The 144,179-nt window shown below is 33.3% G+C and overlaps 1 protein-coding gene across 4 annotated transcripts; it reads right to left on the bottom strand.

The window, feature by feature from the left end:
- Positions 1 to 870: 870 nt before the first annotated feature.
- Positions 871 to 98,709, bottom strand: LOC143234071 (follistatin-related protein 5-like). Of its 4 annotated transcripts, none has more exons than XM_076471116.1 (15): positions 98,637 to 98,709; positions 94,319 to 94,390; positions 44,024 to 44,126; positions 29,242 to 29,463; positions 27,187 to 27,420; positions 26,577 to 26,780; positions 24,258 to 24,424; positions 21,344 to 21,461; positions 17,615 to 17,773; positions 15,653 to 15,784; positions 9,637 to 9,896; positions 6,967 to 7,152; positions 6,190 to 6,370; positions 4,519 to 4,725; positions 871 to 3,381 (listed from the first exon to the last, which is right to left on the bottom strand). In XM_076471116.1, exons 2-15 carry the CDS (start codon positions 94,373 to 94,375, stop codon positions 3,017 to 3,019), a joined length of 2,595 nt encoding a protein of 864 aa, XP_076327231.1. In that variant the 5' UTR covers positions 94,376 to 94,390; positions 98,637 to 98,709; the 3' UTR covers positions 871 to 3,016. The 4 variants fall into 4 exon arrangements, with proteins under 4 accessions (XP_076327231.1, XP_076327229.1, XP_076327230.1 ...); XM_076471114.1 differs by having other exon boundaries at positions 26,565 to 26,780; XM_076471115.1 differs by having other exon boundaries at positions 26,565 to 26,780; positions 98,641 to 98,699.
- Between the last annotated feature and the right edge of the window lie 45,470 nt (positions 98,710 to 144,179).

Here is a 144,179-nt window from a genome sequence, read left to right on the forward strand (position 1 = left end):
AAAATTAATTCAAAATAGATACTTATCTGGTGGCATACACACTTTTTACATTTCTACCTTTGGTTTGGCCGTAGGAGGGATGACAATTTAAAAAATATATATTTAGGTTAGTCTCATTTTAAGCATCTGTAAATATATCAAAGAGTCTTTAGAAGGAGAAGTGTGGCACGATTCCCACTACCTAGAAAGAATTACTATGTTACACCACAAAATTATAGGACTTAACATGAATGCCCTAATGTTCAAAGAATTTTGTTACTTGCTGGATGGTGGGTGAATATTCAAAATTAATTTTAATATAAATAATACCAACTTTCCTCTTCACACATAAGATTATATAATAAAATTGTCCTTAGAAGTTTTTTGGAAATACCAGCTTTATTGAAATTTTTTCGATCCAACTTAAAGTGTCACAGGAAATGAAAATCACAATTTTTTTGTATCTCGCATTCTCTCAGCTTATTTCTTGGATGATTTAGAATGATATATCCCTAAGTTGGTCCAACATTATGGAGAATTTACGTTTACAAGGAATATTTTTCAAGCTCATGAGAAAGATTAAATAATTTTATTTGGGAGAGATTTGAACAAAATAATCACTCTTGTAACATTTTAGCAATATTAAGCTTTTATATTAGTTTTTATCTTTAGGCATTAAACCTAAAACCAATACTTGTTTCAAAATAAAATGTTTTATAATAAAGTAACAAGATGAAGTACATCTATGTATAACACACAGTGTTTAAGTGATAGCTATGTTATGTAAAACTTATCTGGCTTAGTACATTCAGCTAACATGTTCAGTTTATTTCTATGTTCCTTGGATTTGCAAGTTGCAAATTATCTAAATGAAAATTACTGTCAGTCAGGTTTCATATTAATATTTTATTTTATGAATTCTCTTAATTGCATACAATCAATTTATTATTATTATCAATAATTAAGTACTGTATGTGTCTTTTATTTTTTGATAGGTTAACTTTATAAATCAACACAACATTTTGATACAAGCCTGTATTTAAAGATAAAGATGCATACGTAGTTCCTTATATAGTAATATGCAAGATAAATAAGTGAAACGTTATATTTTACTCTTTTAAAGCACATGCAGAAGGTAAAGCAGTGAATTTCTAACATTTACCAAAGGATTATTTTAAATCCCAACATACAGAAAAGAATATCAGTCAGTATCTTCCTGGTGTTAAAACTCCATAAAATACTGTTTTTCTCACACATTTAAACAGTAGTTGATGCTAAATTTACAAGTAAAAAAATTCCACTGATGTCACCTAATTTATGTTTCAGTCCCCTACTCTGCACTAATGTTAGCTGCTCTTGGTGTTGAATAATATAAATGACAAATATGTGTCTAAAGTATAAAAAATTTTTAATTAAGTAATTGATGTGATAAGTTTAGAAACTTTTTCTGAATTCATTCCATTTGATGTATAGAGTAACTAGATGTAAATGTAATTTAACAGTTTAAGGATACATTGCTTCTGAGTATGAGTGAAGTGGATGTAATTCATTAAGACACACTTTACTGTGTACTTTTCAATTCAGAAATCACAAAAAATAGCAAGAAAAATGTCAGAATTTGAATAGCTTGAGAAAACCAAGCTATTCTTTTTCTTTGAGCTGTGATCATAGATAATACTGACATACTGATAACACTACTATATACATTTAACTGTATTTTCATGTTTATAACATTTTTAAGTTTATAATTAAACCTATATGTGCTTCATGGACATAAAAAACTTGCAAACTACATCTTGTATATGAATTAAACAGTTAAGTTATCAGTTAATAGAAATTATTACTACACTACAATACTACTAAATCAGTATCACTTGTTGTCATACTGGAGTGAATTATTTGAAAAATCTTTAAAGTAAATTATGTTATATTCTTAGCAAAAATGTGAAAATATTCTATAGACTTGACGTTGACATGATGTTGTTTAATACCACAATAGATATAATTCAAATTACACTATCAATTTAACTGATGAACTCTAAAAGAAAATGTAGAAAATGCATAATTGTCAATATATTTAAAACTATATGGCTCAAAAGTTAAAAAGGAATGACAGTATTTTCCATAAATACTAAATTCTTCAGTGAGAAAAAGAATCTTGACTACAAATTTAAGTGTAAATGGGTGTTGGTGTATACTTCATACTACATGGATGCTTTACAAAACTTGTTTAAAAAAACGAGCAGTGTTATGGCATGTAGATGAAAAAAGTATTTTGGGAGAAATCTGAACCAGACATGTGAAAATGAGAAGATTACAGGCACCAATAAGTAATTTTCATTATCTCTGACAACTGTTCAAACTACATAGAAAAAGATATAACACACTTAGCTTTGAGAACCAAAACATAAATTTTAACAAACATACAAGTTGTTGAAGTATTTTATACAGAATGTAAAGATACTTGTACAAATAAATATTTTTTCCGAAGTTATCTTGTCATGTGATGCTTGATATTGTTTCACACATTCTAAAAACACAAGTTCTTATATCAGTCTGACACTTATCTATATGGGCAAGCCATCTATGCCTTATATGCAACTTTACAAAAGGTTTTTCTAATTTAAATTTTTCTTAAAGCCTACTTCATTATGATGAAATTTCAGAAATGACTACATCTACATGCATTAAAAAGAAGTCACTAATAATCAAAATAATAACATACAACTACAGTATTTTTACAGATAAGAAACTTCTGACTAGATTTATTTTCTTTTAGTAATTTTTAAACTCTTAATATGTCAAATACTGACTTGAAAGTATTTCAGTTTTCCCATTACTGGCTTGCATCCTTGTGAATATAAACTGAAGCATTAAAGACAGGAAAAACTTATCACATACTATTTTATGTAAATGATATTTTGCCAAAACAATTGCTGTTAGCAGGTCCTGCTAAGTTAAGTAGACAGGTAGGCCACAATACTATCCAATTATATCTTATTTCAAATGAAAAAAACAATCCCATCTGCAAGTGATTTCAAGGTGATTTCACCCAAACTACCATTCTAGAATGGACAATATTTCCAATTTCACAGTTAACAGTTCTTGTTTTACCATTCAGTACAAAAATTGCTTCATTGGCAGTGGTTACCATGTATGTGCCAAAGATGCCTGCACTGGACATTGGTCGGTTTGTGTTTTTCCATTCTGCTACACCTGGATCCATTGCTTGTCCAATACCAGTGATCATTTCCACCTTTCCATTAGCAAGGTCGACAAACAGAATGTCTTCCTTATTAGAGGAACTGGCATACAAGTCATAGCTTTGTGTGGTGCGTGATGGAAAGTAGGTGATGTCACTGATATGGAGAGTTGTCTTCACATCAAATAAAAACTGTAAGCCTGTACAGAGATTTTAAACTCTGATGCGTGAGAACATAAAATCTATTCTATGAAAAATAACACATGTATTTTGCATGAAATTTAAATTGTTTAGCATACATATAAAAGCTAAAGATAAGGTATTTCATAAGTACACACACAAGCACACATATATTTAAACCATTTTAAAGTGTTTTGTTGAATAAAAATATTTTGTACTAGGTTTCTTTATTTCTTAAGCTCATTGAAACATGTTTACCATTTCAGGTCCTTCCAGAAATCTAAACAGTTTGAGAAGGCAGGGTTGCCACATCTGTCAACTTACTGATCAACTGACCACTTACTTTTTGACAAGGTAAAAACTGGTTAAATAATATAAAACCTATAATAAATAACATGAAACCTCATGTGTTAAAAGGATTGTTTTTTAAATTTCTATACCCTAGGTCTTCCCACTGCTTATAAGCAAAGTGAAGGTTTAGAATTACACATGATAATTTCAAAACTACCAAGTATTCAATAATAAAAAAAGCTACTGTTGTGTCATAGCCCACTACTTCTTATTTTTTTAATATATATTTTGCAAATGTTATATATATAATGAAGCAGTTTATTTGTTATCAGTTTTCCTGAATTATGAGATTAATCTTTGAGAATATTTCAAGCCATTTTTCAGTAATTTCAAACATGTACAGAAAGAACTGAAAAGTATAAGGTTAGTTTTTTTATCCAGATCACACACAAGTACATACTTTTGTGCAAATATCTGTAGCTATTTATATTAAGTTTTATTAATGTACATAAATATTCTTAATATTTTCATGACATTGGAGATAATTATAGTTAACTGCAAGAATTCTATTCTTTAATAGTTGTAGTATTCTGGTAATAACATGCTTTGTTCCTACAAATAAACTTGGAGATTCAATATTAACTGTAAAGCTCAAGGTACACAAACAATATTAATCATATAATATTTTACTCAAATAAGTTACATACATTATTATAACTAGCATATTATAGACATAAAATGTCAAACTTCTGGATTATTTTTGATTATTTTGTAGTAACCTACAGTATTGTCGTTCTTCAATGTTGTTTCTTATGTACACAAATATAATTACTTTTGTAATTTGTTTTTCTTAGCACTGTACTTACCTTGTTCTGTTACTTCTTGGGCAATGATTATGACACTAGTGTTGGTTCTTTCTAAAGTCACAATATAGCGGGAGTCTGGAGAAATATGAGGTTGACCAAACAGGTTAACCTTATGGGATATGACAGTATCAGTGAGATAGTCCAATACAAGCTGCCCAGTAGGTTGATGGGTGATTGGTTCAATGCATTCCAAAATAACATATCCTCCTATATAAGTTAACAGTAAGTTTAAGGTAAAAAATAAATTGGTGTTTAGCTGGTATATATAACATGAAAGACTTTGGCTCTTATCTGTTTTCTATACAATTTTCTTTTTATCTGTAAAGACCATAAAGCCTTACAAACCTTTAAAAAGTCTTATGCACTTAAGTTTAAAATTCAACTTTTACAACGAAGTACTGTGCTTAGTTGTGCACATCAAAATATTTGTGCTTTAATCCTATGTATGTCATCAAATGTGGATTTGTATCCCACTATACTACAAATCTATATTAGTCATCACAGATCACATAAAGTAACTTATTCCTTTACTATAAGCTTTTGTTGCCATAAGTCTATATTATTCAAACTGTGTGTTTTGCATTGTGAGTGTTTTGGTTCTTGTTTTCTTGTTTGTACTTACATCTATCACATTTTATTTTAAACACATCACAAAACATTTTCCTTAAAATATTCAGGAAAGCTGTAAAGCTCTGTGCCAAGAATAGTTTTTAGAATTTGGAGTACATTCCATAAGCAGTTTGAAAAACAACCAACCTTAGTTAATTACAATTGTTTACTGTAGTTAAGGAAAAAAAGAAAAATACTACTAATACTGGTTCTATTAAACATCTTGTTTTAACTGTTGAAGTCAAGATATAAGGGTTGGGAGAAGAAGATATAGCAAATGTAGAAGAATACAGTGGATCAGAAAGTGAAGAAAGTGATTTTGATGAAGTTGAAAAATATTCTGGGGAAGAAAGTGTTGCTTCACTTTATTCAGAATCTGAAGAATTTCAAAATGAAGCTTTACTGCAGTAATGGCAGTAAGCTGATGATTAACCCACTGTTATGCTTGAAATTATAAGGAAAACCTGTTAGGAGAACTTGCAAAACTTACCAAAAGTAAGCCTTTTTAGTTAGTATGTTAGACCACAAAATATTTTGTACGTTTTTATGATAAAAAACAAAGCAGAACATTTGAAATTTGTAGGAATTCATGGTCACACAGAATTCACAGCTCACAACTTACCATGCCCCTGCAGTATAAACCTAATTTAGTTTACGATTACGGCCATGTTGGAACAGATTTCGTTTTGTTATACCCCTGAAAAATTAGGGCTATCATTTGTTGGATTAAGTGATTGTAGAATACTTTAACTTTATTTGTCTAGTTAAAATGAGTTCATACTGCAGCTTCAAAATTTAATACACAGTTCACCAGATACCACTTTAAACTAATACCTTTCATAGCAATAGCACATCATTATTGTAGATTTTAAATATCAGTATCAGTAATATATAATGTATAAGCTTATTACCAAAAACATCCATAATGCTGTGAAGAAATCATGATTACTGCATTTATTCTTCAGTTTTCAAAAGAAAATAGATTTGTGTAAGCTGTTTTATATTGAACTATACTTGACAAACATATGAATTTTGGAATTAGTTATCTAAACCTTTTCTTACCAAGAGCAGCAAAAGCTGCATTGTGAGGTTCACAGTTGTAAGGAGTTAAGTCTACAGTTTTCACATACTTCATCCCTTTTAGATGTAGTTTGTACATACCACGCTGATTGGTATGAACTACAAAACCATATTTCCATGGATGTCGAAGATCTTGGGTGAGAGGGATGAATAATTCATTCACCTGTATTAGAAACAACATTTAATATTATGAGAATGACTGTCTAGATATTAAAACCAACTTACAACTACTTTATTTTTTGGTTCTGTAATAGAAAGCAGATGACATAAAAACTGATATAGCAAAAAATAGATCTGTTTTTTTATTTTTAATAATCTTTCACAAACTAACAACATTTTAACTTGATGTGAAAAAAAGATTATTCAAACAAATTTGTTTACTTAACTTGCAGCTCTTATGTACAGTCCCAATAAAGACATTTATATGTTGAGATGTGCAACTAATCATGAAAATAACATTGTGTTATGGATCTTGAAAAATGATCTAACATTTAAAAAACACATGAGCAATAGCTTCTAAATAAAAAAGAAATGTTTTTCTAACAAATCATTTTGTAAAAAAAGATGTTGGGCTTAAAAACAAACGGTACATAATCTTTTCTGAAAACTGACTGTTCTCATTAATTAAAATAAAAAAAAAGAATATTAAATTAAGTGTATACAGAAATAAATTCAAGCCAGATAATTAATTAATTGGGTAAACTATTCTTTTAAATTTTGTTTTTTTAAAACATTTTATATATGTAGGCTCAGACTTACTAAGTCAAAGTGACCGTTTACTGGTTCGGGATGAACAGTATGGTGTTTCCTTTTTTGACTGGCATCACGAATAATTTGAATTGTTTTGGCTCCTTGGTCCTCTGGACCTCTCCAGCAAGTAAGCCAGACTTGGTCAAGGTGAGGGACATAATGCACATCTACTGGATATTTATCTGTAACAACCACCTAAAAGAGTAATTGATGACGATCAGTAAAAGATAAATTTGAGTAATAAAATACAGCAACAGAAATGAAATATGCACATTATTTTAAAGGAAAAGTAACCCATGTAAAATGATAAATTAGATGTTGAAAATATCAGTAACATGAATAATTTTGGTGATGTGTCCTTCCTTCTTCAAGAATGAAGTAAAGAATAATGTACACTTCTAAAGAAATAAACAATGATTCCTAAGTTCTGAAAAAGGAAACAACAATGGAATAACGACTGTTTTCATCTTCCAGCTACAATTTAAAAGTCAGTATATTTTAAAATATGCTCTTTTGTTATATAAAATATCAGCTTGATGTAAAGGACTGTAACACATTACTAAATAAATAATTAAGCCTTTGTGTTAAATATTTGACCAGGCACGGCCAGGTGGTTAGGGCTCTTGACTTGTAATTTAAGGGTCGTGGGTTCAAATCTCTGTCACACCAAGCATGCTTGCCCTTTCAGCCATAGGAGTATTATAATATGAGAGTTTCATCCCATTATTCATTGGTAAAAGAGTAACCCAAAAGTGGACAGCAAGTTGTGATGACTAGGTGTTTTCCCTCTAGTCTTACACTGTTAAATTCAGGACTGCAAGTGCAGATAGCCCTCTTGTAGCTTTGTATGAAATTCAAGAAAAAAACAATAAAATATTTAAATTGTAATATAAACAAAATGATTTTGCTTGAAATGAATATACAACTTAGATTTCAGCAACTGCTACAATATAAAAATCCTCTCTTTAACCAACTGTCTGGTGCATGTTGTGTACAATCAAAAGGTAAAGCTTAGTAAGTTCTAGGATTTTTTTACCTGATGATATCTATTGTGTCATGTGTCCCATAGCAACGTACTGAATGCACTGAAATTCATGTGCTGTATTGCCGCTCCCTGTGTAATGCCATTCTATCTTGAGCTTTCACAAAGATTAGATAACCATGTTGATTTCAAGTTACAACAGATCATCAGGGATTTTACTTGATAAACTGAAGGTTTCACAGGTTTTTACCCATTAATTTCATTTATCTTTTATTGAAAAGTAAAACATACATGCATGTATAAGTGTATTGTGTATAGGTCTAAACTGGCGAGGATATATGTAAGAAAGTGGGAATACGCACCGAGATGGTGCGTCAAGGTGGACAGCAATCTGCCCCCAGACACCTGGACAAATTCATAATCACATCTAGTACTGGCCAAAGAGATGAACCAACACCGAATGCCAGGAGACACACTTTCTATGCCATCATAGACAGGATTCTCAACGAGCTGAATATAAGATTCTCCTCTGATGCCTGCAGTGTTGTGATGGGTGCAACTGCATTGAACCTCAAACACTCCACATTTCTGGGCAAGCAAGCACTCTTAGGAATGGCAGCAAACTATGGTGTGGCAGAGGATGACCTCGCAGTGGAGGCCCACCAGTTGAACCAACTAATTGCCAGGAAGTATCCACACCAATGGAGTTTGCAACCATGCTGGAGCCATACAAGGATGCCTTCATGGATCTCTACAAACTTGTATGCATCACTGTGACCCTGCCTGTCACTTCAGCTGCCTGTGAGAGAAGTTTCTTATGTCTGAAGCTTCTCAAGACATACTTGTGCAACAGCAGTGGTAACAACTGCATCAGCAATCTTGCTGTCATATCAGTAAACTCCAGGAGGGCAAAACAACTCGATATTGATACTGTTATAGACACATTTGCTGCCAATCACCAGAACAGGTGCACTGTTTTGAAGTAATATTGACTATAAACACAACAAGATGAAAGATAGTTAGCTTGATAGTGACCTTACTTTTCCTCAGAGTGTATTAACTTCACATGGGATAATTCGTTTCTGCTATGTAAACTATGTCTTCATGTTATATTTCTTTTGATTTGTAGCTTTACTCTTAATGGTATATTAAATGTTCAATCTAAGCTAATCTTAATTTTCTTTAATATTATGTATTACCTTTGGTGGAATTTAGGTGAGCTTCCTCTTTTACATATATATTTTCATAAACAGATTATTTCTAATTTGTAATAATGAATTATTAATCAGAGTATGAATTTCCAATGAAAACTGTATTGAAAATGCAGTTCAAAATAGCACACCTTTCTGAAATGTACCTTGGTATTATTTACATTATTATAATTTACCATCTATACTTCATATTGATGACATTTTGGGAAGCCCCTCCACAGTTTACCTCAGCCTCCCCTGAGCCTCCCCCCCCAATAAAAATATCCTGGTGCCACCACTGAAAATTACTGTAGTTTAACTCTTTCAGTAGGTGCGGGACATGTATTTCCCAGTGTAGTTGGAAAGATATGTTCCAACTGCAGTGAGTGGGTTAAAATCTTTTGAAATTTTTCATCTTCATTTCAGTGTAAAAGCATTTATTTGGTATAAAAAAAAGTGTGGTAAGCCTGAATAATACAAAAACATAGAAAGAAAATATATACATACATCTACAACTACCATTTGAACTCTGGAGATGATTAAAATTCTATCTTTTGTAGGCTGAGAGACATAAACATAACGGTTTGCTACGTTTATAGCACTTCCCCAAGAACAGTTGATGCCTCGGTCACCACATACATATTCCTGGGTACCAGGAATTATGTCTGTACTCTGTATCTGGTGATACAGCCTACAGTTTTCTGGATCATATACAGATACACCCCAGTCATGGAAAACAAAGAAACGTTTTTCTTCAAATGGAGCAGCTGAAAATAAAAATTATGGTAAGATTCATGAACCCTGCTAATACTCTTTAATTAGCCTTTAAATACTTAACATTCACTTTGAAACAAGCTCTTACGAACTTATTAAAACAATATCTAGAAATGGAAAGCAAGTAAATGCTGTCATTAAAATTTATAATTTTAAATGAAATAATAATTTTGTTGTCACATAAATAGAATTGTTTAATTCCCTTTTAACTTTGTTTTTGTAAAACTGCCATTTTATTTGTAGATGAAAAATAACATATAAAATATGGTTCAGTAGGTAATAAAACCAAGCACTTCCTATTTGTAGTTGAAATTAAGAATTAACATATTATAAAATATACAAGCAAAGTACTGTAACAATTAGACCGAAACTTGTGATACTATAAACTGTACAGATACATATACAGAGAGTTAATTACACCTTTATAACTACTTGCATAAGCTATTGTAGCAGTTTGATATAACAACTATAAATCCTGTCACCGTGTTAATCACTTTCATATTTGATTTATGGCTAATCCCTGATAATTTGAAGTAGACTTCTAGTTGGAAAAATATGGTATTAATTTTTTACTGAAGATAAAAACTCAAACAAAAAAATCTGTGAAATAACATTTTGAATGAGGAAGCCTTCACTGTTTCTCATGAACATGAAAATTTTCATACAGCAGAGCATTTACAGTAGCAATGGTCTCTGAAACACCATTTCAATTCAGAACAGAACAGTATTTTCATCCACAAAGTTATGGAAACAAAGTTTCATCCACTGGTGAGGCTTGACTCTCTTTCTGGATTTCCAGCACCCATATTCTCTCCTCCCTCTGTGAGGTACCTTATTAGAGGCATTCCTATCCTTATTTTTACTTTTCCCATTCTCCCATGATCAATGGTATGGGTGACAGAATGCGTTTGCCATGATAGTTGGAAGATGCTATACTACAGTTTTCAGTTGTTTATTATATCTTTGTGGGAAATCTGTTGTGTCTATGGGTTCTGTTAGAGGGTCTTTGCCTTCAATTAAAGTCCTCCCCCATTCTTTTCTCTAGTTTATTTCTCTCCTCCTCAAAATAATGCCTTATCCAGTCATCTTGCTGAATCAGGACCTCCTAAATAAAGAAGTTATTGAACAGGTTGTACTCTTTCATCCAGGATTTAACTTCCATCTATTTGTTTTCCCAGAAAGACAGGAGATCCATCATAGATCTGTCCTAGATTAATACTATTCTGGAGACACTTCAGTTTTCCTTGGAGTCCTATCTCTCTTCTGTGTGTTTTTGCCCTGTGAAAAAAAAACTTATGTGACAGAAGACTATTTTCATATTCCCATATCCCCAGGATCATGTGCCATTTGGTCTAGCTTCATCTCGTTATCTCGTTATGTGTTCTGTTGAGTAATTCACTAATTTGCACAGTGAGTCTCTCATACCTGATTACGTTTTCAAAAAGCTGCTCATGTGTGGTTTCTTATTAAGTTGAAGAAGTCTTTAATTCTCATTTCATTCATGCACAGTCTTCTCAACTGTAGCTCAGGGATATGGAGAGGGCAGTCATGAAGGCACTACATTTGCCTCCTCTCACTGTGCAAGGTGTTTTATCTCTTTTGAGGATCTGAGCTCCCTTGGAAACTCTCATTCCTTAAGATCAAGCACACATGCTCTCTTCAGTGGATGTTTCTGTACCAGCAAAATTTCTTCCATGATCCCTTGGGTCATCCTGTCACACACACAACCCCTACTGGGGTCAGGGCCAACCTCACACAGTTACTCAACAGAGAAATGACTACATTGGGATTTTCAATTCCTTTGCTTTATCATGATGCTCATCTATTCACAGATGCTTCTTTGGCAGGATGCAGAGTTTCCCTTGAATCCAGAGAAACTTTAAGGCATTGATCAGTCATGAGAAGTATATTCCATATCAACCTCTTGAGATTTTTTGCTGGTAATTGGGCTATATCAACAACTCCACAGTTATCAGCTATATCACCAAACAAGGGAGGAACAAAGAAATTTCTTTGATTTCATATACTTGATCTCCTATTCTGGGTCCACAATTACAGAATTTAACTATCCTAGCTTGTCATGTTGTTAGATTTATGCTTGTCTTGTCCAAATCAAGCTCCTTCTACAAAGTGATTTTTCATCCTCAATTATTCAAGCGAGCATGGTCTCACTTAGAAACAACACATATAGATGTGTCTGCCACTCACTGGAGTGCCACACTATCTGAATTTTGGTCTCCTGTTCCACACTCCTCAGCTCTTGGAGTGGATGCATTCAGTCACAACTGGAGAAACCTTCATCTATATGCTACCCTCCTTTCACATTAATTTCCAGGGTCATTTCTATCATCCAGACCATTTCTTATCTTGTTTTGCTAGTTGCTCTCTATAGACTGGCTCAGACATGGTTCCCTCTTCTATGGCCCCCACTGGAGCAGCAGCCCCTGTCTTCATCTTTACCTCTGTTCAGATCAACCTTCAAACAACTGTGGTCAGATGTATTTCATCCAAATGTCCCCAAATTCCACCTTCATGCATGGCTTTTGTTTGGTGTGTTGTCTCAGCACAGAGACTTGTGTAGTATCTTTCCTTACCCAAACCATTCATCCCTTCTCATTATTTGTGTACCAGTCATTATTCTACCTCCTGATCATGATCCTTTTACTGTGGCTTCCATTTTTACTTTACTTCTGTTCCTCATCTGTCCCAGTTCTTTAGCTGGTTGTTTGTTCAAAGTTTCTCCATGTCAACAGTTGCTAATTGTCAGGCTGCTCTGTCAAACACATTTCTCCCAATTTTTCAATTTCTTTTGCCATGTTCTTCCAGATTGGGATTTCAGTGTTGCTCTCCATATCCTGTGTGATTCTTTCTTTGAACCCATCTATGTCTTCCTTGTACCATCTTCTCCTGAAGACCTATTTCCTTCTCCTCCTAAAACATAGTTCATTCTGATGTTTATGCCATCAATAATTCCTGTATCCTTTACCATTCCTCTTATGTTATCCTTCATTCAAACTGGTCTCCCTTCCTATGACAGCAGCTGCTGTTTTGGATTTTTTTCCTATTTCTTTACCATCTATTTCCTACCTGTACTCAAATTTGAATCCATTGTTACATTGTTAGCTGGGTTTTGCAACTGATACTAGTAAATTCTGATTTGTCCAGGCTAGTTTGCTAGCTGCACAATGTTTCATTGCACTAAATCTATCACTCATCTGTGTCCTTAGCTACTTGAATCCATCAACCTTTGAATAAGATCATTCAAAGAAGTATGTAGACAACTCCCAATATCTTCATAGCACATTATCTGCACAATTGAGCTGTGTCTTCCTTCTCTGTCAATTCTCCACACACCTGTTCACTTTTGACTAAGTTAAGTTGATCTGTTATTACTTTGTATCTATTTCAGTTGATATACATTATATTTCAGGATCCAATCAAGCAGCAAGTGTTACTTAATCAGGTATGCTGAGTATTAAATATTTGCACTAAATCTGTGTATTTCTAAATGTCCCACACACAACAAACTTTTATTATCAATGTATTTTATATAAGGGACCATTACTTATGGACTTCATGAGTAAACCTGATGAGGATTTTTGCATATCTCCACTGACTTGTGATTCTTATTTTCTCAGTCTTTCTGCTTTTCAAGGTAGAGAATCATAGACACCTATTGCACAATATCCAGTGTGTTGTTTCTCCAGACTCCTTAAATTATATTCTCCATCCATTTTTCTTTTAGTGGAACATGGAAGCTCTCATCTCTTCAGTTTGCAGTCACTGAGTTGTTGGACCACAGAGGTTTCTTTTGAGTAAGATTGTACAGTGAAATGAGTCAAACTAATATAAGTACCCAGCAAGAAAAGGGTTGTCATCATTATAATTATTGAATAGGCAGTAATACAGTATTCCAGATCCAAAGCACTTCCCCAAGGTGTTTTCCCAGATCTAACCACAGTTGGACTAATTATATACACAGAGTGCTTCCCCTGGGTTTTAACCAAATAGATCCCACTTGGCATAATCTGTCTTATCCCTGCATGGGTGGACCTCACTTGGTCTCAATATTGTATATGCAAGGCACTTCCCCTAGATCTGTTTTGACCAGGCAAACCCCACTTGTTGATATTAAAGACGTATGTAAGGCATTTTCACTGGTGTTCTTATCCAGGTGGACCACACTTGGCCTATTCATATACACCATATGGCCCTTTAACCCTAGTTATTTGTGCCTATCTCACATTCTCTTGTGCCTTACCATGACTCATTATTTGTATATCACATACTATGACCTACTACACATCTTCACAAATACAGCATTATCCACTGACAATGGGCCAATTGTTAATCATCAAAAACAAATTTTAATCTCCCTACTTATTTATAGTGTTTCCCCTGTTTGTTTTTTTATGTTTTTGAAGCAAAAGATCACTTTTGTTGCTTCAGTATTCTCAACAAGACATCAGTGGAATTCCTTCAGTGTTCCCCAAGACTCCTCCTTTGGCACACAGTTCTTCAGGCCCATTATCAGTAACACACTAAACATTTTGTACATTCTCTCTATACTGATTCACATCGTAGTTACACCACACTGCTTCAAAGAAAAGTGTTGTATAACTTCTTGTATAGTGTCTGCCTCATACATTTTGCCTTATGTGTATTGATGTTTTGTTACTGGGCAAGGAGCATACATGTTGTAGAAGTAGTGCTGTATACAACAGGTGTTTTACTTTTTTCTTCTGGGACAACTCTTCTTTTCAGGCAGTTATTATCCACTTACTTAAATGCAGTTGTACCTTCATTGGTCTCTCCACCTTTTAAATACAAGATTCTAGTGTTGGGTGATAGGAGGTGGTATGTTTTGGAATTCTACACTGATAATGTGTTTCCAATAGGTACTAATCTTCTTTTACCAACTTTATTTGGCACAGTGTGGTTGATGGAGGGTGGTAACATGATATGCACAGGTTCTGAAATGGGGTATAACAGACTGGTACACTATTAGCAAAAAATATTTAATAACGCTCAGAGATCATATCAAGTTTAAGATAGCTTTGAGTTAGGAGGTAAGTGCTTATCAGAAATACAGTTTCTTCTATTTCACAATTTTAATTTTCTTTTTGTGTTCCAGCTTTGGGCAATAGGCATGGCTCTTAGTTTTTGTTTGTATAGTATCCAGACTACTGTGAATTAATTATTTAGTTTTATGTAGAATGCTTGTTAAGAGGATTTGAAAATATTTCAAAATATTAATCTTTGCATAACTTTACACTAACAGAAAAGGTAAAGTAATTATTGAAACTCAGGCTTATAAGAGTTGATAATCACCTAAAATACCTTAGAACATAATTCATATAGTTTGTGTTGAATAAATGGATCACTTTCCTAAACTGTTATCAATATAAGTTTAGCTCCAACATTTATTCTCATTAACTCAAGCAAATTTACATAAGCATGGACTAAATTTATTGTGTGTGTTAAAATACGTTGTCATTCTTGTGTCATTACTTCTCCAGTTGGCCATACATTTTTATAGCTTAAAAATTATGAAAATTTCTATTAATCTAAAAATAAAATCAACGAAAGTATAAAACAACAGTATGTTCAACTTGCATTACCTTGTCTTTTCTCACTATGCAATCAAGTTTAAATTAGGCCATATAAAAACTCAAAAACTAAATTTTATTAATTAATTTTTTTCAGGAAATTTCTAAAAGATGGTACATCTAGTCAATCCACAACTTACTTGGAGTAGGGTGATCTTGAACAACAAGTGAGCTTATGTCCCTCATTGATCCAGCTGGGTTGGATGCCACACACATGTATGCTCCAGTGTCACTGTATGTTACCTTGCCAACTAGTAAGGCAGTTCCATTACCTGAACAATAGGATAGATTAATGGTTGCAAGAATTTGAAAGTATAACAACCATTAATAGGTACAAATAATTTTTTTTTACTATGAAACTGAAATAATCAGTTAATCACTTTTTACATTTATGCCTTTTTACTGTTATATTTACATTTGTTTGTTGTGGATAATTTCCTAAGATATGTAAATTTAAACATACACTACTTCTGACAAACATGATTCAGATTTGTTAGGGTATTTCTGAGATGAGATAAAGTAAATTACAGTTTAAGAATGTATATAACAAAAAGACAAATTACTACACTTCTTAAAATTCGCAACTCAATTAAACAAGTGTTTAAAAACAAAAACAAACACAAAGGTAAGACAATCAAAATTGAATATGGGCAAAGAATATTAAAATCATTGTGTCTGTAACCATAAATAATGGTGGAGATTATTTCCCACTGCCTGCCTCAGCAGATGTAGTTTACTTTTCAATATACTCAGGTAAAAAAATACAGTGATTGTATTTTCAGGGAAAATGTACATAAACCTCAAACTCTTGAACACACAGTCCAGCATGCTAACTACTAGACCATCTCTAGTTCTTGCCTTATCTACCTCTTCTAAATTAAACTTTTCATTTAAAAAATATCTATTTTTTTTATAAATGTATAGAAGATTAATACTCAACAGACAAGTAAAATAGAATAAAATAAAAAAGGACTATTAGAAACAGAAAACCCAATTCTCTGACCAATGATATTTTCTAATAAAGGAAAACAAGCCCAAACAAAAATCAATAATGCTGCACAAATCAAAAGGATCCTTAAGGTACAGGCTATAAATGGCTGGAAGTGTAGGTATATGTCCATGTGGGTGTGTTTTCTGTATACAGTTGTGGTTATTTGTCTTGCTTGTTTGCTGATGAATATGTCAAGAAACGACAGACTGTTTTGTTCCTTTATTTCCATACTGAAGTAGATTCTTTTGTCAATGGAATTGAGATGTTCTAAGAAGGCTGGTAAGTTTTCATGACCATAGAGCCAAATAACGAAGGTGTCATCAATGTAACGTCTGTAGAAACTTGGTTTTAGGTTTTATAGGTGTGGACGAAATGGCTCTTTATTAAAAGTCTTCCATGAAAATGTCTGCTATAATTGGAGAGAGTGGTGATCCCATGACTAGAACATCTGTTTGTTTGTAGAATCCTTTGTTGTATTGGAAATAGGTTGATTGTAGGCAAATGGTTGTCAGTTCCATTATGGCATCTATTTTCATATCTGTTCTGTGTGGTAGAGAATTGTCATTCAGCAGTCGTTATCTAATGATGTGAAGGGTTTCTGAGGATGGAACATTAGTAAATAGATCTGTGATGTCAAAACTCACCATTATATCCTGGGATTTGATGTGTAGCTTTCTGAGTTGTCCTATGAAATGTGTTGTTTTTCAGAAATTATGTGGTTTATTTATTATTAATAAATTTAAATTTTCATTTATGATGCAGATTTTGAACAATGAAAAACTCTAGTTCATTAACTTCTTTTCAATTTTTTTTCCAAAATGAAAAGCACTTATAAGTAAAACTATACAAAACTGAAAAGAAAAACATCCAAAAATACAAACATAACAAACCTTTCAATTCAATTACAAATTTAAAAGTAATAAGATTTTTTAAAATACAAAACTGAGAAATGAATAGCAAAATTCAAACAAAATATTTTGTTATTTAAAAGTATGATAAGAGATAATGAACAATCGAAAACAATCCAGATCTATAACAAATAATGAAGTTAGACTTTCCATGATTATAGTATTCACTCTTCAACTCTTCTTCATGTTCAAACAAAACTTACCCACAATAGTGTACTTGTTGGTTTCCATTCTCAATTCATCATCATTCTTCAGCCAGGATACCTTTGGAGTAGGTACACCAGCCACATGACACTCCATTTCAGCCAGTTCTCCAGGAGAACGAGACTGAAGTTTAGGAACGACGTGAACCTCAGGTAGAGCTGTACATGAAAAGTAGAATGGTGTAAAAATGGTTTTATGGCATTTCTGCACCAAGTTTAAAATTCTCAAAAATCTATCTTATGAATTTGCAATATAGACAGAAGACATTTTAACAGACAGACAAACAGTTAATCATTTCCTCTGATTCACTTAAACTACTGTAAAGAGTGTAAAGATCAAATGTTCACTTCAGCTTCTTTCCTTGATGATCAAATGACCTTTGACTCAGTCTGGGACAATAAAATATAGATTAGCTAAATCCATCATTCATAAACTACATTTGAAATACATCTCAGACTTTCTAAATAATTGACCTATGAAAAATCAAAGGAAACATAACTGATTATTTCTGTTATGAAGCACTCGAGTGCTTCTGTCACCAGCATCTCCTTTATATCCTAAGCATTAATGATTTAAAATACCAAACAAAGTACAGTCGCATACACAAGACTTCTCAGACTGTTCATGATACAGCACTATGGTGCTGACCATTAAGTCTAATGCAAGCAGCCAAGCATTTATGGCATAACCTCAATCACATACAGATTTGGTGCTCTAAATGGAAAGTAATAATAACCCCAAGGAAGCTCAGCGCATATTTTTGAGTAGAATATCAGGCAGAAAATGAAACGAAATATAACATATTCAAATTAAAATCTACAAAAACACAATAGAAGCCAATGGAATAGCAAAATTCCTAAGTAATACGTATGAGTTTAGATTAACACATCAACAATGTCATAATTAAAGCCATATTTCACTTCAGTACCTTCAAAGATCTAACTGCATACATTTAACAATCAAAACCAAGCTCTCAATGGACAAATCATTCATGTTCATCCATAGGCTACAGAAGTACAACTTAATATGTTACTCAGAAATTACCTTAAATTACACAGAATTCAAATAAGAGAAATCATAATAATAACTAAACCACCAAGATACACACACATATCAAAAAACTCCATAGGTCTATTGAACTTTACATAATTTAAATGACAGTTTTAAAATTTTTACAAATAAATACATCAGCAGTTTGATCTCTTCCTTTCCTCATTAAGCAATATTTCTCTCATCTTATGACTTGTGTCAACAGAAATTATTGTGTTTTCACTGAAAAAAGCAACAGAGAATCAGGAAATTACTTACCCCAAACAGTATACCTTTGTTTGTTTGTTTGTATGTAATTAAGCACAAAGCTACACAATAGACTATCTGTGCTCTGCCCACCACGGGTATTGAAACCCAGTTTTTAGTGATGTGAGTCCACAGACATACTGCTGAGACACTGGGGGGGCAACAGTATAGTCTTGAAGTATCTAAAACCCTAAGTGACTCTTGCAGATAGTGATATCGCCAAACGTAGGTACTACCCACTGCTTGGATAATGAGTCATCACTAAGTATCACAAATGTAGGAATAACTAATGACAAACAAGATCAATACTGAACAGAAAATATCACCAAAACACATCAAACAAACAGAAGTTTCAAAGTCCATGTGAGCCTTAGATAAAGGTTCCCTGCATGATTTACTTTCATCGTAATCCTTGTCTTATTTTTTTTTTCTCTTACCTTTTCCTCATAAAGCTTCACTGTAACTGGGTTCACAAACCCAGATATCTAATATTTCCTTGAAGAATGAAGAACTGCCATCACTGAATATCTTTTTCTTCAAATTCCTGCTTTTTTGCTTCAGTGAAGACAATACTGATGATACACATCTTTAGTTTGTACCAAAATGTAAAAAATGTATGATTTTCAATGCACAATGTGGAGTACTACTGTGCATAACATATCTAGTTCTGAAGTACAGTTTTAATACTATTTAATTGATCTATAGAGAGGAGAAGTTTAATGCTTTCTTTGGTAATACTCTATAATACCATTATATCAATTAACAACTAGTTATTTTTTTTTTACTGAGGTTGTGTTTTGATACCTATTAACAAAATTATAACAAATAAACAGTTTAAAAGTATTAATCATTATAATATAATAAAATCCAGTTTTTCTTTTAATTTATTAAACACAACATAAATTGAGTGTGTGACTTAAGAAAGTGAAATCAAATTTTCAGCCAAATTGGAAGCTACACTTATAGCATTGGTAAGAATTTCAAAGCAAATATTGATTTATTAGTTAACCAGGCCACATTTTTTGTTGAACTTGGATATTTTGGTGGGTAAAACAGAGTACATGTTCCAGCAAACTAATGAAGGAAAATTTGCAGTAAATTTGTTATCAATGCTATAAGTGTAATTACGAGTTTTGATGCCAATTTTTTATTTCTTTATTTAAATTGCTTGCTCAATCCTTTTTGGCCACAACATGTTTTCACAATTAATGTGTTTTGATTAAATTTCGTGAATTTAATTTCAATACACACACCAACAAACCACAGCAAGTAAGAAAGTGATACTCAATAGTGGCCAACATTATCCTTAGGATCACTAACTTATTATTCAAAATAGATTTATATTTTACAGAACCAACCAGATTCCTTAAAATATATGGTGGCAGTTTTCCTCTCTAAAACATTGTTAATAACTTCCTTTATAGTAACACCATGGAATCTAAATTAACAGTTTCTTGTTGTCACACATGCACTTGGTGGAGCAATAACAACCATTGTTATTTAAGCTAATATCTCATAATATTAAAAGCTTTTTAATAAGGAGAATTTAATAAAATTTAGCAAATTTGTTCTCAAACGTTGGCAATGAATAATAAAACTATCCACTCGTATGATTCATTTGAAAACCTGCACTAAAAACTGTTAATCTAGTTTGTTTGGCCTAACCAATAAAAGTATGCATCTGCTCATACTTTCACCCTAAAGTTTTCCTGCTCTAAACTAGTCGTCTTTATTCCACGTGAAAGCAAACTTAACAGAGTATACTTTTAGGTGAAGCTGTAGTAAAAAATCTTAGGCCAGTAGCTCATGTGAAATTTTGCATAAGCATCAGCAAAACGTTTGGTCAAAATTGAGAATTTTTGTTGAATAGCTTTGCACATATGACTCATATGTAGGCTAAATTTGACAAATAATTGTAGGATGTGAAGATCTATCAGTGTACCAAACTTGATAAAAATACGTGAAAGTTAAATATGTTTTTCTATTAGCTAAAGTTTCCATATTTTCGGAAAAAAAATAGAACTTCAATAAATACTGAAGGTTTATACTAGGTACATTTCTTAATGGATCATCTGGAAGTGTAATATGTGAACTAATGGTTCAGTAGAACACATCTATTGAAGATATGTAATAATTTGAATTACAATATTCCAAGTTAAAAAAAGTGGAAAACTGATAAACCACCACTCTAACTGTTAACACATAATGCATCCTGCTGGTTGTTTTGGCTGTACGATACTGATACACATCTACTTCTGTTGTAAAATTGGCATTTAAATAAACAGAACTGTATGTACTATACTTAGTTGTTGTTTGGACACTTTAACCTATTTGTATCTACTGTGACTACATTTTTGCACCACAACAGCTCCTCAAAATTATCAGAAAGGTTTAGAAGAAAAATGTCATGCATGTGTTCATGAACCTCTTACTTTGGACATGCAGTACATGAGTCTGCAAAACATCTCTGTTCCTCTGAGCATAGCATGTATAATTTCCTCCATGTACCAGTTGAACATTTGTCAAATACAGGGAACCATCCACAAAAACCTATGAAATACATAAGTATTTTTATTTATTTTTTTAATTTTGAGGTGAAACTTATGTATAATTACAGTTTATAAATAAATTAACATATATGAATATGAAATATTTTAAACTAAACATTAAAATATGAGAAATATAAGCACTTGCAAAATACTTCACTAAAGAATTGCACATGTAAGTTGAAGCATTCTTATCGAAGAGAAATGTTAAATCATGTAACAGATCCAAACTTTAAATAGTTCATTATTTTACAAACAGTGCAATAACATGTAAAATTATGTTGTTGTTTCTTACCACAGCATAATTTTCATGTTGTTTTTTTTTTGGATAATACCATATTCTTATAGAGATCAAGTACATACACTGAGAAACAACATCAGTGAATTCTTTTCAATGATTTTAACATAGTATAATGTAATTCATATAGCAACCAAGTTTCATATATCCAGAAAACAATTTTTTTTTCTACGATTATCCAGGAAACAAAATCATGACATCCATTTTCTATGGTTTTAGTGCACATCTACTGATATGTATGACAATGATTGTTGCAGAAGCCCTTCATAAAATGTTTACTTTGCATTTGACTTATTACAAATAGGAGTTATGTAAACAGCTATTGCAAAAAAAAATGATTATGACAGTAAATGCATTGCAAAGTAACAATTATGGAAAATTAATATTTTCAAATTAAATGCAGCTGAGAAGCATATACAATCAATGTATCCACTACACTGTGTTTTTAAATTATATATCTTAAAATATCAATTTGAAATCTATCAGATCATCCCTTAAGTAATGTCTGATTTTAGGATCAGAAAAAGAGAAAGAATTTCAAACGCTTTTAATGTTATTTAATCAATAATGTATGTTATGTTAATATTAATTACTTCCTGCCAATGATTCACAAGCTTCTGAATGCCACTTCTATAAAATTCTTGGGGTTTGGAGGAAAATAATGTAGAGAGTGTAATTTTGACATTTTCATGTGTTCCAAACTCATTTCCATCAAGATAGTTCTGCAAACTTCGGAATAGATTATAATCAGATGAGGCAAGGTCTAGAGAATAAGGAGGATGTGGAAATTGTTCCCAGTTTCGCTCTTCAATCATTGCAGATGTGATCCTTGCTGTATGGAGCCGTGCATTATCCTGGTGTAACACAACACCTTTACGATTGATCAAAGCAGGCCTCTTTTCTCTCAGTGTACCATTCAAGCATTCTAACTGTTGACAATAGAAGTCTGATGTAATCGTTACATTGAGTGGCAGCAACTCAAAGTGGATCAGACCAACAATATCCTACAAAATGCTTAACAAGACTTTCCTAGGGTAGAGGTCCATTTTGGGCTGTGCTTTAGCCAGTTTATCTGCACTGAGCTGTCCTCTGCATCTTTTAACATTTTTATAAAATATCTATTTTTCATCCCCAATCACTAACCTGTCCATAAAAGGTGAGTTATGTACACGAGAGTGCAGAGGAAGTGCAAATGTCCACTCTTGCTCTAAGGTTGGCTTCTGTCAAATCATGGGGGACCCATTTTCCAAGTTCTGACACCTTTCCAAGCTGTTGTAGATGATGGTTGAATTAAGCTCCTGTGCTAATTGTTCAACTGTTACAGCACAATCCTCAGGAAATGCAGTCAACAGCAAGTCATCATTACGCTCAACAGGATGACCTGAAGATGGCAAATTAATAAGCTGTAGTCGCCTGATCTGAAATTCTGAAACCACCTTCCACATTTTCTTTCACTGAGAGACTCTACACCATAAACACCTTGAATGTTTTATGTAGTTTCTGCTGCACTGTTGCCTTAAAATTTTAAAGCATTATATGTCTAATGTGCTCCTCAGACACATCTATCTTCATAAGGGTTTATTTTAGTTTCTTTGTCTGAACATTTTTCTACATGTCCTACTACATATTTTAGTCATTAAAGCCTTCTACAAAGACAGGAATGTTGGTGCACTTTCTGTATTAAATTTTCAGACATTACTTATGAGATGACCTGATATATATTATACTTTCAGGAAAGAAATTAATGAAAGTGTAATGTTTGTTATATTAAATTATTTGTAAACTTGTATGAGCTAGTTGTCCTTTATTTAGTCGGCTATGTGGATATAGAATAATTTCTTATGATATTAAAATATAAAATTACTTTTATCTATATTAATACATTCTATGTTGTAATTTGTTTTATTCTTAGTAAAATGCTTTCTTTTTAATTTTTATGTAGGTAACTTACAAGTCCTATATTATTTATATACTCATCCATGTGAGGTTAATAAACATATTTTAATTACATACATAATTATTTTAAACTTTTTCCTCAACTATATTGAATGCAAAAAGTGCCAATTCCATTTAATTATTACATTCCATTTTAAATATAAGTTAATGATTAGAAAAAAATATTTACGTGTAATATGATATCAGAGTAACACTAAAAATAGTTAAAATGACATCATTCTTTACTAGTCCAGTATAGGTTTCTAGCTAGAAGAGTGTATAATAGCATTTTAGTTATACATTTGTTGTATACCACTTTGAAAAGATATTTTTGTTCAACACTAGGTATATCATGTAGTGTTTCTGCGAAATTTTAGTATAACTCAACCATTCTGATAAGTTCTACTGATATTGAGAAAAAGCACTTGTTTGCAACAAAGACAACAAACAAGTGCTATTACACATTTCTTACTAATAGTGAGAATGTTCTAATGTTATAAATGTTAGTACTAAATGCCAAGCCCCACCAGTGAAGTCACTGATTCAAAAGTTTAACAGTTTGTATACCTTTATTTCATCTTCATTTAGTATTGAGAGATCAAGGTTATTCCTTTCCCATACAATAGGTGGGGGTGGAGTTCCACTGACATCACACTTAATCTCCACATTATCTCCAACATGAGCCATTACATGATTGACTTCAAGAGATTTATCCAAAGATACAACAGAGACACCTAGTACCAAAAGCAAACATATTCATTACTAGTGCTATACAACAGTACTTTATTTTACAATTTTCCACTTCTATTGTTATTATCTTTGAAAGTTTATCGTATCTGTAACATATTCTTAAATTTTATGATAATCTATTAACTTTCAAATCAAGGTTTTTCTTTATTAATGAGTTTAACATTCTCTATGTTTCTATGGGTATTATATATAATGAGGTCCTCAAACTAATGTTCGTGTAATTTTAAGTTTATATGGGTTTTTTTTTTTTGTCAAACTGTATAGGATGGCTAAAAGTTCTCTTTTTTATTTCTTGTTTAATATTAATTTTACTGAATAAACATCCTGCCTCCAAGAATTTACTCACAGAAGAAATGTTTAAAGCTTTTATTCTTGAGCACTGGAAAAGAGAATTTGAGTTGATTTTGTAGTGCACTTCAAACATTTAGTTCGTAAAATAAAGTAACTGATAGTAGTATTTTTATGTTAATGGTTAAAGGTCACCTTTATCGTCAAGCACTGAAGTTTATTGAAACTTTTATTTCTTAAGTATTGAGTCACTTTCTGCATCATATTATATTAAAAATATATAATTTTGAAACTGATTCAAATCTGCATAACAATTTGTAAGTGCAATTACAAAATGGTTTCTGAGAATTACTTAATAAGAGGTTAAAAGGTTTGAAATTGTATAAACATTTACCTCTCGCATATAGAATCTCAATAGAAGTACTATAAAAACCTATAATACAAATACTAATAACCTATGAGTGAAAGTAAAATATTTAACAATATGTGACCCAAATTATATCTGTTTTAGCTATTGTCAACCTTCAGCCAACATTGAGGCTTCTCAGGCAGACTAGGGATCAAAAGACACAGTAAACGATAAAATGCTATTTATCAAATTGCATTAACCTTAGTTGTTGTGGTGTAAAATAGATTAAAATGGTAAAGTATAGCAAATTTCTAGCACATATATCACATATACATATTTATTTATTTTGTTTTTTTAAGTAACAACATATTTACGATAAGACAATATTTGTGTTGAGGGGGAATAAGAAAATTACACATGAGAGAAAAATGGATATTTTAAAAAATACCAATAAAGTGTACACTTAGAAACACTATTTAACAGTTCAATTCAAAATTGTAAAAGAATATTTATCCAAAACATTTTGGATGTCAGTACATTCCATAAAGAATAAAGTTCATGTTTCAAAATACTTCAGTCTACACGTATAAATATATAATTTAAGCAGTAACATTACTCTTAAGATGAAGATAAAATCTATCATAGCATATACTAGGAGAGACAATGCTCATTAGAAAAAATCTTCCTCGTAAATGCATTCTTAAGCAGTCATACTACTTTAATGTTGTGAAAATATTATAACTTTTTAATCATATTTTATAAAACATCAAATATTTCATCTAACAAAAACAAGAACAGAAAACTATTTCTCATAGTGTGATAAAAATAAATGAGCAACAACACTGTTATTTATTCAAAAAAGCAATTAACTTTGAAACTGTTTGCTTACCACCAACTACAACATTAACCTTATATGCATGGATAAAAGGGCTAAAAGTGCAAAAGCCATGACTTTGTTATAGATATTCATTCAACATAGTATTAAATAAATGATTTCAATTACTAACTAATCATTTTACCCTAAATTGCTGGTTTAGTGATAGAATGGAATAGAAGAGAGTAATATATATGTATACATCATATACAATATACAGAAATACTGAATAAACTTTGGATATGAAATTTATATAAAGGACAAAAGTAATTTTATTCTTCTCATAAAAACGTCTTGTACTTTGACTTGTTACAATCTGAGTCAGAATGACATTGTAAATTCATTGACATATCTTCAACCACAAATAGTGTGATATCACATTTGATTTTTTATGTACAACAAACTTGTACATTTTAAAAAATTATAGTCAATATTCCTTCCACAATACAGGGTTGATCCAACAGACTGATGCCATGCATATTTGGTTAATGATAATTTGAACTAAATTGTATTTCTATAAGATTAGCTAATGTAAGACATCACATTCAATTACCCTATATATAAAATAACACATTAATGAGGGGTTAGAAGCAGAAAAACCCAGATCACTTACTGTATAACTTACTAAAGGCAAGATAAAACTCATTGATATCCAGTTTGCCATCATGATTTGCATCATCATAGAGCAACATGTCTGCTAGTATGCAAACAGTGAACAAGTGGCCAAGATGATCTCTTTCACCAGCTTGCCACAATTCTGCAGCTTCTAAATATCCATTATTGTTTCGGTCATAGTGGGAGAACATGATGCTGACAAGGTACTCATTTCCTGTTTGATGACAAAGTCACACAAATCATTCTATTTTATAAAAATTGCTTTTTTAAAATATAAGTTAACATTTATTGAGACATCAAGAAGTTCATCTAGTTACATTTATACCAGTTGGATATATTTCATCATGTCTTATTCAGTTTTGGGTTCTTTCAGTGTACTTTTTTATTCAGATGTTAAATATTTTTTACAATCATAGTTTACTCTCAGTAATTAATGTCATTCAATTTTAATTATAAGTAATAAAAAATAGATATATAAATACTTTTTATTAGTTTTAATAGTAATTCACAATGTTATACAGTAAACATTTAGTAGGTTCTTTAACAATACTATTCACATCACTGTCCTTTTCAAATTGCTGTTAAGTGGTAATTAACTCAAAGAACAAATTTTAACATACCCTTTCCTGATTTCTTGCTACCAATTAGTTCATTCTTGTTAAATAATAAAATATTTTCCTTCATGAAGTCATATTCTTCTTGAACACATTCTCTAACTGTTGTTTCAGGTCCAGGGGTTGTAGTCATGACTTTAAGTTCTGGCTTTGGTAAATTAGTCCATAGAACAGGTGTGTCTGTTCTGTTCCTCTGAGATATTGTATATTTGTCTTCTTCTGTTGTTGCTTCTTGTGGTCCTAATCAGTGAGTGAAAAAGAAAAAAACAAAAAAGCTGTATTTCTTTCATTAGATTAATGAGAAAATAACAGAGTATGTAATACTGATCATTGCAAAGATATTTGAATAGTATTTAAAAATACTGCAGATGAAGGTGGTATTTCATCACAAACTTAGCTGTATTTTCAAAGTGAAAACGAAATGTCACTTAAAACATGTTTACTCTTACAACCTTCAAATGAACTCACATTGAAATACATATAGAAAACATAAACAAATTCTGATTGACACGAATTATACATATTTCTGCATGTAAACAAGTTATTGGTTTTCAAATTCCATTTTATGCACTTCACTATTTAAAAAAAGTTAATGTTCCATGTTTAGTGATACCTTTTAGGATATGTTGTTATTTTCCTGCTTAGAGCTATTTGAGTAACTATAGAAACATTCATTTCATTATATATATATATTTTCTCAAGATGTTATTTGATGCCATCTATATTTTAGTTTACATAAAAATTGTATATTTTTTCACTTTTGTTAATTAGATACATATTTTAATAAAATCTTGCTTTTTGCTTTATAAAATGGCTAAAAGATATATACACCACTTTATTTAACTAGAAACTGATCAACTATTAACCAATATCTCTTTCTTTCATTACACTGTTAGAGTTATTTCTCTACAAATTATACTTCTGATTTAAATTATATCCTTGTGCATTATTTTGCATTTATTGTAATTGAAACCCTTTGTCTTTTATTTGCCCAACTCGGTAAATGATTCAAATCCTTTTGCACATCAGCAGCATCCTCTTAACAGCCAGCAACACCCATGACATTAATATTATCAGCAAATTTAATTAATAAATTGATCATTCCTTCATTGATGTAAATTAAAAGCCCCAGCATGGCCAGGTGGATTAAGGTGTTTGACTCGTAATCTGAGAGTCACGGATTCGAATCCCTCTCGATCCAAACATGCTTGTCCTTTCAGCCGTGGGGGAGTTATATAGTGATGGTCAATCCCACTATTCGTTGGTAAAAGAGTAGCCCAAGAGTTGGCAGTGGGTGGTGATGACTAGCTGCCTTCTCTCTAGTCTTACACTGCTAAATTAGGGATGGCTAGCGCAGATAGCCCTCGTGTAACTTTGCGCGAAATTCAAAAAACAAACAAACAAATGTAAATCAAAAACAGGAAAGGTTAAAAACGATACATGTGGTACTCCACTTGTGGCATTAATTCAGTTACATTGAACTCCATTTGCGGTAACACTCTGCTAACTTATCTCCCACATCTATACAGATAATTTTATGAGGCACTTGTCAAATGCTTTGTGAAAATCCTGAATACATTTTCAAAGAATGCCAAAAGATGTGTTTCTATTGTTTCTAAATTTCACAACACGTTTTAGAGAAGTAGTTAGATACTTATTTCAAGATGATATAAAAATCGTATGATCCACAAACCTGTTTCTTTTGGGTACAAGGAATTAGAGACAAAACAGTAATCTGAGGGTCACGGGTTCGAATCCCCGTCTCACTAAACATGCTCGCCCTTTAGCCGTGGGCGTGTTATAATGTGACGGTCAATCCCACTATTCGTTGGTAAAAGAGTAGCCCAAGAGTTGGCGGTGGGTGGTGATGACTAGCTGCCTTCCCTCTAGTCTTACACTGCTAAATTAGGGACGGCTAGCACAGATAGCTCTCGAGTAGCTTTGTGCGAAATTAAAAAAACAAAACAAAGTATACAAATATATTAATTTGTTGAACCTTTATATGACTCAAGTGCATTTGTACATACAATCGTATTTAGTTATTATACAACTTCATATTACCTCGTTTCTTCAAACACCTTCTTTTGTGATCGATTCGGATAGATTTCTCTTCCACACAAGCTGCTCGATGTAGCTCACAATGACTGTTATATAAATTCCCGTCCGTGCCACACACGGGTTTATTGTGATGCTTACAATACAGCTGACAGATACATACAGCTTGGCCTGCGTCGCTTACTTCACACTGGCGACCCACTCCACATGTCACAGCGTCACAAGGATCTTTTTTTTTTTAAAAAAAAGGAAACCACTGCTAATAATACGAAATGCATCAGAGCATAAGTAAATTCTAACGTTAGTTCATCTACAATTTAGAAACAAAGTTCCTAAAAAGAAAAACAGCTATACCTTTTATTTTAAAAATAAAATAGTTTAAATATCCATTGCCACCCCAAACGAAAAATACAAAGGGAGACATTAAATATTCCCGTGATCAATAGAAATAAATTGTATTTTTTTCAATATAAAATGTAATGTATAATATGCTCTTCAAAACAAGAAACTCAAAAGGGATAAAAGGGATATTTTTGTTATTTTAAAGAGAAATATATGTAATAACGTTACAAGCTCAGAGTATGTGATGTTACACGTGTTAAGGCACTGATTGTCAGATCAAAATGACAATAAAAGTTGTGCACTTTGAAAACGGAGGAAAACATCGGATTTTTCGCCAAAACGCATGCGTGTCCAATAAATTTGTTTGAGAGATCTGCATGTTCTGCAAGTGCAACATGTGCAAAATCCCTATAAAAGTGATGGGTTCTCGGTTTCCATAGCTCAGTGTTAAGCCACCGACATGCAATACAGTTACGCCAAGACTGACTGAAGCACAACGCAACAACGCCACTGGTCGCTTGGAAGCAGGCGAATCTCGATCAAATGTTGCCAGAGCTGTAAATGTCCACCCAAGCACCATCACAAGGTTATGGAATCGTCACCAACAACATGGATCAACTCGTAACCGTTCACGATCTGGCAGACCTTGTGTGACCACGCCCGCACAAGATCGCAACATCCGGTTACGTCACCTTCGGGATAGGACTACCACTGCGACGTCTACTGCCTCAACCTTACCAGGGCTGCGTAGGATTTTCGATCAGATCGTACGCAACCGTCTACGAGATTCTTAGGCCCCATGTGCAACCCATCATGGTGAACGTCAACGACGTTTTTCAACATGACAACGCCCGTCCTCACACAGCCCGACTCACCACTGTCTTCTTGAGACACCACAACATCAACGTTCTTCCCTGGCCCTCCAGATCACCAGATTTAAACCCCATCGAACATCTTTGGGACGAGTTGGACCGACGTCTGCGACGGCGACAACCTCAACCGCAGACTCTATCTCAGCTTGCAGCAGCTTTGCAGGCTGAGTGGACAGCCATTCCACAGGATGTGATTCGTCATCTCATCGCTTCCATGGGCAGGAGATGCCAAGCAGTTATTGAAGCTCACGGGGGGGCATACTCGTTATTGACGTTGAGTGACGGTAAACTTCACCTAGTGAGCGTGGACTTAGCCTTTGCAGACTTTGAATGTTCAGCAGTGAATGTGCAGAGTTCCACACATGTCATACAGAACTACCCGGAATAAACTTGTTAACAATTTGTCTCATATTTTGCCTTTTGCGTTTCTTTTTTTGAATAGTATATATAGTGTTTCAAACAATCAACAGGAAGTTTATATGCAAAAACGGCTCGTTTGGGTTGAGAAAATATTTTATATTTCGACCGAATATAGACGACCGAAAATATTTTCGACCGAAGAAGGTCGAAACGTTGTTCGCTCTTCTATATAAAATATTTTCTCAATCCAAACGAGCCGTTTTTGCATATAAATTTCTCAACAAGTGGGTTTCTCGACATCACTGAATCAACAGGAAGCATTCGTGACTTATAATGTCGTTTTCAGATAGTAAAAAAGAAAAACAGAAGAATATTTATTTTATATTTATGCTTATAATACTAAATGTATGTTTTTTAACTTACATTACAGTTATTAGAGATACCCGATCAAATATTAAGCACATTTTCCAAATTTAACAAAATATAGATTAATATTGTTATCTAGATATTTGCTACAATAAGCTACTGTCATTTGGAAAAAGTATCGCAATCAACTAGTAATTCAATTGAATTAGGTATTTTCAACATAGAGTGTGAATCACATGCTACACAGGTCAGCTAGGTCAGAGATCCTTAACTTTCGTTCATAAATATTTCTAAATTAGAAGAACTCTTGACCGGAAGGATGACAGTCGGTTAGCAGCATCTACCGCGTGTTACGTGGCTTCTCTTAACCAAATAGCATAATTTGAAGTGATAATTTTAACAGTTCCAGGTGTTCAACAGCATATTACGAATTAAATCTTGGAGCTTCCTATTTGTAGTTTAGCACGCTAACTACTAGGCTATGCTTGGCTTCAATTATAAGAAGTAAAAATGCAAATCTCTCAACATTACGATGTGATAAGACACACTTAAAATAAATTATTATTTTTTGGTCCTACTACTTCTCTTCATCAGGAATATGGAATAATATTATTCAAACTACGTTTTACTGTCGGTTTATTGTAAAGACTGTCATATATGAATAACTAAATATTTAGATGTTAAAGGGAATACTCTTGCTAAGAAAGGTCTCTTGGATTACAAAACTATTGTATCGCTCTTCGTTAAATTTCTTGTTGAAATTTGTTGTTGGCTGATTGAGGGTTTGTGTTTTAAACACTACCAGAATTTTGGTCTTTCAGTATAACTGTGATTTACTAGCAAGTTTATTCCAGTAAAAGTTAATAACGATCGCAACAAAAAGGCGCATAGCATGCTTTTGCTGCGATCCATTCATTTCATTCATGACTAAGCTACAAATACAAAGAAGAGAAGCCTACTAATGAGTTAGGTTATTGTGAAGTGATCATGAATATCCAGTCTCTTAATATATATCATGGAGGTAATTAGACAACGTTTCTTTAAGCTTTGACATACAACTAGGATAAGACGAACATTCTGAAACAAAAAGACACTTCTGAAGATACTATAAAATATTCAGAATTTGAAAAAAACAAAAACAAAAGCGAGCAAAAGACCAACAACTCTAGCGGAGACTACAGCATAAGAAACAAAACAAACGTGAAGTTCACGTTTTCTACTCTTGTTGGTAATTACAATACAATCACCTCCTGTGCATTATAAAGATGGGAAACAATCAGTAAAGACAACTATATAATCAAACGTGTTAAAGTAAGAAGCTACGTGAAGCAGTTCAATTAATATAATATTAAGGAAATAGAAACAAACATCTATATAAAAGGCTGGTGGAGAAAATAAGTGATATTGTATTTACGGTTTCTATACAAAGAGGTTAATGTGATAACTTTGAAGTATTTAGTTTACTTTTTAATATCCCTCTTGTTGCTGAACATAATAAGTGAAATATATATCAAAGAGGACCAACCAAATATTAAATGTTTAATATGCATTGTTGCAAGATTACAGACGCAATTTTAAATAACTTGGAGCTATATTTTGTCATTATTTATGTTTTGTTTGAGAGATGAAATGTTGAATTACACGTTATCTAAGATGTTTAATAAAATTATTTGTTGTTCAAATAAATCGTTCATCATATTCATAAAAGCTGTCTTATCATACAAACCACTTAAGTAGATGTTTAATATAACATGCATTTTTCAGTATGCCAGTGCTATGCTAATTGTGTTTATATTCCACCTTAACAATAATGATTCTACTTGTTACAAAATACACTAACATTTTGGCCAATACTGTACCAAGCAGGAAAGCTCGGTTTCAGTGGTGTTTAAAATGCAAGCTGTGAACAATGAATACTCTAAAGCATGTGATATGAACTGATGTTTTGGATTACACCTTACAGCTTTCGAAATATAAAATACGGAAAAAGCCACATGAAAGATTTAACTTTGCAAGATACTAGAAGTGGTATAATCATCTGACAAACTTTCTCTTGCTTAGCTCTGGGTTTCTCAGAAAAAAGAGTAACAATGAGCATACACCTAAACCTTGTTTCTGATTATGTTTACCTGACTTATCCTATGATTCGTTTTTACCAAGAGTATATTCGAATTATCTGAAATTAGTTCAAAGCTAATGGCGCTGATTTAAATTTTCTTGATAAGCACACTCTCTGGATCTCAAACTGAATAAGAATTTTTCATCACATTCGCTGCTGTAATCTTCAGTCAACATTGGTGAATCAAATGAGGGACATAACCCGGTATATACCCTGCTGGCTAAAATCTTAAGGCCAATGAACATAAAGAAAAAATATGCATTTTGCGTTGTTAGACTCAGCCACTTATTTGAGTGGAGCTTCGAAAGATGACAATAAGAAAAGGGAAAATTAAAATAAAAAAACTTTTTTTAACATTTAATAGGGAACAAGTGAACACTATGAAATTAGCCGAAATAGTAGCTGGTCATCAGTATAAGACCATATTGAAACGAAGCGTTAATTTTCGTTAAACATGTAACGAAAATTAGTCATTTGTGTTCAAGCATTAGCGTTGTCAACATCTCCCACTGACATCTCCTGTGTTATATTAGGTAAAAACAAGGCATAGGCTAAAAACGTTGACAGAGTTTGAATGTGGCAGAATTGTTGAGCTGCAAAAGCAAGGACTCTCTCAACGTACAATCGCTGGTGAGATTGGGCGTAGTAAAACTGCTGTTGCAAATTTCTTAAAAGACCCTGAGGGATACGGAACGAGAATGTCAAGTGGTCATCCCAAGAAAATTTCGCCGGCGTTGAGCAGGAGGATTCTAAGGGTTGTCCGGCAAGACACCAGCCGATCGTCGAACCAGATTAAGGCCGTTACGGACGCAGAATACAGCTCAAGAACAATAAGACGGCATCTACGAGAGAAAGGCTTTAAAAACCGTAAACGTCTTCAAAGGCCACGCCTCCTTCCTCACCACGAAACAGCTCGGTTAAACTTTGCTGAGAAGCACCAAACATGGGACGTAGAAAAGTGGAAGAAGGTTTTGTTCTCTGATGAGAAAAAAATTAACCTGGATGGTTCAGATGGCTTCCAACGATACTGGCACGATAAGGATATCCCACAGGAGACATTTTCTACACGACACAGTGGAGGAGGTTCCATCATGATCTGGGGTGCTTTTTTCTTCCATGGAACAATGGAGCTTCAGGTTATACAGGGGCGTCAAACAGCAACTGGTTAAATTAGCATATTGGAGAGAGCATTCTTATTGACTGAAGGCCCTCGCTTTTGTAGAAATGACTGGATCTTTCAGCAGGACAACGCTGCAGTCAACAATGCCCGCAGGACAATAGACTTTTTATGGCAAATAACTTGATTCTTTTGGACCATCCAGCAGGTTCGCCCGAACTGAACCCCATTGAAAATGTTTGGGGGTGGATGGCAAGGGAAGTCTATAAAAATGGACGTCAATTCCAAACGGTGCATGATCTTCGTGAATCCATCTTCACCACTTGGAATAACATTCAGCCAGCCTTCTGAAAACGCTGATATCGACCATGCCAAAGCGAATATATGAAGCTATTCGCAATGATGACCATGGTACTCACTACTGAGATCTCTTGTTGAGCATTTCCCACCCTGTTTAAGACTTCCTTTTGGTATGGTCTTAAACTTTTGACCAGCTAGTATTTAGGCTAATTTCATAGTGTTTACATTTTCCCTATTAAATGCTAAACAAGGTTTTTTATTTTTGTTTTCCCTTTTCTTCTTTTTATCTTTCGAAGCTTTACTCAAATAAGTAGTTGAGTCCAAAAACGCAATATGCATATTTTTTCTTTATGTTCATTGGTCTTAAGATTTTTGCCAGCAGTGTATTTCCTACAACCGAAAAAGTTCATTTCAAAATTTTGTGGAAATCCATTATCTCACAACGTAGCACTGTCTTTGTTTCATTTTTTTACCTCTTTAAACAATAAAAGATTTGGAATTTGTATAAGATATATGTCAGTGTACTGTATACTGAAAGAAACTACGAACTCTGTCAAGTAAATATTATTTTTGTTGTAGTTCGATTCAGGAATTAGCTCCATACGCTAAATTACATACAATCACAGATAACATACTGAACAACTAAACTTGTAATATTCAATGTGCCTCTAGTGAAACTTACTTACCGTAGAACAATTAGATTTTAGGATAGTCGTTCCAATTTTTTTCTGAATAATCATCCCTAATGTATGGATTTATAGCGTATAACAGTGTCATGATGCAGAAGTAACATTACTGTAATGTTATCTTTTGTGAAATCTCAACACAGTAGGAGTTTCAAGATGTCTGTTCTATCAAAGAATTTGTTTTAACCAAGCTTTTCTTGAAAGCAGTGACTTCAGTTTCAGCAGTTTTGAATTACATTATATTTGACATCGTATTAATCTTTTACTTTTAGCCCCTGGTGACGAATTAATAGAGTGTTTTGTTTGGTTTAGGTCAATTTGAGTCACTATAGATTTGATACGTTTTAAGATTTGTTCAGTCAAGAATAACTATATGAATATGAATTTTTAAACAATTTTCTGTTATTTTTTTAAGCCATATAATTTCATAAGATCAATTTTTATGCCTGTTAGCAGTTTAACTGCAAGAAACTCTCTTAGATGCACACCGTTAATTGATTAATAATTCAACTCATGGCTAGTTCATCCAAATTAAACCTTCCCAATTTGAAAGAGAGTGAGATATACATGATTGTTTCAATTTAAGTTTAACGCGAGAGTTATGATTTAGATAATTTGTATAGCGCGAATGCTAGATTTAATTATTTTTAAAAGCAATAGTTTATCGCAAGTTGTCTCCCGCTAGTAGAGCGGTATGTCTCCGGATTTAAAACGCTAAATTAAGGGGTTCGATTCCTCTTGGTGGGCTCAGCAGATAGCCCGCGGTGGCTATAAGAAAACACACACACATTATCGAAAGTTTGTAATTAGTTTTAAAAGCAATAGTTTATCGCAAGTTTGTAATTAGTTTTAAAAGCAACAGTTTATCGCAAGTTTGTATACGTAACGGTCTACGAATCATATATCGCACAGTTCAATAGTTATAAACTGGCGATTGTTATTGCGTCATGTTACTAGACCTTGTAAATTTTTCTCAGTTTTAATTGAGTAATATTGTATCACAGTATCTAATTACGTGAGAAACGTTCTAGGCCTCTGCCAGACTATAAATATGTAATCCAGTGTTTCCTCCGCTCTAATACCACAGATAACTAGGCTTCAAGTGATTACCAATGAGACTTACCAATATATTAGTCTCAGAATGGTCTCTAAATATGTACTAAAACTAAATTATATAATTAGTGATAATTTTGTTTTTATGCGTACAATTAATTCACTCGAGCAAAATCCAATACCTAGGACAATGTAGTAAGACTATAAAGTAACACATTTCAGTTAACGTTGCCTTTTACTGATTAACGAAATCCTTAAAAAATTTTCCCTGAAATTATAGCATGCCCAAGATGTCTAATATTCATTAACGTATAGTCGTCGCTAGCGAACGATAAGACAAGGAATGAAAGTACCCAGATCTCTATAACCTAACATGAAACATGTCTGTTAAAATGTTATTCTTTCACTTCTACAGCTCAGAAAGCTAATACATATGATGTATAAAGCATTAAGTCCTTTGTCTAATATATTGTTAATAAGTATTAGCCATAATCTGCGAGAAGCCTCATTGTACTAAGATGACGTCAGTACATACTTCTGGGTATAAACCGTAATGAGCCATGTAAGGTTCATGTATCTAACGGCTCTCTTAGTCGATTGGAATGTTGAAATACACCATGCGCCTTACAGCTCTTTATGACTTATGATGATAATTTTTGTTTTTGTGTCCCCTATGGCCACCATCCGGTGGTCAGCAGTAACTTTGAGGACTTACAACGCTAGCAAATTGGGTTTTGATATCCACAGTGAGAACAACGTAGACTATTGTGTTACTCTACTCTTAAAAACAAACAACATGACTAGATTCATCTGATTCAAGATATCAGTATAGAGAGTTATAGAAACATATTAAGTCATTTCATTAATCTTCGCTATAATTGAATTTGTTTCATAACATTCGTTATATTTTGTGTACAGAAAACAACAAATAACCTACATTATTGTATATATTAAAACAACTATATTAACGATATATTATATCGTTAATGATATTCTACTTTACAAAAAATTCAAAAATTCAAGTTTTTTTTTTTTTCGTAGAGCCAGCCTTAGGGCAAGGCAAGCAAAGGGACCTGTATCAATATTTGTGCCTCCCGCTAGTACAGTGGTAAGTCTACGGATTTACAACGCTAAAATCAGGGATTTGATTCCCCTCGGTGAGCTCAGCAGATAGCTCGATGTGGCTTTGCTATAAGAAAAACACACTCGATATTTGTATGAATGATTCTTCAAGACGAAGCTGCAAACATCCCCCAAAATATACTCGATCCATTAACAAACGTACTAAATCGTACTGGTGTACAATGTCTGTGTTTGTTTGTTTTTTTTAAATTTCGCGCAGAGCTACACGAGGGTTATCGGCGCTGGCCGTCCCTACTTTGGCAGTGTAAGACTAGGGGGAAGGCACGTAGTCATCACCACTCACCGTCAACTCTTGGGCTACTCTTTTACCAACGAATAGTGTATTGAGAGTCACATTATAATGTCCCCACAGCTGAAAGGGCTAGCATGATTAGCGTGACGGGGATTCGAACCCGCGATCCTCAGATTATGAGTCGACCGCTATAACCATTTGGATAGGTCCGGCATGGCCAGGTAGGTTAAGTTGTTCGACTCGTAATCTGAGGATCGTGGGTTCCAATCCCCGTCGCACTAAACATGCTCGCCCTTTCAGCCGTGGGGGCGTTATAATGTGACCGTGAATCCCACTATTCGTTGGTAAAAGAGTAGCCCAAGAGTTGGCAGTGGGTGAAGATGACTAGCTGCCTTCCGTCTAATCTTACACTGATAAATTAGGGACGGTTAGCGCAGATAGCCCTCGTGTAACTTTGGTCGAAATTCAAAAACAAACAAAACAAACCATTTGGACATGCCGGGCCACGCAATGTGTAGAAATTGTTTCTTGGTGATTATAGTAAGAGGTCCCTCATTTTTCTTTTTCTTTAGGGCCCATCAGTGGGTACTATAAACGATGATTTAAAGAAATACAACCATTTTATATTTTATCATACAGTAATTATTGATCATCAGCATCATATCGTTAAATTCGTTTCAGCCATTTTAAAGCGTTTTTTAATATCAGTATCATATTAAAAATCATGTAAAATTTGTCATAGTTATTTATTTCGCTGTAAATATAGCTAAAGGATATAATTTTTATTTTGATTAGACTTTATTCTTCTTGTAAGATCTAGACCGTGCTAAAATGTCCAACAATTTCATATTAAATATTCCGAGCATTTGCTCTCACAATCTAAAAAAAATAAATAAAATATTACGCTCATACAATGCTTTATTCGGCTGTTTTTATTCTAATAACTATTTATTTTTGTAATCCATCTAGAACTAGTTTACATTTTTTATTAGCTCTACAATTTTAAGACGTCGCTCAGTAATTAAATGTTTTTTTTATCTTTAACCTGATGTTTACGACGTCAATAATTCTACTGCATACAAATTACATTACTTTATAGCAAATAAATAGTGCTATTGTTGTTTTGAATTTAGCACAAAGCTACACAATGGGCTATCTGCGCTCTGCTCACCACGGGTATCGAAACCCGGTTTTAAGCGTTGTAAGTCCACAGACATACCGCTGAGTCACTGGGGGCAAAATAAATGTGTGTGTTTCTTATAGCAAAGCCACGTCGGGTTATCTGCTCCGCCCACCGAGGGGAATCGAACCCCTGATGATGAAGTTTCTCAATGGTTGAAGAACAATCCAGGCAAGGAATAATCATTGACGGGTGACATACGGAAATAAGAACCATTACAAGCTCAAGTTAAGTACTTAGTCTTAGTGTCTTACAATGTCACGTAGACAACTTAGACATTTCTTTGAATCGTGCTTAAAACTATATATGAAAACCAGTCTCCCCAAAAAAAATTATAGTGTTGACCTGAAAGCATTCTGTCGCAAAAGACAATTGCGTCAGTAAACATTTTGAAATTTAAAATATCAGAAATATTTATCTAATATATACTTTTGTTCCAGGTGCAACAATACAATACATTAATATTACTACATGAGAGGACGGCTTTCATTGTTCCCAACATTTTCGCACGAATATCGTTTACGGCATCTTTCCTTTCAAATTGTCCTGCATGGCGAGTTGGGTTAAGGCTTTCGACTCGTAATCCGAGGGTCGTGGGTTCGAATCCCGGTCGCGCCAAACATGCTCGCCCTTTCAGCCATGGGGGCGTTATAATGTGATGGTTAATCCTGCTATTCATTGCTGAAAGAATATCCCAAGAGTTGGCGGTGGGTGGTGATTACTAGCTGCCTTCCCTCTAGTCTTACACTGCAAAATTAGGGATGGCTAGTGCAGATAGCCCTCGTGTAGCTTTGCGAGAAATTAAAAAAGCAAACAAATAAACTCTTTCAAATAAATATTTTTTCTCACAGATATAAAAGTGTAACACTAAATTGTTTGTAAAGAAAAGTTCTTCCTTCAAAGCCTTTCTTAAACATGAATTATCATAGGTATCAACCTTTTCTTTTTTCATGTTTCATGAATGGATACCAGTCCCCTCTTTTAAATATTTCACCATGAAAAACAAAACAAAACGGTTTCCTGATTCACAAACATTACATTAGCGTTATGTAAACATCAACGTTAGATATATTACTTTCTTTCACGTGAAAAATACAAAAACAATGAATAAAATCAAAAATATACGATTTTCTTCACGCGCGCTTTTCGTATAGCAAAGCCACAAAGGGCTATCTGCTCAGCCCACCGAGGGAAATCGAACCCCTGATTTTAGCGTTGTAAATCCGGATATATACCGCTGTACTAGCGGGGGGCGATTTTTTCGCACTTAACATAATAAAATTTCTGGATCTTTAGTTTAAACCAGCTAAGCATGAATGTGGTATCAGCTTAAATACAGTGCTCAATATACATATCTACGGAAGTTTTGTCACACCGTTAGCTGAGTTTAATCGATTAATGCACACACAATGACATAGGCCAGCTTTTATCGATAGCGTGTGTTCTATCAATCTACAGGAGACTTACATCGACATACGTGGCGACATGATGGCGTTCGAAGCAATCCCTTTAGGCCTAAAATACCATAAATGTACGTCAATTATATGCCTGCTTTAAATTTTACTTCACAACCCACTTTCTCCTCTCTTCCAAATGTACACGCACTCGAGACAGACGTAATGGGATTTGGGCGACGCGTTGGGGCTTCTGCTGACAATATCGAGTGTGTGTGAGTCACACATAGACCTGCAGACAAACGTTCATGTGCACAAGATCCGGAACCAAATGTGAAGTAATTAGCTTCTTTATCAAGCAATTTTATTACAAGACGTTGACTTAGATGGAAATAAAATTGTTATTGAGAACAACTTAGTTTTGTTTAGGATTTCGCGCAAAGCTACTCCAGAATTATCTGCGCTTTTTGAGGACAAAATACAGACTGCTTGGCGAAAGTTGAATTGATTAGAAAGAACCATCACTCGCTACATATATTTTCTTCAGCTCTTGAACATTGATAATTACAAGAAGAATCCAGCTAAGAGTCGAGGAGCTTAAATGTTGGATATTATAATTGCATATAACCTCCCCTCAATCCTCAAATATAAATAAATACACATATATACACACTTCTTCAGACTAAAACAAACATGAAATACTTAACAAACAAAATAAGTTTAGTTGTTCGTATTAACAACAATCGTTAAATGTATACAAGTGAAAAAAGAAGTTAAAAGAAAATAATGATTTCGGTTTAAAACTCCAAAAAACTGGCGAAGCATAATACACTAATGGCCCAAAAATTTGTGATAACAATCATGCTAACTTGAGATGTTTTTCAACTCTTTCATCTCAACTTGTCCATTCGGATTTAATATCAGAAGAGTTTAAAGACAAATATGAAATGCTACCTTTACACACTCATGATTTTATATGCTAAATGAAGACATTAAGAATGTGAAAAAAACTCATTTGAGAATAGAACTTTGTTTATCGACATTTTGATTTTTAAAATGAAATTTCACTATTGGAAAACTAGCTTTGAGTGTTTTCTAAAAAAAAAAAAGTTAATTCTAATGTTATAATATTTTGAATTTTGCTTTAATGTGAAATAGAATGTATCTTCAGACATAATGAAATTGCAATTTATGATTCACATACGTTCAATACAGAGCTTTAATTTATCTAGAATCAAAACTTATATCTATTAACAAGCAAAGGGAGTTAGTTATACACATTTGATTGCGTTATGTCAGAACGAGTTTGAATACATAAATAAACAAGTCACGAAAACAAAAAGACAGTATAAAGTTACAGGAGAACGGATGTGTTTGTTTTTCTTATAGCAAAACCACATCGAGTTATTTGCTTTGTCCACCGAGGGACACCGAACTCCTGATTTTAGCGTTGTTAATCTGTATACTTAACGCCGTTCCAGCAGGGAACACTGTAGAACAGAATGACATTATTTTGTGTTGGATATGCTGGAAAAATTTATTGATTTGAGAAGGATAAGCAACAGTAGATTTTAAAGCAAAGTATTGATATGTTCTCATGTCACAAATATGTTATCAGATTGAGAATTTCAAAAAATGGGGTATCCCTTATAATTAATGATATTGATATACAAAGGAATATTGATCATCTTGAAGCATCAGGACCATCCAGAAAAATACCATGAACTCCAATCAATGGTAAGAAGAAATGCTTAGTATCTTGTAACAAGTGAAAAGCCACGAACACAAAAGTCACTGGCTAAAACCATATTCATGTCCCTGGCAAGTGTACGCAACATAATCAAGAAGTTCAACCATGTGGAAAAGTAACAGAAGTTGCTTCAACGACACATTCGTTCAACGTCGCATATGTCAAACTACTAGAGAAAGAAAAAGTGATTTAAACAATACCACACAATAGTATAATGCTCAACTCGCCGTACCCAACGAATATGAATACCTATTGGGTCATTCTGTTGAAACGGTCAAGTCCTCACACAATAGCTGGGTTATGAAAAGGCTGCAGGGAGTAGTGGTATACTTTGAACACGATAGCCTTACAACGGATATTATTGCATTTTTTTGCAACAGAAAGTATGTTACAGGGCATTTTTAAAATTCTTGATACTCAAATAAGAGTATGTCCGGGCGTTATAACATGAGCTACGAGTACTTGGGGAAGTTCCAAAAGCAATATTAATACAACCTACTCAACTCTGTATTTAAACCTTACTTGAACAATTAATTTTCAATACATACCAGTCTTAAAAGTCTGTGGAAATGTGTAATAAGAGACCGATTATTTATATTAGACAGTTTAACTCCATAACTCCGTTCACTTGATAGTTTAGTACCGTTTGATATAAGTACAATTTTCTGACTACAAAATTTCTTCATATATATAAAAAAAATATGGAAGTTGAATTTTGTTTCTTGATAACATAAAAATCGTTGCTACGTTTAAGAAGCATTTTTGTTGAGCCTGAAAAAACGTTTGACGACGTCACTCTACATACTTTCCAAAGAACATATTAAATATGTCTTAATGATATAGATTTGTTATATTAATAAAGTAGAAATGGAACATTTTCTTTCTCAACATTTTTCCGTTCGTTAATTAAAATCATAAGGCGTGCGACTCGTAATCCGAGGGTCACGGATTTGAATCCTCATAACACCAAACATGCTCGCCCTTTCAACCGTGGGGGCGTTAGAATGTGACGGTCAATCCCACTATTCGTTGTTAAATGAATAGTCCAAGAGTTGGCGGTGGGTGATGATGAATAGCTGCCTTCCCTCTAGTTTTACACTGCTAAATTATTGTCGGCTAGCACAGATAGCCCTCGTGTAGCTTTGCACGAAATTTAAAAAAGATCAAATCATATGACCGGAACAAAAGTATAAAGAATATTTTTTCCAACATGATTGCTGGAATAGATACCTTTCTCAAAAGTGAATTTTCAAGCAACATTTTGTTCACTAGGAGTTTGTCCTAACATTCTGAATAACTACAATCATGTTCACTCTTCAGTTACTTGAAATAAATGTTACACGTTATGAAAATCAAACTCTAGTTGCGAGATAGACCTCCAATATGCATTCAGCTGTTTTTTTTATTTTTAATTTCGGCAGGTTCACAATCATGGGCCTGGCATAGTCGGATGGTTAAAGCATTCGAGTCGTAACCTAAGGGTCGCGGGTTAAATGAATAACCCAATAGTTAGAGGTGAGTGGTGATGACTAGCTACCTTCCCTCTAGTATTACACTGCTAAATTAGGGACGGCTAGCACAGATAGCCCTCAAGTAGCTTTGTGCGAAATTAAAAAAAAACAACAAACAATTAAAATCATTTAGTAAATACCAAAATGTTGTTTAGATCACCAGTTTTAACTACAGTTTAGCAAAGTTATTTCGAGAGAAAATCTACGTTATTACTAAGAAAGTCGTTGAACTGAGCATTCCTCGTTTTCTAATTCAACAAGGCTCAAAAAGTCTCCTTATCGTTGCCTGTAAAAGTTCTTATGCTGCATGCAATACGTACTCAACAGGTAAACCGAACTACGAAAAGTAAGTGTTACACCCACTTTCTTTCCCGAGTTCCATGACGTTTCTTCCTTCAAAACCATTTCTGATGAATTGATTTTCTTGGTTACTTTTGAACTCGCCATGTTCTTCACGGTGTCTGGACTGAGGGTAAAAAAATTAAACAGAATTAAAGATATGTAAGAGTCTTAAATAAGAGAAATATATATATATATAAAATTTAGATTTAAAAGGAAGCAAAATATTTAAATGATGTCCCCATTAATGTTTAAACTGTTTTTGGCTGCTCCAAAATTAGAGAAATACTAGTGGGAACGTATCCAACTGTCTACAAATAAACAAAGTACTTTCACTGTAAGAATATATTTTTAAACAATTAGATAAATACTTAAATTCATTTTCGTTAAAAGTTGAAATTTTGACCTGTTTGCAAAGAGAAAGCTGAAAACCTTTTTAATGTGTTTCGCCTACAAAATGTAAAGTTTCATAAAAAAATAACATTATAAACGTTTAGGAAACGAATTATTTATTCTCATTTTAAACAGTCAGCTAAAACGAAAAGAGATAACGAAATTGTTTGTTGTTTTTTGTCACAACTAGATAAGTTTTAAACTGGTTTCGCACGACTACGTACAAATAGAACGATATTCTAATAAGTAATTTATTAACATCTAGTCTCGAGATGTCATTCTCTATTTTCTCACTCTCATTCTGCAGTAAAATTATTGTTGATCATTTGATTCAACTTATTGTAGTTAAATACATCAGCTATAAATAATCTTATAACAATCTACGAAATAATATTATGCATTTTCAGGTTTTTTAACTATTGTCCACACAAATGTAGACAAAGAAACTCATAAGAAATATTTTATAGCTAAGTTTAATCAAATACAGCTGAAAAGATATTACCAGTTTTAAACCTAATAATACTTAAGTTAATAAATGGCTAATAGTAATGAAAAACATTAGTAGATTTAAAGTATTTCAAGTAACTTCGATATATGTCTCATTAGAAACTGCATTTATTCTATAAATACTCCTTTAAGCACATGTATGTTTGAATTTGAGATTCTCATTAAACTCGCTGAGGTGGTCGGACATTTCTCAATATCAACTGCACTTTGAATATTGAAGCATGGATGTACATTTGTTACTTGTTATTAAGCAGTGATTGTTGTTTTCGTGAACTTCTGTGTTTTCTATGGATTATCAGTGTTGGTGTGCTGAAAAAATCATGTATTTATCGTGCATCAACGAGGTTTGAACAGCAGAAATGCTCCATTTCATATCGTTAAATACTCAGAAACCATGCAACTGTAACACACCTACAAATGTCCACATGATTAAGAAAATTAGTAAAACTAAGAATTAGCTATTCAGTCTATTTGATTCAATGAACTGTTCTTTAAATAATCGTCTTTCTAGTGTAGATATCCAACACCCCCAATTCCAAGATGTTTTTATCGTCTATACAGTCGAGTATATATTGCTAAATGTTTACCTGGTTGTTAAAGACCTGATATAAATAATTACGTCTCACAATAAACTTTAACAAGGAAATTCTGACAGAAGAAAGGGTGTACTAATTTTCTATCGAGAATGTTTTACATGTTTTTGGAAGTTAAATTATTCTATATAGTTTGTTCAGAATATGTATATATTATATATATTGAAATTAATACCAGAAGCAATTTTATGTTTTAGAACTGTTTGTGCAAAATTACTAAAAGGAATAACCGTCCCTAATTTTAAAATGACAGATTAGAAGGAAGTTAGTTAGTTAAAAGTCTCCAATGCCAGTTTCTGAACTACTCCTATCTAACAGAATAGTGGATTTTACAGTCATTCTTATAACGCACCGAATGCTCTAATGGAGATGCAAGTAATTAAATCTCTGGATTCATATTCCAAATACGGTAATCACCACGGTATGCTTTGCCCTCCAGTAGCGAAAGAAATTAAAATTAATATCTCTAAAAGTGTTTCAACTGAACACTATTGATAAAACTATACTCTGGTGCATTGTATATAAAACAGGAATAATTGTACCAGCGATCGAAACGTCGCATCAATTTACAGGAATAATTGTACCAGCGATCGAAACGTCGTATCAATTTTAACAATATTCTTCCTTACTGTATAAATTGCAACTTGTAATAAAATAATAACAATTAATATTTAAAAAAAAGGTTCCACAATTAAAATATTAGTGCATGATTTGGTCATATTCAACTCATCTCGTCCTTCGCTGGTACAGCGGTGAGTCTGCGGATTTACAACGCTAAAATCAGGGGTTCGATTACCCCTCGGTGGACTCAGCAGATAGCTCGATGTGGTTTTGCTATAAGAAAGCACACACACACACACTCAACGAGTCTCTCATTAATTTGCGATACAAAATAATAAAATATACAGGCAACATAGAAATATAATTTATTCTCAGAAACTTTAATGATTAGAACACAATAAAGTTCGAACATCTTGAATATCAAAAACGTGGATATTTACACAATTAACAAAATAATCAAGTAGCCACATCGAATGTGCTACAGTAAGTGTGAACATATCTACACAATATTTCTCACTTGTATCTTAAGAATTATTTAAATTTGATAGATAATGTGCCAGACTGTAATATACAACGTTTTTCTGTCTCTGTTCAGCTTTAGAAAGAACCACAAAATGCCTTTACAGCATATAGATTAATGTAATAGGTGGTACGTCGTATCTGACATTTAATCAAGTGTAGTTCAACAATGAAAACATCTGCTGATTCACATTACTTTAAATCAAAAATACTCTCACGTGAATTCACACATTTTAGGAAAAGAATGTGTAACTTTCTAAATACTTTTATTAGAAAAAAATTATTTTAACCTTTTAATCAACACAAAACTATTAGTAGAAAATAGAATAAACAAACATTTATTTTGTTTAGTTGTTTTAGAGAAAACACATATTGGGTTACCTGCTGTGTCCGCCGTGGATTTTAGAGAAGACTTACCGTTGTCCCACCAGAGGGCAAGTAAAGGTTAAATAGCTTATGTTATTATGACTGATTCGTACTCGATATTTATAATATTTTAATAATTTACCAGTTCTTGTTTCTGTTATTTATTTTGTTCGATAACGGAGGTGTTAATGACCTAGAGTAGTACATGTCTATTTATCCAGTCATACATATGAGAAGTATATTCAAGCGTACCTATATCATACCTATCTTTTTTTTTTGAGAGACATTCTTATTTGACATTACAAAATAATAAACAACATGAAAATCTTATTTCGATGTATATTTCCCACACTGAAATATTTTTACTGCAAGAAACAGCTTACCACAAGTCAACAGCATACACAATACTTTTAAAATTATACACAAGCACACATACTAAGTATTGTTTCAATCCGTTGTGAGAATGATATAAGAAAAACATAATTTATAGCTCAAGAAAAAAATAAGGACTTACATAGCAAAAATAATTATATACAATATTAACTTCTTATAAGAGCAGTCTACCTACTCAGAACAAAACTAAAATTAATTTAGTAAGGAGTACAGCTAATTATAGCTAATTAAATATAAATTTTTACGTTCTTACTTAGAAGAATAGAATGCAATGTTGCGTCAGTTGGGTACATAAAAGACTGGCCAAATAGTAACAATACAAATAAAAAACACGACAAAGTAGATTCTAATTAAACAATTAAATACATTTGCACATAGAATATAGCATGTAGGACAGTTAATCTACATCAACTGAAACAAATAAACACATTGATATATAATTATACGTTCTTCATTACATACAAATATGTTAAGTACGACCAAAGTTGTTTCATGATTCACACTTTTGTATTGCAGTCTACATTGTGTGTTTGTGTACAAGGCACTTCTTTACGACTGTTAGGAATTTCTGGATTTACATGATTCACAAGTACAGGAAGAAAATGTTTATTGTGAGAAAGCTGTGTGTCATTTTTAGTCCGATTTAATGTGTTAAACGTGTGTGTTTTTGTGTTCTAATTCTCGCTTCTAAACCAGCCAGCAATCCGAAATTCAGTTTTCAATACAGCATATTATTTTAGTATTAAAGTGCAGTCTTTTTTTTTAATCCCAATAAGGTTACTTAGTCCAATACCAAAATACAGCAATATTCTATTACCAGACAATCAATCTTATTGTCAGTGGTGTTTCTTTTAATTCATCGACACACCAACTCTTGTTTCCTTCCATATACTTGCAACAAATCATTATATTTGTTATTCCAAATAACAGATCCATGAATAACGTGCTATTGCACAGGTCAGGTAAGTGTGTGCTCAGTTTACTTTGAACTTTGCAATATTAAAGCTTACCAATCAAGACAAAACTTAAGGTGTCTTTCACCAGTCTAATATTTACGGAAGTTAAGTTTTTTTTATTGCTCTCCTGTACTTTTTGTGGAATACTAACCAGGAAAATATGGTAATACTTATGCGAAAAAAAAGTTTAAGGATACGGTGGAATACACTTTTTTTTACCAACCTGACCTTACTTATTACTATGCAACATGGTCACTATCATGTCAAGTGCATAATATACCTTGAATCAGCCAATAACCCTCAAATCAAGGTTTTGAAACAAGTTACTGACATGAACGTTGTGCTTAAACGGTCATAAGCAACACGAGTAGTGATGCCACAGCTATGATAATAACAATGTGTGTGTTTCTTATAACAAAGCCACATCGGGCTATCTGCTGAGCCCACCGAGGGGCATCGAACTCATGATTTTAACGTTGTAAATTCATAGACTTACCGCTGTACTAGCGGGGCGCTGATGATAGCTATAACAAAAGGGAAGTTAGCGTTTAAATGAATGAAGAAATTTTTGTCCTAAAGAGATAGAACAGATGTTTTTTTATGAAACTTTAACCTCATTCACTTATGCTTAACGACAGTAATCGTAGGTTGTTGCCGTTGCTATAGAAATAGGAAGTGGCAAGGTAAAACAAATTATGTTTTGTTTTCAGAAATTCGACAAAGGAGAACTCAGATCATTTCCTTATAGCATTCTCAACAGGCTTGAAATTCGTGGATTTAGTTGGTTCTGCTAGTTAGTTTTGACGATCCAGCATTAGATTTTTAACATTCAACCAATTGTTGTGTGACTGTTGCAATGAAGACTATGGATATACCATGAAAATTTTGAGGTCCTTGAAAACATTGCCTGTGATCATCGAATGTTGTTTCTTTTATATGGTAAAGCATATTCAACAAAGCAGAAGCTGATAAAGCATATTCAACAAAGCAGAAGCTGGTAATGCATGTTCAACAAAGCAGAAACTGGTAAAGCATGTTCAACAAAGCAGAAGCTGATTGAAAAAGCATTGCTGTTGACATCAAACCCATGGTACTAGATACATTATGCCTAACTGAAGCTATGTAAATAGGGAAAAGATATGAGATGATTATTTCAATCATGCCCCGGCATGGCCAGATGGGTTAAGGCGTTCGACTCGTAATCTGAGAGTTGCGGGTTCGAATCCCCGTTGCACCAAACATTCTCTCCCTTTCAGCCGTGAGGTCGTTAGAAGTGAGGTCAATCCCACTATTCGTTAGTAAAAGAGTAGCCCATGCGTTGGCGGTGAGTGGTGATGGCTAGCTACCTTCCCTCTAGTCTTACACTGCAAGATTAGGGACGGCTAGTGCAGATAGCTTTCGTGTAGCTTTACGCGAAATTCAAAACAAACAAACAAATAAAACCTCAATCATGTCGCCACAGATGAAACAAACCACAGCAGTTGCATATAGTAATTTAGTTTAACATGAATGGCTTCAAATGGCTTGGTAAAAATGCCCAGCACCTGCTGCTCTAGTTGATGGATATAAGAAGGTGTTTAATCAAAAAATAAAAGTAAACAAATGAATAAAAGATTGTTACTGCAACTGAGGCTAGTCTGTTACTATAACGTAGTATGATTGTGCACGACTTTTGTCTCATCCTGTGTTTTAAAAGAAACTTAAAAACTGATGCACCTTTTGTGGTTGTAAATTTTCCTATTATTTGTACTCTTGAGTATATGACTAACTTTCCACTCTATCTGAAATATAGGTGTTATTTAATAATTTTCGAATGTAACAGAAAACAAACTTTTGATCAAGTTGTTTCACAAGTAAGTCAGACTAAGCGAAAGCTAAGACGCAATAGGTTTCAATAATTTTCTTTACCCAGACCACACGTTCTTACTAGCACATTTAAAAGTAAAGAGTAATCAATCACGAAGCGAACAGCCCTTGTTTGACATATTACCTTTCTGGTAAGGACCTCAACAAGGCAAGAAAGAATAAAATCTAATTTAGTACGTTTGATTTATGTGTTGGCGCAAGGCCTATATACAAAGAACATACTACGAGATATACACTTTATGATACACTTGGTCTCGTGATTGAATCCAAACAGTAAAAGACATTGCGTAACAAACAATCTCGCTTAAGTAATAGCTTTGTTTCCACAATCTAATTAAAAGATGTATTTATGAACAAATACCGAGAATGAATCGATAAAATAAGTGAGTTTCACACATCTAATTGAAGCAAAACCCAGCTTCTCTACTCAAAATTAATTATAGCATTATGCTTTGTTGTATATTATGATAAACGTTTTTGTTGCTTCAATCTAAATAAATACGGTACCTTAAAGATATCGAATGTTCCTGTTGACAAAAGAAATACGAATTTCAATTTCATCTACCTTTAACTTTGTTTAAGTCCCGACCTAAAACAGTAAAACCTGACAACCTTTCATAGCACACTTCATATCTTACAGAGATATGATGGTTATCACTTTCAACACCGTATTTATTTATTTATTTTATTTTACATACAATAACTATTAATATTCGTTATAGACTAACTTTGTTTGTTTATATATGGTAACTCAAGTCAAAAACTACAACGACTTTTACATCAACAAGCCTTTTTCTAACTTTTAAAATCTATAAAAAATGTGAACTTCTAAGATTATCCAATATGAGAACACGCAGAAAATATGGCTATACTAGAAACAGAACGTTGTATTGAAAAACAGGATTCGAACCCGCGACCCTCAGATTACGAGTCGAACGCCTTAACACACCTGGCCATGCCGGACATATGAAAGAGCTACATTTCACTTCATGACTCAGATACTGACAATAAATTTAATAAAATATATGTAAGTATTTGAATGACATGGTAGTTATTTCCGTGAATGCTAAGCATTAAGATCTTCAATTCTCACCTTCCTTCGATGTGATTAAGTTTACTTCAACGTTTTATGTTCACATGGGCTAGATGGCTATGTCGAAACCGCTAGGATTCAGTTATAACTGTCCCTAATTTTCAACTACTAATTCAAGGAAAAACAAACAAACAAGTCGACAGCACCTGTCGCCAAAGGAACTTTGTAACGCATAAGAGAATTGACTGTCATCTCCTAATGCATCTGCAGTCAGATTTTTCATTACATAAACCAGGGATTATAAAACCTATACAAAGTTAATAAGGAGAATTATTAAATATAAACTTGTTTTGATCATCTTTTAAAATTATTTTTAATAGCTAAGAAGGTCTACTTCCTTTCTGAGCGTTTTGTATGGTTAAACTATAATTTCTAAATATAATAAAGAAGAGACCAGTCTCGTAGTTATGTGCATACCGAAAGATTTATTCCAAACCTTGTGTGAAAGGGCGTTATTCTGTTGAAAGTATGCATCATACCTATGGCTTTGCTATGTGATCTACACAATGTATTGTATAATCAGTAGAAAAATTGAGGATTCATACTGAGATGTATTATATGTGTAGCTAAGGCTAAAACACCTGGACGTGGAAATACAGAGAAATGTACAGTAAAAAATACAATACGTGTAGCTTAATTAAGTTATTAATACCATACTAGTAATTATATTTTCACCCAAAACAAACCTAGGAGAAAATAACTACTATTCGAATAAAATCACCGTAGTGTGTTTAGGACCCGCCATCTTTCTCTGATATTGTAATTCCTTACTTTTGTACTTTATTTATTATATTATATTATATTATATTATATTATATTATATTATATTATATTATATTATATTATATTATATTATATTATATTATATTATATTATATTATATTATATTTATATATTTATTAGCTATTGTACATTGTACATACACAATATTGATAACCATTTTTTCCTATAAAAGAAATAAACTGAAAGTTCATTATTACTATTTTTTATTTCTGGCTTTACGGGAAATATGAAAAAATATATAATCAGAATAACAGCTTCCCGGTTTCCTGAATTCTCTCAAGTGGGATCTAGAGAAACATTTCATCCAAAAAGATTTTATTCTTGCCGATAGGACGCAACTTTCATTCATACAGATCGATGTTAAGCACTCAACCCCTTCTTATGATGGCAATAAATGGCAAGGGTTACGAGTTTCAATTTAAGCAACCAACTAACAAACAATGTAACCAGTTAACTTTTAATACATTAACATTCCGCTGACGAAAGACTTTACCTAAGTAGTTTCAGTGACATATTGTTATTTAGTACATTAGGAAATACTAATGTTTGCTTATTATTTGCTATATATTTTCTACAGCTACATAGACGATTAAGGCATACTTTAATTTAGAAGACAAAATAAATAAATAGTACTCTTTGGTTCATTCCGGTGTCAGGTAGCTAGTTTGTTTGTTTGTTTTGAATTTCGCACAAATCTACTCGAGGGCTATCTGCGCTAGCCGTCCCTAATTTAGCAGTGTAAGACTAGAGGGAAGGCAGCTAGTCATCACCACCCACCGCCGACTCTTGGGGTACTCTTTTACCAATGAATAGTGGGATTGACCGTCACATTATAACGCCCCCACAGCTGAAAGAACGAGCATGTTTGGTGCGACTGGGATTCGAACCTATGATCCTCGGATTAAGAGTCGAACGCCTTAACACAATTGGCCATGCCGGGCCGTCAGGTAGCTATCATAATCTCCTACGCGGACATCAAAAACAAAACCATTATGGAACAAATATAACTTATCAGAGTAAAAAAAAAATGAACGTTACCTATAAAATTTTAGTTTTCAATGAAACAAAAATCACTTCAAATTGGGGGGAAGTCAATTTTTTATATAAGGCTCGCACACGTTTACCATGCATTTAGTACATGATCCAAACATGTTAACAAGTGATATTTTACTATTGCAGTGTTGTAAGTATAAACTCCATTATTAATGTTGTTTTGTGTTCAATGCTTTAAACTGTTGTCCGTGTTATGTTAACATGTTCAAAATCGTTTCATAAATACTGACTGTAATGCATACAGCCATCCTCTGAAGATACTTCAGTACGGGAATATGTCAGTAAAAGTTGTTCTAGTCATGTATTTAACTGTCAATATGTTAACACGGTTGCACTTTCTTGAATATACGTCTTTATAATAATTTGTTTATATGTTTAAAGATAATACTATTTTAAACGTTAGGTAATGACTAATAGTTTCTAAATAAGAAAGGTCCGGAAAAGTCTAGCGTTTAGAGTGGTGGGACAATGAACCTTTGGTTCGCAGCCCATTGATGAAAAATCTCGCTACGTATTTTAGGGCTGAGGATGTGTTGTCAGCATGATTGTCAAATTCTGCTCTTCGATTAAACGATTAGCTGCGAATGGTGCTGCTTAGACTTTTTCTCTTAAATCTATTAGTTCAAAATAAGGAACGATTAGCACAAACAATCCTAGTACAGCTTTGTGAGAATATCCCGAAAGAGCTGTGTGTGTTTTTGCTTTTTTTAAGCATAAAGCTATATAGTGAGCTATCTGTGCTGTGCTTATCACCGGTTTTTTAGCATTATAAGCTCTCAGTTTACTGCTGGACCTCCAGGGGCATCACAGTGCGAAAAAGATAGTTGATCATTCTATTTTGCAAGAAAATCTAGTCAACTTCATGGAAAATTACGAAAATATTATTTGACGACAAAATCTAAATGAGGTGAATAATAAAGGTGTTGAAATAATCATTTATAACAATCAACGTGGCAGGAAATGGATGAGCATCTGATGTATCAGTGAATGAAACAATCAACGTAGCAGGAAATGGATGAGCATGTGATGTATCAGTGAATGAAACAATCAACGTAGCAGGAAATGGATGAGCCAGTGATGTATCAGTGAATGAAACAATCAACGTAGCAGGAAATGGATGAGCCAGTGATGTATCAGTGAATGAAACAATCAACGTAGCAGGAAATGGATGAGCACGTGATGTATAAGTGAATGAAACACGAGTGACACTTAGTGATCAAAACATTGTTGTCTTGTCCCAAAAACAAGTGGAATAAAAGAGTCTTAATGTGTTGAATGTATTTATAGGAAAGTTTGAAAAGTGTTTACAAATTACAAAGTGAAATAACATTATTTTCAAGAAACAGTTGTACAGTTTACCTTTGAGAAAAAAATATTCATCTTTGCAAATACTGGATTTAGAACGAATAAAAATAGTATATATATATGTCATATTTAAAGCTTAACAAATCTCGAATTTGATCTTTGTTTGATGAATTGAGCCTGTGCAAAATTACCAGTTTTTGAGACAACAATAAACGGTTTTAAACATAAAAAGTATTTTTCAAATTTCTAGTTCCACCTGTTCATTTCTATTTGATATGCTCAACGTTTTAGTATAGAAAATATATTTGACTTTATAAAAATTATACTAAATGGAAGTGAAGATTTTGTAAACAACTACTCAACCTTTTCTTAGTTAAGAATTAATTCATCCAGTAGGTTATTTCTCATGTTCCTAAATACAGCAATACTTAAAAACACTAAATCAATTAAAACTCATTAAAACTCGAAATATTTATCAATACATGGGTAGGTTTTCAAAGTTAATGGTAAAAATGTTATGTTTAAAGACAGCCACAGCTTAACATAATTATTACCTCACAATATGTTCGTTTTGTTAATAAAATAAAAGTGCAGCTTCATCCTATGTAACATATGATTTATCTTTTCGGTTTCTATTAAAACTGATCAGTTTTGTTTATCGTCTATTTTGAGAACATATTAATCTATCTAAATTAGGTTTGCTTCATCTCTTCATACATTGATGTAAAATCAGTAGATCACAATTACGTTTACGAGATCACGCAAAGAACATAGATCGGCGTTTTCATACTTTTATCTGGTCTCTTAATTTCTCCTTGGAGATAATACACAGTCGGAAATAAAACAGAAAATTCAAAAGTCCCTTTGATAACACGATCCAATAATGTATCCATGGCAACTATGTCTCAAACTAAGAGCAAAATATAACACAAAAAAAAACCTTGTTTCCAATAGAACTGTAGCATTACGCCCGATTCATGATAAAGTATCACAACAACTCCAGTGTTCCACACATATCGGAGTAATGCTACACTCAACGTCGCTTTATCAGCAAGCACATCAACTACCCTTCACATTAGCTATATGTAAAGAATAATTAAACTTCGCCAAGACGAAGTCTCTGACATAGAAGGATAACACTGTTTTTATGAGCTTTGTCTTATTAATACAAAGAGCCTTTGTTTTCTTTCAGACGTGAACGAATGCGTATTATCGACTGTTATTTTTAGTTTTGTCCACGCTGTTATAAAGAAAAGGCGGAGATAGACGTAAGTGTATAAGCCCCAATTTAGAATATCAGCGAGTCTACAGCTTTCCAGTACAAAAATAAAAACACTGAAGGAAGGTTACATTTAAGAGCTGTATACAGAATATTAAATTAACGACTTTGTTAATATGGTGTTCACAAAATTAAAATATGCTCACATACTGGTTGCACAAAAGACGAATGTTCGATCCAAGAAAGCCTCTAGTTCCAATAACACATTAATCATCCAATACGTCTGAATCTCGGTTATATACAACAACTTATAATTACACAGCAGAGGTCCAGATGATTTGTTATATTTAAAATAACACCATCAACAGGGTTATATTTCGGTACACAGTGTCTTCTGTGTTTTGTAGAACATACAAAAGAATATTAAACGTTTGACATTTTCGATTTGTTTATTTAATGTTTCGTGAAACTGGTCATAAGTAAGAACATATCTATCCATATAAAAATAGCCATATGTATGAATGTATATATGTGTTGGAGAATGTTTAAATATATGTGTTACCATTTAGCGCAAAGCTACAGAAAAGGTTTTCTCTGTTCTTCCAACCACTGGTATCGAAACCTAGTTTCTAGCGGTGTAAATCCTCAGGCATTACTCCACTGTGCACACTGACAGAGAACAAGTATTGACAATTATTCTGGCTGACAAACATTTATATGTGCATGAATCGAGCCGTAGCGATAGTAATGTTCTCTGAATTTCCATTTCATCCAATACGGTGTCTAAGGAGATGCACAAAAATACATTTGACAAACGTGCACCCATTTATTTCTGCTAGTAATCGAAAGAAACATCTCTAGTTGCGAATAAACAATTTTGACGTATACAAAACACAAGTACACAAATTGGTATTGGCAATATACCAAAGTTTTTTTGGAAAAAAAAATTTATGTCCATTATTTGAAGACTGTCTTTACTGTCGGAATATCGGACCTGGTTAAGGTCTGCCCCGACAAAGTGCTCGATTCACAACGAGCAAGCATCCTGTGTGAAAAATAAACCTGGTTGGTGCTAATATATCTAAACATAAAGCCATGTTTCTTCTGGATAATAACTTTGGCGCTTAAATTTTAGATAACTGTAACACTTGCTATAGTAAGTGAACCTTTTGTTAGAATTACAGTAACTTACTGTAAACTTTAACTTTCGAGAAGTTTCAAGTTTTCTTTTGCTTAAACTTGTCGTTTAAACATTTGAATAATTTTTCTATTTTATAGTAAGTTGTGGGGTTTTGTTTGTCTATATGATTATAATTTTAAATTAAATTACAGGGGAGACACACCGAACTGATGAAAAAAATCTGTTAAAAGTTTTGTCACATATTTCTTACCAGTTCAACGCCCACCATAAATTTGCCTTTCATTGATTTTGTTCTGCATTGTGTTTAGTTGTTTGTAAATATTTTTCTCTCGCACCTTTCGAATCGCCCCTCACTGGCTCAGCAGTATGTCTTCGGACTTACAACGCTAAAATTCGGGTTTCGATACCCGTGGTGGGCAGAGCACAGATAGCCCATTGTGTAGCTTTGTGCTTAATTCACAACAACAACAACCTTTCGAATCGAATCTTTCTTTTCGACGACTTCTGTTAGAAATAGGAGACAAACATTGTCACACACACACACCCCCTCAGTATGTTATTCTTGGAATATCTAGCTAAAAGTGTTTGTGTATTCAGCGTAAAACTGACATATCTCTTATCGTGAGTATTTCACTACATTAACTGACGATTTGCACCCCACAAAGCTCTATCTTTACTTCCAGCACAATAATATCACCATTGAAGGAACTAAAATCGTTCGTGATTGGTCCATTGAGTATGATACATAGTTCAACATCTATCTGGTTTCAATCCCATCAATTCCAATTTTAATAACCAGCTATAAGGAGAAAATTCATTACCATTCAAGGAATGGTCAGAAGTTGAAACAGGTAACCCCTAGATGCTTGTGGAGAAAATGCTATGTCGTATGAAGCCTGTGAGTGTATGTTGAGGTCTCTTAGTATTTTGGTTTGTACCTATGTGCTTGACTTTAGATATTGAGCAGCTGTAACAATAAACAGTGATTCTGGGACATAACATGTATAGTACACTCAAAAGTAATTAACCTAGCTACCATCATAAACTAAACCTTTTACTTTCAAGCAGAAGACGCAATTCCACATCATTTTCTTTGGGTGTTTTTTTTTTTTTAAAAAAAGGTATTATTCTTAAATGGATAACTATATCCTACGTCTTTTGACGTTTTCACGCACCAAAATTAAGACATGCGCTAAACAAATATTTTCTTTAGAACCTGTATTTTCTGATAGAAAGTTTAATCTTGGAAAGAACTAATTCACATTGGAAATAGGAAAGAATGGATTTAACAACCCTTTATGCTAATATAAAAGTATATTTAAGAATAGTTGAGGCCCGGCATGGCCAGGTGGGTTAAAGCGTTCGACTCGTAATCTGAGGGTCGCGGGTTCGAATCCCCGTCGCACCACACATGTTCGCCCTTTCAGCTGTGGGAGTGTTATAATGTGGCGGTCAAACCCACTATTCATTGGTAAAAGAGTGGCCCAAGAGTTGGCGGTGAGTGGTGATGACTAGCTGCCTTCCTTCTAGTCTTACACTGCTAAATTAGGGACGGCTAGCGCAGATAGCTCTCGAATAGCTTTGCGCGAAATTCAAAAACAAGCAAACAATAATAATTGAAATGTAAGAAAACTTTATAAAAACTGAAAAAAAATATCTTAAGTTAACTTTAAATAGTTTCCTTTTAATTTATGAAGCATGTATTGTGTACGAAACAACTTCTCATTAAAATACAGAATTAAAAACCAAGAGCAATCATACAAAGACATGTCGTTCCTTTCAAAAAGTGGATTCATTAACAATATGCCACATACCACACAGTATTTATCTTATTCATTAACAATATGCCACATACCACACAGTATTTATCTTATTCATTAACAATATGCCACATACCACACAGTATTTATCTTATTCATTAACAATATGCCACATACCACACAGTATTTATCTTATTCATTAACAATATGCCACATACCACACAGTATTTTTCTTATTCATTAACAATATGCCACATACCACACAGTATTTTTTCTTATTCATTAACAATATGCCACATACCACACAGTATTTTTTCTTATTCATTAACAATATGCCACATACCACACAGTATTTTTTCTTATTCATTAACAATATGCCACATACCACACAGTATATTTTCTTATTCATTAACAATATGCCACATACCACACAGTGTTTTTTTCTTATTCATTAACAATATGCCACATACCACACGGTTGTTTTTCTTATTCATTAACAATATGCCACATACCACACAGTATTTTTCTTATTCATTAACAATATGCCACATACCACACAGTATTTTTCTTGTTCGTTAACAATATGCCACATACCACACGGTATTTTTTCTTATTCGTTAACAATATGCCCCATACCACACAGTATGTTTCTTATTCATTAACAATATGCCACATACCACACGGTGTTTTTTCTTATTCATTAACAATATGCCCCATACCACACGGTGTTTTTTCTTATTCATTAACAATATGCCACATACCACACAGTATTTTTTTCTTATTCATTAACAATATGCCACATACCACACAGTATTTTTTCTTATTCATTAACAATATGCCACATACCACACAGTATTTTTTCTTATTCATTAACAATATGCCACATACCACACAGTATTTTTCTTATTCATTAACAATATGCCACATACCACACAGTATTTTTCTTATTCATTAACAATATGCCACATACCACACAGTATTTTTTTTCTTATTCATTAACAATATGCCCCATACCACACAGTATGTTTGTGTTTCTTGTTCATTAACAATATGCCACATACCACACGGTATTTTTCTTATTCATTAACAGTATGCCCCATACCACACGGTGTTTTTTCTTGTTCGTTAACAATATGCCACATACCACACAGTATTTTTTTCTTATTCATTAACAATATGCCACATACCACACAGTATTTTTTTCTTATTCATTAACAATATACCACATACCACACAGTTATGTTTTCTTATTCATTAACAATATGCCACATACCACACAGTTTTTTTTCTTATTCATTAACAATATGCCACATACCACACGGTGTTTTTCTTATTCATTAACAATATGCCACATACCACACGGTGTTTTTTTTATTCATTAACAATATGCCACATACCACACAGTATTTTTTCTTATTCATTAACAATATGCCACATACCACACAGTATTTTTCTTATTCATTAACAATATGCCACATACCACACAGTATTTTTCTTATTCATTAACAATATGCCCCATACCACACAGTATGTTTCTTATTCATTAACAATATGCCACATACCACACAGTATTTTTCTTATTCATTAACAATATGCCCCATACCACACAGTATGTTTCTTATTCATTAACAATATGCCACATACCACACAGTATTTTTCTTATTCATTAACAATATGCCACATACCACACAGTATGTTTCTTATTCATTAACAATATGCCACATACCACACAGTATTTTTCTCATTTTTAAGTTTTATTTCCAACCGAACAAGGATTTGAATTAATTTGCAAAATAAATGTCATCACATAGTGTAATATTACATATGCATTTAATGACAGGAGAAGTAATGACGGATTATTGTTCGATAGAATAAAAAACTCGAAGAAAGTATAATAGCCTTTGATGTATTCAGAGTACTGAAAGTTACTGATATATAAAAAAGAAACAAACTGTCTACTTCCTCTTGATTACAAACTAATATGAATTATTTCTATTCTCTGCCATACAAGTGAAAGTTATGTTTCATGATTCTTAATGAGTTTAAGAAATCATCCTTTTTACTTATATTTAAGTTTTATTTCCAACCGAACAAGGATTTGAATCAATTTGCAAAATAAATGTCATCACATAGTGTGGTGCGCAATGTACAGCATATAATTACCTGTGTTTAGTCTAGAGCTTTTTAAAATTCACGAACATGCCCTATAATGAAAAACAGTTACGAAATCGGCTCTCAGTAGCTTTAGGAGGACAAGAAGGATTTTACTGCGTAGTTTGGTTAATTATGAGAATAAATCTCATTTTTATTATTTAATAGGGTTGTCTTATAAAACTAAAAATAATGAACTTTTGAATAACTTGGAACATAAAATGCAAATTTCAAATTAAAAACATAACTTACGTAATACAAACAGCGTTTTGTTACTTAAAAGACTTCAAAGGGATGCATAAGAGGCTGAACTTAACACTATACAATTAATCTATATATAAAAACTTCAATATATTTGTGTATCTGTTCCTTATACGTTTCCATATTTTTGATCAATCAATACAAACTTGATACAGTGAAATAGGTTGACATTAGAAAGGTCATGAGGGGAATAAATCTTTCTAATTTCCCATTGATAGAATTTATGAAAATAGTATATCTCTATTTTCAGAACTGGTGCATTGATGTACTTCTGAATATACTTTTAATGTTTATTACATTAAGAAAGACTACAAGCCCGACTTCCTACTGTTTGTTACAAATGAGTTTTTATTTCACCCGTCTAACCGACTGGTACTCCAGCTTGTAGACTAATAATACGCAACGATTATTTTATTTTTTATTTATGCTAAATTTTACGCCCAAAACACTCCATGCAGCAAAAGTATAGTGGAAACACTATCCTATACCGTTCTTAATGGAATTCAGTAAAGGGGTTGAAACAACTGTGGTTTAAATTATTTTCTCCACTGGGGTCGAAGGCCGCCTGAATGAGCCACCTGTTTTAACCCTCAGCACCACTTACAGTGGTGCTATCTGTCAGTCACTGAAATGACGTCATATAAACTGAAACGTGCTCATGCCATGAACCACAATAAGAACAATTATACACCATGTATACTACAGCACTGCAAGACATATAAACATCAAAAGTTGGAAATAAAGAATATTTATTACTCTTAAATTTGGTTCTATTTCTCTTGAAACAGAAACCTTTCGGGGACCGTACAGAAGTAAATATATTTACTAGCGTTACTTTGATTAATACCTTACATAATATTACACAACACTTTAGTTGGGTTGACGTAAAGTAGGTTAAAACGAACAAACAAGAATGTACATTACACTAATTCATAAAGCGCTCTGATGTTTGAGCTATTTAGTCCTAAAACTAAAGCATAACTGCATAAAATAACCAGATACTGAACTAACAAGTCCTACAAAGTGAGCCCTTCAGTGTTACAGCGGTATGTGTGCGGACTTACACCGCTAGAAACCATGTTTCGATCCCTGTGATAGGCAGAGAATGTATAGCCCATTGTGTAGGTTTATGCTTAATTTTAAAGAAGCAAACCCACAAAATAAATCATCAATTTATAGTACGACCTGGTGATTAAACTAACTAATCTTACAAAATAAAGCATTGATGTGTAAAGTGATATGATGCTGGAGCTAACGAGTCTTACAAAATAAAGCACTAATGTGTAAAGTGGCATTATGCTGGAGCTAACGAGTCTTACAAAATAAAGAATTGATGTGTAAAGTGACATTATGCTGGAGCTAACGAGTCTTACAAAATAAAGAATTGATGTGTAAAGTGACATGATGCTGGAGCTAATGAGTCTTGCGTGATAAAAGAAAACAGTTTCTAAAGAAATTTTTGAAAAAAAATCAAGTTATGTAAAATGAAACTGCTTTTATTCTTAGCCGTACCAATATATAAACCCTAAGTGCTGTTAAAAACATGTTTCTAAACTAATGTTTGTGTATCCATGATCTTTTGTTACACACGTGTCACTCAAAAAAAGTTGGGACAAAAATAACATAAGTATTGCAACTTACTAATCTCAATAATTAGTGCTAGGAGCCCCATTGTATTTTACACAGAAAATGAGTGTCTTAACCTAAAATATTTAGTCAGTTCTTTTCACAACGTGACAAAATAAAATTCACCTATATGGTCTTATATATGGACCTCACCGCTAGCGAAAAGTTCAAAACAAGTCGATAATCTGAAGATTAACTAGTTTGCACGTTTTGCAGCATTGTGTTATTAATCATTTTTGTAACGTGGTATTTACAATATTACTTCTTTCATATCCAAAAGTAAAAGGAAGTATGTAAGCTACTGAAGAATTTCGGGTGGGGTAGTTTACTGGAATCATATTTTGAGCTTATCTTGTAGCGTTAAATACAACATTGCATTGCACAAAACAACCCTTGGCGTTTTCATTGTAATGTAAGAAATCATTTTTTGCACCTAATGACTTCCACACTAAAGCTTTTAACAAGTACGATGTAACTATTTTTCTTTAGTTTCTTTGATAATTTTGTTATAATACATCTAATCACTTATAATATGATTACAGTAAAACGTTTCAAAAATATTCTTCGAATTAAACAAACTAGCACTGAACCTTAAAAAAGATGCCGTAATATTTAATAACTTCTAATTTTTTGCAAGTAGATTATATCATGAAATGTCAACGTTTATATTATTGCATGTTTATTATTAAACAGAAAACTATAGAATGGGCTATCTGAACTGTGCCTACCAAGAGTACAGGAAACCGTTTTCAGCGCTAAAATACACAGACCTCTCTTAATAGGACAACGTTAAGTTTACGAGCTTACAAAGCTAAGTTCCAAGTTTCGATTTCGCGCGGTATACACAGTAGATAGCACAAGGTGTCATTATTTTAAAGCAAAATAAACAAGTTCACACACAGACTTACCACTGATCCGCTAGAAGAACAAACATCTGTATAAATACACGGCCGTTGGTAACGCTATCAGTTGAAACTAATTTTACAATAAAACAATATTCCAAACACTAAGACTTACTGAAATCTTTTGAAAATTTCATTTAGTTATAAAAATTAATAAATATATTCAATTTCATCAGAATTATTTTATTTTCATCCAGGAATGAATTTTCTATTGCAATTAAAAAAGAAAAAAATAACAGTTTAAAAAATAGAAATAGAAGCGTATAGGACTAAACACCCATAATTATATCTAGATTCAATAAACCTAAGTACAGCAGCGATTTAGAATATTATTGTCTAGGCCTAACTTCTTGGGTAAAACAGTAAACTATTGGTATTTTATAACACCGTGATAATTTATCGTCAGTGATGCCAGTTTTGCAGCACTTTTATCATTTCCATTCAAAGTACTCTGTTTTTAAATTATTAAATAGGCAGCACTTTTGACTTATAAGTAGAGATCTAAATAGGAAAAACATATACAAAAAAAAATATTAAGATTATCATGGAAGTTCCAACAGGCTTCAGATTTAGCACTGTTAAGCCTGCCAGCTAGAGTTTAGGTCTTTTATCACATTTGCTCAAGCCTTCTTCAGTCAAAGAGAGAACGTTCGGATCAGTAGATAATCAGTACATTATGTGGACTGTTCAATTTGCAAATTGGTAATCTCTGATTACGTGAACCTGAAAGCAGTAAACATGCAGTCACATAATAATCTTGTTGCCACGATACTTCAAGGTTTCCGCGTAGGTTTGTATAAATGAGGTGTTGTGAACAGTTTTCAAAATGTTAATAGAATAAAGACAAATGCGTCACAAATTAACTGCCACATGAATTTATTCCTGCACACTACACAGTATAAAAGATGGCCATTATACTTGACAAGGTTACTAATAACTTTCATTGCATGAATTACGTTTTCAAATATTAATAAAATTAGTTATTACCCTTGATAAGTTTATATCTACTGAAAAACTATTCATGCTGTTTGATAAAAATAATTAAAATGTCTTTGCGAACGCTTGAAAATTACACATCAATACAATGTAGCACATAATTATTCATACTTTTCATTGAAGTAAAATTCATTTGGTCCTCAAGTCTACATGTTCCAAAACGAAGACCTCCTTTGTGATGATCTGTTTATGAATTATTTCATAAGCTCTTCTATATTCATCTTGTCGACCTCATCTTTGTGAGTGTGACAAACTGCCACATGGTTGAGGCGGCACTGAGACATACATAGTGGATCTTAACCACGTCTTCAACCGTCTTAATGCAGAAAAGCTGCGTTCACATTCGCAGTTGGATACTGGACAAACAAGCAAAATTTTCATGAGAAGAAAAACTTCAATAAACATTTGCTGGCTTGTTTCATGCATTTTACAGTAAGCATCCTTCGCACCTTTCAGAGATACTTCTTTTGTTGTTCCTTTGAACATGGGCAACTGAAACTCGAGCCGTTGTGCAGAGATTTCTGGATAGAAGTTTATAACTGAGTTGTCAATCTTGCCAGATGTGATCATGTTCTCAAGTGCCAAATATTGCCTCAAGTCATTGTTGTCTGCATTGTTGAATCTAGTGGTCAGATGTTCTATGATTGTGTCCACAAATTAAAAATATTGGCTTCTGTTGTAATCTCTAGCTGTTGCAGAATGATGTGCTGAACCATCACCTGCGATCCTTCTGGGGGGTCTGCGAATGCGTGGTAGTTCAATAGGTACTAGATCCAGGGAAGTTACCTTTTTCTCAGCTTCATCAAATATCTTGTTGTAATTTTCCTCTGTTTGCAATACCCGCAGTTGCTCAACTATCATTACAGATGCTTCAATCATGCCAGATACTGTCGCTGATTTTGCTTGGAATGCACGGTTTAGTTCCTCTATTGCAGCTGAATGATGGAAGCTGAGCCATCAACAATTCTAAAACTGTCTTTCCTTTGTCAAATCTGTCCAGCAGACCTCCTGCTTTCACTGCTACATCTGATTTTTCATTTGCTAATTCAGTCAAAGAATCAACAATGTCACTGTAGTGATCATTAGCACATGTAATTGCAGATAGGCGGCACAACCAGCGTGTTGGATATAGTGGGCGGATGTATTTAACTGGACCATTGTGGCTGTCTGATGATACAATATTTTTAAAGATTGTCTTGTATTTGCCTGACCTATGAAGCAAGACACCAAGTTCATGTACCCACTGGATAGAATCTCGAACACATTTATAAGCTTCAACTGCATGTTACATTATTAAACTAGCCTTGTGTGCTCCGCAGTGAGAAAAAACAAAGCTGATGGTTGCTTCTCTTTTATTTTTGCCTGACATCCACTGTACGCACCATTCATGTTAGCGGCTCCATCATAAGTTTGTGCTCTTAATCCTGACAGTGGTAAATTGAGTCTAGTCAGTACATCAAGTATAGTCGAGGATATTGTTTCACCAGTTGTATTGGAAACACTGTACACACCAAGAAATGTCTCATGGACGTCAAGGTTCTCATCTACGTATTGTACACATATTGCTTCCTGTTCGGCACCTGTAGCATCTTGAGTGCCATCAACCATTAATGCAAAGATTTTACTTTGCTGCACTTCGTGTGCTATGTTCCTCAGTATTTGATGGCTGAACATCTCCATTATTTCATTCTGAGCCTGGGATGATGTGAATGTGAATTTGCATTACAAATGGCCTGCCAGATCTAGATCACAGGAGGTTACGTTTGGGAGTAATATTTTCGAATTTCATGCTCTGTTCAATTTGTTGTGATGAAAATTTTACTTAATCTTACACTACGTACAAAACGTTGGTAGATTCTGTGATAGTGCTTGCAAGCCTTGCATGTATATTTAGGCCTACTGACTGATACTTACGAACTATTGCTTAGATCGAAAAGCTTAGAAGCACGCCTATATTAAAGGTGTACATTTCAGCTACTGAAAAAGCCTACATCTAGGCCCAATTATGTAATTCGATTGGTTAGAACACGAAAACCACAATAACAAACACACAATTTGTAAGCCTGTGATGCAATAAAACAATTCAACAGACCAAACTGTACAGGGGTTGATTGTATGCACCATACCCCCACCTAAAATGAAGAGGGATGTATCCCCCATCCCCCCCAGGATCTACGCCCTTGCATTACACCATATAGACAAACTCCCAATTTACTGGTTCCATTAATTTGCTACCATCATTCATCTAACAAAGAATACAACTCTTCTACAAACTTGTTAATATAGAAGAGAAAAAAGAGATGGAGAAAATTCTAACTAGTGCTACCTGAATTTTTGCTTCATCGTTTTGATTTTTGTCACGTATGTGTGATAAAATGTGCTAAAATTGTTTCTCACTACAAATTATTTTATTAATAACTATTTTAATTTAGTATCGTATGCAGCTTGCTCATGTTTGAAATATTGCGAATAAAGTATTTTATATGGTATCACACACCAGTGATGTTGCTTAATACATTTTCTGTGACAGGAAAACATTTTCTCCATATTTATTCTATACAATTTTCACAGCATCTAGGAACATTATTTTCGTAGTGAAATAAGTGAACAATTTGCACTACGCATTTTATTCAATGTAAACTACTGAATATTCACCTGTTTCGAATCATGGTTAAATTTCTGTTGTTCCAAATAGTTTGATATTCAATTACTAATAGTATAATTATTCGGACTATTACTCTCAGAAACTAATTCACTGAATGTTTTCTAACGTCAAGACAGCTTTGGGTTTTGGCGTAGTTTTAGAATAGGTGGAAACCAGAGATCTACTGGTGTAAAAACTGTTACTGTCAGTATAAAATAAAACGGTCTTAACTGTAAGCCCGAAATATACGAGTATATATTTTAATTGTTCAAAACAATGTATAAATTCTATACACGATATATATGTATATATATATATGTCTAATAAAAATATTCACAGAAGACGATACATAAATATCATCATTTCATTCGGGAGATTGTTCAGAAGATTAGTCGCGCTGTTTTACTTAATAAGAAAGGTTGTGTTTGTTTGTTCAGAATTAAGCACAAAGCTGCACAATGGGTTATCTGTGCTCTTCCCACCGGAGGTATCGAAACCCTGTTTTAGCGCTGTGAGTCTGCAGACATACTACTGTGCCACTGAGGAGGAGGGAATAGTGAAAGCAATGGTTGGTGAGCACTTTGGTTTCATAACAATACAACACTTGTCTGAGAACATTTTGATTCCTTGTCAAGGATTGAAAACAATTTAAATTATTCTCTAAAGTACATTTAAATCAAAAATGTGAAAAGACGACAATTGTAGCAATCAAATAATAAAAGTCTTTGCAGTTTATGTACTTTCTATTAGTAGATGTGCTGAAATGTGTGACAAAAGCTTAACAATTCTATTTTTATACTATACAATAGCTAAAATACCCATTAATATATAACAAGTCGCGTGGAACATGTTCACAAGTCTTCATTTAATTAGGGAAATCAAATATTTTCACAAAGAAATAACAACAGAAAAGTGTCTGTGGATATAACTACAAAGACAACATGGGAATTTATTACGGTTTTCATGTTTACAGAAGACACACTGTGTATTCATTTGCTAGCAAACGACATTTGTATGAGTAAGCCGTAAAGTATGAGACAGTTTACATTAGGCTAGTGTTTTTAATATATTTTCATAATAGTATCTAAGTTGATTTTAAGTATAATGGTATCTAACAAACAAAATTTGATTGTTTACAGAATATAATGCAACTCTTCATAAAAGAAGCCAAGACACTTCTACTTCAGAACAGAATACTCCAAATTATAACCATTGAAACAGCTGCAAATATGGATACCGACATTTATTCTGAAACCAGTACACACAGACTTGGGACCAACTTATCTGTGAAAATTTAACTGCTCTATGAATTTTTATGGGACAGCTTTAATAACCCAAAATGTTTTCTCAGGAAAGAAAAGGTTTCCTATTCATAATTAAAGAGTCAACATGTGTTTATCAAATACATTAAGTTAGTTCACACGTAATATTTACTTTATGAATATATTTGTAATTACTGTATTTACTGTCTATGGTGACATATTTAGTCAATTCATATCAGTTACGTTCATAGGAAAGTCTTCATTCTTGAAAAAAAATGTTCGTATGAATATTTGAAAATTATATGAAAGTTAAGCTTCAGGTCCTCCACTCTAACTTTTATCCAACTAAAACATTCCAAGTAAGACCGTCTTTGATCCATTCAACTATGCCCTCCAGTGGCTCAACGGCACGTCTGCATACTTACTACACTAAAATCGGGGTTTCGATAGTCTATTGTGTAGCTTTGTGCTTAATTCAAAACAACAACCATTTAACTATAGAATTATCACTACTAGTTCTCTCACAATAAAACAGTAAAATACTGTAAAATTATTTCCCTCCAAGTTTAGAACAACTGAAACATTGCAGACTGAGTTTTAGTATAAGTATTTGAACAGTGATGGCACTCGAATCAATGATATTCGTGGGAAACTTCAGCTGTCGTCAGGAAAAAAATGTTTTGTACTGTAAGCCACTTTCTTTGTAAAATACAAATATATTTTAGACAATAATGGAAACTGCAAAAACATGAAGTTTATGAAGGAAAACGTGTCTTTTTCTGAACGAAATATCGAATGAAAAGAAATTATATTTATTGTAAGATAGGGAACTATTATTTAAATTATATCTATTGTAAGATAGGGAACCATTATTTAAATTATATTTATTGTAAGATAGGGAACCATTATTTAAATTATATTTATTGTAGGATAGGGAACCATTATTGAAATTATATTTATTGTAAGATAGGGAACTATTATTTAAATTATATCTATTGTAAGATAGGGAACCATTATTGAAATTATATTTATAGGGAACCATTATTATTTAAATTATATTTATTGTAAGATAGGGAACCATTATTGAAATTATATTTATTGTAAGATAGGGAACCATTATTGAAATTATATTTATTGTAAGATAGGGAACCATTATTGAAATTATATTTATTGTAAGATAGGGAACCATTATTGAAATTATATTTATTGTAAGATAGGGAACCATTATTTAAATTATATTTATTGTAAGATAGGGAACCATTATTGTAATTATATCTATTGTAAGATAAGATAGGGAACCATTATTGTAATTATATCTATTGTAAGATAGGGAACTATTATTTAAATTATATCTATTGTAAGATAGGGAACTATTATTTAAATTATATCTATTGTAAGATAGGGAACCATTATTTAAATTATATTTATTGTAAGATAGGGAACCATTATTTAAATTATATTTATTGTAGGATAGGGAACCATTATTGAAATTATATTTATTGTAAGATAGGGAACCATTATTGTAATTATATCTATTGTAAGATAGGGAACTATTATTTAAATTATATCTATTGTAAGATAGGGAACCATTATTTAAATTATATTTATTGTAGGATAGGGAACCATTATTGAAATTATATTTATTGTAAGATAGGGAACCATTATTGTAATTATATCTATTGTAAGATAGGGAACTATTATTTAAATTATATCTATTGTAAGATAGGGAACCATTATTTAAATTATATTTATTGTAGGATAGGGAACCATTATTTTGATCAAACTAAGATTTCATTATTTTTCAAAACTGATATTTGATTCATGTTAATGATCGATAAGTGAAAGGTATAAGATCAATTCTTAAATACATACACGAGTCGGTAATTACTGTATGATCTTCTCCATAACAATATTATTTGCGTTTTGTTTTACGTTATGAGGGCTGAGATATAGTAGAGATTTAAAAGATGTGAAGACATCATTAAACTTGGTATAAATCCTTTCAGATAACAGTAAAGTATACTATATGTATAATTTCTATTACTGTATAAATTAAGCATATTTTAACTTTGGAACGAAGCAAGTGATATTTAAACTCCAATTCACTTTTCTCAGGGATGATCGTTTTCTGATAAAATATAGTATAGCTTAGCAAAGTTATTAAAACGGAAAATTATGCATTATCTCAACGAGTCTTACAGAATTAATTTTTATGTAACTGTCAATTATCAAATAAAGAAATATAAATGATAATATTAGCCTTGATTCATTGCACTAACATAACAAAATGATAAAAACATAAGACATATTACAATCGCGACGTTTTGTCACACACACATTCACATACACATATAGGAAACATTTTCAATTTTTTTCACTTTTTGTGATCACAATTCACGAAGGTAACCATCATAAGCTACTTTTGCTATTATGAACTGAAGAACCCGGTATAGAGGTACAGACTGGTGGTTAGAGAACTCGAATCACAATCTGTGAGTCTTGGGTATGAATCCCGTCACCAAACATGAAGATGTTTATAATATGTCGGTCAATCCACTAGTAAAATTAGACTACAAGAGATTGCACTGGGTGATATAGACTACGTCTGTCGCTTCAAAATAAGGGACGTCCAGTACAGATAATCTTAGTGTATCTTTGTGCGAAATTCCACAAACAAACAAGATTACTTTATACCCACTAACTAACCTTTTGTTTCATAATTTTCTTAGAACTAATCGCTTGCCATATACAAATGGTTGCTTATTCTTATAATTATCCAAGCACTGTCCTACGGATGAGTTTGAGTCTAGAATGGACAATGTTAAATCTATTGTCCCCTAAAAGGTATTTTATTTCTGAACAAATGATTTATGGCGACTTTTCTTTCTGTACAGATATTCCAGTGCTTTAAGTTTGTTTGTTTTCTTTATTTTAATTGTATATATGGATAGCAGAGAATTATTTTCCTTACTATAACAGAAAATTAATATTATAACCGTGCATTTTGTGTGAAATGTCTCCAAGTTATAAATAACATCGTGTTGATAGTTTAGTTACTGATTTGGTCACCTTAATGTTTTGTGAATGGGAAACTGCTTAATTATATTTTCTGTTAACGATGGTTCTAACGTTTTGGGCTCATATTTAATAAAGAATGAACGAAGTGTCATTTGCTAATTTTTATTTCAAACTTCAATCAAGTTTAAAATATTATTAGTGTAGTAATAAGCAAAACGGCAAATTAGGAAAAAATCCCAAACCAATGTGACAAATAGGAACCGCCTAATTTACAAATTAGTATTCAGACTCACCAACCGAATCCTGTATATTAATAAGTTGTACTACACACCACATAATTTGTTGATAATCATGGATTGAAATCAAAGTACCTTTAGAGTTTATACAACATTAAAGAGTCCAAATTCACAAAGTTCTGTTGCAGCAATGGCCACGTGACACGAACACATTGCACATGTGTGAGTCATCGAAACTGCTTGCACAGCAACTGGGATTAATGCTGCGAAGTAATTTGTCACTGAACAACTACCCTTAAGACATTGGAAATTGTCTACAAATAATCGTGTAGTTGTAAACATCACACAGTAGCTTTTAAAACTCTATACTTCATTCACAAGTACATCAACTGTACCTGGTGCTTACATTCGAGGTTGGCGAGAACTTCAAAACATATCCGGATAACCGGATAACATATGTTATTTAAAACATAATGTGATGTTTCCTTATTCATAAGATTTTTGTGTGAATTATCTTTATTGGGATTTTTTTCCCATCCGGATGTTACTCCTCAACATATATAATTCACACTGAGGTTTGAAGAACTGTGTGAAACAGAATGGACGGCACCTGCCTGCTGTGTAGACACGAGTATAGAGGACGACATTTTGAAAGTCGTCTGCCTTTCGTGTTGAAGGAGGAAGACTTTCAAGATGTCCTCTACGCTCGTGTCTCCGCAACAGGCAGGGCAGTTCATTCTACAAAGTTTCATGAATACTCTGCCTAAACAATCTATCAAAGAAAAACTGTGTAGTAGATTATAGCTTTAACCTTTATTTATCGTAAGTTGCATTTTGTTATCTGTAAATATATTCTACATAGAACAAAAGGGAGAAATACAAAACAATTCAATAGAGTTCACACTTCATTTCAAGTAAAAATACAATATATTCATTACCAACTTTATCGTGATATGAAGCAATATGACAACTGTATTTTGGTGTATTTATAACAAGCCAAACTCTTCTGATATAGTTGACTTAGCAGCATTTTACTTTTAAAGCGAATCTTTTCTGTAGATTGCTTTCATAATCTAATCACGAGACTATCATTACCTAAGTGCTGGAGAAATTATTTTCAAAAATGACATTTCACTATCAAAACAGTAAAATTAAAGACAGAGCCCTGTTATAGCTATTGAAATGTACTCACTCTTTACTTAAATAAATGTCGTTGCCAAACCCTGTGATCAAGAGTAGTGCTACTTTTCCACTTGGACAGCTCTTTTTTTTCTTCAGAATAGAATCAAAAAGTAACAGCTGATGTGTTTTCGATCATGAGTATTAGAAACTTTCTTGAACAACTAATATTACGGAGATTAATTACTCTTAATAATTATGCCTATTAAAATATTTGACGTAATCGTTTTATGGTTGAAATATTTGTAGTCATGGTAAAGTTACTAAAAATATTTTTGCCAATTTCCCTAATTCTGAATGACTCACTACGCAGATGTAGTCAGTCAGCGGCGCAATACCACCTACCATCCACGCTAATATACTGATTGTCACACTTATAACGCAAACTCAGATTTACGTTCACAGATTCGAATCCAGCTCGTAGTTCTGAAATTCAGTTCTACTGCAGGCTCAGACTGTGTCACAGTTAACACAACCATATCGAACAAACAATGCGAAATATCTTTAGTAGATTTACTGATTGTAATAAATATTTCAAAAAAATAGTAACCATAAAACATATAATTCTGAAAGTTACTTTTGTGATGTTTGGATTGTTTAAATCCTCTTTTATTAAATGCAAAGTTATACACTTGCCAATCTGTGCTCTGCCCACCACATCTATTATATTTGAAGTTTGGCATTTAAAGTTATTTTAAGTAGCTGATAAGTAGACGTTTGATACAGTTTCAGCGTTCAGGTTTAGGTATAATTGATACCCTAAAAGAACACAAATGAACCACAACGCCATAATAAACTAAGACACGTTACAAACATATGACTCAATCACAGCAGTGACATGTGAGCGTTTTGCACAGACATCTGAAACTATAATATATCTTTCTGAGTAAAAGGAATGTTAACTCGTGATGACAAGAAACTCACTAAAAGCAAAAAATGTATCTCAGGACAGCTGGTATGGGTATTAACGCTTTTACCAAAATAAACCGTTATCTTCTCAGGTCGTCTTCACGTTGAAAAAGAATTTTTGCAACTGACCGTTGCTGGGCACATGTCTTAGGGACGAGAGTGTAAATGGGTACGAGATTGTAGGGGGCGTTGCAGGTAGATGTTGGGTTATTAATTGGTATAAATATAAAGATGTTCCTTTATATCGGTTTAATTTCGGTTTTAGTTGTTGTATAAGTAGGGCTTCTTTGATTTTACGTTTTTTTGTATTTGTTTCCCTATGAAGTATCTGGGTGTTTTATATGGTTATGTTGTATTTATTAGATTTGCAGCGTTCAAAAATGTCTGACGGTGTTTTTTGTGTTCTTTGAATCTAGATTCCATTTTTCTGCTTCTTTTTTTCTGACATAGACGTCGTGGCACTTGGTGCATTGTATTTTGCTCCCCCCCCCAGTGGCTCAGCGGTTTGTCTGCGGACTTACAACGCTAAAAAACCGGGTTTCGATACCCGTGATTGACAGAGCACAGATACCCCATTGTGTAGTTTGGTGCTTAATTCAAAACAACAACAACAGCATTGTATTTTATAAATAATGTTGGTGTTGTGTTTGTCAGTGCAGTTTTTATATAGTATGGACTTGAGTTTTGTACCTGGTTTTTGAATAAATTTGGTGTTTACTGGAATGTTGTATTTTATTATACGTTTTTCCAAATGTTGGTTATTTTTTCGCTGATGTCGGGAACGTTATTCTCGGCTTTATTAATAAAAGTGTTAATACCAAAACCAGCTGTCCTGAGGTACACAGAAGCGTTAATTGATACACAACATTAGCGGTTTTTACTGATAGCATTCAACATTTTTATTTCTAAACAGTGTATAGTTAGGCCATCTTTATTAGTGAATGTATTTACTTTTTATTGCTCTGAGAATATGTTTTAAATGAATCCTATTCAGATATTACGAATTTTATTTATTCTCCTATACCACGGGGTAAGGATCCAGCATGGCCAGGCGGCTAAGGCACCCGACACGTGATCCGAGGGTCGCGGGTTTGAATCCCCGTCGCACCAAACATGCTCACTCTTTCAGCCGTGGAGGCGTTATAATGTGACAGTCAATCCCACTATTCGTCGGTAAAAGAGTAGCCCAAGAGCTAGCGGGGAGTGGTGATGACTTACTGCCCTCCCTCTAGTCTTACATTGCTAAATTAGGGACGACTAGCGCAGAAAGCTCTCGTGTAGCTTTGCGCAAAATTCAAAAAACAAAAAGACAAACAAACTTCTTGGCAAGCATTCATAAGTCTATTGTTGAAGAAATATACTATATCTCAACAAATAAGAAACGTGCACATAGAATGTACGATATGTACACAAATGTCCTTGACAAATTGTAGAGTAAAATTTCTCTTTGTACAGTGTATAAGTAATTCTCTTAACCGTACGTTTTAACTTTTAAATATTTCGTCTGTGTATTCGTTACTGATGAATAACATATGCAAACTTTTGCCTATATAGTCTTAAGAATTCCGTTTTGGTAATAAATAGTGCACAAATTAGTTTCATCAAAATTATTTAGCGTGGGTAATTTATAGTAACCAGGACCTGGATTTACAATGCTATAGTTAATATAAATTACCATTATGATATTAAATTAATCTCTGGGTGTCAACTGAACACATACAATAAATTTTTATTCGCCAAAAGATTTCGCTCGCTCGCCTGCTCATTTTCATAATAAATATTCTAGTATCTCAAGTACTTATGCGAGATTTCTATAGGAACAACAAAAATATGTATACGACCATTTTAATTTTCCATGTACGCTTGGATCATCGAAAAATATTAGATGAGTGAAATTCTTAGAGACCCAGTTACATAATACCATAGAGCCAGCACTAAGGGGAATCGTTACTATAGCAGCGCTACAGTGAGTCTTGTGAAAATGTATGTCTCATGGCAACAACGCAGCAATACGGTCAAAATCGTTAGCAGGAACTGTAATCTGTAATACAGATTAGTCAGACTTACCTTTACTGTTTATTATCAAAATGTAGTGGTATACTTTAACCTCTATTGCGCAGCTGACAGCTGGCATTTACGCTGTAAATCTTTTCAATACACTAACTGTTTTAAACGTATTACGCAGAAAATTTTTGTTTAATTATATGATATGATTTATGCCATATTTTTACCGATATATCGTTGCGTTTTCGCGTTTGTAGTTTCAAACACAGCTAAAATAAATATACGTATTGTATTATGAAAACTGTTAAAACATCTAACTACAAAGAATGAAGTGAAATCAGAAACATTAAATAATATTTTAATAATATATGTTGTAAGCTGGCAGTAGTTACCTGTGTTTAAAACACGTGCAAATTATGGTATAACGTTTCATCAATTTATTTTTTATTCAACTATGACTGCAGTTAAATGATGCTTGAAATTAGAATAATTACTTCATATTTGATATATCCGTTTTATACCTAAGCGCCTGTATGGGTTCATGTTTGTAAGTAGTAAACGTTTGAGGTACTGGTGAAACCACGCTTTTCACTTGTTTTATTACCACTTAATATTATACCTTATTAAATGCTTGCTTTACACAAGCTTAGTTGAAGTAGTTAACTTAAATAACCCTCAAAAGGATACCGTCGTAAAAACACAGTAAAATTAATAAACGTACAGATTTAACTGTCCACAAAGTGACCGGAAAACAAGAAATTGTGCGATCTTAGAATTTCTCTGATATACATAACATCCAGATTAATAATACAGACTTTCGGATATTGAAATTTCATTCACTTCTAGACTAAAAAAATGCAGTATAAGACATTTAACGCCAGCACTATTTACTCTGCCTGGGCTGTCTTTGAAGAATATAGATATTATGATAAAGATCACATACACACATACTTTTGGAGAAGTAATTGTGAATGGTATTTATGTCATTACCCAATTTTAAATATGCAAAAACAGCTCAAAACCTACCTAAACTATTTTTGTCTGATTTAAACCACTTGATAATTGGTACACCTGCATTAAAGCTTAAGGCATTAAAACAGAAAACAAAAAAAAGATTCCTATGCAACTGAAGTTCATGGCAGGATTTAGGTTGCTCCTGTACTGAAATTCCGTATAAGGCTCTGGATTGCTCCGGTATTAATGTTCATAAGCAGGTTTTTTATTGTTCCTTCACTAAAGTTCAGTGGTAGGTTTTAGATTGCTCCAACACTGAAGTTTAATGGCAAGTTTTCCATATTTCTGATAAGAGTATAGAATAACATTATTTGTCAGGGCACGTAACTTAAAAGTGTTTAAACTTTATGTTTTGAAGCAAAGATACATAATGGGCTGGCTGTGATCTGACCACCACTGAGAATCGAGTCACAAATTTTAGCGTTGCAGCTCCGTAAACTAATCGCTGACCCACTAGAAGACTGTAATTACTTAAGTCAATATTATCAGTACAGTGTTGTCATTTCTTCTTCTAGGGTCATGAGTTGTTGGTAACATAAAATACTTTATCCAATCCATTAAATATTTGAATATTTCCAAAAGTAACTCAGAGACAGCTTTGTAGGCTTAATGCTAAAGATCGGGTTTAGGTACCTGGGAAAGACACAGCAAAGAACAGATAATCCATTGCATAGTTTTGTATTTAACAGCAAACAAACAAATGTTAAAATACATTACAATTATGATAAAAATGTTCAGTGCTAGTAAAAGGACAATCAGTATTTCAGCGGTTCGGTCTCTTTACCACTTACAATAAAATGTCTGTTCTTCCTTTGAAAATGAATTATTAAAATTTTGCACATATTATTATTATATTGAATAAAACACAGATCTGTTAATACGTATTTTGAGATATGGGAAATTTGTATTACGTTGAGCGTATAATTGGTTGTCTTCTAAACCACTTCATCGTATTATAGTATTAATATATCACAGATTGACAACTTTGTTTTGCTCAGGATAGCACACGACTTTCAACAAGTTACAGCGAGGGACAAAAATGAAAATTAATGTGTCTAATTTTGTTATTCGAGTAAGGTTTAATTTGTTTTGAACTTCACGCAAAGCTATACGAGGGCTATCTGCGCTAGCCGTCCCTAATTTAGCAGTTTGAGACTAGAGGGAAGGCAGTTCGTCATCTCCACCCATCGCCAACTCTTGGGCTACTCTTTTATCAACGAATAGTGGGATTGACCGTCACTTTATAACGCCCCCACGGCTGAAAAGGCGAGCATGTTTCGTGCGACGGAGATTGGAACCCACGACCCTTATATTACGAGTCGAACGCCTTAACTCACCTGGCCTTGCCAGACCTAAGCAAGTAAGAAAAGTGCATAAAAATAAAGCCTCAATTTGTCAAGACCAGTGAAATGACAACCAAGTAGTATAAACACACAATATTCAACACTACAAAATTGTGTTCAAAAGTTCAATTAAATAAAAGAATGAACCGAGGCAAATAAGTTCCATAAAGAATAATCGTTTTTCATTTTTAATAAAGCAGAAACCTATACAAGAGGCTATCAGTGTTCTGCCCACCACGTGTATCGAAACCCGGTTTCTTACGTTTTAATTCCGGAGATTTATCACTGTGCCACAGGAGGCAGGAATAAAGAAATTCACATTACTGAGAGAAAACGAGATTTAAGTAAACACACTAAATTATTGGTATGATCCTAAATTTAGAGGAAAACAACAACAAAAACACTGTAACGAAAAGACGTGAAGAACCAATTTTTTTTCATATACCCCAAGGATACTTTTTTTTCAGAAAATCTTTATTTTACATGATTAGAACCACAAGTGGCTATTTACGTAATTAAGCTTTTCACATTGTGGAAACAGTACATAGAATGATTCAGCATTACCAAAATTCCTCCTCATTCTTACATAGGCAAACTTATTTTAACCTTCTTTTAATAATTAAATAATATTCTGAATAAATAATTGCAACTTTCTTTTTACCATTGTTGAGACTTTTATATGCATATTGAACAAATCATTTCATATCAACAGTCCAACCTGTACTTGTTCTCGACAAAACCTAAAGTGTGAGGTTGAGGCTATTCTTTCTTTTCGCAATAGATCACGCCAATCAATATATGTCGCTTTTTCACTAATTCAATTCGAAGAATCACGTTTTCATCCTGTGCTTTGCAGATCGACGTCAATCTCAGCCCTGAGTGATTTGTCCAATGACGCACATGTCATATACAATCTATAATAATAAAAGGGCGTGTCTCTGTGTGTGAGCGTCATAGCTCCGAGAAGAAAAAAAACTTAGAAAACTTAAAGTTTGCACCCATACTAAGTGGACCCCCAGGGTGTGTACCTGGGTATTACTTAGTTGCGTGCATATACGCATGCACGTTTAATGAGGAAAGCTAGCAAAAATACACAGAAAAAGGGTTTTTTAGATAATAACTTCTAATATATAGAGAAGCCAGTGCGTTTTGATAACAATGCGTTCCAACAATGGCTTTTACGTTACGTTGCTTCGCAAGAAATGTATGTAAGTCATACGTTTATGCTCAATTGCGTTCAGAATACACACACACACCATCAACCTAATAAACCGAGCGAAATCGAATACTTTCGCTGGTATTATATATTATTACACACAATTACTTCATCACTTACAAAACTTTTTTCTTCTCTGATCTTTAAGGCTTTCAGTAATGCATAATATCTAAAGTAACAAAGAGACTGTAAAACGTCATGTATGTTGCACTTATGATGAGTGTATTTGATGGAGAGAACCTATTTCGCCAGTTTTCGTTACGTTTGTATGAATTTTATTGGCTTATAACAGACACAGATGTTTGTATTCAGTATTCGAATGTGTTTGAATACAGCCTCAAAAGTATTCACTTCATACTTATATTAAAATATTTTGGTATGGAAAATTAAAGCATTCAAATAAGAAAGCATAGTATTCGTGTTAGCTGAATGATTTATTAAATACATAATGTTATATCGTGAGAGTACATGTTAACTTTTGTACTCATCCAGTTTCTAGACTTTCATTATTACATCCTCAGTAATAGTCTCCAACCGCCTTAAAAGTTATTATTATATTGCGTGGTTATTAATCCAGTCAAGCCACTTGACAGAATTTAAAGTGACTACTAAACTGCCTTCAGTGATACGTGAACGCTCAATACTTCCTACTGATAGATCTGATTGCTTCAAGGCAAAGTGTAAATATTGTGAATGGACGATTTCCAACCAATCTCAAGGTAAACATTTTTATCAAAGTTGTTAATATTAACTTATTATATGTAAATTATGCAGTACAATGTAGGTAAACTAAATTTCTCATGTGTGTCAATCTATATTTTCTATTGTTTTCACTCATCTACTATTATTTTTATTAATTTTTTATAAACGATGTATTATATAATTGAGATATTTACTTATATGTTTTTATTATTATGTATTTATTTCTATACTATATAACGCTTTTGTATTTCCAGCTTAATCATGTGACTCAAAATCTAACGGCAGCCATTGATATCAATATATTCTTCTCAATTGTAAGCATTCATCCACAACGTTGATTGATAACAGGTTTGATGAAGTCCAACAAAAGTTATCTCTCTGCTAAAACCTGAACCCAACATCAATGTCACTGTGGATAGCTGGAGTAGCAGATAAATGCGCAGCTCTCTTGAAGTCACTGGTCATTTTATAGTCTGTAAAATGCAAACAGTCATGTTGCCATGTCGGCATTTTAACGGGCGTCACACATCTGACAACATTGTAGCTCAGTATGATAAAATAATAAATATTTATAATGAACAACAATATGTAATAATGTCATTTGATAATGCACCCAAAATAATCAAGGTTTTCTGTTGGTTTGTTTGTTTTGAAATTTCGCGCAAAGCTACACGAGGGTTATCTGCGCGAGGCGTTCCTAATTTAGCAGTGTAAGACTAGAGGGAAGGCAGCTAGTCATCACCACCCACCGCCAGCTCTTGGGCTACTCTTTTACCAACAAATAGTGGGATTGACCGTCGCATTATGAAACCCCCACGGCTGAAAGGGCGAGCATGTTTGGTGTAACGGGGATTCGAACCCGCGACCCTCAGATTACGAGTCAAGCGCCTTAACTACCTGACTATGCCGGGCCACGGTTTCTGAATGCCTGGATTTGAACCTTTCTAAGTAGTGTGAGTGATAATAATAGCTCATCTACAGATAGTGCCTCAGAAGGTAAATGTTTGGATGTATTTAAATCAATAGATACTTTACCTTATTTCTTCCTGGACATGACACCTGCGTTTCTCACTACAGCTTGTGAGCAGGGATGTCAAGAAAAACGCTGGGCTAGTACCGAAAGTAATATCCAAAGCATTAGTTATGGTGTGGTACATTCGAAAACCAACGCAAACAATTTATCCTGTTAAGGGAGAGGCCATAGTTCAGTTGTTGGTAGCAACACGATCGAACTAAGAAATTAAGATGATTATGTCTTTATAGAAAATCCCCCAGGATAAGCTGGGCAATATAGATCCTGATACATTGAAACTTACCGAACTATACTTGCAGATTTGGTGACAATATTTACGTACACCTTACGAAGAGGCAAAGGATTTCACCCAGGTTCAGAACATTGTTACCTTCAGTTTTGTAGTTTCATTGTTTATAGGCTGATAACCGAAACTGCCAGCATGCAGTCCAGATATAATTTCAGTCTTGTTTCTTCACTGAAGAAATCTGTTAATACTCAGGTGACTCAGTATGAGCAATGAAGTGTCTTCTGTTTAGCTGCGGCAGTGGACTCCAGATTTAAACTTGACTGTTATTTCACTAAACCTATAGCCTATAAATCCAGTCGAATACTCCTGCAGCAATAAATCAAGAATGTTTCCGCAACAAATAATCCTAAAACCACTGAACCAAAACCTGATTGAAAATCCCCCCTCATCACAAAAGAAGCAAGCTCTTTTAGTTTCTTTGCTGTCACCAAGAAACCAGCCACTTCATCTTCAGAGGATTTAGAGATCAACACTACCTCGATTGTCCTTGCACTCCTGAAGAAAGAAACTTTTAGATTAGTGAAAGATCCATGAAAACACTTACCTACTCTATCTCCATTACCCAAACGCTAACTGAAAGCACCCATTGCGTCAGGCCTGTTCATTTTCGTCTCAGTTCAAATTTTGTTTCGAAATATTATGTTATGCTATTTTATCAGTATTGCATATTATCTGATAAAATATTCAAGAATGTTTTCGTATTTAACTACTTAGCATTTTCCCTTTATTCGTTTTCGTCTTCGTATTCATAAAATTATGAAGTGTTTCTATTCGATTACTGATGTACAATATTCGCGCAATCTCTGGCATATACGGACTCTAAAATGTACAGATTTCGTTAAAATAGTTTCCACTATTCGTATCAAACTGAAAACCTGAAGCACTTAAACGTAAAAAAAAAAATTCAAAGCTCACTCAAACATAATTTTAAAAGGCTTAATTTGACCGTAAAACATCGAATGTTAAAAAATTACGTAATGCCAGTTCATTTCAGTATTGACGCAAAACTTCATAGTTATCCCTAATTGTGAACTGTATGGTAGACTAGAACGAACGAATCTATCTAGTCAACAACATGCGCTATCTTCCTCTTGTAATTAAATGGCTGGGCCAGCGAGACCACGGCCTTCGATAAAGCACGAAATAAAGTCACTTTCAATTTATTATACAATTCTGACTGAAGAACATTCAAATATATTTTTAATCATGTAATTTCAATTTCACTTGGGCAACCTCTTTACGGTTATCCACTTTTATTAATTTCATCAGTATTTTACTTTGTCAGTTACATCCTGGAATATCTTGTTACTTCAAAATTAACCTACTTGTATGTGTTTGTTTCTAGTCAAAATTACCAACCATAAATACTTATTTACGAAATGATTCACGGTCTAACATTAACGTCTATCTATAAGCTTGCCTGTTTACTTTGTTGTTGGCCTAGCATGGTCAGGTAGTTAGAGCACTCAACTCGTAAACCGAAGGTCGCGGGTCCCCATAACACCAAACATGCTCGCCCTTTCAGCCATAAGGGCGTTATAATGTTACGGTCAACCCCACTATTCGTTGTTAAATAAATAGTCCAAGAGTTGGCGGTGGGTGATGATGACTAGCTGTCTTCTCTCTAGTTTTACACTGCTAAATTAGGGACGGCTAGCGCAGATAGCCCTCGTGTAGCTTTGCGCGAAATTTAAAAAAATCAAATCATATGACCGGAACAAAAGTATAAAGAATATTTTTTCCAACATGATTGCTGGAATAGATACTTTTCTCAAAAGTGAATTTTTCAAGCAACATTTTGTTCACTATGAGTTTGTCCTAACGTTCTGAGTAACTACAATCGTGCTCACTCTTCAGTTACTTGAAATAAACGTTACACGTTATGAAAATCAAACTCTATCTGCGAGATAGACCTGCAATATGCATTCAGCTGTTTTTTATTTTTAATTTCGGCAGGTTCACAATCATGGACCTGGCATAGTCAAGTGGTTAAGGCATTCGAGTCGTAACCTGAGGGTCGCGGGTTCGAATACCCGTCACACCAAACATGCTCGCCCTTTTCGTTGTTAAATGAATAACCCAAGAGTTGGTGGTGAGTGGTGATAGCTAGCTACCTTAACCTCTAGACTTACACTGCTAAATTAGAAATGTCTAGCGCAGATAGCACTCGTGTGGCTTTACGCGAAATTCAAACCAAACAAAACAAAATCATATGCCTAGTGACGTACGTAGTAGTAACATACATCTGCTGCAGCCTGCCTTAATCCAACTTCAGAGAAAGCTGCAAAACCTATAGGCTGAACCATTTTGAACTACATGATAACCTCTATATTCTACTGAAGAAAAAAATTGTATCTGTTCAATCACGACTTCCAGAATCTCAATGTACTAAATATAAGTATAAAAACTTAGAGGCTACCGACAGAAAAGAAAATCGGAACATTTAGGTGTCTCAAAAGTATCTACCGACAACGGAACAATATTTGAAAAACCGGAACTGTCCTGACCAAACAGGTGTATCTGATTACCCTACTTTAAAAATTGTGTGTAGGAAATAATGAAAGAATACACCGTTGTCCATATATATATGAATAGCAGAAAGGTGAGGCTGATATCCTGATCTTACACGAATAGAAAACCCAAAACGCGGACGCGTGATTGCGTAATGCCATAAGAGATTCCATGAGATATAGTGATTTCATTTTTTGTCGACTGTTACGAGAGTATAAGCCTATATTTGTATAACTGCTCACAAGAAAAGTTTGTCACATGAATTTGTTCATCTATACTGTACTAGTAACTATATCGCTTTAGTTGTGCCCGTTAGCATTAAAACTACACTTGACTGTGAATGTCGGAAAATGTAGCTTTGTATTTATAACCTTGACAAGACAATATAACAACTGTTGTCAACATGTGTTTAAAACTTGTTTTGGAGCAGAAGCCTATAGAAATAAATTTTCCATTTATATATATAAGCTTGGATTTTAACAATTTGTCAATATGCAACATTATATTGTTATAATTAATGCTTATGGAATGGGTCGTAGCCAAGGATAAATTTTTGACCTTGTGACGGATTTACTATTATATGTTTATTTTAATGTCGAGGATTGTTTGAGTTAAATTTGTATTTATAATATACTTTTAAATCTGTATGGCAAAATTCTCGCCTATTCACCAAAGCTGTAACAATCATTAATATACTATATATGTATGTAAATGCTATTGTATCGTCAGTATTGTTGTGCAGGCTGAAAATGTTACAAACTCTCCTCACTTGTAAAACGTAACCAACGAGATACGCAAAGAGACAGCATACATTATTGGTTTGCTACAGATATTATACTAGAAACCTCAGAAGCTATAACTGTGCTTTACACTTAGTAATCTGGAAGCTCAGATACTGACGAGGAACGTTTATAGATTTCGAACATTACAAACTATTTAACTTTAGTGGATTAACATTAGACATTAGTACTTCTACGAAGACATTATATAATTTTAGCTGTGAAAAACTCACGTGTGATTAGCAAAAAGCTAGCTATCTCTCCGTTAAATGCATTGTACTCGTCGTGAGACTGAATATTGTTTGCAAGTTTGGAAAACTTTTATATATAAATTATTATTTGCAATAACCATTATTATAAATTTTATTTATTGTTTTTATATTTAAATATATATTTTTTATTAGAAAAGACAATTGTATTACTCTTTTTGGCAAATCTCATAAGTTTGATACATCTTAACATTTAAGTTACAATTTAAATCAGTTTTAGGCTGTTTGAAATCGTAATACGTAGCAACCTTTATATGAACTGACGCGCAAAGCAAACTAATGTGTGCACTGGAAGTGGTGCAGAGTGTGAACAGAGGGAATAAATAATCAACATGTTGATGGAAACATGCATTAGTACATAATTACGTTTCTAGATAAACAGAATAGATGTCCCCGTACGTGAAACGGGTAACCTGGCTAACTATTATATTAAATACTGATATTTTGATTTTTGTTTATTTGTAATTAAGCACAAAACTACACACAATACACCGATTTTCAGTGTTGTAAGTCCGTAGACATACCGCAGTACCACAGAAGGCGTTATTTCGATGTAAATAAATACAATGCAGTGGCGGAAGAACGTTTTACGTTTCTTCGGCTGCAAACTCCTCAAGATCATGCACGCATACATACAAATGGTTTGTTTGTTTGTTTTTGAAATTCGCACAAAGCTCCTCGAGGGCTATCTGTGCTAGCCGTCCCTAATTTAGGAGTGTAAGACTACTCTTTTACCAACGAATAGTGGGGTTGACCGTCACATTATAACGCCCCCACGGCTGGGAAGGCGAGCATGTTTGGCGCGACGGGGATACGAACCCGCGACCCTCAGATTACGAGTCGCACGCCTTAACACGCTTGGCCATGCCGGGCCCACATACAAATGGACCAGACTAATGTGTGCAGCATGAGCTTATTTTGGTAGTGCCAAATCAAACTTAATACCGCGTTCATATCTTGAGGTGTTTTTGCACTCCAAACATTTTATAAAGAATCTCTCAAAAAGACGGAAACAATCGGGCGTTTACTGTTCATGATAGCTTCCTAAACCTTCTGATAGAGTAAACACTCTAGATAGAGTTTTAGAGTGACAGAGTTTCTTCCATTTCCACCAAAGCGTAGCTGAGAGAAGCAAATTAACTGTCTACCTATTGTTCAACATTTTCATTCATATTGTTCAGTTAATAATCTTTTTAGTTCAAAATAATTTATAAAAAGACGTTCAGGTGAAAAAAAAATTAAAATTTGTAATCATGAATTTTCAAACAAAGCGAAATCAAGCATCGATATCTGATATTTTTCATTATTCCTTTATCAACACTATCAAAACATAAACAAATCAACAATATTGTATGGAATCGTTCACAAGACGTTTACTTTAAATGTACACATAGAGAGATAAACAGTCTAATTAAACCTTGTATGTTTTAGTGTGGGAAGTGGCATAACACCATGGTACTAAGGTTCTTCCTTGCATAAATAAATACCTGTTTTAGTTTAAAATTACATTATAGGCTATCTGCGCTGTATTGAGCGGTTCTTCTGGCTTAAATTTTAACTAATATTAAAATATAATATTTCACGTTGATAGGTTTATTTTAAATGAGATGAGATGTACTACTTTTAAAACCTTTGGTTAGTATTGGGTATTTATTAGGTTATTTATTCTGAATCTCAGAATGTATTATAGAATATTTTTATGTATTATTTCACGTCATATAATAACATTGTAATATACTTATAAAATCTTAAAAAATTACAAAAATAAGTGACAGTTTATGAATGGTGTTGAATGTTACAATAGCGTACTCAGTTTGAAACGTATATTTCAAAATTAGCTTTTCGTATGACTGTATCAATTTGAAATCTACGCAAGTGTTAAATTTCATTATTTTAAAAGTGATAGTTAATCACAGGTTTTTCATAATTGTTTAGTAATCACACGTTGTGTTGTTCAGCTGTTGTGAATTAGCACTTATTGTATTATTGTGTGATGTGACCAGAACCTTCTAAATATATTTATTTTAATTGAGTATTTTGCATCATAATGTCTCATAATTTTGTGGAATGTTCCAGATCTCCATAAGAATGTCATTACATGTTCATAATGTAGTTCGAGTTACTTAGATATGGATAGATAAATCTAAACTGTATTATTTTAAGTTCAGCCATTAAAACACATAGTGGTGACTTTTAAAGTGAATTATCACAAACTCTACAATAACGCCATACTAGAAAAGCAAAATTTGTCTTATCAATTGTGTTATAAACCTCTAGATACAACTATGGTAACGAACAGTGTAACATTTGACTTGTTTTAATATATTGTTTTAAAATAAGTTGACTGTGTGCTGTTTGTTTATTGTTGCAATTTGTTACCGACACCTGTCGTGAAATATCCAGCCCATACATTAAACACTGACAACAGATTGGTGGACGAGTATCCAAACTGGGTTATCGTACGTTGGACGAGTATCCAGACTGGGTTATCGTTCTTAGTCCAGTATACCAGTGGCCAAGTTGTTAAGGCACTCGACTTATAGTCCGAGAGTCGTGGGTTCGAATCCCCGACACACCAAACATGCTTGCCCTTTCAGCCGTGGTGGCGTTATAATGTGACGGTCAAACCCACTATTCGTTAAGTAAAGAGCAGCCCAAGAGTTGGTGGTGGGTGGCGATGATTATCTGCTTTCCTTCTAGTCTTACACCGCTAAATTAGGGACGACTAGCCCAGATAGCCCTCGAGTAGCTTTGCGCGAAATTCAAAAACAAACCAGTATAGCAGTGTATTGGGGAGGGGTCTGGTTTCATGTAAACACTTTTGTCTTTTTACTTTTCTATTTGATAGTTCTATACCTACTATATTCTGAATTCATAACATATCTAATTTAATTTGTTGCTTAGACTGGAGATCTGATGGTCTCATTTTCAGTAGAATGAAAAGGAAATAAATCAACATTTGCTTAATCTGGAATACATCTATACAACGTCTTTAAGGTACTTCTAAATCTTTTCTCAGAACTGATTTAAACTTGAGGAACGTGATTTTAAGAATGGTTATTTGCGTGTATACATACACACACACTGGGAAGAAATCACATTTCTTTGTACGTCACTACTTCAGCATGGTGGGAGTTTAAAATCTGTAAACAATTTTTAGCATACGAGACAGCTTTAATTCAGAGATTTGAGCCAGATGTATTCAACCAATAAACGTTTTAAAACTGAGATAAAAGTGCGTTATGTACAATCCAGTTTTATTTCGCCTATATGGCGTCATGTGACCCAAGTCTCACAGCGATATTTAGGAAATCAATAACTATGGAGTCAACACGAGAGAAACGCTTGTTACACGTTTGGGCGCGTGCCAGTCTGTCTCTGATACACACATACACACACACAGAGAGAGACCACTTTCTGCCTTGTTTTTTCTTCTTTAGTCACATTGGGATTAATGTTTCTAATAATTACTGATTTTACATTGGTACTGGCTGATTTGCAGCTATGAAGTGTGTTTTTTTTAAATAAACTACTTGTTATCATGACGTTTAACTACCACACAAATGATATCCTTATGTAACGTACTCCTTGAGTTACAATGAATCGGTAATTTAATTTCAACAGTTCAGAAAATTGTTTTTAAACGAGGTGTTTTTGACTGCATGTAAATGAATGCTCTAGCTGTATAAAAGTATACAAAGATAAATAAAAATTACCAAATAGTCACAGTGTAAAATCTATTTAATGTGATGATTTAACCCATCGTGTTCTGCCTTTGCTTCCATACAAAATGCTAAAGCTGAAGCCAAGATTTAAAGAAAAATTTCGCGCTAATTATATCCACCTATTGTAAAGGCCCGGCATGGCCAGGTGGGTTAAGGCGTTCGACTCGTAATCCGAGGGTCGCGGGTTCGAATCTCCGTCGCACCAAACTTGCTCGTCTTTTCAGCCATGGTGGCGTTATAATGTGAAGGTCAATCCAACAATTTGTTGGTAAAAGAGTAGCCCAAGAGGTGGCGGTGGGAGGTGATGACTAGCTGCCTTCTCTCTAGTCTTACGCTGCTAAATTAGGGACGGCTAGCGCAGATAGCCCTCGTGTAGATTTGCGCGAAATTCAAAAAAATAAACAAATAAACAAACAATCAAAGACAAACAAACGAAACAAATCTATTGTAAGTCAAACTGTTATCCTAGGAAACTGACTTAAACCTGTTTACAGGCGCCACTATTTTATACAGGTATAAGGTGGCAATATTTCCAATTTTATGTGAGCACTACTTCGTTACTCATATGGAAAACTTTTTCCACACATGTTTTGGCCATTACTGCCATATACTTGTTAATACATTGAAATTAGCGAGAAGTCAACTGCATTTGCAGTTGTGACTTTTAATGCTCAAATTACAGCTTTTGGTACGTCCTTATGAATTCCATCAGTAACAAGTAGGGTTAATCGCAATATTGATGTTACTTTTGTTTATATTTTTAACATGAGCCGTATGTTATTAGCGATCCTGTATCCTACCAAGTCATATACACACAAACAGTTGGTTGAATAATTAGTTTTAAAAAAAGTGAATTTAAAAAGCAGACTGTCCTAACTGTAATTCTAAAGTTAAGTTACAATTTGGCAACTAACAATCACAGTAGCGTAGTCATTTCTTATTTCGAATTTCAGAATGCGTTGATGCTTACGGACATAGATACATAGTTTAAAACTTTAAAACACGGTGGCTTTTTTCGTCTTAAAAAACAAAAAACGTAAACCTTACAGAAGTTTAAGTTACTACTACAATAATATATTTCACATTACTAAATTAAAATATCAAAATAGTTGTTGCTTGTAAAGGTAACAACTATTTTGTGTTATGACTTTTCATCTCCGGAAACTACAAGAATTATTAGCGTAATTCGTATTTAAAAACAACAACTAAAAATAACGTTTTAGCTAAAACTGTTTGCTTTCCTGATATCTTTATCTTTTGTATGTTTATGTATAATATTAAAATCTGTAATGAATTATAATAATGATCTTTTATTTTGTTCTTTTTATTGTAGTTTGATTCTACAATATTTAAATCAATATACAATGTCGTCATTTCACATTGAAAACGCTTCGTTTGTTTAACTTTATTATGGTTGAACAGAGTGTTTACGTCATTACTGCAGTGCAATATGTTTGTTGATTTTTTTTGCAAAGATACTAAAGGGATATCTATGCTAGTCGTATCTGATTTAGAATGACAGACAAGTCTATCACTAGCGACTGCTAACTCTGGGGTTACTCTTTTACCAACAAATAGTGGGAGTGACCATCATATTATAATCCCTCCCCTCCACGGCTGAAAGGGCGATCATATTTGGCGAAGTCAATATGGAAAAACCAGTTTTGATTTCTTCCTATCGTACCTAATGCACTTTAGTTTCTCAAGTATCTTAGTATCTGTTTTTACAATGGAATGACAATCCGTAAAAAGAAAAGAGTCAGAGAAGTGTTCTTGACAACGACAGAAGTACAATAGTACATTTCTAAATATTCAATATTATTACATATCACAGATCAATATATAAGTATGTCGAAATCACAAATAATGTTTCTTGCCATTTGAAGTTTTAATTTCCCCAACGTTTAACATTAACTTTGACAGGAGTTTTATACTTTAAGATAAGGTTCTCAACACAACCGGTTCCTTTAAGAACCAGAAGTGACCTAAAGAATAACGTGCTACATTGTGCATCCATGGGCTCATGATTCACTTCCCATTACCGCCAAAGAGGTCAAGATATTTTTGGATCATGAGTGTGTTATATAAGTGACGGTCACTACCCACTACTCACTCGGGCACAAGAGTAGCCCAACTGTTTGCGTTGTGTGTAGTTGAGTAGCTGCCCTCCCTTTACTCTGTCAGCCCAGAATTATGGGTGGACGTCACCAGCTTGTGTAGATTTATGCAAATATCCGAAATAAATAGACAGTTTGAAAGAAGCTCCCAAAACGCTTTGATCCTTTTTCTTTGGAACTTATTATATCAAGTCTGTTCAAACCATGTTTTAATATTCAGATACCATAGAAGTTGTAGCAGTAGGGTGACTACGCGTTTGGAAAAAGTGCTAAAATATATAGAATAAATATTTATACATATTACGTGTGGGAAGTAACGGAATTATCATCGTCTTTTTGTCGGTTTCAAACGCTAATCTAATCTGCTCTATCGATGTGTATTCGTGATTTCTATGTATACATCTTAGCGATAAGGATAGTTAAGTGAGGCTGGTTTAGTTTGAAGTTCGTGCAAAGCTACACGAGGGCTATCTGCACTATCCCTCCCTAATATAACAGTGAAAGACTAGATGGAAGTCAGCTAGTCATTACCACCCACCACCAACTCTCGAGCTACTCTTTACCAACGAATAGTGGGATTCGTCACAAATTATAACGTCTCCACGGCGAAAAGAGCGAACATGTTTAATAGGACAGGAATTCAAACCCACAACTATCAGATTGCGAGTCGAGTTGAAGTGAGACCAATAATCCTTGATATCATGTTATGAGGCTAACAGTAATTCACAAAAATAAATGCTAAAAAAGAAATCGTATATCATACATTATGTCACCTCCATGCTAATAATGGCCTGTGTTAACCCTTTGAAGTTTGATCAGATGTTATAGTGATATCAAGTTCTTTATACGAACAATATATAATAAATATATCGAGCTTTGCTAAATACTTTTATCCTCATTATTCAGTTTTAGTAATGTTTGTTGTTCTTGTTTTGAATTAAGCACAAAGCTACACAATGGGCTATCTGTGCTCTGCCCACCACGGGTATCGAAACCCGGTTTTTAGCGTTGTAAGTCCGCAGACGTACCGCTGAGCCACTGGGGGCAGCAGTGTTTGTTATCCACTTTATTTTTAACAATCAAATAGATAAAAATAAAATAAATTTAACTACATTCCTGTTTCAAATTTACAAAATACTTAAATTAGTGAACAGAGAAATTTATATAGGAATTAAAGGAGCATAACTGAGCGATTTAAAAGCAATGTATAAGAAAGTTAGGATAGGAATAGTGGAAGATCGTTATATTGAAATAATCCATTCAACTTTTCTTACAATATCTGGTGTCGGTGGAAGATACCATTAAGCATTGATGTTGTACAACGGAAACTTTGGGGTAAACTATATGAAGAGATTCTGTGTACGAACTGAAAACTTTGTATATGGTGTAATAAATATTATAAATATTTTTTAAAAAGATGTTGAGCTGAGAAAAACAACGTGTATTTATACAGATACGGTTTTGAAACAGTGGACGAATATCAGTAATAAAGAAATTGGAGCTCAAAAATTTAATTGAAAAGTAAAACAATGACAGAAAAGTCAAATGTTACAACAGTTTTATATGAGAATGATGTTTATAAACAAAAATAACATTAGAATTTAAAATTTAGAATTTAATAGTTTAACTTAGATTGATGAAAGTAAAAGGTTCAATAAAAGATAAAATATTTAATGCATATGGTTTACGTTTTAAACGTAGATTTCTGTGTTGACAGATGAGAACGAAAGTAGAGAGAATTATTAGAATGATGAGACTTAACATCTTAATGTTAAACATGGAATAAACATGGAATTTGAGAACTTTACCTGATACAACAACAACAAAATCAGGATACGCGTGAAAAAAACCATCATAGATTTCAGAGAGATCCCAATAATACTAAAACAAAAAAGGTTTAAGCCTAAAGGTGAAAATCGAGATACATCAAGTTTTAAACAAGCGTCTTTATGGCTCACACACATAGCTGATGATTCTTTCAAACCAATTAAAAAAAAAACTGTTTACCATAGATGATGACAAAAGATCTGGAGCACCTGATGATGAGATAAAATTCACCAGAAGAAACGTCTTGAAATGTTGACGAAAAGACATCACAGATACATGATCATATTTTACAAATGGGCATCTACAGATGAGTGAAATCAAATGATTCCCAGAGGAACAACTAAAGGATAATTAGGAAACACCATCTTTAAGGACCTGAAATTCTCTGTTACCTCAACGGATGAAGCATATTGGAAAGTCACAGACTGGATTGATGTGAAGCACTTAACTGCACAATGTGTCGAAAAACGATGCAAGATTTAAGGTCTAGGGTGTTTAACATATGAAGATAGAAATAGACTGATAACACATCTGAAGTCACCACTAGAGCTTAAGGAAAGAAGGGTAAGCAAGTCATCAAGCCCCTACAATCGCTAAAGGTGACATCACAAATGTAGGCCTATGAGAACTAAAAACACACAAAAGAAAGACCTGTAATTTCAGAAACTTTGGAGCAGTGCTCAGAAGAAAGTCAAGCACAAGATAAGGGCGAAAGGGTCTAACACAACAGAAGATCAGAAGGGACTGTAGTGCTGGATCTTTCAAGATAGTTATACTGGAAAAGTATTTATTGGAGGAATAAAATTGTTTATAGCCCGGCATGGCCAGGTGAATTAGGGCGTTTGAGTCGTAGTTTCAGGGTCGCGAGTTCGAATCCCCCTCGCACCAAACATGCTCGTCCTTTCAGCCGTGGCGGCGTTATAATGTTGCGGTCAACCCCACTATTAGTTGATAAAAGAGTAGCTCAAGAGTTGGCGGTGGGTGGTGATGACTAGCTGCCTTCCCTCTGGTCTTACACTGTTAAATTAGGGACGGCTAGCACACAGATACCCCTCGTGTAGCTTTGCGCGAAATTCCAAAACAAATAAATAAAACTGGTTGGCTTTGGTTTCCTGTCATTTTTTACTATCTTTTATGCTGACAACCCTTATGAAATCCCAAGTTAGGCTACATTTAAATACTATGTGCAGTTTCGTCTCCTGATCTCAGAAGAGATATTGACTTATTGTAAAAAGATTCAGGGTAAGGCTATAAGGGTGATTCCAGGGATGACTGTGTTACTCTAAGAGTTTAGTTTAAGATATATTTACTTCTTCTTGAGAAACTAATGGTACAAGATCACCTTCTTAAAGTGTACAGACTTATTCGGAAGATCAGTAAGATAAAAGCTTCAGATTTCTTACTGAGAAACAAGTTTAACATTTGAAAAAAACAATACAAGCTACAGTCTTCAGTTAAATATCCATTTCGACAATAAATGTATAATGCGTGTAAAATATTCCATTTCTAAAGCATCAATAACACATAATTAACAATCATTTTTAAAAAAAGAATTATACATGGAAACCAAGTTTAAATTACACGTCATATAAAATCAGATCATAGAAAAATACTAAAGTTTCAACCATTTCTTTTACAATCACATAAGTGAAGTAATTTTTCCAAAATAATTAAAATAACTTCTATAAATACATAAGTTTTGAGAGATAAGTATATATTTTTAGGCTAACAACTATGAATTAAATTATTTGTATAATGATAATATAAAGGAAAATGTATGGCAACAAACGTCACTCACCTTCACGAACCCTAAGGCCAGGACAAGAACCAAGACTGTTAACCTTGGATACCACATAACTTCAATTCGCACCTTTTATACAAAAGAGAGAAATAAATATTCAAAACTCTGATACATTTACGTTTAATGCAGAGTAAATTAATTGTTTTAATTGACAAACGAAACAGGTGGCCTAATTAATATTTACTAATAAAAATACACAGGATATTTGCACACATGTTCTAATTGTTAACGAAAGTAACAAAGTAGTAGAAGTGAGAGTGATCTTTCGCTGAACGACATCTATAATAAAACTGCGAACAATTTACTTTTAAATCAAATACAGCCGTTATTATCCAACAGTTTACTTTTAACTTAAAATTCAATGAAACATGTTAAAATCGCACATAGGTGAAAACTAAAGAGTATTGTTTATAAAGAAGTACTGCATCCCAGTTTCAAAACAACCAATATCCGATTTCTGGGCAACTGGCAAATTTATCGAAAGGCTGGATAAAAGCCGATTCTTTTACTATTATTTTGTCTTTAAACATAAACTATGCCATTTTTATTTTTTTATTAAGTGACATAAGCGCCCCCTCAGTGGTACAGCGGTATGTCTGCGAATTACAACGCTTGAAACCATGTTTCGGTACTCTTGGTGGGTAGAGCACAGATAGCTTAATTACAAACACACAACTAATAGAAGTAAAGTAGTGTATTTAAAATGTCAGAATCACTTCAGAAACCACACACTTACGCTTTCATTAAACTCGTACATTTTGTAAGTTTAAGAAGGTGAAATTAACCAGTGTATGAAATAACATTTAAGCAATTACTTTATAGCGCAATGTTAACATTTTATTCATTACATAAAAATTTCTAGCTAGATTTTAGCATCGAGCCAAACCAGATGAACAAGATTTATGTACGAGGGCTGTTCAAAAAATACGCGGACTGACGTCATAAAACAAAATGTACTTTATTTAGAAGTTACAGGTCTGGGACCCCTTCAAAGTACTCTCCTTCCCAACGCACACACTTGTCCCAACGGTGTTTCCACTTGTTGAAACAGTCCTGGTACGCTTCTTTTGTTATGTCCTCCAGCTTCTTCGTCGCATTTGCCTTAATCTCGGGAATCGTCTCAAATCTTCTTCCTTTCAAGGGTCTTTTGAGTTTGGGGAACAAGAAAAAATCGCAAGGAGCAAGGTCAGGTGAGTAGGGGAAGAACAGTGATCGAGTGTTTGGCCAAAAACTCACGAGTTCTGAGGCACAAATTTCGCAGCAACGCGGTGCATCTTCAATTTTTCGGTCAAAATCTCGTAACAAGATCCAACTGATATCCGACACTCTTCAGCAAGCTCCCTGACAGTCAGACGTCGATTTGCCCGTACCAGGGTGTTGATTTTGTCGACATGTGGGTCGTCAGTTGACGTGGAAGGACGTCCAGGACGCTCATCATCTTCAATGGACTGTCGACCATCCTTAAAACGTTCATGCCACTTGAAACATGCCGTACGCTTCATAGCAACATCACCGTAAACCGTGTTAAGCATAACAAAAGTTTCAGTCGCAGATTTTCCAAGTTTAACACAAAATTTCACAGCAAGTCGTTGCTCCTTCAGGTCATTCATTCTGAAATCCGCCAAACGAAAAAATCGCACTTCACTTAAAACCGCGTAGCTAATACACAAATGAAGATATCTGCAATCGGGAAATGGCGTCGTAATCAGCTGATCTGTGCGAACCTAGCCACACCAAGCGGATTCTCCTGGAACCAACTGGAGCCGCGCAATTCAAACAGTCCGCGTATTTTTTTAACAGACCTCGTATGACAATATCATTACAAAACACTTTGACACCAAAAAATCCAATTTTGTTAACAACTCATTTTTATTAAATATTTAACATTTTGGGAAACGATCATAATAAAATTCAGTGCATCCATAAATACTGGAAGACGTAGTAACCACCACACTTACGTATTTCATGTTTCTATAATTTTAGAATATAGAATTAATGAAAGTGTTCTGCAAACATGTTTTAATGTTTCTTATGTCGATTTATTAAAAAAAAAACACTAACAACAATTAAAACTAAATAAAATATGTAAGAAATATTTATGTGCAACAATGTTTAAATACAGTATTTAAAAACCTGGCAAATCTGAGTTTGTTTGTTTGTTTTGAATTTTGCGCAAAGCTACACGATGGCTATCTGCGCTAGCCGTCTCTAATTTAGCAGTGGAAGAGTAAAAGGAAGGCAGCTAGTCATCACCAACCACCACCAACTCTTAGGTTACTCTTTTACCAACGAATAGTGTGATTGACCGCACATTATAACACCTCCACGGCTGAAAGGGCGAGCATGTGTGGTGCGACGGGGATTCGAACCCGCGAACCTCAGATTAGGAGACGAGCGCTTTAACCAATCTGAGTTAGTAACTATATATAAATGTTTCCTCTATCAAAACTGACATGGGGATTCAGGCATCCAACCCGTAATATGTTTGTTGTGGGATCGAAATCCATCACCGAATTTGCTTGCCTAATCAGCGGTGAGTACGTTATAACATGCAGCCAATCCCATCGTTCATTAGTAAGAAGCAGCCCAAAAATGGGTAATGGGTAATGGTGACCAGCGGTCGCCCCTGTAGGTTATCTCTTCAAAATTACGGACGGCTGGCACAGATAGATCATCAGTAACTGTACGTGAAAAGTTAACAAACAATCAAAACTATTAAAGTTTTAAATGTCTTTTCAACTACAAAAATACAAATCTGATAAATCTCAGCAAACTTAAGTAAAGCCCCATCTGCATGAGGCAGTTGGTGGCTATTTTCTCCTTTGTTTCGTCATGAAAACTACGCCTAAAATAAACGATTAAAGAAAACGAATATGAAGTTTAATTGCGTTTAAAGAAAATGAACCAAGTCCATTCTTTATTAATAGTTGTATATCCTAAGCTAATCAATATTGTTTTTGTTTTTTAAACCATATTGTAATATGTTTTGTAGAAAATCAGAAGAAATAACAGATCCTTCGTTATAAAACTTGAGCCAATTAGTTTCTCTAACAAGATTACTGTCATCAGGGTTTTAGAATGGTAACTAGGTTACCAAAATCACTCGACTCCTGTCACTAAGAATAATAATAAAATATTTTTTTCAGTTCAATCAAAATATCGTTGTTTCTTCAGTTTCTTTACACAACAATTATAAGATTACCTGTTTGACAGTTTAGTAAAGTTGTTCAATTGAAACAGACTTCTGTTAGTAAGAGTTATAAATTGTATTAAAACTCTTACTTGTACGTAAAGTACCAGATACAACATTCAAACAATTTGGTAATGCTGTGTTTTGATGCCATTTAAAAAAAAAATCATTAATTTGAAACTAAAGCATAACATTTAGTGAAGATACTTTACACTAAATTAGTATAATTTGACTGATCTATAAAAATCTTTTAAGTACATCACTTAAAAAAATACACGAACCTTGTAATTATAATTTTATTAGAAAATTGTAATAAAAATCAGCTTCCAAACGCAAGTGTATATTAAAATCTATAACTAAAATGATTTTAAACACCTATTTCGCAATTACAAACTTTTCATCCAAATAAAACTTTAATACTGTTTTAGTTTATTAATTTGTAAGAATGAACGAGTTGCCTAACTGTTCGTTCCATTGAACTTTCAGAAATTTATTCGTAACGTAATAAGTAATATACACCATCACTAAACTAGCCTCAGCAGTAAACATTCAATCATATAATATACGACTGGTTTCATTTTAATGAAATACGACAACAAAGTGCTGTGAATAATTTTATAGTTCCCGTATTTCTGACATTTTATTTATAAAAAGGTTACAGAATGCTAGAACACCGACTTACTGTAAGACATAAATAAATTTTGTAAAGTAGACTAGTTGACTGCGTAGAAAATTGTAGAATTCAAATATTAAAAACAAATAATTTCAGTTTATCATAAAAACTCAAAAGCCATCATTGTTTGACACTGCAAACAAATGGCGCATGATATCTAAAGGCTCACTATGCTCATAACTTCTGTATAAAATTCTAATCTAAAACAAGCATGCTCCAAACATGCAGAAGAAACTTCAATAGAGAAAGCAGTACAACTTCCCTCGTCGTCTCGCATCAGGTTTCTCACAACGAAATGGCGCTGTGGCGTTTGCGCCTTAATATTTCCTGTTAAAACCAACTCAGTGACTAATAATTTCGAAAAACATATCTACAGACCCTCACTTTCACAAAAGGGTATGGTAGCTTTAAAAATTATGTGTAGTGATAGTGTAACCAAATAATGTACTTACTTACTGTGAAACGTATTGAGACAGACGAAAACACAGCCCTCGTTGACCAAAATGCAACGCTACTAATTCTGCTTAGATATTCTATCAATACCTTCTTATTGCATAAAAACACTAGATGGCGCTAAATGATCCAGAGAGACTGCCTACAGTATACTCCAGAACAGGGTAGTTATTGTTGTTCGTGTTTAAGCCCAATGCTGCACAGTAGAAAATCTGCATTCTGCTTGTTGTGGTTATCAAAACCCGATTTTTAGTGTCAGAAACTCTCACAATTAATGCTGTTTATATGGTATTTGTTTTGTTTTTTTAATTTTAGGGCAAAACTTCAAAATAAACTACTGGTAGGCAAGAAAATCCCGGATTAGGGCGTTGTAAGTCCATAACTTTAGCCTTGACTCATTTGGTGTCAGTAACATAACAATAAAATAAATTATATTTATGAATATTGTGCCTCCCCCGTAGATCAGCTGTAAGTCTGAATATTTATAATGCTGAAAAATTGGATAGCACATTGTGTAGCTTCATGTTTAAAAACAAAAACAGTACAGCTGGTGGTTAAGGTGTTTAATTTGTATCCGCTTGGTCCGAATTTCAAATCCTTGTCCCACCAAACAGGCCTAACATGGCTAGGTGGGTTAAGGCGTTCGATTCGTTATCCGAGGGTCGCGGGTTCGAATCTCCGTCGCACCAAACATGCTCACCCTTTCAGCCGTGTGGGCGTTATAATGTTACGGTCAATCACACTATTCGTTGGTAAAAGAGTAGCCCGAGAGTTGGCAGTGGGTGGTGATGACTAGCTGCCTTCCCTTTGGTCTTACACTTCTAAATTAGGGACAGCTATAGCAAATAGCCTTCGTGTGGCTTTGCGTGAAATTCAAACAAAAACTTTATTATTATTATTATTCATGGAAAAAAAACCCTCAAAGATCTCTTATTAAACTGTGATTTATGTCGTACTTTTCTTTACCACTGTTTTTTGAGCTAAATTTATTACATTCTTCAAGTTTTTAAAAATATATTATAACATTATGATAATATATAATTATTGTACACATGAAAAAATATAAATATATACATTGTATGAAGTGTTGGGTGTTAATTATGTTTAAAATATAAAACAAGACAAGTTTAAATTATAGGTTGTACATAAAATAAATCAAGGCCTAGTTGTAGATACAAAGGATCGATTACATTAAATTGAAACGATTTTGAATACGTATGTCAGCAATTCATGTGAAAAACAGACGATATGAAGCCGTAGTTTAACCATACGTAACAAAATTACATCGTTTATTGTTTTGTACGTATTGCTATATCACCTAAAACTGATCTCTTTGCAAACTATACAAGAGAGTTAAAAGCGTAGATAAGTACTAAATAAGAGTGTGGAATATTTTTTTAAAGAAAACAGGAGACAAATGTGGTGTTTTCAGAACATTAACTGGATAACAGTTATATCAAATTTTAAAGTATTTTAAAAGTAAGATCTAATTTCATCATTTCAACAGATCCAGTATGCTATATTACACTTTGCACAATAATTACGTATCAACACAACTCATGAAACACTAACCCTCTTTGAATAAAAATATACATTAAGTAAAATAAGTTTAATAAATTATCTGTACATCTTTTTTATGGTGTATATATATATATATATATATACTGTACACATAATGATCTCCTGGTTTCTTCTGGGTAATGGTTTATAATACTACCAGTTTCTCCAGCGAGGAGAGTTTCCTCTAATGTTTAAGAGACTACAAACCTCTCTGCATAAAAAGCCCTATGAATTTCACATCTACAGTGTCTCTCAGACTACATCTGAAACAACCTTGCCACTAAAGCGCATGGGTAGTTTTCTCATTTGTGGCATTTGAAGTGCCTAAATATTCAAGAAATTGATTAATCTTGTTACTTTATCACATATTTTGCTACAACTTTCCTCCATTAGTTTTTCTCGAAGAGATGTTTTGACACGCCCTCTGCAGCAAACGTTCCAGCAATGGTTTGTGTTGTCTTTCGTAAACAGATATACAGGCATTCCTTCATCACTTCTGTAGCTAGGGTTAGTCCTAGCACTGTTTCATCTTCCTGAAAAGTCTTTGTAAATTATTATGAAGTATTTTTTTAATAAAATGGTTGTTGCTAATTATTGATTTCACTGAGCTCATAATAATTCTAAACTTTGTAGGAGATCTGAGAAATTTAACTATAGTACACAAGAAATGTAAATTAGTAAAATAATTTGATTTGGAATGTAGTTTATAAACTTTAATTAAATTATTAATTGTTGTAAACTCTGATTAAATAATCAGTTTAAATATATACATATTATTAATTTTATTAATATTACGTTGTGCATAAAACTTTTAATATATAAACTCGAAATTACAGTTAGCTTTATCTCAGGGATCAATTACATATTGTCTTGTAATTTTTAATATGATTTAAACGTAAATTTTTTCTTTATAAAATAACGCCCCTTGTGGCACAGGAATATCTGCAGACTTACAACGCTTAAAAACGACTTTCGATATCTCATTTTGTATCTTTGTGCTTAATTACAAATACAACATTCTTCTAAGAGCCACTTACCCACAAATGTCTGCAGGCAGTAAAGGAAGATAGAGATGTGTGACGCTGTGGGTTTGAGCAAATGCATAACATTTCTTTTGTAAAACCACCTACGTAGGTCAAAAATGTAATATAATTAAATTTTCAAACTTACTATTTAATGCTGAATATAGAATCTCTTACGTATTACATTTTGTAGCAATTCTGAATTGCAATCATTTAAGAATTTCGCTCAGTATTTTGTCATCTACAATTCCTAAGTTACAATTAACGTTATGTTTTTGAAAATTACTAATAAATACATATGCATAATAAGTGATTTAATTATTCTACACAGAAATTATCTAAAAACATCTATAATTAATAGAGTATAATCAAATTGGAAATTTGTATTTATAACTAACAGCAAATTTTGGGCTGTGACCAAAGATATGTTGTTTATAGATTGATAATTATTAACAGGAATTTCTGAGTCATTTAAAATTTTATGTAAAACATTAATTGTTATAATATTGTAAGTATTATAATTTCTCAGTTACTCAAATTCTGTATTATTTGTAACAAATTACAATACTTTTCCGCTGATTTCTAAATAAAGGTATAAAATTAATACTAAATCCATTGAGTTAATTTATTGAACTATTTTATAACAAGAATAAATATATTACCACAACATTAATAAATATGTATTATGCTTAAAATCTGTCAAACAAGTTTAGATATTATCATATTTTACTAAGAAACTTTGGAACTATCTTCATGCATGAATACACAAGCTTATTTGAAAGGTAGATTATTTCAAAATAATGTAGATATTAGAAGTATATCTTATAGGTGGAGAATAGGTGTTATGCTACTGTATAGAACTCGATAAGGACCGCATTTCGATACCAGTGGTGGGCAGAGCACAAATAGTCAATTGTGTAGCTTTCAACATAATTTCAAAAGACAAATAATCTATAGGAATTTTATTATAGTAACAATGTATGTATAAATAGTATTTACCATTTTGTCTAGTATTTCACGAAAACAACATTTTTTGCGTATATGTGGTTATCTCATATAAGTGATATTTGACTAGAAGTTTGATTTACATACATGTTTATGTTGAACCATGCGAGAAAACGTTTTGTTTGATTAAAGTTAACATAAAGATCTGGCCACTACAGGTATCGAAAACCGCTATACCAGTGGGGAGCAAAAAAAGTGGGTTGAGAAAAAATATTTCTATGTGAGCAAAGTTATGTCCTTAACATTTATTCATTGTGATGACAAAGGGAAAATTTGAGAGTGAAGATAAATTGTATGAAAGTATAGGTTTCCTAAAATATATATATAAAATTGATGGCTAAATTTTTAAAAGTCTTGTTTGTTTGAATTTTGCGCAAAGCTGCTCCAGAGCTATCTACGCTAGCCGTCCCTAATTTAGCAGTGCAAGACTAGGGAAAGGCAGCTCGTCATCACCACCCACCGCCAACTCTTGGGCTACTCTTTTAACATCGAATAGTGGGATTGACTGTAACATTATAACGCCCCCACGGCTGAAATGGCGAGCATATTGGACGCAACAGGGATTCGAACCCGCGACCCTCGGATTACGAGTCGAACGCCTTAACACGCTTGGCCATACCGGGCCGTTTTAAAAATAATTAACCTAAGTTGAAAAACGTTAATAGTAATCTATTGTGTTGCCATCTATTGGATAGAAAAGATATTCAAGTTGTCTTTAAAACAGAAAGACACCAGTGTTTATTTGTAATATAATATGATTCCTGATTTAATGTAATTCATATTTTTGCGAATATTAAACATATTGGCTTCAAATGCAATGATAAATATTTTAATAAATCATTGACATAAAGTACAGATGTCACTGTGATTTGAAAAGGAGGCTTCGAGATGACATTCTGTTGGGCCATTAACTACTGTTTTTGGTTGTTTTTTCCTCATAGAGGATCTACAGCTAAAATACATCAATGATTAAAAAACAAATAAAATCATCATTCCAAATCATTTACATAGTATATAAACTTGTACACACTTACGTAACAAATGCTCAGAGTCGCGATAAATATTATAGAAATCTGATATTTTATTTCGTAACCGAAACCGCAAGAAATCGAAATAAAGTTTAACTTTAAAGGTATTCTCAAACTAAGCACCACATGACAGAACCTTATTACTAGCAGAATAAATCACTAACATAGCTGTACCCGTACACAAATGTAACACCTTAAGGTAATGAGAACTGAACTGACGTAAACATCCAACCAAAGCCACCTATCCTTTCTCATGACCCATTAGCCAACGCCCTAAAGCTGTCTCTAATAAACTAAAAACTAAATTCTACTTGTTCCGTAATCTGGACAGAACATTGGAAAAACAAATAAGCAATAGTTTCTCGAATAACACCGAAAATAGAACATTATCCCGTGGGATGATGAAACATACGAGCAAACTTAGCTTAGTGGTCACTGTACGATGCCAAATAAGATAAATTAAAATACGATAAGCATCAAAGGAATCAAACCAACTTTTCCAAATAGATGGCCGGTCAATACCGGTACGACACTTTTCGACCCGGCATGGCCAGGTGGTTAAGGCACTCGACTCGTAATTCGAGGGACTTGCGTTCGAATCCCCGTAACAACAAACATGCTCGCTTTTTCAGCCGTGGGAGTGTTATAATGTGACGGTCAGTCCCACTATTTGTTGGTAAAAGAGTAGCTCAAGAGTTGGCGGTGGGTGATGATGACTACCTGCCTTTCCCTTAGTTTTACACTGCCATATTAGGGACGACTAGCGCAGATAGCCCTCGTGTAGTTTTGCGAAATTAAAAACAAAACGAAAGACACTTTTCCAAAGCTGATGCAGGACGTGGGGGTGAGCATTATCCTCTGAAAGAAGAAATATCTTTCACAAAGAAAATCCCTGAAAGAAGCTAAAACTTAAATCATTATTATTTGAAAAATACAAAACACGTATGGAGAAGCATTCACCTGAAGGTAATCTAGAAGTAACTAAAGACATCCAATCCTGAGGAAGAGTTGATTAAAGAAGAGGGAAACGTCTAGTAACAAATTCCTTAGTGAGTTCACTATTTGTGGACAATACCGTCTCAGTAATGTTCGATCATCGGAGAAAAAGTGGGATAACTTCATTATGTAAATGACTAAGTCGCGAGACACCTGTATTTACAAATTCATAAACATGAAATGTTCGCTTAAAAACTAAATTAAAGTTGAGAAACAGAGATTGCTCGAAAATTTCCAGAAAAAAAATCCATCCTTTGAAGATCTCTGGAACATATGGAGGTAAAACCCATTTTTACAGGATGGTATTTGAGTACAAACTTGTAAATCACTAAAAAAGAGATCTAGTAACAAACTTAAAACCTCATGAAATGTCCAAATGAGCAGTTCTGAAGCAGCTTTAATCCATAAGCGTATTTATAGGGACGAATATCTACAAACCTCATCGTCCCTTCACCCTTCATGAAACGGTTTTTTTTGTGTTTTTGTGTTTTTTTTCTTAACCAGTTTAATCAATACCTGTGTTTTTGTGTTTTTTCTTATAGCAATCCACATTGGGATATCTGCTGAGTCCACCGAGGGGAATCGAGACCCTGATTTTAGCGCTGTAAATTCGTAGATTTACAGCTTTATCAGCGAGGGACGCCTCATACCCAATTTTGTGTATTCACCCATTCCATAGTAAGATAAAAACTCCTTCCGTAATAAAGCAAAAGTAGACTATTCGATGTGTGGAGCCTAAAGATGATACCACAGTACTGTGGCAACTAAAGCATTAATTAATTAATCAACATCCGATCCCTTAGGAACAAATTGTTATGTTGTCAAGATGTATAAGAACGAGTGTCTCGTCGACAGATATCATATCAATTTATACGATACATCTCAATACTACCAGGTTAAACCGTATACCAAGAACCATTAAAATTTGTGAAAGGACAGTAATCCCTCTAAATACCTCCTGTCCCAGAGAAACCCAACCTCCAAGCCACAGACCCCTGCTCTTATCATAATTAACCAGACTACCTGTAACAGGGGTCATAGAAAAGACATTATTAAGTGTAGAGTAGTTTCATCAACATATTGAAATATAAGACTAGTACGAGAAAATAATGTAACATCCAAGATATAAATATGCCGAACAATCATATTATGTAAAAGTTCTGCACAAAGGATGTATAATATCGCCGATAGATGACAACTCCTGGCGAGGCCCTCAGGTTTACTAAAACTAGAAATACCAGAAGAACAAGGATTCATCTACCAAAGAAAATTGACCCATAAACCACAACACTGAAGCGAAGGAAACAGATAACCATATTCAACATGATAAACAACCTTGATTTTATCAATTTTGAGAAAAAAACCCATCTATCTATGTTTGATCTAAGTACTCCATTAACAACTTCAAAAGAAAAGACACTGCAACAACATCCTTACCAGGAACACAACCATCCTCATCTTGTGATACGAGACCAGAAATGACCCAAGACAATCGCTTAGCTAATATTTTAGTTAAAATCTTGTAATCGGCAATCGTCTACCTCTCCCCTTTGGAATCGCAATAAGAAACCCACGTTTCATTTTTTTCAAGTAAAAAATACGCGTAAGAAACTTTCCCGCGAAACCCTTATGTCATCATCTTCTCCTGGAAACGTATTCCTTTTAAGGTGTTGCTGGGCCCACCTAACATCGTCAAGGCTGATATCAGCCCCACACAACAGACGATCAGAGTCACTTGATGTTGTTAAAACAAAAGACAAAACCGAATATTCAACACCCTGCGACTTACAAAGTGTAGAATAATATTTGTGTAAAACAGCTCCAATATCTTTTGTACCGGAAACTAACCTTCCCTCCTTTGTGAAAGCATGTCGTATTTCCGTTTTTCTGGCTCGAACCTGTTCAGTATGCAAAAAAAATATATTTGTTGGATCGTTTTCTTTCCTCAAACCGCCTCACGTGAAATCTTAATACTACGTCCTCTACCAGCTGCATATCCATGTCTGTTAACTTAGCTTCCAGATCACAGAGTTTCTGGCGACCCCGAAAACCGCAGGATGAAATTAAGGTATGTTCACGTTATACATACCTCTTCGGGAAGCTCGGGCCCAACAAAACCATTGAGTAAAGTAATTTCTTGTATAGCTTCGTTCAAGTTCACATACCACTAGCAAGTATCATCGTGGTAATTAGGCCAAACCCGACTTTGTTGAATGAAAAGACATACCGTTTCAACATAATCCAAATCTATCAACAAACAATTATTAAAATGCTACAACCAAGGACCATGAGGTACCCGAATAAATTGAAAATCAACTGTAAAAAGATGCGTTTGAGAAAACCATGAAAGTTCAAAAGCCCCCAGGCAATAAGGCAACACATTGGGTAGCGTAATGAGAATTTTATCAATCAGAGAAAGAGCGTGCACATTAAACAATATAAAATAAACATCATTAAAATTACAATTTATAGTTATTACTCTTTACAAATTATCAGCATAGTGTAAACTTACAACATGAGAAAGTGTAAGATAAACAAAAACTGTTACCCCTCGACGACCACTCACCGTATATATATATATGACATAAAAATAGCCCTGCCCAGAAATTGCTAATTAAATAATAATATTGATCAGTAAAAAAATGTCAACTATGCCAAAGATTTTTCTTAATGTACTGAAGTCTCTCAGCATGTTACAGTTCACTACCCCTGTTTTAAACAGATTCACCATACCTTTTGAAAAGATAATAAATGTAATTTACTTTTTGTCTCTAGTTTCTCTCACAGGAGGTATTCAAACCTTACTCCCATAAGTATCAAAAGGCTCCAATCTTCTCTTCTCACTGCTAGTTGAAGCTTTCACCCCCCTCCCCATTTCAACCACTTTCCCATATTCCCTACAAGGAACCGAAGGGACATCAGGTAGAATTGTTGTTGACAGTAAAGACGTAGATGGGTCGATCTTTTTTCTCTCCAACGGTGTAAACTCAGGATCACAGTAATTTGATAAAATACTCGTACTTGTTATGTACTCTTCATGATTGGACTTAGAACGTACAGGAGATGAAGATCCTGGTCGATTGTTATTGAGATTTATCACATGACCGCTCATTTATGAAGGACATCATATTTATGATTCGAAACGTCTAGCACTGCGTCTTCTATATGTGTGGCTCCAGTAGACTATTTCTCATTAAAATGTTCTTTAATGACCTTTTGGTAACGGCGATCAATATTACCTTGCCGATGACAAATCAAGTGGGGACAGTCACTGTACAGATGATCCTCATGAGACACAAGTTACACATAAGACGCTGGTAATCATGTTTCGTTTTAATAAATAGACTTTTTCCCAAACAAGTTCAATACCTTCATCTTATATGGCAAAGATGTAAGGAAACTATAAAGAGATACAGGCACAAACCGGATACCATTGTGAATACCTTAGTTCTATTTTCATACGATAGTACTTTTAACATTACAATCAAATTCAAGCAACCTGGAAATACTTCTCTCACCAAAGACGTATCCGGAAACACCGGAAAATTAAACAGCCAAAGTTTGGCTAAACATACCTTGCATCGTATATTTTTTATCATTAATAGTTAATCCAGAATCTACCAAAAAATCTATATAATCATTTAAACAAATGTAATATTTTAAGTCCCAGGTTGAGAGACAATGGATGTAACTGAAGCAGCACTAAACTGAGAAATAACAGCTTGCATAACCTCACCTTGTTTGATATTGGGTGCATATACAAATACATTCTTCTTTGGGCCCTAAATCATTGTCAAAGGGTTATTTATGTATTAAGTTGTAATTTATTGTGAAAGGGCTTGTTTCATCTATGTGGTGTGTATATGGTCCTTGAAATGCACTTAACGTACTCCTTAACCATTAAATTTTATTTGAATTATTTAGTTTCTGTATTATACTGATGGCAATATGCAGTCTAAAAATTTGTTAAAATTACCTTGTTCTAGATGCTGTGTTTCTTTGTTCTCAATAGTACACAATCTTTATTCTGCCCAAGAGAGTATTACGTTAATGTATAGCAACTGGGCTAAAAGGACTAGCATGGAATAACCTTTGCTGGCCGAGTATGACGTTGATAAGAAATAACAGTTGTGCAATGCTGTCAGGAATCGAACGTCATGAGATGATGCCGTCGACTCGACAAAGAAAGCGAGTTTACATGTTGAAATCATACACGCTTTCTTCAGTTAATCCCACTTTGTTTCTATTATTACTTTTTAACATAGATTCATCTTCAGAGAAGGAAGGGACTAACCATTCACCAATACAGTTGCAACAATTGTTCACAGACAGACCATTGTGTAGCTTTGTGTTTAACAACAACAAAAATTGTATTTGATGGGACAGGTACATAAGGAATTACAAAAAAAAAAAAATTATGTGGATGATTTTCTTTCTATCAACGTATCAGTTCTTAAGCATTTTTTAACCACACTATTAGAATAATCATTCCTTTTCATCAGTAGATTTCCCAGGTAACGTACTTATATAGCTCTTCTTTTGAACTGTAATTAGTTTTAGCAAGAGTTAATAACATTTTTATAATAACTATTCGTTTTTAGATTTGTAATGAGCTGACCGCCAATTCAAGTACAAATCAGTTTGAGTTTCTTTTCTAAATACCTTTGTTTTAAAAGCATTATTAACCTCACTAACCACAATATTAGGAAAAGATAACTCACCTTCATTCTCATTCTCAAGGTTAATTTTAATATTAGAATGAATTTAAAAATACCATAAACTGTTCAACAAATTCTCCAGAAATAAATTTAGCAAATGTATCATCAACGTATCTGAAAAAACATAATTCTATATTTAATCGTGCTTTTAACTTTATAATCCAGTATATTCATAAAGACTAATACTAAAACAGGTGCAAATGGTATGCCCATATTGATTCTCTTAGTTTAATCATAAAATTCCTCATTAAATTTAAAAAAAAACAGTTCGTGTTGTTGTAAAAATGAACATTCATTTTTAAGCTTTTAAAGAATGTTATGTTCTTGGACTTTCATATTGTATAAAACAAGAAAGAGTACAATTAATAGATTCATTGATTGGTACTTGTGTAAATAATAAAACATCAAACTAACTTTTGATTACAAGGATTGAATGTACCTAATAATTTATTAAAATATTCTGAATTTCTACAACACATTCCCCCTGTAATGCATAAAATCTAAATATCCAGGCTAAAAATTTTACTAGAACATAATTAAACGTTCTTCTAGTGGATAAATAGGCCTAAGAGGTACATTTTAATTGTGTCTCTTAGGTAACCAATAAATGTAAGGTATTTTTTACATCACTATATCTTAAGAAGATATAAAGAGAATCATGTAATAAATTTCTTTTTTTGTAATCTAATAAAATTGGTTCAGTATATTTTTTCTATTTTCGGTCGGGTTGTTAATTAAAAGTTTATAATGTTGTCGATCACATAATAATTGACTCATTTTATTTAAATAAACACAGTAATTCATCGCTACGACAACATTATCTTAGTCAACTTTCGTAATAACCAAATTATTATTTTCTTATAATTGTGGTACCCCGCTAGTACAGCGATATGTCTCCGGACTTACAACGCCAAAATCAGGTGGTTCGATTCCCCTCGGTGGGCTGAGCAGATAGCCCTTTGTGGCTTTGCTATACTAAAAAAAAAAAAACACACACACTCTTATAATTGTTTAAGAGCTTTCAGTTCGACATTTGTCGTGTTAGATTTAATACATTTAGATCTGGTCACAAATGTTATTTTCTCAGAAAAATCACCTAGAACGTTAGATAAATACCTATTATTTGGTCCCCTTAAAAAATAAGCATAATTGTTCTTATAACAAAATTATTCTGTACTATCAGCTTCTTGAATCAGTATCCACAATAGGTTAATTACAACCTAAAATATATGCAGATAAAGAATGTTTAATATTGCCCAATAAACATATCAGTCAACAGATGACGCGATCTGTGAAGATAATCCTATCATGTAACATATAATTTCTATATTTATTTTAAGCATCTACCATTAAGAAATTTTTGCTGGTGTAGAAAGTTTCATTTCATCGAATTCTTAACAGTTCAACTTAGAAAATACGAATAGCAACCATGAGGCGGTTATTTGATTGTACTGTCTATGTTTCCAGAAACACCCGGAATTTAAGGTGTAATGTTGACCATAACCTGTTAGAATAACTAAAGACAGTCATTTAAAATTGGATACTGACTTCCGCTTGCTAGAAGAACAATCATCAGAAATCTTGCAATAATATGCTCTCATAAAAATATGTTTCTTGTGTAATTAGAACTGCCAATCTTGGTTGTGCCTTATCATTCTAGGCTTACTAAAATCATTGAGTTTTGAAGTATTTCACTCGCGCTTATGATTCGAGAACAAAGAGAGAAGAAACCATTTTTGGTGATAAGGCAGAAATTTTAGAGTTAAACCAACAAATCGTGCAAAGTAAAATTAATTACAGCGTGATACCAAATATCTAAATTGGAACAAATTAGTAAAATACAAAAAAAAAAAACCATTTAATTTGATAAATAGCGTTTATACTTTCGCAATATTAAAACCAGGTGTCATTGCTATTAAGACAAAGTGTATGTAATTAAACAGTAATCATGGAGCGCGTTAGCGATTCATATGCAAGAATGAGTTAGTTACAGCTCAACGTACTAATGTCGGTTGCTCCCATTTAGACTTCGAATGGTAGAAACCGAGTTTCGATACCCGTTATGCTTAACAACAAAAAACTAATCACGGGTTCCCGCTGGTACAGCGGTAAGTCTGCGGATTTACAATACTAAAATAACGAGTTCGATTACCTTTGGTGGCATCAGGTAGCCCGACATGGCTGTGCTATAAAAATATACACACATTAATCACGGTATCTGATAAGTAAATCATCATGTGCCTTACATATAAATAGATAATCTAACGTATACTTCTTACCACGAGGAACATTGTCCTAGTCAAGATTTATCTTAATTCCTGAAAGTACCGTACATAAATTATATTATTGCTCCCTACAGATTATAACTGAATAAGTTGCTGATATGGAGACTTTCACCTATAAATAGTTTCTCCACTGGAACTCAAGACTTCGACTCATGGAAAGAGCAGAAACTGGAAACAAAGCATTTCATTCTAAAATTGCTAGAACATATATATATACACTGCTGGTCAAAATCTTAAGGCCAATGAACAAAAAGAAAATATATGCATTTTGTGTTGTTAGGCTCAACCACTTATTTGAGTAGAGCTTCGAAAGATGAAAATAAAAATAAAATACTTTTAAGCATTTAATAGGGAAAATGTGAACACTATGAAATTAGCCTAAATACTAGCTGGTCAAAAGTTTAGACCATACCAAAAATAAGTCATAAACAGGGTATGAAATGAGCAACAAGAGGTCTCAGTAGTGAGTTGCACGGTCGTCATTGGAAATAACTTCAAACATTTGCTTTAGCATGGTCGATATAAGCGTTTGCAGAAGGCTGGCTGGAATGTTATTCCATGTGGTGAAGATGGCTTCACGAAGATCATGCACTGTTTGGAATTGACGTCCATTTTTGTAGATTTTTCTTGCCATCCACCCTCAAACATTTTCAATGGGGTTCAGTTCGGGCCAACACGCTGGATGGTCCAAAAGAATCACGTTATTCGCATGGAAAAGTCCTTTGCCCTGCGGGCATTGTGGATTGCAGCGTTGTCCTGCTGATAGATCCAGTCATTTCTACACAAGCGAGGGCTTTCAGTCAATAAGGATGCTATCTCCAACATACCAATGCAGTCAGCTGCTGTTTGACGCCCCTGTATAACCTGAAGCTCCATTGTACCATGGAAGGAGAAAGCACCCCAGATCATTATGGAACCTCCTCCACTGTGTTGCATAGAAAATGTCTCCAGTGGGATATCCTCATTGTGCCAGTAACGTTGGACGCTATCTGGACCATCCAGGTTAATTTTTTCTCATCAGAGAACAAAACATTAAATGTTTGGTGCTTCTCAGCAAAGTTTAACCGAGCTGTTTTGTGGTCTGGAAGGAGGCCTGGCCTTTGAAGACGTTTACGGTTTTTAAAGCCTTTCTCTCGTAGATGCCGTCTTATTGTTCTTGACTTGCATTCTGCGTCTGTAAGGGCCTTAATCTGGTTCAACGATCGGCTGGTGTCTTGCAAAACAACCCTTCGAATTCTCCTACTCAACGCTGGCGAAATTTTCTTGGGCCAACCACTTGATATTCTCGTTCTGTATCCCTCAGGGTCTTTTAAGAAGTTTGCAACAGCAGTTTTACTACGCCCAATCTCACTAACAATGGCACGTTGAGAGAGACCTTGCTTTTGCAGCTCGACAATTTTGCCATGTTCAAACTCTGTCAACTTTTTAGCCTTTGCCATGTTTTTACCCAATGTGACACAGGAGATGTCAGTGGAAGATGTTGACAACGCTAATGCTTGAACACAAATGACTAAATTTCGTTATGTGTTTACCGATTAATGCTTCGTTTCTGTATGGTCTTAAACTTTTGACCATCTAGTATTTAGGCTAATTTCATAGTGTTCACATTTTCCCTATTAAACGCTGAAAAAGTTTTTTTAGTTTTATTTTCATCTTTTGAAGCTTCACTCAAACAAGTGGTTGAGTCTAACTACGCAAAATGCATATTTTTTCTTTATGTTCTTTGGCCTTAAGATTTTGACTAGCAGTGTATATATAGAGATAGAAAAAGTTCAGATATGTTATTATAATTTCCGACTTATTATGTTATGAATTACAATTCAAAATAGCATAAAGTTGTAGTTTGAATTTAAACTGAAATAAATGTCAACATACATCAAATTTATTATATTTGCAAACAAGATTGATACACACAGTTTTCCTTTTTAACACAAACACATTTTGACAAACAAACAATAATAAAATTTAAAATAACGGTTTCAACAAATGGTTATTACAAATAACACTGAACAACAATTTTTTGGAAAGTTTTGCTTCCTGAAAAATATTTGCTGATTGTGACAGGAACCTGGTAGGTATGCACAAATATAGTTTTGGTTTTGCTTCATCACGTAGGAACTCTAAGAAATAGACAGTTAACTGTTTACCAGCAATAACGTATTTAATTGCGTTTATGTTTGTAATACACTATTAAGTTTAACATAATTAAAAGTGTTTTACTCCTGATTTTAGTTTGTATTCAATGTCCGATGCGTCACGTTGCAGAGTCCACGCATTGACGGATTCCAGTTGCCTTGATATCTTTTCTCCATTGTAACAATGTCCTGGTGAAACCGAATGTTTCGATGAAACGGTACATGATGGACAAATCTGAATGTGATTTTTGTGATCAGCAGCCAAAAATCTATTAGGAACACCCAACAGTGTTCAAGAAGCAAAAGGTTTGTTGTGCACTGTAATGATTGCTATACAAAGGTTTTACAAACAATACGGAGTCTTCTATCAGATTTGCAACTGAATATTTTGTCGAGGTTCACGATAAACAAATTCATTCTAAGTTGATATTGTTACACGTCGATCACACCATTTACAACCTGCTTTTACTTCGACTAAGATTGTTTGTTTGTTTTGAAATTCCCGCAGAGCTATTCAAGGGCTATGCGCTTGTCGCCCCAATTTTAGCAGTGTAAGACTAGAGGGAAGGCAGCTAGTCATCACCTCCCACCGCCAACTCTTGCGCTACTTTTTTACCAACGAACAGTGGGATTGACCGTCACATTATAACGCCTCCACGGCTGAAAGGGCGAGCATGTTTGATGCGACCGGAATTCGAACCCGGGACCCTTGGATTACGAGTCGAACGCCATGCCGGGCCAAAAGAATTAATGATGTTATAAGTCTCGGTGACAAGCATACGACTGTCACAAAATGAAGTTAGTCATTCTTCTCCATTCGTTCACTGCATATGAAAAAATCTCAAAATCAGTCATAAAATTTGAAAGCGAATGATTAGTCATTCATTCCACCCTGTGCAAGGTGTTATTTTCAAGTGAACCACAGCATATGAAGCACACCAAATGTTTTTTTAAGAATAAATAAATAGATTTGGAGAACCATCGAAAAATAAAATGTAAGTAACGCTATTTTAACATCCTGTTACAAATTTTCAAAGTGTAGTTAGCAGAAGTTCCAAATTCAAACTACAGTTGCTCTAATACCTGTATACGAGGTTGAAAGTATAGATCATTCTGTAGGTTAGTTTTACTAGTGAGGTAATAGCTTACTTTCAATAATGTCTAAAATAGTTTCATTAGCCTGGAGCCATATGGAAGAGTATTAGTTTTGCAGGTGATTGTGCTTCTACTAGCAGTTAAATAACATAGTCGTGTTTATTTAGAGAGATTCTTGTTACAAGCACAGTCCTATTTTCTTTAGAAAGTGACATGTAATGGCAGTAGTGGAAGAATAAATAGGCTGGTTTGTCTTAAGAAAAGACTTTCCAAATACTACACCATGCAGAAGTGTACCATTAATGTTACACATGAAAACTATAGAATCCCTCTACGGTTATGAAAAGTTATCATCCAATAAAAATGTGAAACAGATGCAAAATTGGAAATGAATGGATCTCTGAGACATCGATTTGAAAAATGAACATGAAAGACAATAGTTCAATGGAAAAGAAGCAATATGTCCTGGAGATGTGAGAGAAATCAAGTTTGTTTGTTTTTTGAATTTCGCACAAAGCTACTCGAGGGCTATCTGCGTTAGCCGTCCCTAATTTAGCAGTATAAGACTAGAGGAAAGGCAGCTAGTCATCACCACCCACCGCCAACTCTTGGGCCACTCTTTTACCAAAGAATAGTGAGATTGATCGTAACATTATAACGACCCCACGGCTGAAAGGGCGAGCATGTTTGGTGTGGCCGGGATTTGAAACTGCGACCCTCGGATTACGAGTCGAACGCCTTAACACACTTGGCCATGCCGAGCCTAAGAGAAAGCAAGTACACAGAGAATGTGATATATTTCATTACTTCATGGTAAAGAATGAGAAACATAAAACATAAAACACCGTTTTTCTTATATATTTTCCAAGGTTTGAAGTGTATAAACACTGTAGCTATACCGTAAACTATCTTATTTTGATGAGCTTCGCAGTAGAAACTCCATAAGGTAAGTATTAGAATTCTGTCATAAAACCATATAAAACTATACTTCCAAAAGTAATAAATGTATGTCTCCATACGAAATATTGCGATATATTAGCAGTTGAGCTCTTTACATTTTGTACTCTTGCATACACAAAAATGTATTAATGTGGGAAGTAGTTGAGTTTTGGTAACTAAAGAGTTTCTGTGCTGTATTCACAAGTCTGGAAAAACTTATAACTCTCTTGAATTCTACAGGAAGATGAATTGTATTTGTTCTCAACACAGGAAAGAAGATAAATTGTTGTAGACTGGCGGCGAAAAAACTGGTATAAATATAACATGTTATACCAAACATACCTCAAGGTCTCTTTGTAACCTATGGATTAAATATTATCTTTAATAAACTTTAAAAGCTATTAGAGAGAGTCAGTATCAAAAACACACAATGGTAAATAGGGTTAGATTCACTCTTTCGTTTTTGTTTTTTGATCAAGGAAACAAAAAATACCAACAATTTCGGTTTCATACAAGTCATACAATACTTTAACAAAAAAACAGTGGGTGACATATTCAGTAGACAAAGAACTACTACAAAGAACCGTTTAAATTGAAAGGAAAGACTAAAGTAATAGTTTTCATTCAAACTAAATTCACTGGTTTTGAAAAAAAATATGTACACTTCAATAACTTTCCATAAAAACGTTTTTAACATGCCAGTGTGGTAATACAACCGTTTTCTCTAAACACCAAAAAACTCAATTGAGATATCTATAAAGTTGCAAAATGTGTACAAGTCACAATTAATATTAATAATACACGTTAAGTGTTCTCCAAATACGGAAGAGTTTGACTAATAGCACCAGACAAAGATCATTAGATTCACTGAAACTTGTAGTTTAAACTGCAATACAGTTTAAACAGCTTAGTAACCTTAGCCTATAACAGTGAAGAATATTTGCAATCATTTAAATTGCTTCAAAGAAGAGTAAAAAACATAGTTCAAAGTGAGAGTCGTGATTCGTGAAATATCTAATAGCTTTAGCTTTCTATGATATATGAGGATAATTTCTTTACTTCCTTGAGAGTTCAGCAAATTTCGAAAAAAAAAGATAGCAAGAGTCATCTGTTCTTAGTGTCCCCAGTGGCACAGCAACATGTCTGCGGCGAACCTGTACATTATTTGTCTGATGTTGGTCCTTGTAATTAGGATTATTATATTATGTGTTTTCGTATTTTATATTGTTAGTCAATTCTGGTCTTGCCATAACCAGTCTAATAAATATTGAATAATGAACCGTTAATCCCATTACCTTAATTACATCATTCATTTCAACAGACCGACAAACATGATAAGATGCTACCAGTGTTTGGGATTTCCTAGTATTTTTCCAGATTATCTTTCGTGAAAGAAGGCAGATGTTCCATAGTGCACAGGCAAAAAGAAAAAAACAATGAACTAAAATTGATTCATGGTAAAAAATACAATATCAGTAATTCCAAGGAATCAATAAAGGTAAGAGTTGCGTTGATTTTGCACTTCATTAAACATAAGTATTAATTATTTATCACGTTGCTTTTGCACTTTATTAAACACGAGTATTAATTATTTATCACCACAACTCATTACTGAAAAGGGACACTTCTCTATCATTGATAGCTTCATTACTGAAAAGGGAGACACTTCTCTATCATTGATAGCTTCATTACTGAAAAGGGAGACACTTCTCTATCATTGATAGCTTCATTACTGAAATAGGAGACACTTCTCTATCATTGATAGCTTCATTACTGAAATAGGAGACACTTCTCTATCATTGATAGCTTCATTACTGAAAAGGGAGACACTTCTCTATCATTGATAGCTTCCCAGTACTGAACGATCATTTTTAAATGTTACATGAAGAAGAAAGAATATATCATTTTCTAGTTTTACTAAGACTTAGTCTGGTGACAAAGATGTGTAAAATGTTTGGACATTTTATGAAAATGTCAGCAACACTGGAGGTGTATATGTCAGTTTCTGTTATCGCAGTGGTTAGTTCTGAGCTTTTGAATAAATCTTCTAAAGATAAACATAACCCCTTGTTCAGGAACAACTCTCCCAACATCAAAACAAACATTTTGTACAAAAGATGTAAGGTCACTTTCACTGTAAGTACGAGACAATGTCAAGTTAAGTGAGAAATCGGACAAGATTCAGAAACGAGTTTATGGTCTTCGTATTATCCAACCCACGATTAACAACTGTATATATATATACATAAGCCTAATCTAATATAATAAAGCATTAATAGCAGATATACCCAATGTTAAATATAATTGCAAGGAGGCATTATATGCCGTGTAAAAAATGGGCTTAACCTTCCCAGCACTGTTAAAATTTGTTAACACAACTAAATTTCCGTTTTATTTAATATCTCTTTTTTTTTTCTGGGGTTAGGGGTTACATGTTACACAGAGAAATTCGATGCTGTAATGGTAACAAGTCAGTCTCATATGGATAGCTTCTTACATTTATCCTTTGGAGGATATGTGATTAGTTCTCTTAGATTTCCAGATTTGCTCTTTGAATGAAGTGGGATTATGCTTACACCTTTTCTAAGAACTCAGGTGGATGACTGATTAAGCTCTCAAAAAGGTCAACAATAAACTTCAATTTTATAGAAACCATGATCTCAGAAATCCACAGTCTTTTTTCATATATTTTATAGGCAATTAGAATAGTCCATTCTTCTAAGTATTACACCGTTATACGATATGTGGAGAGTTATTTGTCAAATTGTCCAATGCCTCTATTATTCTTTATAACAGTGTGAAAATTCGTGTTGATATCAGTAAGAATAGGAGATCACATTTAAAGTAATGCTGACTATGACATTTGTTTTCTTAATTGTTTTTACTATTACGAATTAACAGTTGTGAAACTGTAACATATACTTGAAATATATTTACACCTTCTTTCGTATTTATTATAAAAAGTACCACAAATACAAGAGTGCCAAATAGTTTTGGTTTGTTATTTGTTTCGCGCAAAGCTATTCGAGGGCTATCTGCGCTAGCCGTCCCTAATTTAGCAGTGTAACACTAGAGGGAAGGCAGCTAGTCATCACCACCCACCGCCAACTCTTGGGCTACTCTTTTAACCAATGAATAGTGGGATTGACCGTTACATTATAACGCCCCTTCTGCTGAAAGGGCGAGCAATTTTGGTGCGACGGGGATTCGAACCCGCGACCCTCAGATTTCAAGTCGAACGCCTTAACCACCTAGTTGTGCCGGGCCTAGAACAGAAGAAAGAACACCCAAGCAAAACGAGTAGAAAAGGACCAAAAATATTATACATGCAAACTAATGCACAACTAAAACTACCTATAATGAACTACGTCCGCTTCCCATATCCAAAATTACAGAAATCTCAAAACATTTGCAACAGTAGTCTCAAATGAGACAAAAAAACAATGTCGATAAAAACAAGCAAGAAACTAAACAAACTACAAAAGACATCTAAGAACAAGAAACTAACCACTTCACGAGCATTTCATGAAAGATGACATATGAGATCGTCGCAGAAAGCAGCAATATCGATCAGAAAGGATATTTTATCACAGTAATGGTTAAAGTTGCAAAGATACACCTACCGCCAATATTACCGATAACAAGCGATAATAATATAAAAAACAACCGGATATCTAGTACAAACATTGAATAAACTGACAAATGATGTGAAATAGAAACAAAGGACGCTCCTGAGAGGGAGCATCTTAGCCCTCTCTAAAAGCACATCATGTGTAAATAATATAAGCTTTACCACCGAAAATGAAAGTGTATGTTTAAAATGTAACCGTAGTAAATAAACTATTATTAATATCATTCTTCTATATTATTTTCGAAAATATCTTAAATTACGAAGAATTGCATCTTACAAAGATAATTACATGAATAATAATAACACATGAACAGCAAACACTAAATATTCGGATATGCCACGACTTCTGCAAAAATTTCATAGAAGATACTGTTAGTATCTCATTCAATGACAATACGCAGGCGTATATCTGTTATGTGTTTAACAGCCATGGTATTTTAGATACATCTATATGATATAACTCTTTATTAAAATTAAAATATTTATTTTCCTTAAACGACGATGAGGATATAGAGAACCATCATATACCAGTTTGTTGTGACTTCATTCTCAATCCAAGTTATAAGCAACAAAAAATTCCCCAACATTTAATTGGAGAAGTGTAAAGTGGACAAGATCCAATGAGATAATAAAGAACAATATGACAGAAATAGCTATTAATAGTGCTAAAATATATTTTCTATTTGATAATTACTGCAGTACAATCACAGAGTGCCATATTAATGTAACAGAAATATGCATCCCCGAAATAACTCATTATCACTTCCAAATACTGAAACATTATGAACAGATACTAGACACAATGAGATACGAAAAATGTATACGAACACACAAAACTCCGAACTATAAAGGAAACTAAACACATTTAGAAATACTCTAAGAAAGGAAAAGAAAATACTAAAAGGTGATCATTGGAATGAACACTGTTAGAAACTTAAGAAACATACAGACACCGATAAAAACCTCATCACCTCAAAAAGATCCACTGAAAGTAAACATGTATATCTTACATTAAATAAACAGACAGTAAACACATCATTCTACAATATAATTAATAACTATATTAAAAACACAAAACCATATTGCACATTTATTTCCCTGTCTGTGTCCGAGCGGCCCAGCGAGAAGGTTGTAACGATAAGGATAGCGAGAAAAGAACAAAGGTCCCAGGACATGACAAAATATAATATATACTTACTGAAAAAAGGCACGCCATTATTTTACGAGCATTTAATTTGAAAATTAGCGAACCTTTTAATGCTTCTCAAAGAAGAAATGTCAGCAAATAAATCAGAAAGCTAGCGACCAATAAGCCTAACGAATTGTACTGGAAAACTGCTAGAAAATGTACACCATTTCAAGGATTTTGGCATATCTAGAATTGACATCAAAATTACTTGAAATATAAAACGGATTTGGGAATAAAAGACAAACCACGGATTATCTGATAAGATGCAAAGAAACCACAGTAAACAGTTTTAGCTGTTGAGAAAGCATTCATCACTGTATGGAACAACTGATAAAAAATATCAAATATTTAAAATTAAAGTATCTAGGGTTATTATTTAGTGGCTCTCCATCTTTCTATGCATCAATAAAGCTAAAATTAATGCGTTGATAAATTTCTCGAAGATGAGTAGTTTATCTTAATTATCACGTGTGTAAGTGAAATACCTTTACCATATCTAAATTTGTTTCTGTTTCCAGTTTGCTGGTGATGTGACTATTTGGAAGAATTCCTATACTGCATTCATAGCAGCAACACATTTACAAACACATTTAAATGAAGTAGAAAAAATAATGTAACAAATGGAGAATTAGGATAAATGACCCCAAAGTTCAAATCATATTAATCATGAAATAAAAGTGATGAGAAAACAACCATCAAAGTTATTCCTTTATGGACTATTCTTCAGATAGCTATATCAACTAAATTCCTAGGCCTAACCTACGATCCTTAGCTAAACTGGACTAAAGATGTGATATTTGGCAAATAGCTGATTAATTACTTACGACCTCTGACTTGCAACATCTGATTAAACGAAACTAAATCACAAGTATACAAGTTACACAAATCAAATATTCATTAATCACTAAAGCATGCAAGATTCCTAGATGCACAAAGTCGGCCTTCCCACCCAATTATACAATCATCCCATGTTTTCAGACATACTTCAAAACTGCTTAAAAATTACTTCCAGAAAAGTGTTAACACAATACATCACTAAGAATTTTGAAAAACTTTATCATATATTATGATAACAAACCTAAGTACCTCTCGTAAATTTGTTATGTTATCAATGTCTACCAACTAGTGTTCTACCCACCATCGGCCTGGCTAACTAATGAATGAATATTTACTGTAAAATTATCACCAATACTATAAACGTAGCAACTAGTATGGCCAACAATACTGATATTATTCTTTAAATAGCAGATTCAATCAACATATTCAATCTTTATTGGTCAACTTCTTTTGATGTTAGACTTAACTTTGAAAACCTTTTTTTTATTTCCTTACATAGTACAGGTATATTGATTAAAAACCACCAGAGAATAAATATACACTTCACTTGGAGCTGATTCTCTTTTACTTTTTAAAAGCGTATGACGGATTTACTGTATATGTCTATTGAATATCAGTGTTTAAGTTAAATTTATAGTCAGAATTGTACAAAACTTATAGTGAAAGATCTTTATTGCAATATTCAGTGAAACTGTGGATTCTCGAGTATAAGAATGAACAATATATATGTGTGTATATTTATAAACATGTGTTCATCGTCTATATTTCTGTGTAAAATGAAATTTCATGAAATTCTCTTCACGCTCATATATAAATAGAACGAACGCGACACTCAAGGGACAGTATATTTATTATTGGTTTGCTCTAACTATCATTAACGTTTGTTTGAGAACTTCAGATATTTGACCAGGAATGTTTATGAATTTCGAACATTACAAATTGTTTAACTTTAGTAGATTCACATCGGACGTTAGTATTTTCAAGAAAATATCACATAACTTCAGCTGTGGAATAACTCGGCGTAAGGCCGTCGAAATGAAAAGAAGCTCCCTGTCAAGTGAATTGTACCAATGCTAACTCGAGATTAACTCGGTCACCGTGAACCCTCGATAATGTGTGTGTCTTCTTATAATAAAACCATATCGTGCTGTGTCCACCGAGGGAAATCGAGTCCCTGATTTCAGCGTTGTAAATCCGTGAACTTGCAGCTGTTCCAGCAGGGAACGAACCCTCAATAAGACGTCAAGAAGTTCCAGACCAGAGAAAATATTCGATATTGTTTATAAATTTGTGAAAACTCTTGTATTTGAAGCTGTAATAGCTAAATCCACACTGTTAATACCAGGGTCAACTTTTGAAACTTGATAAACGGCCCATAACGTTGAAGTACAAGTAAATTAATTTTATGTTGCATTTATTTAACTTCCTCTGTTGTATTTTTTTCTCGTTTATATCCATCTAGCTTCGTTTGGTTAATGTAATTCTTATTTAAAAAGTATTAATTTCAGTTCCTCAGTAATCTATGTAGTTAAATAAAATTGGCATTTCTTTGTACACGTTGTGTTCGATACTTAATGCTACTCAGGGAACAACTCCGAAAACACTGAATACAAATTGTTACGTGTTATATTTGATGACGTGAAACCCACTTGAAGTAAAAATGCATGTATTTCATGTATTTTGTATAAAAACTAATATCTCAATTTGGCAAAAAATCACCGTTTTGTGATGAATCAGAATTAAAAATATCAGTCCACTACCATATTAGTATCTGTTATGTTTTTTAGAACGTCTATTGTGGGTATTAACATGCTCGCCCTCCCAGCCGTAGGGGCGTTATAATGTGACGTTCAATCCCACTATTCGTTGGTAAAAGAGTAGCCCAAGAGTTGGCGGTGGGTGGTGATGACTAGCTGCCTTCCCTCTAGTCTTACACTGCTAAATTAGGGACGGCTAGCACAGATAGCCCTCGAGTAGCTTTGTGCGAAATTCCAAAACAAACAAACAAACAAACTTTTATGCCTAACTTACCTACATTACGCCATTGTTAACCGTACACGCTCGTGCAATCCTAACGAAACAAAGGAAAGTGCACACTTTTCACTTTCTTCATCAATAATTTGTTTAAACATAATGTATAGTTAAAGTACTGACTTTGTAGTTATATAAATAATATTAATAAAAAAATACATAAAATAACAATAATTTGAAGACCCCAATGAAGATTCCTTACTACTTAGAAATCCATTTAAGCTGTTCCATTCGATTGTGGAAAAACAAATTCGTTATCAAACGTCTAGTAAGATAATGAAACTATGTCCATTGTCAACGATGGAGTATTTGAAAAATATTTTTACATCACAGAGATGTATTCTGATAATAAGGCAGTTTATTTTGAGACCTGCGCTTGTTTCACTATAATTTTCTTTTTTTTTGCAGTATATTGTTGATTGTGTATATTTCCAGTTTATAATAAATATTATGTTACAATATTTGATATTTTAATTTCAAAACCATAGATAACAGTTTTTTCATTCCTTTAAAAACATAAGAATTAAGAAAAAAGTTTATTTTTAGTATAAAAGTTTTTATTTGAAGTTACTCAAACTACAACGAAATATTAATTCACTAACAATAAATATTGTGTAAAAATAACAAGGTGTTATAAACAGTGTTCCAATGTGGTACTGGTCTACTCCCAAGCTTCAGAACCATTCGGAAACATTCGGAGCCGACACCAGAAGTTCGGTTCTCTAATTGTTATCACCACCCACACATTTCCCGCTCTTGCAAATCTAAAATAAGCCATAATTCGAAATAAGATATTAAAAAAAACTAAAAGTATCAAACCATAAGCTAAAAATGTAACATTATCATTTTTAACCAGTATAATTAACGTTATTGGTTAATAGAAATTTAATTCACTATAGTATTACCTGAAGTTACACATTCGAGTTAAGAGTATAAACAAATTATGTAATTACATTTAATATTACGTAATATCAAATAAAAAAAAAACAATTTTAGCTGCTGCTTGTGTTTTCTTATAGCAAAGCCACAGTGGGCTATCTGCTGAGCTTACCGCGAGGGCTCGAACCCCTAATTTTAGCGTTTCAAATCCGTAGACTTACCGCTATAGTAGCGGTGGTCATTAGCTGCTGCACAACTGCTTACTTAACGAATGCGAGTTGTTGTTGTTTTTCAAGTACAAACTCATAGCTTAAAACTCAGTCAACTCTTAACCGATTTGAGATCTGAGTTTTTAAGGTCAAATTTTCGACCAAGCCCAAGATCTCATAGATTAATTTACTCTAATCCTGAATAAAATTAAAGGGTAATAAAATCAAACTTGATATACATACACCCCATATTTGGTATTGCTGGCACACAAAAAATAGCTAATAAAAAAGAGGGAAAACTTATCTTTAATTAATTTACTCTAAAGATATAAGTATTAACGTTTATTAAAGAACATACATTGACATTTGCTATTGTTCCTACCTTCTGTAAATCACATGTGACACCATCAAATAAGACTGTTGTCGAATATTTGTATAGTTGACGGCCAACACGACATATGACACGAGAACACATTTCAGTATCCTGTTAATAAGGACAAGCTTGTGGTTACAAACTGATTATATACACATCAAAATTGTTTATCGGAGAGCACAAGAGTTACTAAAGAAGCGGTTTAATTTTGCAGTGAAAAAAGGAAAATACTTATTAAAAATAAGTAAAGTGCTTAAGTTTTAAACGGAAAACAATTTTTTTATACTTAGCATACTTATCTGTACAACTCGTAAATTTAGAAGATAAAACTGTGTTGGTAGTTTTGAAGTTGTCTGGTATTGTTAGCACACTGGCAATGTGCAATAAACTCCAAAAGAGTTTATTAGACACATTTACATGAACAGAAAATAAAAATAAATTATATAAAAAATAATAATGGCGAAAGGAAAGACGATAGCTGCAAGCTATAGACGAATATGTAAGTCCGCTTACAAGTACAGCATCAACAGCAGTTGAATCGTATTCAGGAAACAGTTCTTGACATATTTCCGTTTGATTTACGAGTTCCACAAGGGGAGGAAACCTAATGCCTGTCACTCCTTCACGAAGACAATCAGCGTTTGGATGCCTGCGGAAAATTCACAATACCTTAGGGATTTGTTATCCTATGGCTCAAATAGTAGACATTTTTATATGAATACTTCAAAGGAATGAAACATATAAGTTCACGGATACTTTAGTTATTGATTTTATAAGCAGATAATCCATTAAAATCTAAACAATCTTTCAAAATCGGTGTGAACTAAAGAAATATATATATTAACATCAACATCTAAAGTAAATAATAATAATTTTTTCCACAAACAAAGAGATTTAAACACAGTTGTGTGTGTGTGTTTTTTATAGCAAAGCCACATCGAGCTATCTGCTGAGTTCACCAAGGGGAATCGAACCCCTAATTTTAGCGTTGTAAATCCGTAGACTTACGAAAGAATTAAACACACACTCACAAAATAGAAAGTAAAATTAAGTACTTTCTTTGTGGAAAAACAAAGCTATCGTAGTTATGTTCATGAATCAGAACCCGTTGAACAGAACACTAATATCGCAAAATTGTTTCAAGTATAAACAATGGAAGTTTCATTAGATAACTTCTTTACACAAATACACTGTAGGAAGTGAACCAAATAAAAATGTTAATAAACATTTGGTTTTGAAAACCAATTCCATCCAGGCATATAGCAGATAAGTGGTTATTATGCTGTATCATAATAAAACAAATAGTAAACTTGCCTTTTAAGTAACTTATTAGAACTGCCAGATATAACAAAATATAATATATATATAATTCGTTCAGAAGTAATCTAGTTCGTCAAACCATAGAAAATTATTGAATGTTAAAAACATCAAATATGACATGGTGGCACATAAAAGCATACTATTTAAATGAATTTAAGCCGTTGTTTCTTTAATCACTATGATTACCTACTTTCAGACGACTCCAAAGAGAGCAGCTGATATCAACTAAAAACATTTACAGTGTATAAGACTGATACTGCTACTTTTCAGTATAATTATAACAGTCATAAAAAGCCAATGCACCTGCCAAAAGAGACGATATTTGAAAATAAAATGCTGAACAACAATGAAATGTAAGTGTTTACCGATTCCCTTCACATCTACAACCACATTTGTTCACTGATCAAAATCTATGGATTTTCCTTTTCGCGTAAGGAACTCTTTTCGTGACTAGTTGATATTTATGCAAGTGTGGTCCTACAAGTACAAAACGCTGCAGATCTGACACAGGAAAATGATATCACGTGACATATGAAAAACTGTCAAGTCTCTTGACTTGCCTCATGGTTCGAGAAAGATATGTATTATTGAGAGTGAAGCTTATTAGACAAACTGATGACAAGGACAATTACATCTGACTTCTCTACTTATCACTCCAAAAGTTACGTCACAATCATACACAAGGCTGCCTTGTCCTGTCATCTTTTTAATGTTTGCCTTATGACTGGTCAATGACATTTTTGGACAACTAAACAGATTGTTTTGCTGTTGCAATGCAATTTATATAAATTGCACTCAATGCTACCAAATATTAAATAAAAGACGTTTCAACATATATTATTTAAACCTTGATGTATTTCTTTTTATCTTGGTGTGCGCTGACTGTTAGTGTAGGAATGACGGTACAAATAGATCTAACATAAAAGTTCTGTAAAAAATGGAAGTGTTTCTTATTTGGATTCATTTAAGCAAATTATCATGGATTGTTATCACAGTAAAATATTTATTGTCTTTAAGTATTCCAATTTATTTGCTAGTACCTTCGTCAGTCCACATTGGAAGAACCAGTGTAACCATTTTCTTGACATTAAACTTTAACAAGAAAAGTAATACAAATCACTGATATCACCTAAAGAAGATTAACTTACCCAAAAAAGAACTGAAATTGTTGAACACTGCAACTAGAAAATTTATCGTTGTTTGCACCACCAGCTACAGGGGCCATCAGGTAACCGTCAGAAACCTTACAAGTCGCTGCTCCAGGGCCACCAAGATAAGAAGGCCCATCTCCGTCGTGTACAGCTCCCAGTCTGTATTAGAATTTTAAAATGAGTTATAAGATGACAAACTGAAATTGAAATGGTGGGTAACGGTTAAGCACCTCATGTATTTCTTTCTTTGTTGTTAAGCGAATGGACTATCTGCAGTTATCTGCAACGTGAATACCATGGCCATTGAAACCCAGTTTTTAGCGTTAGAGATGTTCATAACTTTGTACTGCGCAACTAGGTACAATTTTATATGTATGAAAGAACTTTCTCACAACTGTTGTAAAATATAACTACATAATAGAGCTTTATGTAGAATATATGGGTTTCAAGAAAAAATACCGTTTTTATAACATAAATTTACATTATTTGAGAAAAAGACAATATCAGAAATTTCATTATTACGTAAAAGAAAATAATTTTACTTTATATTTTCAATATTACAATCATAACTATTTGATATGTCTTCAGATACTTCTTACATATCTGAAATTACCCGTATCAGAATATGCAGCAGCGGTCCCTAGGTAGGAAAAAATGTAGTTGAAATTAGCGGTCTGTACATTTTAAATTTGGTAATATTGAAAGTTCTTCTCTGAAAGAGTGACTACTCTTCTTAGGCGTCTAGAAAACAGGCTGAAAAAATATTTATTTATTCATCTCTTTTCATACTTTCCGCCCATTGTAACTCATAAGCCAGTGTGTCTACTTCCAACCTGTACACTTAACGACTTCACTACTCCCTAAGATATGCCTTAGAAACCTAGAGCTACAAGTGACCGAAAATTATGCATATAAGTCAATAGATGGCGAGATCTGTTTGTTTGTTTTCAAATATCGCGCAAAACTACACAAAGGCAATCAGCGTTAGCCGTCCCCAATTTAGCGATGTAATATTAGAGGGAAGGCAGGTAGTCATCACACCCACCGCCAACTTTTGGGCTACTTTTTTACCAATGAATAGTGGGATTGACCATTACATTATAACACCCACCGCCAACTCTTGGTTATGAAAAGTTACGAAAAGATCAGAAACTTGTTATATAACATTTCGTTCTGAATGTAGGGATGGATGCAATCCGCCACCTGACGTATATATATACACTCACCGTGTGAGTGCGATGCACGTGAATGGTGGCAAACTTTTCTTCCATCTCAAATGTTCTCCTTTTCAACCCTACATCCAAGCAGTTTTAGAATAAAATTTGTTACTAGCATTATAATGAATGAATCTGACCCTACATTCCAGCAATTTTAGAATAAGATTTGTTACTAGCATTATAATGAATGAATCTGACTTTTAGATTTCTCAAGAAGTGTACTTTCAAACGTAGCAATAAAATTTTCATATATATGGAAGACCACGTTTTCAGTTTTGATTGTAGCGACCTCTTACTTTTAGGTATCACTTGTTTAATACTGAATTCACAGCACAAGCGCATTAACAACGCCCTAAATGAAGTCATTGTGTGAATACTTTATACCATAACTCAGAACAAAATTATTTATTTAGAAATAGGAATACACGGTTGTGTATCTCATTTCCAAATGACATACTTACAAGTGTCCCATCTCGTGAGCAGCTGTAAAAACTCCACTGTACTTGTTAGGGTAGTCTTCGCTAATTCCCACTCGATATGTACCTTCAGGAGATGCAACACAAGCTCCTCCAACATACGCAATCCCTAAATGATGACAAATGTTATTCTATGGTAGTAATCGCGAAGGTTTTTAACATGTCGTTGCGCTACTCAAGAGTACGATTTCTAGTTTCTAACCCCAATGATTATTATAAAAAAAATATTCAAATAAAATGTGAAAATGATATATATATCATCAACTTAGATTCTAAACATGAACTTTTAACTATTACAAAAGGTTATAAATAAGATGACCCATTTCTGTGATATTTAAAAATAACCCAGCTTTTATAAAACGAAAACATGTTTAAGATCAATATACTTACCGGCTAAGTATGGAGAAATTTCTGTGCCATAGTTAATTCCCAAGTCTTCCCTATGAAAAGAGAATCAATAATGTTCCGTTCCAGTTTTGATATAAATAAGCCAATCACTATATTATTCTGAAAGGTTATCACAAATATGTAAGAGTATTTTCAAAAGTTTATATGCAATATTTACTACATTGCGATAATATACATCTCTTAAATTACAATTTATATTAGAGAAACACATAGATTCAATAATTATTGATAGAAATGACTAAAAACTCTATACCCCGAGCGCATTTTATTCATTTCTATCATAAAATTATTACACATAATATAACTATTCATTTTATATTTCGAATATTTAATAAACCATACCCTGTCATGACCATGGCCAAATCATACTCTGTATAATTCCAAGTAAGGGCAAACTTGGTCAGGTCACCCAGTGCAGCTTCACCGTCAACTAGATTTTGAACTCTATTGGTTTCCATGAATGGTTGGGCGTTGGGTGACTAAAAGAAAGAACTTTATTTAAAAAAATACATGAAATCATGTTATAGCAGTGTAAACATTTCCTAAAACATTACATCTGTTTCAGTTCCCCAGTCAGCAATACCCGTTACCTATACGGCTACTTTTAATTGAGTATCGTGATTGACCACTTTATAATGCACACTCACTACAGAAAGTGCAGAAAGTTTGTAGAAGCATGTCTCGAACCCGGACCTTCTTCTCTACAACGATTAAATTGATCACTACACAACTATCAGTCCTAATTTTTATCCTGTAATAGGTAGTTAAATTATTATTTTTAAAAGTATTAAAATTAAGATCCATGTGAAGAGAAAACTGAGATCTCACCTTGTTTATAATAAGTCCTGCTAATACAAGGGATACCTTGTGTGGCTCTGGTACTTGAGCGTACAGTTTGTTTACCTGTTAATCAGAGAGAAAGCAGTTCAGTTGTACTTAAAACTAAACTGCTCAAGTGAGATCTAGTATCTATCGATTTTTATGTCTTCTGTTATTGCATTCACGTTTACACAGAGATGTAATTGAATGAGAAAAACATAGTTGTATATTTGTTTATTTTATTTTATATATTCCTTTTTTATTGCAATCAAACATTCAAAAGTTGTCCATTAAAACATTAATCAACGGCACATTGTAATTTGCTATTATTAGCAAGTGATCTAATAAAGACTCCTTTTCTTTAGCTCGATAAATTTATCAACTTACAAACGCTAACTAATATATGATGGCAAGATATGACACTTGAGTCTTTCTTTTACTAACTTGTTTTAGAAGGAACGATAGAAATGTCTTAGCATCCAGTAACGATAGCTGAAGACAGATTAAACAAACAGCACCTACACAACTATTAAACCTAGTTTTAAAGAAAACCAGTGTCTTTAACGGTCAGCTAATGTGTTTCTTTGTCATCATGATCACACGTTATCCAACAAGTGTTCTGATGTTACGCTCACATTACAAAAGTTTTACAGACGATATATTCTTACTCTTCCGTAACCATTAACAAATTATTGAACCATGTAACCTCTCATCGCCCTGGTATAAAATCCACTTGTGAAGTTCATGTTCTTTGATGTTCAGGTTCAAAAACGAAACAACGAATTATCACCTCAGTTGACAGAAAAAAACAAAAGTGCTAATTTTTACATCGTTTTTAAATTTTTCTCTAAAAATCGATCAGACTAAACATAGTTTTAACTCTCTTTCACAAGACCTACTCCATCTGCTTGAATTACATCTCCATTTATAAAAAAAAAGGCTATCTTTCATCTGAATAATATTGAAGCAAGATCAAACGTCTCTCTACCACTTGTTACATTTTGTCTTGGAAAACAAAGTGTTAATGTTAAAACTCAACAAGCTACTCATATTTTTCTGCATTCACATTAAGCTTCGTGGCCTTTTTAGAAATATAAAATATTTTACTTTAACTTTTATGTACTTCGGTCGTATTAAAAGCAGATGTGATATCTGAAGACACTTGTACAGGCAAGACTTTTCGCCATTTACAAGTACGAGCCTTGAAACAGAAATGAACTTAAAATTTAAAATTCCTCTAACTCTCCAATGTATTTTAACAATAAAACGTCCTTACGCTTCATTTGCTTAGAAAACGTCAGTTAAAGAGAAAGACTAAATATTTACGAATGAAAGTTCGATCCTCTACAAAAATTCAAACTCATTTACCCTTGTTTCATTTAAATAGCGTTTGTTATTGTTGTAAAATTTTATGTTTTATAATTTCCAACCAATATTCATTGTGTTTACTTTTTAAATTAAAATAAAATACTCACAGCATTCCAAAATATTCCAACATAACGAACAACCTTGTCGTCAGACGGAGCCATTAGTGCTTTATAATGTGCTACATCTACTACAACTAAGACTTCTGGTTCGATTAAAGCAGGAATATTCACTTCTGATGCGTTTTGTGCGGTTTGGTTGAATACAAAATCTGGCACTACGAAGTCTAAATTTACTGTAAAAATTCGAAATGCACATTATAATGATTCACCATAAAGTCCAACCACGATTTAGAAAAAGTGGTTCACACATTCTACCATTACTAAATACACATCTAAAACGATACATTCTATCGATATTTTACTGTATATTAACGGTCTATGTACACCTTCTTCTAGCCAATGTTGTAGTCACCAATATGTTACGCTTAAAAGCAATGAACTCGAATTAATATTTATTTTTCATATTGATATTGTGACAATACAGTTATCACTTGGTATAATACTTGAAAGATAATTCTTACATTCTACAATCCTTCAGCATGATAAAAGTCAGTATCTATAAAATATTTAATATGCAAAAATTATTCCAAGTTTCCACGTTCAAATAGGAAATTCGAAAAATCTACCTCATAAGTCATATACCTTTTAATACTTGTTTATTCTAAACTATGAATAAAAAGAAACAACTATTTACAAAGTTTTGACACATGATATATTTGCAGGTTTTATATTGTTGTATTTTTACATATATAACTGGAATAATAGTCTTCAAGAATAAGTAAAATACCCTTTTGACTCAAAACTCTACTGAAATAATTATAAACACAATTTCAAATCGACCCGTTAAGATTCATGCGGTATGTCAAACACAGTGAAGTAAATATATCTTTAGTTAGGTATTTTAGTTGTAAGTTTATTCTCGCATGTATTTAAGAAATTAACGAATTTGAAATAAGTCGGTTAACTACAAACTACTGGGGCGTTTCGTCTGGAAAAATATACGAGAACAAAGTGCAACGCGAAATACAATCACGATAATCTATATAAATATATCAGTATTGTCTATTGTATGTCCATGTAACTGCAAGATTGGACAGATCTTCACGAAAACTGGCATGGAGGTTTATTAAGCCCGTGCAAGGAAGCTTTCAAATTTTCAGCTTTGTAGTTTGCATTTTAGGGGTTTCATGGACGGTTACCCCTGTACACCCCTCCTGTAAATGGATCTTTATTGAATTTGATATTGAGATTTATTCGGTTCATGTAAAAATAAATACAAATTCAGTTTTACATTTTGGTGTATTAACCATTACTTCGCTCCTTATAGGTGGATCTTCACCAAATTTGGCATGAAGGTTTGTTACGTCACGGGGAGATATAGGCAGTATTGCGGTTTCACGTTTTGTGTTTTATAGTTTTTATGACCGTTTTTTAAAGTACCTAAGGAAAACAAATTATCATGTCCTAGGATAACTTTTCAGTAATCATGAACTTACATAATCCCAGCTAGTTAAACAATATAGTAATGGAATATAACAAAGATGACGAAAACAGAGAATCTAAACAAAAACAATAGAACAATTTTGAGAGAATATTGAAAGAAACATTTTCAACAATACATCAAATGTAGGTTTTAAAAATAAAAAAACTAAACCGCTAATTACTACAGAAAGGACCTAAACTACCCAATTTAAAATTATTTCTTTTTCGACAACGGTTCTCTGACTGCTAATGGATAGGGCATGTCAAGAGAATGACTGGTTCTTTTGATGTGGCTAGTTGCATTGTTAATTTGATTTTTAATCAAGGTGTCACAAGTTGTTACATGTAAAAGATTTATAGTTGAAATGGGTATTTACAGAATATTCTGATTGTGTACGAGTACCACGTGACTATTGTATGCTGTGTGAAAGGTATATTCGGTGTTTCTTGGATAAATATATACAGTGAAAAGAGTAATTGAAATTATGAACTTTAAATAAAGCAGGAATCTTGATACTTAAAGTGCCGAAACAATAATTAAAACCATAATCACAAATTTGTTATATATAACTCTTTGTCCTACTGATAAGCTGTTTTCTTTGAGTCTGTTCTGTTTTGTTCCTACAAATGCCGTTTATGGAAGATTCAATTTGTGGCTTTTTAACGTGCTCATTTTGGTGTTCATTTTGCTTGACTGTTTAAGTACTCATTTTCTACAATAAATATAAATAGTTTACAGTTTACAGATGAGTAAAATGTTACCATAAACAAAGTATAACCTTACTGTAGTCATCCACGAAACTTCCATTTCTAACAAGTTCCAGCACTCTATGACCATTTGAGTTATTTTGATTTGAGCTCTGATTGACTGTCATCGGCAAGATTATTATATTTTCTTCAATAAAACCCTCCTGAAAAAAGGTGGATGGTACGACAAAGATTATAGAAAATTCTGTATCTTAGAATTTTTTTATTTCTGTAAAATGTATGCAATACATTTTGTAATTATTATTAAATTCAACAAAGAAAAGTGTATAAAGACATTTTAAACGAAATTCTAGACTAAAAGGTCTATCTTAATCACATACGTACTTACTACTGTAGACATTTCCGGTGTGAGCAGGAATCAAAACTAGTTTGTATTACATGCTTGTGAATATCCAGTTTATAATTTAAATAATATTCTCATAATGTATCTTCCTAATAACACAGAGAATCGCTACAATTTTACTTCTCTAAGACATTAGTATTAGTCCTATTTTAATTTTAAACACTTTCTTAATCTAGTTCCTGAGTAATATGATGAATGTCATCTGTCATGTCCATAGAATTTAAAATTGTTCCACGGTCACGCTATCTGCATAAATTTGGATTTTTCACACAATGTTGATATTTTTCTACAATAAATTCATCTTACTGATGAGTTGTACAAAGTTTGATACGTACCATTTCCACAGACTCCCCGTTATCCTTGTAGTACAGAGCTGAACCCATTTCTAAGTCCCAGTAAAAGTTGTCTTTTAATTCATCCATATTCACCTAGAAAGACGGGGAATAAAGTAGGAATGTTGATTTTAGAGAACGTATGTGTTCTTTAATCTATTCAACACTCAGTGTTTTTTTGTTTGTTTGTTTTTAATTTCGCGCAAAGCTACACAAGAGCTATCTGCGCTAGTCACCCCTAATTTAGTAGTGTAAGACTAGAGTGAAGGCAACTGGTCATCACCACCCACTGCCAACTCTTGGACTACTCTTTTAGCAACGAATAGTGGGATTGACCGTCACATTTATAACATCCCCACGGCTGAGCATGTTTGGGGCGACCGGGATTCGAACCCATGGCCCTCAGGTTACGAGTCGAGCGCCGGGCCTCTTCAACACTCATACATGAAAAATAAAAGTATTCGATTAGTATAGCCCCCCAGTGGCTCAGCGGTATGTCTACGGACTTACAACGCTACAAACCGGGTTTCAATACCGGTGGTGGGCAGAACACAGATAGCCCATTGTGTAGCTTTGTGCTTAATTCAAAACAACAACAACAACACGATTAGTTAAAGTGAGTTTATTTAACTAATGACTCGTAAGACTCGTAGATACTATGGAAAGTTATTGATATAATGGGAAAAACGTATTCAGATATTTCAAATCTCTTAAGAATAAATAGTAGCTTCAGTACAAAAAGAACAATATAAAATATAAAAATATTTTCATGTGCCATATAACTAAGGATAACAAATAACACTAAAAATTATTACATTTATTTACTTTTAGATAAGCTAAGTGATATGTGTGTAGAAATATATGCTTCATACCTGAACGACTTTCTCTGTGTAAGATCCAAATTCATCATCTATATAACTTGTCACTTTAAAGCTCTTTAGGAACACGCTGGTTTGTTGGAGATTAAGGGTGTAAGTTTTATTCAGAGCAGTGAATCCAACAAGTTTAGGTGTTTTACTGCTGGTTCTGAAATCGTTACTAGACTGAAGATATACAATCTCTTCTCTAATGACTTGCACTAGAAAGAACAGATTAATGTGTATAATTATTTATTCAAACAAAAAATCGTACACAAAATTTCGTTATTTGTTTACCAAATGTTCTCAGTTTAAGTGCAACTTAGGAAACTAAAGTTTTGATTTAAATTATTGTGAGAAAAATGAATTAAATTTACTTCTAACTGAAAATGGCAATCAAATAAAAGAAACATAATCTCTAGCATATTAAATACATAGAAATAGTCTAAGTAATCAACATAATCGTCTCTTCATAAGATCGCAGATTAGATAAGTCCAGCAATATTTTAATACTGTCTCTGTAATATTATTTTACGTGACTCCAGCAGGATTATTTATTGCTTTATCTTTGATTTTTGTATGACTCGTAGCATTATATAAATTTGTTGACTTATGATCTGTTCGTAAATTTAGACCTCTTAATTTTCGAAAAGTGTGGTTGTTTACGAAATACAACAGTCATAGATGAGAACAAAAAATACAAGAGACATAATCTTAAAGTTTTAAGCGAATAACACAATTTCTGGAAAGTCTCTAGTAGCTGACCAATTCAGATTATTCTCCTTGTTCAGTATTTTTTATAAGTATATATAATAAAGGTTATTATATTATATTAAAACTGCTTATTTTCTTGAACACCGTCCCGAACAGTATTGAAACCAGCGATAAAATTTCCGTATATTTTTTATGAATGTCTAATAGAGCTGGTCTTGGTGCTTTTATTTGATCAACTTATTTTCTAATAATTGGTAAAAATAATTTTACAAGTATTCACGTGTAAATACTTGAATTTACAATCCAATTGTAATTGGATAATTACAATCCAAATACCTATAGGATTCTAAAGGTGGCTCAGTTTCTATTATTTTGGTATAGTTTATCTGGGAATGATTTTCATACAAGTGAAAATGTTATCTGCTTTGCTGGATAGAAAATAAATCAATGAATGTTATTCCAGTATTTTAATAATTCGAATTTGCATAGTAAAACTATGTAATCTTGTTTGAAACTGTGATAACTTTAACCTACTGAATAGAGTAATACTTTAGATTACAAACCGTCATTGTATAATTTAAAGGAACCTCTTTATTCTGGTAATATAAAATAACAAATTAAAACCTATATGATGTCCATAGAACACAAAAACTTACCATTTATTGTGCCATATACACAACCAACAAGAGCTAGGAAGGCACATAAAACCTGAACCATTTTCATGCCAGAGATTGTGTGCGGGTTTCTAACTGTTGTCCGCTTCTTCTTTCTTATATGCAATCGTCCCAAAAGTATACAAAGGTGGATGTCAATGACCGATAAAAGGTTATTGTACATAATAAGGAAAGTAGTGTACGTAAAGCTGACCTTCACTTATCCTTCTTATCATTGACCTTCTATCAAACCAATCTAATCTATCATTACAACGTGCCCTTGACAATAACCAATAATCTACGTTGCTTTATTTTGTGAGTTTGACTACGAATTCAGTTATAACTGTGAATATGCATTCTTCTTATAGGATAATATTTTTTCCTGTAAGCAACTTTTCTGATAAACAAATTAAAACGTGAAATAAATGTTTTTAGGTATTATGGCTTTTCTTCTTGAGTAATTAAACTTTTATAACAGTGTATTTCAATATCCTGCAGTTTTTAAAAGAGATATCGAAAAATACACTTGTACAGATTAATGTCTTCCAGTGGCTCAGCAGCAAGTCTGCAGCTTATAATGCCAAAAACTTAGGTTTCGATACCTGTGATCGGCTCAACACATATAGCCCATTGAGATCTTTAGCAGCTAAAAACGAAATATACAGATGTCTTAGTATAGGAATACGTCATTAGAACACTAACAATTTCACTTCCCATATTTTGGTTTCTTTCACTGTCTTTCTAATATTATTATATTTATATTTTCTGGCCAGGCGATGTACATAATATATTTTTTATAAATATATACTTATGTTTTTTTTTTTTGCAATGCAACAATTTTGTTCATATCTATTTTTCATACTTCTTTTGTCTTATAAATCACAACGCATTTCATTATAAGACATTTAGAACAGTTGTGTTTTCATTTCAACAAATAAAAACATATTCTGATACTAAATGTATCTGAACTTTAGAATTTTGTTTTGGTATAGTGATATGATATTTTGAATAGGTTTACATCCACTCTGGCATTTCCTATTTCTAGTAATGTTCTGATAAAGTATAAACATATCATTAGGTGCCATTAGATCATAAACAGTTTATCAAACTTTTCAAGGTAAATATATAATACACACTAATGTAGTATTAAGGAGTTATTCTACAATACTGTATATAAGTAGTTAATGTAGTATATAGGAGTTATTCTACAATACTGTATATAAGTAGTTAATGTAGTATATAGGAGTTATTCTACAATACTGTATATAAGTAGTTAATGTAGTATATAGGAGTTATTCTACAATACTGTATATAAGTAGTTAATGTAGTATATAGGAGTTATTCTACAATACTGTATATAAGTAGTTAATGTAGTATATAGGAGTTATTCTACAATACTGTATATAAGTAGTTAATGTAGTATATAGGAGTTATTCTACAATACTGTATATAAGTAGTTAATGTAGTATATAGCAGTTATTCTACAATACTGTATATAAGTAGTTAATGTAGTATATAGGAGTTATTCTACAATACTGTATATAAGTAGTTAATGTAGTATATAGGAGTTATTCTACAATACTGTATAGGAGTAGTTAATGTAATATATAGGAGTTATTCTACAATACTGTATAGGAGTAGTTAATGTAGTATATAGGAGTTATTCTACAATACTGTATATAAGTAGTTAATGTAGTATATAGGAGTTATTCTACAATACTGTATATAAGTAGTTAATGTAATATATAGGAGTTATTCTACAATACTGTATATAAGTAGTTAATGTAATATATAGGAGTTATTCTACAATACTGTATAGGAGTAGTTAATGTAATATATAGGAGTTATTCTACAATACTGTATAGGAGTAGTTAATGTAGTATATAGGAGTTATTCTACAATACTGTATATAAGTAGTTAATGTAGTATATAGGAGTTATTCTACAATACTGTATATAAGTAGTTAATGTAGTATATAGGAGTTATTCTACAATACTGTATATAAGTAGTTAATGTAGTATATAGCAGTTATTCTACAATACTGTATATAAGTAGTTAATGTAGTATATAGGAGTTATTCTACAATACTGTATATAAGTAGTTAATGTAGTATATAGGAGTTATTCTACAATACTGTATATGAGTAGTTAATGTAATATATAGGAGTTATTCTACAATACTGTATATAAGTAGTTAATGTAATATATAGGAGTTATTCTACAATACTGTATAGGAGTAGTTAATGTAGTATATAGGAGTTATTCTACAATACTGTATAGGAGTAGTTAATGTAATATATAGGAGTTATTCTACAATACTGTAGAGCAGAAGCTAATGTAATATATAGGAGTTATTCTACAATACTGTATAGGAGTAGTTAATGTAGTATATAAGAGTTATTCTACAATACTGTATAGGAGTAGTTAATGTAGTATATAAGAGTTATTCTACAATACTGTAGAGCAGAAGCTAATGTAATATATAGGAGTTATTCTACAATACTGTATAGGAGTAGTTAATGTAGTATATAAGAGTTATTCTACAATACTGTATAGGAGTAGTTAATGTAGTATATAAGAGTTATTCTACAATACTATATAGGAGTAGCTAATGTAGAATATAGGAGCTATTCTACTACACTATATAGCAGTATCTTATGTTCAACACAGGAGTAATTCTACTACCCTATATAGAAGTAGCTAATGTAGAATATAGGAGCTATTCTACTACACTATATAGCAGTATCTTATGTTCAACACAGGAGTAATTCTACTACCCTATATAGAAGTAGGTAATGTAGTATACAGGAATTATTCTAGTACATCATATAGGAGTAGCTAATGTTCAATATAGGAGTTATTTTACTAAACTATACAAGAATAGCTAATGTAGGAAGCATTGGTTATAAGTTCTTCTACTGATTAAAATACCATTTCTTTACCTATAAAGTATTTTCAAAATTATATCACACTAGAACAGGAACAAAGAGCAGTATATACTTCAGCTAATATAGGAAACTCCTCAATACGTTAACTATCAATCAGAACACAAAAATGTCCTCCTTTTTTCAATCTTGAGTATTTTCAGATACAAAAGAGTTAACATTTCAGAAATTGGATAGGTCCACTTAATAACATGAGATTTGTTCAGGATTTAAGACACAATGTAATGCTAAATCTTTGATAAACTAAGTAATTAGGTTAATCAGAATAATGAGACGGATATTAAATACGATCAACACACTGAATACAAACACAGTGTATACATGTATGTATATAATCTGTTCAACACTCAAGGAAATGTGGAAAGATTTTCAATAATTGCAATAAGATATTCTAAAGAATATTAACTTTTTCAGGAGTGATAAATGACTCAGTTTCCCTTTTGAACAAGAACAATCTCCACTATTTTCTCTTCTGAACGTAACAACAGAATTGTTAGTGACTATTGCAAACAGCGACATTACCTACTATATTTAAAGCTGAAAAGTCAAATCTTTTGAAGGTATAAAAACAAAATATTTTCTTTGAATGACGTAGTACATAGTTGCACAGAGCTTGATAAAGCAATCTGTGAAACTCTTAATGTCAGAAAAAACTTTACGAACTGGCAAAAGATAAAGAAAATGGATAGAGGTGGCTTTAATGAACTATTAAAAATATAATAATATAAGACGAAATGAAACTACAGATTTCACTGCTTCTGCATTGTTTTGTATCAATACAATCTACGTCAGTCGAACAAAGTGATCATAGTGCATTTCAACAGAATTGTTTTGTTACTAGTCTGTGTGCAAAGTGATTTCATGTTATGATTTAAAAAAAAAATTCTTCATCCCAAAATTCAAAAAGTAATTTGCTATTTTATAAAGGGATTTCACAACTAACGTTATCAATAGCGTATAAAGGATACCTATTTTACTTTTAACGTCTCTGTTAAAGAATAATTCAAGTTGTTTTAGTCGTTACGAGAAGGTTTAACATAGTCGTAATATCATGGTTTGTGAAGGAATTAATTAGGTAGTAAAAATACATCTTTTATATTTTCATTACGATCATATTCTATTTGAGTGTACTATAACCAATTATTTGTCCTACAAAAAGTGTTGTATTTTACAATATAAAATCGTTGAAGAACTACCTTGGCATACAGTATTTATAAGCAGTTTGAATGTTTTCTTATACAATCAATCTGCGTGAATATAGCATAGACCTTGTTCGACACCATCACAAATTCTATAGTCCTAGACTTTCTTTCTACATGTTTGTAACGGTTTTCGGTGTTTCCACGACAAGCTAAAAATTGGTCTTTGTAATGTTCAATGTTTTATTTAAAATTACAAATATGGCTTGGTATCATAAAGTTACATATTTATAAGACTGCTGTAATACTTTTTTGAGCAGGAAAAAAAGTTTGTTTGTTTTGAATTTCGTGCAAAGCTACACGAGGGCTATCTGCGCTAGCCGTCCCTAATTTAGCAGTGTAAGACCAGAGGGAAAACAGATAGTCATCACCACCCACCGCTAACTCTTGGGCTACTCTTTTACCAACAAATAGTGGGATTGACCGTAACATTATAACGTCCACACGGCTGAAAGGGCGAGCATGTTTGGTGCGACCGGGATTCAAATCCGCGACCCTCGGGTTATGAGTCTAACGCCTTTTATTTTTTTAATACTGAGTACTTAATGGTGACATTGTCATATGTTTTGTTTTGAAACACTGTGACATGATATTTCATTGGCAGAAATCGCTTTGATGACCTTTAAATGTATGTTATTGTTAATAAGTACACCACTTTAGTATCAGGTCATTCTCACAAGAACTGTGGTAAACCGACACCCGCTACAAGTGTAATTATTCTGTTTCCTGATTTAATAAGTCCTTACTTTTCTCTTTTGGAGTCGTGTACAGATTACCGAATCAAATATCCACAGAATATACATGCTTGTTATAAGGAATAGCTTTTCGGATTCAGAAGACGAAGGCCCGGCATAGCAAGGTAGGTTAAGGCGTTTAACTCGTAATCTGAGGGTCACGGGTTCGAATCCCAGTCACACCACACATGCTCGCCATTTCACCCGTGGGGGCGTCATAATGTCACGGTCGATACCTCTATTCGTTGGTAAAAGAGTAGCCCAAGAGTTGGTGGTGTGTGATGATGACTAGCTGCCTTCCCTCTAGTCTTACACTGCTAAATTAGGGACGGCTAGCGCAGATAGCCCTCGTGTAGCTTTGCGCCAAAATTCAGAAAAAATCGGAAGGCAAACGTGCGGAATATTGATTAAATTTCCGTAGTGGAGATTTTGTCTGTATAATAATTATTAGGATTGTGGAAGGTTGGATTAACGAGGTTTCATTCCATATGAATATCTTAAAATATGATAACATCGTTCAGTTTTCCTCGCCTACTACTCTAACTGTTTAAAGTCCCCAAGTGTTCGCGAATTAAAGCTGTTCGTAAGACAAAGACATTCGCATGTTTCACTAACGTGGAGAGCTATTGGATAAATGTACTTGCAAAGTACAGTTGTTTTCAAGTGTTTCAAAGTACTGTTGTTTAAACACCTGTACATGGTGAATGATGGAAAATTCGTATTTTATATCACACGATATATTATCAGATTCACAATTTGCATAAAAGTTAAATTAAATGATAATTAACGATATTTGATAACTATGGTTTTTGCTTCATGGTACCTAAAATATGGTTTACTTCATTGTTTAGTGCAGAACATAACATGTTCTGTTTATATTAGCTAAAACTGGGAGAAAGTTGTGCCACTGTTTACTGAAATTGTGTAACTGTTTACTGATTTACAACATGTGCCACTGTTTACTGATTTACAACATGTGCCGCTGTTTACTGATTTACAACATGTGCTACTGTTTACTGATTTACATGTGTCACTGTTTACTTATTTACATAATGTGCCACTGTTTACTGATTTACAACATGTGCCACTGTTTACTGATTTACAACATGTGCTACTATTTACTAATTTTACATGTGCCACTGTTTACTAATTTACAACATGTGCTACTGTTTACTGATTTACAACACGTGCTACTGTTTACTGATTTACAACATGTGCCACTGTTTACTGATTTACAACATGTGCACTGTTTACTGATTTACAACACGTGCTACTGTTTACTGATTTACAACATGTGTCACTGTTTACTTATTTACAACATGTGCCACTGTTTACTGATTTACAACACGTGCTACTGTTTACTGATTTACAACATGTGTCACTGTTTACTGATTTACAACACTAGAATTCTCGGCTTGATTGCTCCATTCCTCACAATGAATAAAGCGAAGATAGATTATTATGTAGCTTTCCGCTAAAATCAAACAGTAATAACAACATTCAGTTATGTTACTAACTTCAGCATAAATAAATAAATTATAATTGTTATAAAGCACAAAAATCTGTGTGTCTGTTTGTCCGTTTTCTAACTATTCTTACGTCGCTAAGCGAATCTTGACCAAACTTTCTGGGATAATAGTTAAGACAAAGGGCACGTTAATGAGGTTAACAACCTCTATACTCCTCTATTATTGCTACTATTATCGAGCGTTTATTTTCTTTGACGTTTGTTAACGTTAAATACGTTTATAGATTCCGCCCCATCTTTACACCAAAAACAAACGAAAACTTTATTAAATTTTCTAAAACGCAATACACCCATGTGGGAAAGGGCACACAGATGCATTATACATTTCCGAGTGGGCGCTGGCACTCTCTATAAGAAATATAATAAAAAATGGCTGCCACAATTGGAATAATTCATAAACCATCTGAAGTTTTCACCCCAATAATCATCATAAGGCTGACATGAAGTGCTGTGTTTCTTGAATTATACCCGTGATCTTTGAACTTCGGTCCAGCTCCAGATGGTAGTCGACTTGCAGTGAGTAACATCGTAACAAGCTTTTCTACATCAGATCTTCTGATTTTCTGTGGCTGTTTTGTTTCCGTAAAGATCACAAGAAGGAAGTTGTTCTAACTAGGTCGCAATATTTTAAATTATCGTTTTATTTTATCAGTGAATGATCCGCTAACTTGTGACATTTGTGGCACTCAAGTCACAATAGTCCATGTTTTGCTGCCATGCTGTTGTTCTGACCACTTTAGACCTTTCTTTTCTATGGGTTTAACTCTGTTGTTGAACAATGTCATTGGTAATGATGACACGGTCTAACTTGTGTTTTACGAAACATTGACCTTTTTATTTCTATTTAAATCTTTTATTTGAATTTGGGACATTGTTTTGTTTTAACATGGTTTACATTCTTTTTACAATTTAACTTTTACAATTTTTACTGATTGTTTTTTTTTTTCCAGATAACCTCGTTGCTTTGCGCCAATAAGCGCCAAACAAAGAACAACCAACCAATCAACTTCGGTCCATAACACGTTTATGCATCCAATGACCATCAATTAATTAATTACTGAAACACTGTGGAAATGCATGAGAGTTGCACGTTAAAAGGGGGCATTGTATAAGCTCCCAATCTGACATCCATCAAAACAGATTCATCACCGGACAATTCTGACTTTTAACATAAAGAGCTCTGCCGGTGAACTAAACATAAAAATTAGATTGTTAAACAACTCAGCTTCCAGTCGAGA

This window comes from Tachypleus tridentatus, chromosome 12, assembly GCF_004210375.1.
Source record: "Tachypleus tridentatus isolate NWPU-2018 chromosome 12, ASM421037v1, whole genome shotgun sequence".
Classification (NCBI taxonomy): Eukaryota; Metazoa; Arthropoda; class Merostomata; order Xiphosura; family Limulidae; genus Tachypleus; species Tachypleus tridentatus.

Bases quoted from the DNA above. Each gene is read 5' to 3' on its own strand.
- LOC143234071 (XM_076471114.1), bottom strand. From the start codon at position 94,375: ATGTGGTATCCAAGGTTAACAGTCTTGGTTCTTGTCCTGGCCTTAGGG. The intron at 26,781-27,186 runs GTATGTTAAAAT...GTCATCAAACAG, and splicing joins TAGCAAGAAATCAGGAAAGG to GAAATGAGTACCTTGTCAGC. The intron at 15,785-17,614 runs GTAAGTTTTGTT...CCTATTGTTCAG, and splicing joins CAACAAGTACACTATTGTGG to GTAATGGAACTGCCTTACTA.